General features: G+C 39.7%; 3 protein-coding genes across 9 annotated transcripts in view; 1 reads left to right on the top strand and 2 right to left on the bottom strand.

The window, feature by feature from the left end:
* Nucleotides 1–28,738: 28,738 nt before the first annotated feature.
* On the bottom strand, nucleotides 28,739–80,990 carry LOC127617716 (mitochondrial proton/calcium exchanger protein-like). 4 transcript variants are annotated; one of them, XM_052089784.1, is made up of 14 exons: nucleotides 80,757–80,990; nucleotides 61,105–61,162; nucleotides 59,949–60,405; nucleotides 49,718–49,861; nucleotides 49,432–49,569; nucleotides 48,550–48,753; nucleotides 41,732–41,851; nucleotides 41,498–41,629; nucleotides 41,149–41,319; nucleotides 40,947–41,072; nucleotides 38,141–38,275; nucleotides 35,636–35,829; nucleotides 34,363–34,519; nucleotides 28,739–33,173 (listed from the first exon to the last, which is right to left on the bottom strand). In XM_052089784.1, the coding sequence occupies exons 1-14, from the start codon at nucleotides 80,833–80,835 to the stop codon at nucleotides 33,033–33,035; spliced, it is 2,256 nt and encodes a 751-aa protein (XP_051945744.1). In that variant the 5' UTR covers nucleotides 80,836–80,990; the 3' UTR covers nucleotides 28,739–33,032. The 4 variants fall into 4 exon arrangements, with proteins under 4 accessions (XP_051945744.1, XP_051945745.1, XP_051945747.1 ...); XM_052089785.1 differs by having other exon boundaries at nucleotides 59,949–60,402; XM_052089787.1 differs by having other exon boundaries at nucleotides 34,363–34,501; nucleotides 59,949–60,402.
* Nucleotides 80,991–82,774: 1,784 nt separating this feature from the next.
* On the top strand, nucleotides 82,775–111,224 carry LOC127617709 (histone-lysine N-methyltransferase NSD2-like). Of its 4 annotated transcripts, none has more exons than XM_052089769.1 (24): nucleotides 82,775–82,907; nucleotides 84,601–85,349; nucleotides 86,224–86,416; nucleotides 87,232–87,383; nucleotides 87,485–87,949; nucleotides 88,061–88,141; nucleotides 88,241–88,412; nucleotides 89,185–89,247; nucleotides 89,377–89,492; nucleotides 90,407–90,503; nucleotides 90,656–90,771; nucleotides 91,350–91,430; nucleotides 91,514–91,637; nucleotides 95,236–95,436; nucleotides 95,731–95,910; nucleotides 96,107–96,263; nucleotides 97,340–97,542; nucleotides 97,634–97,737; nucleotides 100,577–100,846; nucleotides 100,962–101,078; nucleotides 101,687–101,828; nucleotides 101,916–102,022; nucleotides 102,149–102,344; nucleotides 110,173–111,224. In XM_052089769.1, the coding sequence occupies exons 2-24, from the start codon at nucleotides 84,615–84,617 to the stop codon at nucleotides 110,469–110,471; spliced, it is 4,371 nt and encodes a 1,456-aa protein (XP_051945729.1). In that variant the 5' UTR covers nucleotides 82,775–82,907; nucleotides 84,601–84,614; the 3' UTR covers nucleotides 110,472–111,224. The 4 variants fall into 4 exon arrangements, with proteins under 4 accessions (XP_051945729.1, XP_051945727.1, XP_051945730.1 ...); XM_052089767.1 differs by having other exon boundaries at nucleotides 82,781–82,981; XM_052089770.1 differs by lacking the exon at nucleotides 82,775–82,907 and adding an exon at nucleotides 83,023–83,039.
* Nucleotides 111,225–117,660: 6,436 nt separating this feature from the next.
* LOC127617742 (transmembrane protein KIAA1109 homolog) overlaps nucleotides 117,661–144,179 on the bottom strand; it is a 78,486-nt gene continuing 51,967 nt past the window's right edge. The window contains exons 62-87 of the mRNA XM_052089827.1: nucleotides 144,045–144,175; nucleotides 143,819–143,942; nucleotides 143,277–143,377; nucleotides 143,102–143,171; nucleotides 141,057–141,289; nucleotides 138,759–138,776; nucleotides 138,509–138,700; nucleotides 137,951–138,131; nucleotides 136,076–136,250; nucleotides 135,249–135,413; nucleotides 134,998–135,113; nucleotides 134,008–134,206; nucleotides 133,600–133,791; nucleotides 133,283–133,459; nucleotides 125,022–125,159; nucleotides 124,689–124,904; nucleotides 124,433–124,583; nucleotides 124,170–124,327; nucleotides 123,318–123,507; nucleotides 123,010–123,227; nucleotides 122,618–122,869; nucleotides 121,422–121,625; nucleotides 120,775–120,969; nucleotides 119,221–119,355; nucleotides 118,967–119,117; nucleotides 117,661–118,743 (exon numbers count right to left, since the gene is read on the bottom strand). Coding sequence (XP_051945787.1) covers nucleotides 118,524–118,743; nucleotides 118,967–119,117; nucleotides 119,221–119,355; nucleotides 120,775–120,969; nucleotides 121,422–121,625; nucleotides 122,618–122,869; nucleotides 123,010–123,227; nucleotides 123,318–123,507; nucleotides 124,170–124,327; nucleotides 124,433–124,583; nucleotides 124,689–124,904; nucleotides 125,022–125,159; nucleotides 133,283–133,459; nucleotides 133,600–133,791; nucleotides 134,008–134,206; nucleotides 134,998–135,113; nucleotides 135,249–135,413; nucleotides 136,076–136,250; nucleotides 137,951–138,131; nucleotides 138,509–138,700; nucleotides 138,759–138,776; nucleotides 141,057–141,289; nucleotides 143,102–143,171; nucleotides 143,277–143,377; nucleotides 143,819–143,942; nucleotides 144,045–144,175 — 4,302 coding nt within the window. The 3' untranslated portion in view covers nucleotides 117,661–118,523. The remainder of the gene's footprint in view (nucleotides 118,744–118,966; nucleotides 119,118–119,220; nucleotides 119,356–120,774; nucleotides 120,970–121,421; nucleotides 121,626–122,617; nucleotides 122,870–123,009; nucleotides 123,228–123,317; nucleotides 123,508–124,169; nucleotides 124,328–124,432; nucleotides 124,584–124,688; nucleotides 124,905–125,021; nucleotides 125,160–133,282; nucleotides 133,460–133,599; nucleotides 133,792–134,007; nucleotides 134,207–134,997; nucleotides 135,114–135,248; nucleotides 135,414–136,075; nucleotides 136,251–137,950; nucleotides 138,132–138,508; nucleotides 138,701–138,758; nucleotides 138,777–141,056; nucleotides 141,290–143,101; nucleotides 143,172–143,276; nucleotides 143,378–143,818; nucleotides 143,943–144,044; nucleotides 144,176–144,179) is intronic.

Raw genomic sequence — 144,179 nt, 5'->3', positions numbered from 1 at the left:
ATTTTTTTACATTTTCCCTTTCTTACTATCTGAAAAGCACTTTGCGTTTACTATTACAGCATTTTCATATTGTGAAATATGATATTAAATTAAAGCACACGCTTGAGTCCAAGAGATCAGTTATGCAGTATTGCAATATCTTTATCTTGGCTTGCATTCATTTGATCGCCCTGTAAGATATGAGTACATTCTTAATGGATTAGCACTTTTTTATTATTTTTATTTTTTTCAAGTATTATGCATAAAGATCATTTCACAAATGAATTCACAGCTGTAACATAATGATGAAAGTTCAACACAGAGGCCATGTTACTTTCTAAGAAGACAATAAGGGCATAAAAAGCCCAAAATGACTGACCTGTGAGTGTACTGTCCATGTGTATAATTGTGTATGTTCGTGTGTGAGAGCTCTTTTGCTGAAACTGGACCTTGGAATGCTGTAAGAGGACCACTGCCAAATCAGAGATTAGTGAGGTTGTGTGAGAGACAGCCATGGAGAGGAGTGAGCTTTGGGAACAGGTGTCTTAAACACTCACAGACACACACAAATACAGGGCCCATCTTTGGCTCTTCATCTGTTGCGTATTGTGGGACAATGCAGGTTTGCCTTTTGGTGGGTATTTCAGCTATGTGCAGTAGCTAGCTGTGAGCCCTGTCACACGTTGATCTAGAAACACAGTGAAGCTATTATTTTACCATAATTTTAATGAGAGTCTCCAATCACCCTAAACGCTGTACCTTGGTGTGTGTACAGCTTAGCAACTGACATTTCTACTCTACTGCTCCATCACAGAGTGAGAAACAGGCCCAATGTCTGAATGTGTTGTCTTACCCACAACACAATATGCAAAAAGAAATACTCCAAACGAGAAGCATGTCTAAAACAAAATGGTCCTCTGAAAATGCACAGAGTGAAATTAAGAGAACAAGAGCTTCAAGATTCTGTTATTCTCATGTTGATCTTTGGTGAGAAGATTTATTCCAGAGGCATGTCCTCATAGTTGAGATATACAGTTTAGATCAACTCAAGCACAAGGATTGCAGAATAAACAGTCAGCATGCAGGGGGTCCCAATCAAGCATTTCATCACTGTTTCTAAATTTCAATGTTTTATTCCAAACTGACATTCAAGGCAAGCTCAAAGATGTTGTGACTATTTTCTTTTTTCAGTGGCCAAACCCATGCGAGCGTGAAGGAATGATCTATCTGCTCAGGCGTCTACGTCTATCTAATGCGGAATGTGAGCAACAGTGTGTCTTTGATCCATTTAACTTCCAGATGAGAGCAGATAATAACCTCAATCACATCCACAGAGCTGCAGGACACCTTGTAGAGGTCAAAGATGAAAGAATGAAAAATTGAAGAAACGGAAAGTATCGATAAGAACATGGATTTGGATGGGTGAGAAAATATCTTCACAGCCCCGGGTTTATAATTTCTGTCAGTAATTGAATTACATCTGTTTCAAGTCCCATTTTGAGTCACTAGGATTTAGTACTCACATAATTAACAGAGCTCTGAACACATAGGTACACTGGTCTTTTAGGTAAGGTTGTAAGGTTGAAACAGGATATTTAGGATTGGGGGTAATAGTTTAGGAGAATGGGGTAGAGATGGGAAAATATTCAAGTTCAGCAGTAAATAAAAAAATTAAAAACACAATTAACAAATAAATGATTTAAAAAAAATGAATGGATAAATGGCACCTTTTCCTAAGAATGGGCCATCTGCTTGCGCCGACATTTAAAATGTCCAGTAAATACTGTACCTGGTTGGAATTACATTTTACTGTGATGCATATGACATTATACATTAACTTTAAAGGCCGAATAAAGTTTTCCACACACCAGTCCACTGTTATTCTTCAGTGTACGAGAGTGTTTGTGTGCACTTAGCGGTAAGTCCCATTAGTAGAGAAGAAAGTGCAGCATTTGTTGCATATGAATGTAAGATACAGACACATACTTTTCAGTTTGAAGATAAAGACTTTGACTGGGTTTGCTCTACAGTTCAGTGGCAGTTCATTAGATAAGAGGAAGGTTCCAGCTTTAGCTGCACTGAGAGGAATGCTGTCTTTTCAAGGCTAGTCGTAAATGGTGTGTGATTCAAAGGAATCTCTGTTGACTTATTTGCTATGAAATTAGCAGTCATTATACAGAGCCAAACGCTTCCACATGCTAAACCTACCTCTCCATCCTGTGGTAAACAGGTTACAGAGAGCTACAGAGAAATGTGAGGTTGGGGAATAATGTGTGTCTATGTATGAGAAAGGATGTCTTTTTTTAAGGCACAACCGTCCATCAGAAGAAAAATTTTGACGTGCAAACAGGACAGAACTCTGAGGACGGAATGCATCGGATGAAATAGAAAAAGGCACTGTGCTGTTAACTTACACATACACACATATAACATATCAATACTTAGTCATTTCTCTTGTGAAGGTGACACTAGCATCACAAAATGGAATTCCAAAAAACGTCTGCAGAGCCCAAGACAAGCATCACCATCATTTAGCCTGATCTCGTAAAAATGATGTGACTATAGCCCTTTTGTTTTCCGGACATATGTCTGGAAAGTAAATATTACTGCAAAGGTCTGTAATATTTAGCGTTGATTCGCACAGGATTTGCAATGTATGTAAAAATCGCAGAGATGGGTGTATCTACAACATTTACACACTGCTGACATGCGTAACTGACCTATTAGATAATGTATACGGTGCTGATTAATTATACAGGAAATATTAAACATGAGCATATACTGTATCTGTGACTATTAGTAGAAAATGATTGGAATATCTGGATAAACACATCAGAACTAGTGACATTAACAAGGCTGTAATCTAATATTACACTCTTGAATTAAAAATATGGACAATCTCCTCACATTATTTCATTTTATTTGTCCCTCTGTTCTGAAAATTACCTGCACTCACTGCTAATTACACTGCTCTAAACATAAAAAATTACATGCTTGTTTTCCAAATAATTTTCCTAACCAAAATAAAACTGTAATTTCTTTCTCTTTTATGGGTATTTAAACACTCAACAGCATAAAATACTTGAGGAAAAACTTGCATCAGTCCAAACACAACAGCTAGTATTATCTGAAGAGCATTTTCAGATATACAGAATTTTCTGGCATCTTCTCTTGATCAGAATTCAAGAAACCATATTTAAAGGTCTCAAGGTCTGGAAAGTGCAAATTTTTGGCTTTTTACCAACGTGTCAATTTGCACAGGATTAAAATTACCAGGGGTATTTTTACACTGTGTTTTATAGTAAGTAAAAACACGCTGTAATTTTTAGTGGCACAGGGTGGCACAGTTCTTAAGAAATCTGAAAATTATTGATTCGCACAGGATTAAATTACTCAGAAGCTCTGGTAATTATTGCAGTACCCCCGTCCTCACAGTAAAATGAATCCCACACGAATAGGGCTTATGACGACATTTTTGCTTGATTATGGATGTTCCGCTGTGGCGATCCCTAACAGGAGAAGTCTAAAGATGTTGCAGCCTTATGCTAAAATGCTTTTAATTATTTATTTTTTCACATCAATCTACACTCCCTAAAATGACAAAGCAAAAACCATATTTTTGATAAGTTTGCAAATTTATTATAAATAAAAAAACTTAAATATAATATTGACATATACAGGGTTGGGAGGGTTACTTTTGAAATGTATTCCACTACAGATTACAGAATACATGCTGTAAAATGTCATTTGTAAATGATTCTGTTAGATTACTAAAGGTCAGTAATGTATTCTAAATAATCTGGATTACTTCTTCAGCGCTGCCTGATTTTTTCACTTGTTTTGACTGTAAAACTCTGTCAGTAAAGTGAGACAAAATACACATGTTAAAAATACATTCTCTGAAAAACCTAAATATCTTATGCAGTGTTGTTTCTAAAACAAGATGAGTCAAACTGATCTTGTTTTAAGGATTTTTAGATATTTTTACAGGAAAACAATACAAAAATTATTATCAAGAATATAATTTTTGCCCTAATATCAAAGGTCTTACTAGAAAAAAGAAAGTATAATCCAATGTGCATATTCTTGATAAAAAAATATGATCGTGGTAACATGCATGTAAAATGTCTAGAAATAGTTTAGTTTAGAGCAGACAATTTACACAAGGATTATTTCTATTTCTTCTGCTCCAAACTTACTTCAAACTTACTTCTCTGTCTGCTCGTATGAATGTCACACATTATAAGAAAGTCTTTCACCGCTGTTCAAATGCACTTTGGATCGTATAAATGTTTTCCATCTTAAGAGGACTAAACATTAAATTAATCATATGACAATAAAATGTAAAGTAATCTCTTCAGTAATCAAAATACTCTTTGAATGTAACTGTATTCTAATTACCAATGATTTAAATTGTAACTGTAGTGGAATACAGTTACTTATATTTTGTATTTTAAATACGTAATCTTGTTACATGTATTCCGTTGCTCCCCAACCCTGGACATAAGTATTCAGACCCTTTGCTATTTACTTGCTTTACCTTTGCTTGACATTTAGCTCAGGTGCATCCCATTTCTCTGGATCATCTATGAGAGGTTTCTACACTTTGATTGGAGTCCACCTGTGGAAAATTCAATTGATTGGACATGATTTGGAAAGGCGCACACTTGTCTATATAAGGTCTCACAGCTGAAAATGCATAGCAGAGCAAAAACCAAGCCATGAGGTCAAAGGAACTGCCTGTAGAGCTCAGAGACAGGATTGTGTTGAGGCACAGATCTGGGGAAGGCTACAAAAATGTTTGGCTGCATTGAAGGTTCCCAAGAACGCAGTGGCCTCCATAATTCTTAAATGGAAGAAGTTTGAAACAACCAGGACACTTCATAGAGCTGGCCGCCTGGCCAAACCGAGCAACCGGGGAAGAAGGGCCTTGGTAAGAGAGGTGACCAAGAACCCGATGGCCACTCTGGTTGAGCTCCAGAGATCATGTGTGGAGATGGGAGAAACTTGCAGAAGGAAACATCACTGCAACACTCCACCAATCTGGGCTTTGTGGCAGAGTGGCCAGATGGAATCCTCTCCCCAGTGCAAGACACAAAAAACGCACCTAAAGGACTCTCAGACTGTGAGAAACAAGATTCTTTGGTCTGATGAAATGAAGATAGAACTGTTTGTCCTTAATTCCAAGTGTCATGTCTAGAGGAAATGAGGGACAGCTTTGCAATACCATCACAACGGTGAAGCATTCTAGTGGTAGTATCATGCTGTGGGGGTATTTTCCAGTGGCAGGGACTAGGAGACTGGTCAGGGTTGAAGGAAAGCTGAACACAGCATAATACAGAGATAATCTTAATGAAAACCTGGTTTAGAGTGCTCAGGACCTCAGACTGGGCAGAATGTCCATGACCCAAAACACACAGCCAAGACAATGCAAGATGGATTTGAAACAGATCAAACAGATTTGAAACCAATCAAACATCTCTGGAGAGACCTGAAAAGGGCTACCTGGCAGAAAATCCCCAAATCCAGCAGTGCAAAACTTGTTGCATCATATCCAAAAAGAGATGTTGATGTAAACGCTGCCAAATGTGCTTTAACTAAGGACTGAGTTAAGGGTCTGAATACATTTGTCAATTTGATATTTCATTTTTTAATTTTTAATACAAATTTACAAAATATCTGGTTTTTGCTTTGTCATTATGGGGTATGGAGAGTAGATTGATGTGAAAAAATTACAAATTGAAAGTTTTTTAGCATAAGGCTCCCCAACCCTTAACAAAATGTGAAAAAGGGGTCTGAATATTTTCTGAATGCAATGTATGTTTGTAATTAATTGTTTTTGCCATTTCGCTCATGACACTAATGTCACACAAATTGCAGTATCCACCACCATCTCCATTTTTAACATCCAATATAATCACTATCCCCCCATTGTCATTTAAATGTTAAGATTGTGTGAATTCTTCAGCACTTCCTAAAGGGTTTTGAGACTTTTCATTCATCCCCATCATTTTCAGCTTTGCAAGCAAACCTATCTAAGTATATAAACCTGTGCAGCTGGCCAAGCCTGTTTGAATTTGTCCACAACATACAGCGCTTGTCTGGGTGTTTTGTGGAGCAGTTTGTAGTTTACTCTTGATTTGTTCTGGATTGTGTTTAGTACACTTTGGGGTGTCCGTGCGCTTAAGGGAGCTTCACCCTGACAACTGTTGCCGAGGCAATGAAGACCAGACCAGTGCCAATCAATGGATTTCATTCAGTCTGTACTTCCCGAAGTACAAAATGAGGGAGGGAGAGAATAGGGGGGAAAAGAGAATGAAAGAGAGAGAGAGGAAACAGTACAAGTTTTGCGCTGGCATCTTCTTCCTCTGCTGTCTTTGCCAGCTGTCTTAAAACATCCACTGCACCACACAATCTCTCTTGCTCTCGTTCTCCTCTTTCCTCTTTTCCCTGCTGCCAAGAGGACCCAACCGTGATCAATCCGCACATCTGGAACACACACACCACCTGCAGACAACAAAATCTGGACACCCAACATGCTCATTGTGAATGCATGTAATTTGCACTACTGAGCCTTCTTGTTTCTGCAGCCCAAGCGAAGTGTTCATTACCCAGCAGAGAACACAAGGACAGGATACAGCAAAAAGGATGCAGAAAAAAATAATGTCCCATTGTATACCCCTATTCCCATATAAAATTGCATCCAAGCAGGTGTCTGTGAGTGTATGTGTGTTTCAGGCTGCAGCATGGCCAATATCACACATTGCTGGTGAGATCTAATGTGTGCTGCTTCAAAATGACTTTCTCACATTTTTAAATACTTTATGCATCCCACACTCACACAGGAGGACATAAAGAATAGAATTTGAGAAAGATTTAGAAAACCAATAAAATCAAGCTAAATCTATCTCATACAAGACCAGTCTTCATCTCATTCAGCCCTGCAAAAATATCAAAATATTCTTTAAAGGGTTAGTTCTTCCAAAAATGAAAATTAGCCCATAATTTACTCACCCTCAAGCCATCCTGTATATGACTTTCTTCTTTCAGCCAAACACAGTCGGAGTTATATAAAAAAATATCCTGGTTCATCCAGGCTTTATAATGGGAGTGAATGGTACCTTAGATTTTGAAGCCCAAAAAAGCACATCCATCCATCAAAAAAGTAATCCATTACGACTAACCATTTTCTGCATTAATTATTGTTGTTGCAATTATTATTATTATTATTATTAACCCTGTCTGTTAAAAATAATTCATGTATACTGATATTAAATGAAGATAAAGTGTAGCTATAGGTATTTAAATTGTATCAGTTGTAATTTAGAATTTGTCCTGCAGGTGTCTGCATAAGTCTATGTGCTTACAATGCTCTTAATGCTGTACAGGTAGTCCAAAGCACTTGTTAATCTACAAGCATATTCAATCGTAAAATGGATTCTATGATCTGCTAAGGCTTACGATGTTTTTGGGAAACGAGGCCCTGTTCTCTCCTTGCCATCTCACTGCTCTCTTCTACTGATGGCAGCTTGGTTTCAACAAATCCTTTTTTTGCATTAAGGAGTAAGTTTTGAGTTCTGAAATGTACAGTACGTTTTTATAGTACAACGACATCTCATATGTGAAAAGATGTCATGACCCCTTTAAGTAAAGAGATTACTGTAACTAATAATTTTGTAATCTGATTACACCCAACACTCTGTTTTAAGACTTGTTTTCAAATAAAATATCTTGAACTTATTAATTGTTTCTTTTCCCTTTGGTATATTGTCACAAATCTTGTGATGTTTATGCTTAAAACAAGAACAAAATATCAGTAGACCTTATTTAGATTAGCACCATCTTTGTTTTCTGACAGGGGTGAAAATGAGAATGTATATATGCAATGTATTAACTTTCAAAAAGCTCCTAAATGACTTCTGATTTCTCTTGTCTGGAGTTTTTTTGTCTACTGGCATTTCTTAAAATATTATTATTTTTTTGTCAATGTTTCATCAGCGGAATAAAAAATGAAACGCTTTACAGAAAAAAAACTCTTCAAATTATTGAAGGGACTGTGCTTCTATTCAACACAGCCTCATTGTCATTACCGTCAAAATTCAAAGATGGTGCTGCAGTGAATAAGGTCTGTAAGTTAAGGATAAGTTTGTTAAAACTAACTTTGATGATGGCTTGGCAATGCTTTGTCAGAAAGTTTAAACTTGTTTTGATCATCTACTAGGGAATATTGTTATTACGATCAGTTAAAAAAGACAAGTCTATAGCAACTTAAATCATGACAGGCCGAAGGACGAGTTACAGTTAGACATTTTGATCTTGGTTCAGGGATTTTGAAAAACCCTAATCAAAGCCAATCCGCTTGTCAAGCATGTTAAATACATATGTTTCTGAAAGCAAGACATTTTACACATTTTTGCATCTCATTAATCTCAAATAAAAAATGTCTGTGTGTGTGTGTGTGTGTGTGTGTGTGTGTGTGTGTGTGTGTGTGTGTGTGTGTGTGTGTGTGATGAAATTAAATTACATGTTCCAAAACACTGCCTTTTTATAACACATGGCTTTACCATACTGTGGTACTTTTTCATTAGTGTACTTGTGTTACATATGCAATTTCAATGAACAATGGTTAATTTAAATAGAAAAAATACTTGTTTTGATCAAAATGCATGCACCCCTTTTTATTTGGTTGACATGCATGACAGTCTATCCTTGCATTTTTCATCTGGTAATGGTTGATATACACTTTGGAAATTAATTAATTAATTAGTAATGTAATTAATGTTTAGCCAGAGTAATTAGTCAATTAATCCCAAAGTAATAGTTTTTTTAAATATTCTGGCTAATTTGATTATGCTTTCTGCTACTAATAAGGATTTTAGTACTCTCAGTTCTGTTTAACACATTTTACAATGTTTGAATCCATTCTGCAGAATTCCACAGATCCACCATGTGTGTGTGTGTGTGCGTGTGTGCAGGTGGACTCTGGCTTTACAACACTAAAGCAGAACACCTCTTCCTTATTTAAAGCAGCAGAACTCATCCACTACTGCACCGGCTTTGAAATTACCTTTGAATAATTTCAGGGCTGATCTGTGACGGCTGTTAGCTTTCTCCACATTGCCTGGAGCTGGCCACAGTCAACCTGCTAATGCAGCATGTCTATGATAACTCATCCACACACACAAGGTAGCTAAAAGCCTGCACTAAGCATTTTCACTAGTTTTGCAGTGGTGAATGCATAGAGCACAAACAGACGGATAATAAGACAGAGAAGAAAAGTTAAAAAGAGCTGTTGACATGCTTGGCATATTTTTGGAATATCAACTGAAGACCTAAATTACTTTATTCATCTTTTACTCTAGCATTTGCCCCTGTATGGTAATCTACTGTACAGTAATTAGAGTTGGGGGTGTCCCATACTGATTCTGGCAACTTTTTCTGCACATTTGAGGGGGTCCATGCATTGTGATAAAAACAATAATTTAGTATTTAAATCAACCATTGTTTATTTATATCATATATGTAACAAAAGTAAATAAAAAAGAAGCATAGTATGGTAATGCCATGTGTTTTGAAGTACTGTGTCCCTTGGAGTACTATAGTATTTTATATTATACCAGTATATTAATATGGTACATATTCAATATCATTGTATAAATGAAAATATTAGCATGTGATATTATTCTGATACATCGCAGTATCATGGTACCACCACAGTACTTAGAACAGAACATGAACTGTAACAGGATTACTGAAAAACATTTTCCCCAAGAAATGACAGCACAACAAACGATCCTGATTTCAATAGTGGAACATGTATATTTCAACACAGTGTTTGTTGCACTGCTGGATTGTCAGTGTGACATCATAAAGTGTCTCAGCAGTGGAGACAGGTGAGAGGTGTGTTATTGCATATGCCCATTCAGCCCATACCATCTAACAGACCTCTGGGAATGTCTGCACTAAAAATACAGGCCTAATGGTGGATGTTATTACCGTGTGAGTGTGAGCTTGCTTAAGACCCTAATGGATGAAGGCAATCATCAGTAAAATAAAGGGTATTTGGAGAGACCTTGGGCAAAATTAACCAGACAGAAGATGTTACATTGGATGATAATTGTATAATAACAGGATATGTGTGAGTGCAAGTTTTATTTTTCAACATGAGGACCTTGTAGACAAAAAAAAACTAAAAAAACTAAATGGTCACAAAGAAAATCTGCATGTTAGCTCCAGATTTTGGTATATACCTTGTAATGTTTGCTCAGGTCAGTGTCGCACAAAGGAGCACATGACTGTTCTTCCAGCATCAGTCCCTGGTGGGCTCTCTGTTAGCTCAGAAAGCATTGACTGATTTCATCAGACCAAAAAAATTGACTTCCTCTCAGCCCATAAAATACAGGTGTTTTTTAGAGTGATTTGAGCTACAGAAGCAAAATGTATGATTTCATTGTTGTTTCATGTTATTGAATTGCAATATTGACAAACAGTTGGAGATTAATCTTTCCCCATTCAAGAAGATTGGAGCTGTCCTCGTTCACTTATAACCTACATAGAAGGTTTTCAGGTAAACCGGATGACAAAAAACACAACAAAATGAAAAGAAGCCATGGGGATCCTCACCCTTTCATCTTCCTCTCACCCCAGGCCCTTGTTTTGGTGTGTGTGTGTTTACATTATGAGCATTGAACCCTTCTGAAGCTCTTGCCCTGAAACAATGACCTGCTTGGAGATGAGAAAGGATGCAAAAAGATCAGAAGAATGGAGAGAAATCAAAGAGAATATGAAAGAAAACAGCTAGCTTGTCAAACACACGTGACTATAACAGACAAACAATGCATTCGTTCAAAATCATACAATTCTTTAAAAAGAAGGCTTGGTCTGGATGTGTCTATGCCCTCTTTTATATAAAAATATCTCACCCGCATGTTTTTGTCTCAAATCCATTTCCTGTAACTGTTCCCCACTGTGCACTGCTGTGAGTCTCTGTGGTGCTGGCTAGCCCACAGATCTGTCCACAGGGCTCCTCATTATACCAGTCAACCCAGAATACTTCTATGCACAGTAACACGGCCCAAACACAGCAACACAACCATAATATGGCACACAAGCTCTGTTCTAAGAACCTAGTGAGGAGAGCAGTAAACCCAAAAGGTAGGCAGCATTGTGGAGATACAATTCTAAAGTGGCACTGCATGTATCCTTTGCCGATAAAGCAATATCTGCAAATGGTTTTATGGGAGACCAGCTAGACTAGCTTAAACCTGCTTTGTTGTTGTTTTTGGGTTTTTTCACCAACAGGGCTATAGGTTTTTATATGTACTGTATAAGAGTATTGCATCGCTGACTTAGCAACATGCCAATATTAAACTTGTTGTTTAATATTAAACTTGTGCTTGTTGTTTGCTGCAAAGATTTGCTGCCCATGAAGAGTGTCACTCATGAGTTTCCATTTCAGCTTGGAAGCTGCCTTAGAAGGAGAGCTGCCTATAAAGCAAGTTTATTTATATACTGAAGCACATTTCATACATACACATTTCAATAGTAATTCAAAGTGCTTTGCATAGGGACAATAAGGTAAAAAGATGAATACACATAAAAGTCAATTTACAAATGATTTAATATTAACAAATTGAAAAACGAAAGAATAAAAATAGATAGTATGTTAAAAAATAGATGTAAAACAAATCTTAAAGAAAGGAAAAGTCACATCTAATCAGACATAAAGGACACAACTATTCTTAAGACTGTCTGAACAGTACACACAAAGTTAAAGTCAGGACACAAATACAGAGTGAAAAGCATGAATGAGTTTATGAAGGAGAGATCAGTTGAGGAAATATGAGGATTTTGTCAATGAAGGGTGTCCATTATGTAACATAATCTGAGCACATTTAACCTAAGGATTCAGTGCATGTGTGTGCTGTTGGCAGCTGTTGTTCAGATCACGCAGAGCAATTGGCATCTGACATAACGTTGCTCCAAAAGATGGAAAAACAACTTTCTCAAAGAAAAATTTAACATATACTAAATTGTTAGTTTACCCCAAAATTGTAACGCTATCATTATTTAATAATAGTCCTTACAACTTCTGCTCTGTATTTCAAGAGCAGATAGCAAGAGCAGCCCTTTGATAGCTTTATGTGAGGAACAGACTGAATTTTAAGTTATTATTATTCAGTTGAAATCTTGCATTGAAAATCTTGCATTTCAGCCATGCACCATTTACATTAATTGCATGGAAAATAGCAGTTTGAACATTCTGCTTTAAAAAACTCCTTTCGCATTCAATGGAAGAAAAAGTAATACAGGCTTCAAAAGACATGAGGGTAAGTAAATGATGACAGAATTGTCATTTTTGGGGAAACTATTCCCTTAACACTCCAATGTGCTCATGCAGATATTAACAAACAGAGAGTGATAAATGAGGTACTGAGACCGGTAAATAGGACAGCCATGTCAAAACTGCATGGGGACAAATATTACATTTCCTGCAAGTTTATTTTTATTCCTGCAAGAGCTTCAGAGAGCTGTTTTAGACCTCCATTACACCGCTGTTTCATCCTACTCTCTCTTAATGGTTGTTTTCAAACAGATTTCCTGATCACTCCCTGTTTTCCATTGGTCAGACCAAAAGAAAGTCCCTCCCCACATGCCATTGTTTGAGGCAATTTAGCTAAATCAGGCCAGTAAGGATACTCAAACAATCTTAGCAAAGTTTTAAAAGTCTATTAAGTATTTATGGGAAACCAACCTACAAATGGCTTACTTATATTTTTCTCTGCATTAAGTATTTTAACACTGAAAGAAATTACACATTTCAGCTTGAATCAAAACCTCCACAAGAACACAATTACTTCCAGTGATGAGCTTTGTACATATTACCAAAGCATCCCTTTACCATATCACTGACAGTATCATGCCAACAATTAGACAAGCCAAAGAACAGCTGGAAATGAGAGTTACCATATCAAAACCACAGAGCGTAGCGACATATCAGCATTAAAGTATGTGGAGCACATGGAAAGGGCACAGTAGATGTGAGACGAGTTTGAAACAGTAGAAGATGATGAAAAGGTTAAACAGTTTGGAGTTTGTTTGCCTTTCATATAAGGCATATCAGAATATGGTAGGAGGTAGATGGAAATGGGGCTCTGCTCCAAGAATTTCCCATGAGAGCGACGGAGAGAGAGACAAATAGAATGGAAACGAGAGAGAAATGAGATGGGATCGAGGCCTCTGTACTCAGCTGTTAGCCTAATGATAAAACTAATGAGACAGCTGACCAGTATCAGCTGTCGATGTTTTAAATACACGAACACACACAAACACAAACTGGTTCCCATAGCCCATGGATCAACACAGTTAAATATCTGACTGTTGTTACTAATTGCATCTAACGTAGCATTCGTGTGAGTAGGTCACTGAACTATGCCATGATGTATCGTGACAGCATGGAGTGGTATTTCCTGGCATTTTGCGGGGCCTCCACAGCAATGCGGAGAATGAAGACCCTCTGGAGTCCCTTCACACACCAAGTCAAGTCAAGTCATTTTTATTTGTACTGCACTTTTAACAACACACACAATTTCAAAGCAGCTTTACAGGAAATCATGCTTTACATTTTTTTTTTATTAAACTGTAATATCGTTAAAGTCTTAGAGTGATCATTGTGTAGTTTGATTAAATATGATTGTAAATTGTGAATAAAATTTAATAATTACATAATAATTGTATTTAGAACTCCAGAGAGCAAGCTTAAGGCGACTGTGGCAAGAAACACAAAACTCCATAAGATGTTGATTAATGTTGGAAAAATAACCTTGGGAGAAACCAGACTCACTGTGGGGGCCAGTTCCCCTCTGACTAACATCATAAATATAATGCCAATATTTGTTATTTACAAAGACGGTCCGTGTGATTCATGCCATTAAAAAAAAACACAATTTCACAATGAATAAGACACCCTATGCATTTGGGCATCATACATTATGTAGCAGCTAACTAGTAATACCAACTGACATTTTAAAAGCACGTCCACACACAAAAGCCAGAACTTGAAACGACACTTAATGCTCAAGCAAGCCTAATTTGAACTGCAGCATGACTGTTTGTGAAATGAACGTATCCCGAACAGATATTAAAAAATGTGTCAGCATCTCGTGCTCTTCACTCTCAAATTACGTCCATCACTTAAAGCGTGATTGCGTCACTCACCGCGAGCTAGAAGGCTTCAACCAGACGTATCCTAAAGATCACACCCACTAAGAACAAATAAATCAGTCTGATGCAATCTGACTTTAGTTTATCATTCATTTGCACTGTTGAGGGATTCTGTCGAAATTCTGAAGCCCTGACGGGGTGGAGCTCAGACTCAGGCGCTGCTTCAGTTTTGGGCATGCGATTTGTTGTCATATATTTAATTATTTGGCATGTTAGGCCAGCAGAGAAGGCTTTTCACCGCTGGTTGTTTGTGAGCAGTGCAAGTCATGGTTTAAAATTAGTAAATTAAGTAAGCGTTAAGGTCCTGTAGTAAAAAAAACTTTTTTTTTATTAACGATTGATGACTAATGTCTTTGAAGTCCATCCTGGATTAACTGCAGACATTCACATAGATGTATAGTCCATTGTTAATTGGCTGATGAAGGCTTTTGTTGGCAATTATATTATAGTCTATGTATTACATTTCAAGAGAGTAGTCCATCAATAGACAAATGTGATGCAGCCAGAGATCAATGAAGTGCATCGCAGTTCAACCTGCAGGTCATTTCGGTGAGGTTTGGTGGGGTCCATCGTAAATCCAAGGTTCAGGCTGTGGCATATGAAGTATCCAATGTCTTACAGTTGGTTTTTGCATCAGTTCATCCTCTGAAGTCAAAAGACCAAGGTGATGTCTGGCAAGCACTGGCTGTAGCTTGTTGTCATCACACAGCAACACATAACAGTGGAGTGCGACACCAAGCAGGAACAGAGTTGGATCTAGCCAGCTCTGGTAACCTCTGGATATTAATCAGTTCAATTTGATTCAATACAAATACTGTCGCAGATGCTTTTTAATGCAAAGTTATAGATCATGATAGACGTTTCTGGTTACAGCAGACCTAACAAAAGCAGCATAATTGTGAGTTGATTGATAGATTTGGTGTATGCCTGGCTAAATTGATGAGTCTTTAGTCTAGACTTAAACTGAATGAGTGTGTCTGTTTCCCAAACAGTGTTAGGGTTTAGTGTATAGTTTAGGAGCCAAATATGAAAAGGATCTACCTCCTTTTGTGGATTTTGATATTCTTGTAATGAACATGACAGAATTTAGCGTGTCAGAAGGTCACTTAAGTACTGTGGAGCTAGATCATTCAAATTGTGTTTGTAGTTAGCAGAATTTTATAATTAATATGAAATTTAACAGGTAGACAATGTAACAATGATACAATTGGGCTAATATGATCATATTTCTTTGTTGTAGTCAGCACACTAGAAGCTGCATTTTGAACCAATTGAAGTTTATTTATTTAACAGTACATCCTCCCAGTAATGCATTAAAATAATCTAGTATTGAGGTCACGAATGCATGAATTTGTTTTTCGGCATCAGCAACGGAGAGGATGTGTCATAACTTAGCAATATTTCTGAGGTGGAAGAATACTGTTCTACAGACTCTGGTAATTTGATTTTCAAAAGACCAATTGGTATCAAATATAACACTTTTTTGCTCTATAAGACGACGTAACAAGTTCACACACCTCTTTAACATTATCTTTAGTGATCTCCAAGTGGCAAATCCAGACATCATTAGTGCTGACATGAAAAACAATTTTAGAAAATCTACATTTAGTATTAGTCAGCACTTGTAAATTTGATCTTATGTCAGACACCTGAGCCCCTGAAAATATTTCCATGTTCCTTACAGTAGAATCACCAATTATTAAGGCTCTTTCAACATGATTCTCAGTGCGTGCATCACTGAGTGGGGAGAATCGATTGGAAACCCTATCAAGAATGGGAGAGTGATGTAGCTTTGCTGAGTGAGTATGCTGCCGAGACATCATCCAAACGCCCTGCTGCGGGGGCTCTACAGCTGTAACCAAAGTGTGTGTGTTACTCACTGTACTACCCACATTCGAAACAGTATCTATTGGCTTCTCTCTCTTACTGACCTCCACTATCAAATCAAATCCCTTTATTGTCACTCAACCACATACAGTATACAAGTGCAAAGTGAAAGTCTTGGGTGCAGCTCTAAGCAACGTAGCAGTATGACAATTATAATAAACATCTGATTTACACAACACCATTTACACATCTTGTTACACAACCATATATACAATATACACCTAATAATATACAATATACAGTATACAATATAAATAATATACAATATACAGTATATACAAAATAAGAAGACTATACAATAAAAATACACTGTACCCCACATGTGTACATGTGAATCCCTCACTGTTGATGGAAAAGAAGCTCTAGTAAACATCTGGCATGCAATGCAGTAAGAAATAACATGGGAACGGCCTGTGCAACTGGGAAAATGTGCGCTCACACAAAGACAGACAACAAAACATAAGACAGACATGGGATGATGATGCCACGGTTTTATCAGACAAAAACCCTGACTGACAGAGTGACAGGACCATGACAATTAACAAAGTGATGTTGATGAGTTTGCAGGTTTGTGTATGAAGCCGGTGAAACTGCGCAAACTAAAAGATTAGAAATGGCAATGTTTGTTATACAATTTCTTTTTATGTAGTCTTAAATAGACTTCATTCAAGCTGTCAAACCACAAAAAGACATTGATGTAACTGAAAGCACATTATGTAGGTTATTTGAAAGATACTGTACATTTACAAAATGTAATGGCTAAATGGAAGCTTTAAATGGCTTCTAGTCATGACTAAAGTAAATAATCTGTCATGTGATAACGATTTGGGTAGAATTCATTTAAAAACAATGTTAGTGGTGCTCCATGGCGCTGCAGAATTTTGATTGTGCATACATTAACAGAAAACAATAGTTCCTTATTTTAAAAAAGCGTTGCCCACCAGATGCGTTCAGTGTGCAAAAATTAGATATATCTAATTATATATATTGCTAATGTTTGGCAAAAAGCCCCATGTATTATGTAATATTATTTTTTTATACTGTCTTAATGTAAAGTGACTTATTCATAGGAGCACAGGTAGCACACATGGTCAGATATATTGCGTGGTTGTGCATGTGACCTAAGATCGAATCATGTTCAGTCCTCATTTCCATTGCTTCTAGTAGACAATGGCGATTTCTCAGGGACAACAAATTTCTCTGCTGGCGTATCATACCTAATAAATAAATACCTTTTTATCCTTTCAGTCTCATTGATCTTTTTGCCTAATTCATCTACAAACGAATTGCAAAAAGCAAAAAGTTTATCCAACCAGAATTTATTCCTCGATGCTTACAAGCAAAGTGTGACAACTTTTTCACAAATCGCATGCCCGAAGCCACGTTCCTTAACCGAAGTAGTGCATGAGTCTGAGCTCCACCCCATCAGGCCTTCCGAATTTCCACAGAATCCCTCAACACTGCAGTTAATTGGCATCTAAAGTCAGATTGTAAGATTCATCAGCCATTCAGATTGATTTATTTGTTCTAGGTGGGTGTGGCCTTTAGGATATGTCCCAGTCGAGGCCTTCTAGCTGGTCTTGAGTGACGCAATCACGGTTTAAGTAATGTACCTAATTTGAAAGCGAAGAGCACAAGATCTTGCTGACGAGTCAGCCGTCATCACCATTGAGAAAGAGATCCTTAAGGATTTAAAAACCTAAGATGTTCTGCATGATTGTGTGATTGATTAATTTAACAGGAAAGGAGGACTGATTTTCACTTCAAGTAATTTGGTAAGTGCTTTTTGCAATGTTATTGCAACATCAGGAGTTTTCCATGTGTAAATTAGGCAGCTTGAACATTCAGTTTCGGATCAAGTTTTGAAAAGTAACCGTGTACTCTGATGAAACAATATTTATTGCAAGTAAAATTTAAATGGCAAATGTTATTAGAGAGCTTTTTATTGGTATTAGACCACGTAATGTATGATGCAGTGTCTTATTAATTGTGAAACTGTGTTTTCTTAATGGCATGAATCACACTGAAGGCCTAGACTTCAAATGCACGGGCCACGGCTGCTTGTAGACATAATAAAATGTTGTACTACAAGGCTAGAACAAACTCGTAATTAAAAATGAACTTTTGTTGAAAAAGTTATTTTATTACACAGAACAATTGTCCTAAATGTTATTAAATTCATCTTTCTTTTTTAATAGATTCTCTTTATTTATTAGATTATTGTGAGGGAAAAGCTGTGGTATCTGTGTGAAGTGGGAGCTTTGTAGGAGAAGTAAAGAGGAGCAAGACCCTACCAAGAAGCAGGAAGCTGCCCAACTTTGTCCATCTCAGCTCTTAAACTCCCTCAGAAGACTCTGCTTCAGATCTGCCCCCAACCCCTTTCTCTCGCTCTATGAAGCTGTCAGTCTCTGGAAGACAGTTTAGAGGTTCCCCTCCAATAATTCCACATTCACAAAAGCGGACTGTGGACAATAGGGCTCTTTATACAACTGTGTGTGTGGGTATATTTCATTTAGCTGGCAGTCAAGCGTTTTATGATGGGCCTGCGTTTGAGTACAGGCCACGAGGAGGGGCATAACAGCACTCTTCACGCATTTGAGCCTAAAAACATATACAACACAATAGAGATACTAATGAATGAGGTGTGGAGAATGGAAAGATGGAGGGAAGAGGGGTTAATGGAAAAGTGAAAAAGGGGAACAGGGTCATTTGTACAGCTGGACCAAAGTACACAGCACGGTGACCTATCATTCAAGGATCTGACAGCAGGATACTCCCCTTCAGGATGGTGATGGAGACGTCGAAAAGAGCTGTCAATCTAAATGACACACACAAATACAAAAATGTTCCATTCATTTCCATTACTTCTGTTGTCTTTATTCTAAGCAAATTATATTTTCTAATCCCTGTACCAATGCCTCACATGAACCTTTCTGGAATTGTATATTTTCTTTAATACATTATTTAGAATGTTTAATATGTTTTTTTTCTATTTGCTCCACAATGTCTGTGATTTAAGATTTTACTTTCCTTGTCTGGACATTTGGTCTCCACAATGTAGGCAAAACCTGGCATTCACATAAACACAGGCAAATGACACAAAGCTTTAGTCCCTCTGCAACAGACCCCCTGCAAGTGAACCCAAGTAAAAGAAGCTGTTGGCTTTGTGACCTCTAAACACACATTAACACAAAATCATAACTCTTTAGCATATCTCAGTATGCAACTATAGGCTGATACATACTTTATGCAGTTATATCAATGCAGGTGCTTCTAGCAATGCAAAGTCAATTTTGAGCATTCCGAAATGTGTCAGACAAAATTAACTCAATGCAAGCACATGTTGCCTTCCCAGCATTGCCGCAAGGATTGGTATACTGAACATTAATGTGAATGTCCACTTCTAGGGCATATTTTCTCTTTCAAGCCAACAACTGTAATGGCGGAGAAACAGTTAAAAGAAACTATTGCTTAAAAGGTAAAGTGAAGAGATTTAAAAAAACTTACCTTAATAATAACACAACCAGTTCAATGGCACATACTTTTGAAGTAACTCTATCGCCCCTCTATCGAAGTAACTTGAGTAATGAGATTTGTTATCAACACAGTAAAATGCAAGAAGGCACATTAAGCATATTCAACCAGACCATTGGCAAAGCATTGGTCAAGATCTCGCATCTGCATACATGTACTTGGATAAAGTATGTTTCTGGCCTTAGTTTGAAGGGAGTTGATTCCATAGGCTTCATTTACGATGAGGACATGTCCCCACCACTTTTTGCCATGGCCAATTTGTTCCTCACAACTTTATGAAAGCCTTTCTTTGGTTGAATATGAGGGGGAAAGCTTGTGGCAGGGATATATTTTATACAGAGGAATTATAGGAGTTTTCATTTTGTTAGTGTGTTATAACCGACATACAGCTGCGATTTTGTTTTATTAAAACTCCTTGTACTCCAAGCAAAAGTCTTCAGACCAAAATACATTACCCTGTATATGACAGTGCCAGCTGTAACAATGACACTGTCAAATAAAACATTTCACAAGTTAATTTGAATTATAAATTAATGATTATACCCACAATTCACTCACTGTACAGATCATTTATTTTTAATGGTAATGTTAATGTTAATATAAATGTTAATCTCATCATAATATTAATGTTAATAAATTGATGACGTTCCAGTTCAGACTCTGGAAATGCACAAGTCCTCACCAATTTTTAAAATAAAGTGACACCCAGGCTGGTTACTCCCTGCAAATCTTCACACTTAATGGAAATCCATGGGACTTGGTGCACCTGAAGCTAACTGTTTCTTTGAATTTAGAGTCTCTTTCTAAATAAATGAGCTGTATTACTGCTCCGTGTTTTTATCAGGGCACTGATGTGGGATCAGGCTAATGAGAATAAATTGAGATTCAGTCCAACCTCTCTGGTTCTCTAACATTGCCATCTGTCCCAATCAGAGAGAGAGTGGACTGGGGACTTAAGTTAGCTGCACTGACTACGGCTGGTTAACTTTGCCAGGTACACAGGAACTGGAGTAGGGGTACACACAGTTTTTTTAGGGCAGCTATTGATTTGTGAGCTCATCTGGTCTGCGATGGACATCTGGAAGGAGAGAGTGGAGCTCCAGGCCAGCATGGAAGGTGGTGAGCTGCTGCTACTCTCCCCTGATCTCCACTGCCAAAGACCATGCGCCAGGGCGAAGGAACATTTATCAGAATTACAGATCCTGTTCACACTGATTAGAGCCAACACTCTAACACAGTGCTACAATCAAAGACCCTACGTGATGAGTCCTTAGATTTTGATACATGATGATCACACGTCATATCGCCATGTTACTTTTGAAAGTTCATGCACCTTGAAATGAACCCTATTCTAAAGAATTATGACAAGCGTCGTCCCCATCAGACATTTTTGAATCAATTCAAGTATGATCACATTTCCCTAGTGCTACTGATCGGATATTGTGCTTAACCACATGGGTTCTGGTCCTGTGGGAACTAGGAAGTACAACACATAAACAATGGTGAGCATGACTCAATGGCTACATTTTCACTCTGAAATATTTTTTTTTACTTTAAACTGACTTTTGGCACCATTTTGTGGATATTTCAACAGGTAACTGGAGCTCACAGCTACCCATACATTCAACAACACTTCCAGCTTGAGCCACGGGGGCAGTGATTTGAAATTTGGCATCTATAGACCGATTTCAGCAGCAACATTTTCAACATTCTTTTGCCAAAATCAGTGGGATCAGTCTGTTAGATTTGCCTAAAGACTTTGTAATGCTGCTTTAATTTATTTAAACTGGAGTCACAATTAGAGGGAAACTCGAAAGTTTAATTGATCATCGTGCACAGCCAGCAGTTTGTAGACAGACAGATTTAATTTTTATGGCTAGAATCCAAAATATGAACACAAACCATCACAGCAGAGCAGAAAAAAAGTAAAATAAGGGAACAAGTAAGCTAGATCATCCACAATAACGCTTTCAATCAGCACCACTATTTCACCCCTGCAAGCTACAAACTGCTCATGGGTGGGTCCCAATCTCACGGTTCAAAGGAGGGGAGGGGGGTCACAGATTTGTGGTATGCTACTGTACACAATTCTTCTAGTGCTAACACACACATATACTGTAAATCTTTCACAAGTATAAAAAAATCTTAATATTGTTATGATTAAATCACAATAAGAATATGAGAGAGGTTCTGTCTCTCTCATACACAGTACACAAAGAAATGACTGCATGCAAAATGCAATACATCACTCTATCGAAGCTCTAAAAATATCCAATGCTCATAACCAAACTACTTATAGGCAAAAAGCAGCCTCCCACTCACATAAAATCCAAGTGTGTGTTTGTGTCTTTGAGCAAGTCTCATTTTGAACAGATAAAAGATACAGATCTTCAGGTCCTCAGGTTCTCTAATTATATGGCTAATTACAATAATTTTTTGTCTATCTGAAAACTGCTCACACTCATAAAATCAGTCCCAACATAACATCAGTGAGTCCAAGCCACATGGCTGCCTAATGGAGATCTGTGCACAGCATTGCACATTATAACCACTTCATCAACATTTTCAGTGTCACATCTGGTCTACTGGATGGTTTACCAGTGATTAAGACTGAACAACAGGTTAAAACCCTGTAACCATGGAAATGCACGGATGCAGACAGGAACCGGGTGAGAAACTGGAAGCTGTTGGTTAGAAGATTTATGAGGTTGGCGTTACATTCATGGCAAACAGAGTCCTAGTTTTGCATGTATATGTGGATGCGTGTATAACACTGGATTGTCAGAGCCTAAGTGAGTCCAAGGGGAATGAACAGCTGTTTTACAGCCAGGAAATCCATTTTACACCAGTTACTTTCCTCCTGCGTAACTCCTCTCTTCACTCACCCAACTCTTTGCTTTTTCATATCCCTCTGAGCTGTGCCAAAAGTTCAGTCTTCTTAAAGAGCAGCTTCCCCAACAACTGCTCAACAGTGCCCTTACACACTACACACCCATACAACACTACATACCAAACTACACACTGAAGCACAGCAGACTCACTCTGAACCGGCATAATCATTCCAGAATTAAACACATCCTACACTTGCAAAAAAAGGATGGTATTAAAAAATGACTATTATCATACTGTATTTTACATGGTACTATGGTAATACCATGGTGCTCTTTGAGGTATCTTGGAGTTCCATTTTAAATACTAGTGTACATAAATGTTGTAAACATGTCATATGCAGTGTTCAGACACTTTAGCCACACTGAAAATGAATGTATACCATGGCAATAGATAACTGAATATCAAATCAAACGATTCTGCAAATTTTCTCAGGCCTCACTGGTCTTTTCTGGGCCATTTTATGCAAATACTTTTTACTATCTGGTCCCAAAGTGATTTAAGTGGACACATGAAGTCAGTTTACACAGGTGTATTTCAGAACACATACTATGTTCCAGAAAGTTTTACAATCAGAAAGTTCTCCAACAGCTGTTTAAGTTTTAAACAGTATTTCAATTGTTTTATCATTTTAAACCAAACAAACCTCTTTTTGGGCAATGTTTAGCTTTAAAAGTGTGCTAAAAAATATATGGAATTGGTTCAATATTTTGTTATCAAATGCAATGACACAAAAATGTATGTCTACATGTCCAAATACTTTTTGTGGCCACTGTATATCAAAAGTAACATGGTACTTCCACCTGATAAAATCACTGTACCATGGTACTAAGGAGCTCTGAAATAACTGGAAAGGGCTATCCTTTAGCATTCCCATTTATTTCAATGGCATATGCATGGCTGGCGCAGGGTTCCCTTGAAGTATGCAGTCTGGCACTCAGTTCCAGGACCAGGTGTCATGTGACGGATCACTCTTCATTGGCAAATTTAGGCAACATAAATCCATTTAATGTTTTCAGATCCTTTCAAAAACAATCTGTCCCTGGAAAAATATGTACTACAATGCAAAGACTACCAATTTAATTTTTCTTGGAAAATGTTTATTCCGTCAGAAAACACAGAATGGTAAGGTATAACACAGAACTCGAAAAGGGGCAGGAGCTCCAAATCACCAGCAAACATATAGGGAGCCCCTTACCTAACCCTTTCCCTAACCATGTGTGGAGGTGTTGCCAACTTTTGGAGTCTCCATTTGAAGATCTCCGTCCTGCAGCTATACCTACTTGGAAAGCACAGCAAGCTTTGAATGGCTGTCAATTGGGCAAGAATGCTTTTTGCCATCATAGGGTGGGCATAGTTCCAGCATCTTCCAGCAATTGCTCACAGCGACCTGCAAACTAGCTAATTTCTCACCCCCTGCATGAGACATCCAAAATACTTTTTTGCATGGGTAGTACTTTCTCAGAACACAACATGCCATAAAACCACCACTTCCATTATACCAAACCCACTGAATGTTCAAACTACACATTAGACCAAACAATCACAATGGAGACAGACGAGGGAACAGAGGGAGGCTATAGAGTGGGTCAATATTTACTATTTCAGCCATATAGCAATACAGCCCTGATGTTTTTGTACTTTAGTCAGACCCTACTGAGCCAGTGGGCACCAAGACTGTAGGTGTAGTTAACAGTAAACCACATAAGTCACTGTACATGCCAGCAGATAGAGAATTTTACACAGCTGTCATCAGTTCCTCATCAAGTCACACATGATCCGGTATGTATTTGCAAGATGTATGTTTAACCCGCATGTATTTGCATCACACACACCTGATGGATTGCATGTGTGAAACGGATCCGCTGTGGCCCCTGGTCTGGCATAAACTGCAAATCCTACAAACATTTCAAAGTGAGTACGCAATCTTATTCTAGCATTTCAAAAGTCAAGCCAGGGCAAACCTCAAAATATCGAAACTGCTTCATGCAGCCTTTTTTCCTACACAAAACATCACTATTTGTTTTTCTTCAATCCTTCAATTCTCATGACTAACGCAGACCATCTTTAGCGGCCTATAAGTGCTCCCCTTACTGACCACAATGGTTGGTATGGTAACCGTTTCCCGGCCTTCGTGCCAAGGTTCTGGTGACTGTAGGTGCCATGGCGACGCAGGGTAACCGAGGGGAACGGGGAGTAGAGAAGTTATGTGTTTGTAGAAGAGTTAGAGGAACAATATTATTACAGGCAGACTAGGAACTCATGGAGAGACAAGAGTTTGCTTGAATGCAGTGTGTACCATGCCATCCAATAATATCTCTGTTGGAAAACATACATCAGTCGCAAAGAGAAAGGGATGGAGAGGGATTTAGCAGAGAAAGAAAGAGATTTCTTAGTAAGCTAAATTGTTGTTGACCATGTCACATGAACTTATCATATTATCATGTTTAATTCAAGTGCCATTTAGTTACCATCTCAAAAATATTTTGTGTAAAAACATCATACCTTTTAGCAGTCCGATCAAATAATATATCAAGAAAGAGAAGTAAAAAATTGGGGAGGCTCTCCTCATGGGGGCCGCCATGTTAGAATCACATGGCCATTTACTTAATCTCAGTTACTGCTCTGTTATTTGATACTTTAACTCTTGGATTAAGTTGCTCATGGCTGACTGTACATTTTTGAATTACTACAATGGTATTGGAAACTGAAAACATTTTCACGTTTGCATTACATCGTGGGATACAGCATTCCTTACAGCTCTGCCTTATACTGCTTATTATTAACAGTGTAAATGCTATATACTGAATTAATAGTAAGAGTAGTATGGAAGTATTCTGTTCTGTGCATAGCCAATGTTTGTAGCTCCCCTGTCTGTGAATCAAGTGATGCACACTTTAACTCAACACAAACAGATCCTGAAACGTCCACCTGTGCAGGCGTTGCACTAGCATGTCAATTTCTGTTTCACAGAAGTCAAACTAAACACGGCTACACTTGTCATATACAGCCTAAATCTCAATGCCCATAGTGACGTGTGCCAAGAGAGCTGGAGAAGATGACATGAAGAGTCTTAATTTACGTCAGCAACATTTCAGCGTCATAAGCCCAGTGTAAATGTTTGCTCCATGAGCATTCTCCAACCTCGATTCCACTGTTTCCAACCACCACATACTTTTTCCACTGCACTCACATAAAAACACATTAAATCTCTTCAAAGACAACATTTCAAAACAATTTTATTTGAGGAGTTATTCCATCTCAATGGTCAATGTAAGATCACACTAGAGAACATTCTAAATGTAATACATTTGCATTGTGCATATACGCAGTGTCCTTTTGCACACTTGTGAAGTAATTGAGAAACACGGAACATCAAAAGCAACGTATATAGACGCATGTACATCTGTGTAGCATGTGTACAATGAAAATTAATTATGTCTTTAGAAAGATACTGGTACTCATCTGTACCCCATCCCAAAAAAAACTTATCTCCGCCAAAATAAAAGGACTTCAAAGTGAAAAGTGCTTTTCTGAAATAAAAACAGCCATTCAATACAGTAGCAGAATAATAGTACAGAGCAGCTACAGTAATACTGCATGATGAGTGACCTCTGATTGTAGTTAAATGTTATACATACTCTAAAACATTCTGTCGTATGGTCTATGAAAAGGTAAAGTGAAGAACCAGTTATCCAGAACTTTGTTTTTTGTTTAGAAAATATGTCCCAGTTAAAGGGATAGTTCATTACAGTTGTCGCAAGCTATCCCTTTAAAGCTGCTGTAAGTGACTTCTGCAGCACTAGCGGCATCAAACAGAAAAGTATCGCACAAATATATAAAAAAAGTATCATTTTCTATATTGTTATAGATTATATACTGTATGTATATGCTCTGTATATATATATATATATATATATATATATATATATATATATATATCACACACACACATACACACTCACCTAAAGTATTATTAGGAACACCATACTAATACTGTGTTTGACCCCTTTCAGCCTTCAGAACTGCCTTAATTCTACGTGGCATTGATTCAACAAGGTGCTGAAAGCATTCTTTAGAAATGTTGGCCCATATTGATAGGATAGCATCTTGTAGTTGATGGAGATTTGTGGGATGCACATCCAGGGCACGAAGCTCCTGTTCCACCACATCCCAAAGATGCTCTATTGGGTTGAGATCTGGTGACTGTGGGGGCCATTTTAGTACAGTGAACTCATTGTCATGTTCAAGAAACCAATTTGAAATGATTCGAGCTTTGTGACATGGTGCATTATCCTGCTGGAAGTAGCCATCAGAGGATGGGTACATGGTGGCCATAAAGGGATGGACATGGTCAGAAACAATGCTCAGGTAGGCCGTGGCATTTAAACGATGCCCAATTGGCACTAAGGGGCCTAAAGTTTGCCAAGAAAACATCCCCCACACCATTACACCACCACCACCAGCCTGCACAGTGGTAACAAGACATGATGGATCCATGTTCTCATTCTGTTTACGCCAAATTCTGACTCTACCATCTGAATGTCTCAACAGAAATCGAGACTCATCAGACCAGGCAACATTTTTCCAGTCTTCAACTGTCCAATTTTGGTGAGCTCTTGCAAATTGTAGCTTCTTTTTTCTATTTGTAGTGGAGATGAGTGGTACCCGGTGGGGTCTTCTGCTGTTGTAGCCCATCCGCCTCAAGGTTGTGCATGTTGTGGCTTCACAAATGCTTTGCTGCATACCTCATTGTAACGAGTGGTTATTTCAGGCAAAGTTGCTCTCCTATCAGCTTGAATCAGTCGGCCCATTCTCCTCTGACCTCTAGCATCAACAAGGCATTTTCGCCCACAGGACTGCCACATACTGGATGTTTTTCCCTTTTCACACCATTCTTTGTAAACCCTAGAAATGGTTGTGCGTGAAAATCCCAGTAACTGAGCAGATTGTGAAATACTCAGACCGGCCCGTCTGGCACCAACAACGATGCCACACTCAAAATTGCTTAAATCACCTTTCTTTCCCATTCTGACATTCAGTTTGGAGTTCAGGAGATTGTCTTGACCAGGACCACACCCCTAAATGCATTGAAGCAACTGCCATGTGATTGGTTGATTAGATAATTGCATTAATGAGAAATTGAACAGGTGTTCCTAATAATCCTTTAGGTGAGTGTGTATATATATATATATATATATATATATATATATATATATATATATATATATATATATATATATATATATATATATATATATATATACCCACATACATATATATATACAGGGTTGGGAGGATTACTTTTGAAATGTATTCCACTACAGATTACAGAATACATGCTGTAAAATGTAATTTGTAACATATTCCGTTAGATTACTAAAGGTCAGTAATGTATTCTAAATACTTTGCCTGATTTTTTCACTTGTTTTGACTATAAAAACTCCATTACAATAAGACAAAATACACAAGTTAAAAATACATTCTCTGAAAACCTAAATATCTTTAGCAGTGTTTTTACAGGAAAACAATTCTAAAATTATTATCAAGAATATGATTTTTGCCCTAATATCAAAAGGTCTTACTAGAAAATATGTATTATGATCCAATGTGAATTTTCTTGATTCAAAATATGATTGTGCCTGCTAACAGGTTCATGTAAAATGGCTAGAAATAGCATTTTAGCTTAGCGTAAAGCTGACAATTTACACAAGGATTATTTCTATTTCTTCTGCTTCAAACTTAATTCAAACTGACTTCTCTGTCTGCTCATATGAATGTAACACATCATAAGAAAGTGTTTCACCGCTGTTCAAATGCACTTTGGATCGCATAATTTATATTTATAAATATTTTCCATCTGAAAGGACTAAATATTAAATTAATCAAATGACAATAAAATGCAATGTAATCTCTTCAGTAATCAAAACACTTTTTGAATGTAACTGTAATTGAAACTGTATAGTGGAATAGTTACTTATATTTTGTATTTTAAATACGTAATCCCGTTACATGTATTTTGTCACTCCCCAACCCTGTATATATATATATATATATATATATATATATATATATATATATATATATATATATATATATATATATATATATAAAAATCACAAGTGTGATTTGACACCTCATGGTAGAGACTAAAATATTTTTCTTAATTAAATAATCACATTTCTTAGAGCAGCTCTATTTTCAGGGCATTATTAGATGTTTTGCTAATAGTGCCCACCACAAAGCTACAAGTGTATATGATTATGAACATATTACCAACAGCTTATTGCAAAACACTGAATAGGCTATACTGCAGCTTAAACAAGCTCTCCCTGTCTGCTCACATATTTCACAGGTACAAAAAAGTGTGGGAAAATATGTAAGCAGAAAGAGCAGAAGAATCTGAGAACTCCAAGAATCCTTTCTAAGCAAGCACTCAGTGTCTACGGTCTACTGAACTAAACAGTAATAAAGCATGCACCATTCATTTCTTTTAGACTGCTCTCAGCACTGTCAAGGCTATAAAAGTGACCCAAAACAATGTACACTATATACATTAAATGCAATCTTTCTCCATCTAACCACGCTGCACTGCACCTAAAGTATAAACTCTCAGAGATGTCGGCCAGAGAAGTTCAGTTTTACAGGTAGACTTGGAGCTGTTTAACTTCAGATGTCAGACCAGTGTCCTCCTACCAGCCCACATCATGGCTTACTTACAGGGCTAAATTATTTACTATGACTCTCCGACCTGTCATTCAGCCCATTTCAAGTCTGCACAGGTTATTCTTGTAAACAGCCTAATTTCAATTCATTTTTTAGTCTGGGTTTCAGATTGTTTGAGTTTAAGACACTATGATTAGAAGCTAGGCTGGTATTTGTCTCTTTTCTGCAGCGGTGGTGTATATCAACCTGTGCTTGCATGTAACAGTAGTGAATGTTGTCAGATTTGATGATATACTGCTATGAATGTACATAATATTTGAGAATCAGCATTTATATGATGCAACCAATACAAGGTTGACTTCATGAACTACATATACATTGTTGTCATACATTGCAGAATAACAAAAAGGGATGTTATAACTATGTTGACAATCGACTTGATTAACTAAGTCTATAGCACCCTCATGTGGTCAGGCAAATATTGTCACTCTACAAACATTCTCAGAAATTGACTGCAGACACAAATAACCTCAACACTTTATCAAACCCCAAAATACACATTCATAAATTAGACTCAAACTCCAACGAGAAGATCTCAACACTGTTTTGAAACAGACAATATGTCAAAAGCTTTGATGCACTATAACAGAATAGGGTGTCGTTTTCATTTCGGATTAAGATCAATATTAGATATAGAAAACTTTGATTTTAAGCCTGAATATAGGCAGGCTGATAAAGGCAGGTTTTCTAACTGTATTCAGAATCTGATTGGTACTTTTTCAGAGCTTCTAATACTGTAGCTTTCAGTACTCAATTTGTTAATCCAGAAAGTCATAGTGCAGGTATAGCATTAGAAATCATTTTAAGCATTTCCTATAAAAATATTTCTCTTTTTACACTAAAGAATTTGTGTAACAACAGAGTGCATTCAAACTGGACTTCATTCATTTCTGTGCCTTTTAAATCTCATAATCAAGTTAAATTTAAGTGCTTGAAAATCTCGAAAGACTCCCCTTTCTCCCATACTATTTGATACTGTCCTATTTTCTCCTTCTCAAGTAGGCACTGTCTTTGAACTTTTTCTTTGTGAAGAAAAAAAATAAAAAATACCATAAAGCTGTCGGCAGTAACAAGTCAAATAAATAGTCTATCCATTACAGTGAAGAAGATCACTGGGATCTGATTCCATGCACTCAGTAATGGATGGACAGTGCAGCAGGGGAGAGAAAAGTAATAAAAGAGAAAATAAAATGAATAATCACAAATAAGAATAAAAATGAAAAGTTATAGTGACTGTATATGAAATTATGGGCAATGCACATGGATGTGTGTCAATAATAGAAGACAAAAAAATATATTATTAACAACTTTTCTTAGATCAGTCTGGTTTTATTCACAACTCTGGAACCACTTTGATGTATGTGCATTTACATATATTGTACGTAAATTATTATATTATGTTGCATCTTAATGATTTCAATAACATTTCTTTTGCATGTCACTCTTTTTATCCATTTTCAGTCTATAATTTAACTAGCGTAACAGTACTAATGTAATGTAGACTTGTTCTCTTGGAGAATTAAAAAAAAAAAAACAACAGACCTCCTAACAAATGCAGGATGGTCAGAATACTAGGAAGGACAACATTTACAGGACTTTAAAGGGGAGCACAAATGATCTTTGTTCCAAATTATTTTAGTTAAGTTTTAAATTAGTTAATTCCTGTAGTAATTAATGTTTCACTATTTTTTTAGCCTTTCCATCTATGGTCAGTTTTATGTGCACCTGCACTTTCTTTTATTAATTAATCTGACAGCTCATTTAAAATTTTCATATATATAAAAAAAAAAAAAAGCGTTAGCAAAATACCTTTATACATTTCTACAACATTCACACTTCCTCCCATCTACCATTGTAAAAATTCAAGTGTGCGACTCCTCAAATATCTCTCAATGTGCACATACAGACATAACATGCATCTTCCTGAGTCTAATGAACACCCCAAAATGGATAAAATAAAGCTCAGAATAATTTATAGTGCAATTATACATCAGCATCATATTCTCCGCTCTTTAAACACAAACATAGATTATCATACACTATAGTAATACTAATAATTGACTATAGTTTAAGACCTAAATGCCATCGTCAAGATTCAAATATACACACAGCCTTTACTGTAGTTAAAGGGATAGTTCACCATAAATGAAAATTCTGTCATAATTCACTCACCCTCAGTTTGTTCCAAACCTGTAAAACTTACGTTTTCTTCCGTGGAACACAAAAAGAGATGTTAGCCTGATGTTAGATGTTAAAAGCAAAATGTTAGCCTCAGTCACCATTAACTTCCATTGTAACTTTTTACACTACTATGAAAGAAAAATGGTGACTAAGGAAGTCATAGGGCTTTAAAACAACAGGAGGGTGAGTAAAATGATTACAGACTTTTCATTTTTTGACAGACTTTTTTTGGGTGAACTATCAACTCTCTCTTGAAGGGTGCCCTAGGTAAGTTAAGGGACAAATTGTTAAACAGGCGCCTAGACTCAGACAGCTAGATTGTCCATCTCTCTGTCTGAGACACAGCACAGGAACAGTGTTTCCGAGGTTATGCTGGTCCCTCTGCGTGACATGTTTAGGTTTACGTGAGATGTATTCTCTGCCTTGTGTGCCCAGTGAAACTACGCTACCAGACACAGGCCATCAAAACAGTGAGCATGTGGTTCTCATGCTGATCAACACATTCCAGTTTATGTAGATGCTCAGCTGGAACAGTGTGTATGTCCACATGGGAACACTACCACCACTCGTATAATCTCCATGTAAGGAGTTAAAGATTATTCAAGGCATATTCTTACTGTGTCCAGACTGGCATCTTCTTGCAGGAGATGGGCTAAGCATACCCCACATTGGCTAAAGTTCAATCTTTTCCAAACACACATCAGCTAAAAGCCAGTTTATAGCAGTTAAGACAGACGATAATTGCTAAATATTTTGTCTATGAATTTTTTTTAATGCCTTGAGATTATTTTGGGCACTTGTATTATTATTTTGTTTTTTATTACTAAGGCCACAATATAAATCTGGTATGACACTGAAATCAATCCTACAAATCAAAACTACAAATCTGACATATCGATTAGTCCTTCACTGTCTTCAGGTCGGTACAAAAGCTTCAGCCCTGAATAAAACTTAAGTGCTTTAGGAATACAGCCCAATATTACCTCAACCTAGCCATAAAAGGTGCACATAAATGTGTATTTACGAGTATAAATGAAGCATAACCTCTGCAACAATTTCTCTTTGGTTATTAAATAAACATAAATGTGATGAAAATGAATAAAAAATAAATTAAAAAAAAGACAAAACTGAATAAATCTAAGTGAGAAGTGGAATGATGGTGACGGGTGATGTAATATGCACAGGAAATTACATCACTGCCAATTGATGAACGGGGTAAAATGAGAACAATAGTGTCTTTTTTTTATATTAATTATTTTTTGTTGTTTCTTAAGGGTCTTTTCAAAAACAAAGTCAACAAATAGTCCTCTAAAATTATTCTCTGAATTATCCTTTGTTTTCTAATAAATAATTATCTCTTCAATTCAGTCATTCAGTCATTCTATGAACAAAGCAACATTTGTTTCTAATTTATGCGTGTAAAACAAAACACTCAGGGTAATCTGTCTTCCCTTCTAAAAAGTGCTTTTCTCTCTGAACAAACCAAAAAGAAAAACACTATATATTATTTACTGAATACAGAGGAGGTCAGCCTTAGCTTCAGCCTCATTCTGAAACATATTAACACATTAATGTTCTTTTCCATTCCCTACATATTGCTCTCAGTTTTAGGTCTAGTTTTGGATTTTAGCTGCCTGCTCCTTTTCAGCCTTCTCCTTCTCCACCAACTTCTCTTCCTTCTGCAGCATGACCATGAACTCTGCAACCTGGCTGGTGGAGATATCGATGTCCTCCTTATCGATCAGCTCTACCACCTAACACAAAAACACATACATCAGATCAAAGTAAAAGCATACTGCTTACTGACTACAGTGCAGTATAGGGTGTATACTGCATAATATTTATATTATATTTAAATAGTTTGTGAAATAGTATATTCACTATGTTGCATGTTTAATTCAGAGAGTAGCAGCCCGCAACCCTCTCAGAAATAATATATAGCTCTTTTGCATTTTAAATTTAATTTTGTGCAAAAAATTAAATAAAATAAAAACTTTTTTTTACTTTTGGCAGACCAATCAAATAATATACAATGGTAACAATTCATTACAAATGCTTAAAAAATATTTACCAAAATTGTATTTTCGTAAATAATAATAATCATTTTAAATACATTTTAATAAATAAAATCATGGTTGAAAATAATTTTTGTTCATCATCACACTGGAAATGAAAGATTGTGTGGGATTTATTACCAGATGCAATGTGCTTCTTTGTACACTGCACATTTTGGCAAACTTAGTAGGTTATCTAAAAAATATTTACATACTCTGTGTGTGCACAATATACACACACTGCATACTGCAGAAATTGTTAGAATTGTATGGTAGTATGCGTTTATGAATATTTCGTATGCCAAACAAAGATGCTTATTTAACGACATAGAACTAAAGGCAATCAGGGAAAATCAATGAGGGGGGTCGATGAAGATTCAGGAGATGAAAGTTGCTGTGTGGTTCTCATTGTATGTTTGATCACTTTTTTCATATAATGCATGTTTGGGAAAATACCCAAAAGTTCATGCCCATTGCACATAAGATGTATGACAAAGCACTGCGCTTCAGACATAGAGGTCACAAACTAGGTCCATAAGTGTTAATTCACTGTAACATTCCTCTTTAACCATTTGAATGTGGCGCAAACGAGAAGGTCTTTGTTTACATAAGTGCAGCGAGATCACACAATCAGAAGGAGGAGACTGTGCATTTTCACCACAGCAAATTTGAATGTGTAAATGTTTGTTAGATTTGAGAATGGGACAGTCTTCTGCACCACCCTTACAATACACTGGGCCCCCTCTAGGTGGCACACCCCACAATTTGAGAACCACAGCTTTAAAGAGTCCTTGAGCTATGGAGAGGCGCTATACAAAATAAAACATTTTATTATTAAGTTTCAAGTACAGACAGATGTTGCAGATATGTTTCTTTTCAATCAGCTCACCTTGATGACATCATCAATGTCAATCTTGCCATCCTTGTTCTCATCCAGTGCCTCTGCCAAGCTGAGCAGCTTGTGTTCAGGAATGCTCTGGATCTGCCTCATTATGGCAATGAGCTCGTTGATGCTAATCAGATTCTCCCTGTAGGACAGTAACACACTGGATACAGGAAACGGTTACTTGATAACACAGCGGGTAAGATGGTGGAGGAGAAGGTAGTTAACTGTTAATCAACCAATCGCATGCCAAGACATGCGTGGCAAAGGTTCCCAGAAAAGATTTCAGTGAATGATGATCGCTCTTTTGAATTTATTACTAATTAGTATGTAGTATATTGTAGAGAAACAAGCAAATTACTCTCTAATCTTGAGGAATTTCTGACATCATTTTACGAGCCTAATTTGTACTTTCACAGTGGTGATACTTTGCTAACGTTAAAGGTGCACTCAGTGACTCAGAAAGAAATAGTTATTGTAGAATAGTGTTTAAAAGATGTTTAACATGATGTACACTCACATGAGATGAAGACTCCAGTCACATCAGTCATAGAGAAAAAAATGCTTTTTTTCTACACATGGTGCTGGGTGCACATTCACGAACGGTGCCATGTTGAGATCACATGACCACACGAATATTACTTGCTCGATAATTCACTGTAATTTTACGCTTTAACTCATGGAATAAATTAATAATTCCTAACTGTGAATAGTGCGATTTCTTTCAATGACATCAGTTAACTGACAACATTAACTGTTTTTGCAGTTAGGTTCCCCTAGGTGTCAGCGCAACATATACAAAAAAATAACTGAGTTCACCTTTAAGGGGCAAAATGACAAGCATGTTGTTGATGGATTAAAATTATATTAAATCAATCAAAATCAGATCTGATTGCCCACATTTAAAAAAAAAGTGTTATTGTCCAAATCCAAGTTAATGTTTTATTGTTAAGAAGAAACTAAATAAAAGCAAGAGGTCTCTCCTGTTCTTACCTTGGTAAGTCATTATATTTCTCAAAGAACAATCTAAAAAACCAACAAAAAAAGTGATGTTTCATTTGACTGGGAACCCTTCTCTTTTTGTTTGCATCTACACCCTTGTGAGGCTATTCTTCCACCACCATTTTACTGTGTAGATCACAACTGAATGCCATTTCCGCACACGCACACACACACACACACACACGCAAATGTGATCTAACATGGAAAAATAGACACAAACACTATCACACAGATCAATATCACCATTCAAGTCACTCGCACATGAACAGTTTCTTACCCAATTGGTGGTGTGGTCCTGCTGTCCATCTGTCCGTCTAGCACGGACTTGTCCTTCTCCAGCTCATTGATGATATTATCAATCCTGCCAATCATACGGTTGACCCGCTTTGACAGACGTTTACTTGCTTTAGACTCCTCCACCACCTTCTCTTGTCCAGTCTTAGACAGCTCTCGCTTGATCTCCTCCAGGTCCTGTGCATAGAGACAACTTTCACAAGTGGACCTGATATTCTTGCTTATTTAAATGCTGTGTTGAGACCAGAATGTCTTATTATACACATACTCATTCGCTAATAACTGCATACAAGTGTTCTTACTTACAGTATGTGGGCCAAACATTTTCTGTAAGTGGATAAAACTGATTATTTAAAATGAGGGAGTGTGTGCCTGTAGTTAGTAATTACATTCCCAAACCAAAGTAATAATAGATGATACAAGCCCAAACCAACTCCATATAAGGGCTTTTCGCACAACCTCTCCTGTTTTCAAACATGTCTCTGCAAATGTATCCTTTCACTCTCTAAAGATTTGCTCTTCACTGGTTTAGAGAGCGATTCATAAGGAATTCTGCAGATCAGGGAAAGGCAAAAACAGCCACAAAATAGCAATTTGCACATGCAGTTCAGCGATTGCGGGTCAGTTCTGAAAGCTTTATAGCGTAGCATGCAGAAGACCACTGGGGTGCAATCTGGCACACTTCGTCAGGACTGTACAGCATCACTCCATTACTACTATCCAGACAACAGAATAATCTCTGTAACATGCCAAAAGTTCACTTCATTACACAATGTGCATCTGGATAAATGCCAGTTGATAACACTCTTCTCCATCATTTGATCATTATTTGAATATATTACCATCCTGAGACCAGAGCGTGGCTGCTGTGTGCATTTTCCATTTCCCTTTTTGATTTGTAACAAGTAGCACCTAATAAACATGCCAAAAAAAAAATTTGAAGAGCAAATCGTTTTCCTAAACCTTTATATCCTCATATGGGGACAGCAGGACTAAGTTGTAAAAATGTGTAAATAATACCAAGATATAGAAAGTCAGCTTTTTTTTATCAAGTTGTTTATGTTTGCAGGAGTGTTGGTTATTCATATTTTTGAGACGTTACAGACATTACAGATGATTTTCTGTAAAGCTGCTTTGGAAAACCGTGTATTGGGAAAAGCACAAATAAAAAAACTGGCCATCATCATCCAATCACTGCTAACCATCTTAAATTAAAATTTAGCAGTATAAATTCTGAATCTATGTTCTGATTATCAATGTTCATGTCTGCCAAACATGTTGAGTGATGCAAACATTATCTGCAGCCTGAAACTTTTGACCGGCAGTTTGGAGCGTATGCACTTACAGTTGCTGCATAGAAAATCTATAGGATGCTCCCTTGCTCTTTTGCCTATTTAGTGAATGACTTAACCTCCAGTGTGATGTCTGTCTGCATCTAACTCTGTATACAGCCTCTGAAAGCAACATTTTCCATCTTTTGAATGCAGCCATTCAGGGATTGAAATTAAAACCCACCAACCCGTCAAATGCAGGTAAATATCGGCAGTGGCAGGTGACCTTTTCTGAGTTTTTCCAGCATTATGTGAGAGTCATACATGGTGAGCGAAGTGAAGTGAGTGTTTTCAATTCATTCCAATGGGAGCCGAGCTCCAAGCTCACAAAGTGAATTCTCATCGGAATGAATTGAAAACAGTGGACACACAAGCCAGCAGACACATACGGTCAGCATGTTCCAGAGCAAAACTTGTGTGATTCAGTCTGGCTTTACTTGATATCAAGGTGGTCATCGGAGACCATAAAACGTAAGTGACCCATTTAAATTCTACAGAGAACATTCTAGTATAAAGCTCTATTTGGGAGCCTGGTCTCATTAAATTTACGTGAACATGACAAAGTTTTTGCAATTCAAAATATACGTGCTGTATATCACGTTTAGCTGCAGGTTTTCAGTGAAATCTCCAGTTGGAAAACATAGCTCCTAACCTAAAACTTTTGCCTGAACTTAACCATTAGTGTTTTTAAATATATATATGAGAAGTTAAATAACATGAGACCAGGTTACTATATGGGGGAAAGCAAACCCTTCAAACTGCTCCACTTTTATAAACAGCACTGACTAGGTAAAGAGGAAACAAATTATACACATGATCAGTTTTTAAATACACATCATCATCCTTACTAAAATATTTTGGTATTTGGTAATGTTTGCATAAAATAGTTTTTCCCTGTACTAACTGGTCATTTGTATAATTTTTTTATATACTTGATATAATGCACACTTTTGTTACCTAAAATATTGAACTGGGACAATAATTATTTGAATTATAAAGAGATTTTATGCAATTTGATAATGACTTTTTAAGGGAAGCTGTGCTTCCTGTGTAGTCTTAAAGTAATAACCACTGGTGTACACACTGTTAGTGAATGAGGCCCACTGTCCCTATAGCCACACACACACACACACACACACACACACACACACACACACCTCGCTATACTCCTGCACATCATCCTTCAGCTCTTCCAGTTCCTCCTTCTCTTTGGTGAGCAGTTTCTTTTGCTCTTTCAGTTTGGTGCAGGCATCACTCAGCATGTCAATCTCCTCCTTAGTGATCTCTTCACCCTGAAAGGTCAAACACACATGTTTGCATCAACAGATCCTGTGAAACACGCACTTTAATACCATGCAGAGCAGTGTTGGGGAACATTTGAAAGTGTAGTTTGCCAGTGTTTTTCATTTACTCATAACTATATGCAACCCTTTTAAAAAAGTTAAAACAAAAAGTATCGAATTACATTTTAGCTATTTAAGGGGATACCATTTAACTAATTAGCCTACATCGCCTAAATAACTACCAAATTAAAAACAAAAAATTATTATATTTTCTTAATTTTATAACATATTTAATAATAATCTTAATGAATGCATTTTTAATAAACATCTGGCTCTAAAAGGAGGATATCAATTAGGCTAACAGCATCAAACTGAACACATAATTGTATCATAAATAAAGTAACAGCAGCTAAAAAGAAATATGTGAAATGCCATGCAGAGACAACTGGGAACACCATTCAGTGATTTCTCAAATAAATTGGTGAATCTTTTTCAGCTGTTTCATTGAGACATTCCAGCTGAGTGCATATGCTCATCAGCTTGATCAGCTGTATGGCTGCATGCACAATACAATGTGACAAAACCAGTGATATAGTGTTTATTCTGAAAACAGCTGAGCGACGGTAACACTACTGAAAATGCAGTGTAAGAGTAGCTTCACAATGCAGTTAGTTTCTCCCCAACACTGATGCAGAAACAAAAGTAGAGGTTGTTCTTTAATAATAGGATCATACAACCAAAGTCAACAGAAGGAAAGGTCTGCCATACAACTAGGGACGCACCGATACCACTTTTCCTTTTCCGATCTGATATCGGAAATCTCAGTATCAGCCGATACAGATCTGATACCAGTGTTGTTTTTTGCATAATCAGTTTAGAATATCTTTACATTATTGTGTGGACCTAATTGGTACTCTTTAATATGTAAAGAAACACAAACTTCTAAATAAACATTATTTCAATACAAATGCATCGCTTATTAAACAAAGCTTTATTGTTAACTAGTATTCTGGATAATGTAGCAGCAAAATTAACAGAAATTTCAGTAGAGATTGGTAGAAAGAAGCCGTTTTGTTTTTGCTATTTTTTCTCAACTTGCATCTGGACTTTAAAGGATTCAGATCTTTTTTTTGTTAAATTTACTTGTAAGATATCAGCTCACTTTTCATTCACTCAGTTATTTTTTGGAACCCATACAACATAAATATTATTATCATTAGTAAACAAATAATAATATATTATAATAGTAATGTATCTCAATCCTGACACCTTTCAATTTTAAAACCTCATGCTTTTATTTTGACATTCTGAACTCTCCAGGAAGTCCTGTATGTCTGTTTGTAGGCAAGTTCACAGTAGTTTAATTCGCTTCTTATTCAAATTCGGTAAAATTTCACCTCCGGTGCCATTCTAAATGCATATTATAAGTGAACCGAACTATTGAGCATCTACATCGGAGATGTTGTTCGTGAGTAGCTCAAATATTTTGCAAAGCGTGAAGGCTAAAAATAGCTGCAGGTGTGTGTGAACAGAGCAGCACCATTCAATAAAGCGCTGGAACTGCGCATGCATTTTATATATTTACTAATATATAAGTAAATTGTGCATTTGTGATTCACAGAGCTATCGCACGTCTTCAAGTGGCTTTGAATAAAATGCACGAGTCATATGATCTACTTTAATTGTGTATTAATGGTTCTTTTATGTCATTTGTTGAGCTTGACAGTAATGAACATGACTAACACACCGTATCGGATTTGGATCAGGCTCATCGGAACGATACCCGATCTGTCTATAAGCTTCAGTATCGGAGCCGATACTGATCCAGGTGTTGGATCGGTGCATCCCAACATACAACAAAGGTGATTACAGAAAGGTAACTAAAACCAACCGAAACACATTGTTAGGCCAATGTACCTGTGTGACAAAACAAATAACCTCAAGGATTTGCTGCATGTTTCATATGCACGATCCTACAGACTCACACATACTCATAAAAGGATAGAGTTGGGGTGGAGTGGGTAGGAGGATGCAGGCATAACCACACAAGTCCTCTGCTCCTTCAAATCACCATATTCATGCAAAAGGAAGTGCACTTGGTACAGAAACCCCATTTGTCTTTTAGGTTTGAAATGAACATTTATTAGATGTCCAAACCTCAGAAGTTTCCATTTCTAACTCTAGGACAAGGGTTTATGGAACAGATCATGGAAATGTTTTGTTTGAGACTGAGAAAGCACACATTAAAGTGACTAGAAGAGGAGAGAGGTAAGTGTGATTTTCTCCAGCTGGGCAGCAGATTAGCAGTTCATCTAACCTGAGTGCGCAGATACCTCTGACACTGCTCAAACTGGAGAAATAAATAAACAAGTGAAATGATCCACAATACAAAAGATAAGAACAGCAGAGAAAGAGCAATACCTGTGACATGAAAACAAGCATGATAAAGATTTTATGTTCTACAACACAATCAAGTCTGACAGATCTGTAACTCCAGCGACAGAATATGGAGATGGACCACTTAGGAAATTAACAAAAAAGATAAATAAGACAAATCACAATGCTCAGTTTGGCAGATGTAGGAAGTCCCGCCTTTCAATCACATTACCTAGACAGTAGCAAATGTAAAGCCTACAAGTTTGTTTGTTTTTTTTGAGTGTATGTGTTATGTGACTGTTACCTTAATACCCTCCACTACTGGTGCAGTATCTCGTAGTGTTTCTGAATGAATGGCTACATCTACACTGGAGAGAACATGCTCAGCATCCACCCGCCGGTTTGCATCCAACTCCAGCATCTCACCCTCCTAAAACACATAAACATTGCAACAATACTATATAGGGGACAGCTGTTAGAATAAAGCTGATGGTGATAGTAATGACCTGTGCAGCCTGTTCCTTTGCTCTCTCTGCAGCGTCAGCCAGTCTCTCAAGCTCTCTCTCTCGGTGCTCCTCGCGGATGGCTGCCTCTTCCTGCAGAGTGGCCTCCAGCTTGGTCTTATTATCCACTTTAGAGAAGTCCAGCTCTGCCACCTTTACCTGTGCCTCTTTAGCCTGAATGCACACACACAACCAAAAAAAACCCTCTTATTTTTGGTTTTAGAATAAAATGCAGCATTAGCATTGTGAGTGGTGATTATTAAGCCCTGTTTAAAAGTCTCTGTGTATTAGGCTTGCATGACATAGTTAAAAGAATAATATCTTGATATTTACAGCCTAATTGTGTACACACCACTATCTCGGGCAGGTTCTGTAGTGTGGTTTTCAGCTGGTCTTCAGGGGACAGTGTGTCTGGCAGGAACATGGCTCGGGACAGCAGTAGAAGAGATGTGGGGATGTGCTGATTCAGATGAAGCTCCAACCACTGGAAGACAAATGAGCAGCAATGTAAAATACTGTATGTGATGAGAAGTCCTAGTACTATTAAGTGATTATGGATTCTAAAGAAAAGTGTTGTGTGCGTTACCTGTTTAAGCTGCTCTCTAAGCCTCTCCTCCGTCACCCCGAGAGCTCTCATCCCTCTCACACGACACGCTGACTGCAGCTCATTGACATTCAGAATGTCCACTCCCTCCTCTGCTATCATCTGTCAATCACACATATTTCTTAACTTTTATTATTAAACTGTATTCAAACAAATTCTGCAATCTAGAATTTTATATTACAGTTAAATTGGCCAACAAATTATGTTGTACAGTTGAAAAGTTACGCAGAACAAGCTTTTGCGCTCATTATTCATCTGTTTATTAATTGTTTTTCTGTGTAAATGTGCTAGACAGAAGAGTTTGACCGTTATGTCACGTCACACTGTTTTTTCCACGTCTCATGTGCCCCAAGACACCTGCATTCTTTTCCACTTGTTGCACTATATCTAGCTTTTTTAACACAAGAACACATTCTGTCTGAATGGCCCTTAAGACCATCCATCCATCCATCCATCCATCCATCCATCCATCCATCCATCCACCCATACATACAGTCAGGTCCATAAATATTGGGACATCGACACAATTCTAATCTTTTTGGCTCTATACACCACCACAATGGATTTGAAATGAAACGAACAAGATGTGCTTTAACTGCAGACTTTCAGCTTTAATTTCAGGGTATTTACATCCAAATCAGGTGAACGGTGTAGGAATTACAACAGTTTGTATATGAGTCTCCCACTTTTTAAGGGACCAAAAGTAATGGGACAATTGGCTGCTCAGCTGTTCCATGGCCAGGTGTGTGTTATTCCCTCATTATCCCATTTACAAGGAGCAGATAAAAGGTCCAGAGTTCATTTCAAGTGTGCTATTTGCATTTGGAATCTGTTGCAGTCAACTCTCAATATGAGATCCAAAGAGCTGTCACTATCAGTGAAGCAAGCCATCATGAGGCTGAAAAATCAAAACAAACCCATCAGAGGCTTCAAAAACATTAGGTGTGGCCAAATCAACTGTTTGGAACATTCTTAAAAAGAAAGAATGCACCGGTGAGCTCAGCAACACCAAAAGACCCGGAAGACCACGGAAAACAACTGTGGTGGATGACCAAAGAATTCTTTCCCTGGTGAAGAAAACACCCTTTACAACAGTTGGCCAGATCAAGAACACTCTCCAGGAGGTAGGTGTATGTAACAATCAAGAGAAGACTTCACCAGAGTGAATACAGAGGGTTAACCACAAGATGTAAACCATTGGTGAGCCTCAAAAACCGGAAGGCCAGATTACAGATGTCCCAATATTTATGGACCTGATTGTACATCCATCCACCCATCCATCCATACACACACACAGGTGGCCAATGTACAGATTTTGCTCTTATGGAAATAAATTGGTACTTTTATTCACCAAAGTGGCATTGAACTGATCACAACATATAGTCAGGACATTAATAACGTGAAAAATTACTATTACAATTTGAAAAGAAAAAATAATATTTAGAACTTCTTAAACTACTTCAAAGAGTTCTCATAAAAAAAATCCTCCATGTGCAGCAATGACAGCTTTGCAGATCTTTATCATTCTAGCTGTCAATTTGTTCATATACTGTAATGTTGGAGTAACGAGGCAGACGAGGAGTTACGGATCCAAACGCAGCTGAGGCTTTATTTGAATAAACAGAAGATAAACACAAACAAACAACCCACGATGGGGAAATAAAGCATAAAACAGGTAACTAAAACACGAAGGATAAAACGGAGAACTTGGGCAGGGAACACATACCGGGTTTACACCAAACAACGATCGACAAAGACAGCACAAAGACACGGGGTATAAATAGACAAACGTGGGAAAGGTGGCCAATGAAAGGACAGAACTCAAACAAGGTAACAAGGTGATAAACAGAAACCAAAGGCAAATTAACCAGGGCAGGTGTAAACAATGAACAGTGAATACGAACGCTAACAGAGGGTTGTGGAATCAAATAAAGGACTAAAGTGACAACAAGATGGAAAACGAGAGGGCAACAGTGAAACGAGACAGGGTGGACTATGGAATTAAATAAGGGACTAAAGTGAAAACTTAAGAAGTGAAAAGTGACAAGATGGAAAACAAGGGGGCAACAGAGAGACAAGACAGGGTAATCATTACATAGCCCCCTTAAGGATCGGATTCCAGACGATCAAAACAACAAAAGACGTAAAAAGACCCACAAAGAAAAACCAAAATGAGGGCACCAGGGGCAAACAGACAGAGACAAGTGGGCACATGGGCGGACCAGGGGGGTACACTGGGCAGGCAGGAAGTCCATGGGGGCCATTAGGCAGTCCAGGGAGGTGGAGAGGGTAGATAGATAGACCATGGAGGCCGAGAGGGCAGGCAAGCAGTCTATGGGGGTGTGTCAAGGGACCAGGGTCAGGTGGCCGCGAGAACAGAGGCCGGTTTAGATGGCCCGGAGCTGGCCACTTGGCAAGGACAGGGACCGGGTCGGGGGCCTGGGAGGAGGCCACTGGGCAGGGACTGGGTCAGGAGGCCAGGGAAGAGGACTCAGGACAGGAACAGGGGCAGGAGGCCTGGGTGGAGGCCACAGGACGGGAACAGGGTCAGAAGCCCTGGGAGGAGGCCACAAGACAGGGACCGGGTCAGGAGGCCTGGGAGGAGGCCACAGGACAGAGGCCAGCTCGTGGCCTGGGAGGTGGTCGTGGGCCAATGGCCGGTTCAGGGGACCTGGGAGGTGTGGCCACTGGGGAGCTGGCGGAGCCGCGTGAGGCGGAGCCAAGGAGGACCTCTGAGGCGGGCAGTCGAAGACTTGGGTGGCGGCGCCAAGAGGAGGCATAGGCAGGGCCGCAGGAGACCCTGGGGGCGGAGCAGAGGCAGGCAGAGCCATGGTGTACCCTGTGGGCAGAGCCGTGAGAAGGCTTGGGAGGCGGCGCCGTGGAAGGCTCGGGAGGCGGAGCTCGAGGGAGGCTCGGGAGGTGGAGCCGGGGAGGCGAGCGTGGAGCGTGAGAGAAGGCTCAGAAGGCGGAGCTGAGGGAGGCTCAGGAGGCGGAGCCGAAGGAGGTTCTAGAGGCGGAGCCCTAGAAGGCTCTGGAGGCTCTGGAGGCGGAGCCGTAGGAGGCTCGGGGCGAAGCCCTGGAAAGCTCAGGAGGCGGAGCAGAGGGAGGCTCTGGAGGCTCAGGAGGCGGAGCTGAGGGCGTGGCGCCGAGACAGTTCTTGAGGCGGAGGCCTGGAAGGCTCCGGGACGGAGCTGAGGAAGGCACAGGAGACGGAGCCAAGGAAGGCTCAGGAGACGGAGCCGCTGGAGGCTCTGGAGGCGGAGCCGTAGGGAGGCTCAGGAGGAGGCTCGGAAGGCAGAGCCGTGGATGGCCTCGAGAGGCTTGAAGGGTAGAGCCCTGGGAAGCCTCGAGGGGCTTGAGAGGCGGAGCCCTGGAAGGCTCGAGAGGCTTGAGGGGCGGAGCCCTGGAAGGCTCGAGAGGCGGAGCCCTGGAAGGCTCGAGAGGCGGAGCCCTGGAAGGCTCGAGAGGCTTGAGGGGCGGAGCCCTGGAAGGCTCGAGAGGCGGAGCCCTGGAAGACTCGAGAGGCGGAGCCCTGGAAGGCTCGAGAGGCTTGAGGGGCGGAGCCCTGGAAGGCTCGAGAGGCTTGAGGGGCGGAGTCCTGGGAGGCTCGAGAGGCTTGAGAGGCGGGGCCCTGGGAGGCTTGAGGGGCAGAGCCCTGGGAGGCTCGAGAGTCTTGAGGGGCGGAGCCCTGGGAGGCTCGACAGGCTTGAGGGGCGGAGCCCTGGGAGGCTCGAGAGGCTTGAGGGGCGGAGCCCTGGGAGGCTCGAGAGGCGGAGCTCCGGAAGGCCCGAGAGGCTTGAGAGGCGGAGCTCCGGAAGGCCCGAGAGGCTTGAGAGGCGGAGCCGTAGGAGGCTCAAGAGGCTCTGGGGGCGGAACCGTCAGAGGCTTGAGTGGATCGAGAGGCGGAGCAATCGGAGGCTCTGGAGGCGGAGCCGTAGGAGGCCCCGTGAGGCGGAGTTGCAGGAGGCTCGAGAGGCTCTGGGGGTGGAGCCGTAGGAGGCTTAGGGGCGGAGCCCTGGTAGGCTCGAGAGGTTCAGGAGGTGGAGCCCTGGGAGGCTCGAGAGGCTTGAGGGCTGACCCCTGGTAGGTTCGAGAGGCGGAGTCCTGGAAGACTCGAGAGGCGGAGCTCTGGAAGGCTCGGAGGCGGAGCTCTGGAAGGCTCGAAACTCGGATGGCTGGAGCTCTGGAAAGCTCGAAACTCGGATGGCTGAGCTCTGGAAAGCTCGGAAACTCGGATGGCTGAGCTCTGGAAAGCTCGAAACTCGGATGGCTGAGCTCTGGAAAGCTCGAAACTCGGATGGCTGAGCTCTGGAAAGCTCGGAAACTCGGATGGCTGAGCTCTGGAAAGCTCGGAAACTCGGATGGCTGAGCTCTGGAAAGCTCGGAAACTCGGATGGCTGAGCTCTGGAAAGCTCGGAAACTCGGATGGCTGAACTCTGGAAAGCTCGGGAGGAGGAGCCCTGGAAGGCTCGAGAGGCGCTGGCTCTTGGACGGTCACGGCCATTGGCACTGGCACTGGCTCTTGGACGGTCATGGCTACTGGCACTGGCTCTTGGACGGTCAAGGCTACTGGCACTGGCTCTTGGACCGGTCGTGGCTACTGGCACCTGCTCGGGACGGTCGTGGCTTTGGGCACTGGCTCTTGGACGATCGGGCCACAGGCGCTGACTCAGGGACGGTCGAGGCTACAGGCGCTGGCTCAGGGACGGTCGAGGCTACAGGCGCTGGCTCAGGGACGGTCGAGGCTACAGGCGCTGGCTCAGGGACGGTCGAGGCTACAGGCGCTGGCTCAGGGACGGTCGAGGCTACAGGCGCTGGCTCAGGGACGGTCGAGGCTACAGGCGCTGGCTCAGGGACGGTCGACCGGCGTGGGGGCAGGCTCGCTGACAGGTGGGGCTGGTGTGACAGGGTGCGGTGAGCTGCACGCTAGTAGGGTCATCTCCAGGTAGTCGCGGAGAGTGCTGCCGGGCGTTGCCTGTGGCACCTGCTCCCTCAGCGAGGGATTTAAGCTATCCCTGAAGAAGACCATCAGCGCAGAGTCCGGGAAGTCAGTAGCGTTGGCCAGGAGGAGGAAGTAGCGAGCGTGGTCTACGAGCGGGTAGTGCTCTTGCTGCAAATTGAGCAGCCGACATTTGGCTCGGATAGCTGCTGGATCCATGTGCGGTCGATCGTTCTGTAATGTTGGAGTAACGAGGCAGACGAGGAGTTACGGATCCAAACGCAGCTGAGGCTTTATTTGAATAAACAGAAGATAAACACAAACAAACAACCCACGATGGGGAAATAAAGCATAAAACAGTTAACTAAAACACGAAGGATAAAACGGAGAACTTGGGCAGGGAACACATACCGGGTTTACACCAAACAACGATCGACAAAGACAGCACAAAGACACGGGGTATAAATAGACAAACGTGGGAAAGGTGGCCAATGAAAGGACAGAACTCAAACAAGGTAACAAGGTGATAAACAGAAAACAAAGGCAAATTAACCAGGGCAGGTGTAAACAATGAACAGTGAATACGAACCCTAACAGAGGGTTGTGGAATCAAATAAAGGACTAAAGTGACAACAAGATGGAAAACGAGAGGGCAACAGTGAAACGAGACAGGGTGGACTATGGAATTAAATAAGGGACTAAAGTGAAAACTTAAGTGAAAAGTGACAAGATGGAAAACAAGGGGGCAACAGAGAGACAAGACAGGGTAATCATTACAGATACTCATGTGACATTTCACCCCACACTTCCTGTAGAACTTGCCATAGATGTGGCTGTCTTCTCACGCACCTTACAGTCTAGCTGATCCCACAAAAGCTCAATGGGGTTAAGATCCATAACACTCTTTACCTATTATTTGTTGTCCAATGTCTGTGTTTCTTTGCCCACGATATTTTCTTTTTGGTTTCCAGTTTCAAAAGTGGCTTTTTCTTTGCAATTCATCCCAAAAGTCCTGCACCCCTGAGTCTTCTCTTTACTGTTGTACATGAAACTGGTGTTGTGCGGGTAGAATTCAATGAAGCTGTCAGCTGAGGACATGTGAGGCGTCTATTTCTCAAACTAGAGACTCTGATGTACTTATCCTCTTGTTTAGTTGCACATCCACATGTCTTTCTGTCCTTGTTAGAGTCAGTTGTCCTTTGTCTTTGAAGACTGTAGGGTACAGCTTTGTATGAAATCTTCAGTTTTTCAATAATTGACTGACAAGTTTCTAGGGAAAGCTATTTTTCTGTTGTTTTTGTTTGCCATTTTTGACCTAATATTGACCTTAAGACCTGCCAGTCTATTGCATACTGTGGCAACTCAAAAACAAAGACAATGTTAATCATTTAATGAACAAAATAGCTTTCAGCAGTGTTTGATATAATGGCAAGTGATTTTCTAGTGCCAAATGAGCAATTTAGCATAATTACTCAAGGATAAGGTGTTGGAGTGATGACAGCTGGAAATGGGGCCTGTCTAGACTTGATCAAAAATGACTTTTCAAATAGTGATGGTGCTGTTTTTTTATTCATCAGATATGTCCTGACTATATTTTGTGATCAGTTGAATGCCACACACACACACACACACACACATATATCCATATTATTTATATTTTTGTTATATATTTAGTACTTTAAAAAAAAAAAACATTATATTGTCAGATCCTGATATGGTCACCAATATATTGTGCATGGCTAAAATCAGTCATAGCATAACAAATTGACTATTCATAGTTTAGGAGAGGTGAACATTTATTTTATATGTTTCAGCTACGAAAAAGAACACACTTTCATGAGTAAGGATAGGCTTGTTTAACCTTGTCATCTGCTCGGATGGCACGGAGTTTCATGATGAGCTGGAAGCGCAGGAAGTTGTTGGTGCCGATTGACTGCAGCTCCAGCAGCTTGCACAGAGCAACCAGCTGTGGCCGTGTCAGATTATCTAAAGTCAGTTCATCCTCAAACAACTTTGAGAACCGTAAGATCTGCTCATTACTGGGTCTCTCTCCGGAGTCACGTATCTGAGAGTAAAAGGAAAGGTGGAGTTAGAGAGTTTATTTATATACAAGTTATTAATTAACTTTGACCATGTTAAGAATATAATGTTATTAAATATGTATTAAACATATGTATATATATATATATATATATATATATATATATATATATATATTTATATATATTAAATAACATTGACCATGTTAAGAATTCTGCACAAAAGTTCGGATTTTATCCAATTCTATTAATGCACACAAGATGCTCTTTGAAACGTTCTCAAATCATGCTGGGATATCATGCCAGCTTGAGTGCATGTTTTCATTTATGAAAATGTTATTGCAATATAACAATTTGAAAAGAAAAGCCTATGATAAAGAGGACTTTTGAACACCATTGTTCTACCTTATCAAAGTGCACATCATCAATATCACCACCAGGGGACAATAAAGAGCTGTGTTCAATGCTTTGGTTTGTTTTGAATGGCATGGCAGTACACCATTGTGTATAGGGGCCACAGATTGTTCCTGGCAGGCAGCAGATACCCGAACACCATTCCCATCCTCATCCAAACCATATGGAGCCTGTAAGGCAGAGTAGCCTGCTAGGAACAACTGATGACAATTTTTTTCCCATCGGCTGGCAGCCCAGACACTTAGTGTGGACAGCTGGATGAGATCTGAGCATGTGTGACTATTCTCTACCTTCTGGAAGAAAGTGGAGAACTCCTCGGTCACATTGCCTTTGGCTGCTTTGTTTCTTAGTGCAATTTCCTCGATTGTGTCCTGCAAGAACTTTGCCATCTCTAACTTCACTCTCAGCTCCTTCTTCAGCCTTTCCTCCTGCAAAACACACAAACAAACACACACGGCATCATATGTGGATCACATAGATTAGGTAAAAGTATTGTATAAGTAGAGGAACAAAAATAAGATTATGGTCTTTAGGGTCTTTATGGATTAAAACCCAAAGGTGAAAAGGTCAGTGTACCTTTATGGACTGTGTCTCAAAGGTAGACGGCAGCATGTTAGGGAAAAGCTTCACTGCAATGGGAAGCAGAAATTCCATAAATGGAACGATGATAAAAACCAGAAAGGGGAGAAGCCGGAAGACATCTGCACAAGTCCTCAGGAACTGTAATTAACATGGGAGAGGCAGTAATGTCAGCAAAGAGCTAATCACATAAACATCTGCTTTGTTAACTAAAAGTAATTATTGTTCTATGGTGTTCTAAATCTAATCACTAACCAAGCAAGCTGTGTGCTCTCTTCACAAAGCATTGCTTTAATAAACAGTCAGAACATAAAAATGAGCTGAAACCTCACTTCTTGAGCATGATCTACTCTTGAGAAAAATTCTCAAAACTCAAATCTTGCTGGGAGAGTGAAGTTTTCTCTAAAATGTACTTGCCTGTTTATCTCATCACTGCGAATGAATATCACAAAGGCTGTCAAGAACATGTCCGTGTCATATTTCACCCCAAAATCAAAGGCACTAATTGGAAAATTAGTGGCATTTACAATTTGTTAATTTGGCTTACTTACAATATGCCAGGCATTAATAACTTGTTAATCTTTAAATTAATATTTAACTTTTTAAAACAGTGTGTTCATAATGATGTTAGTTTTTGTGGTGGTATTGAAACTGTATAGAGAATTGTGAAAAACACTATGCCATAATGCAAACAATCATAATGGCCCAAAAATATGCTCAATTTTATTTGTGGAAAATATAATTTTTGTCAGATTCACTAAATTCACAAAAAAAAAAACAATAAATTAATGCAACATAACGTAATGATGCAACAAAGTAATATAAATTATTTAATAATACAGCGTAATGACGTAATGCAATGTAACATAATGCAACGTAACAATGCAGAAATATATAATTAGAAAGGCTTTTCAAAGGTTTCATCAATGTACACCTGTGTCATTCAAAAACTTTGAGCGCTTTTGTTGCACCGCATCATAAATACAGTGTTTTTAGGTTGCTGTGTCAAGTTAAACAGTTTGAAACTTAGAATAATCACGTCTCGAGATCCCTGCATTCGGAATTATGCTCCGTCCAGCTGTTTGAATGCATTCACATCTTGTGATGTTGCTGATGTCAAGCAAGCCTGAGTTTGGTTTGTTCTCTGTACAGCTGTGTGTTGTCTATAAAGCTGGAATTTTGCTTACTGCCCCTGCTGAAAACAGGTGGAATATGCCTTATTACAGTCCGGGATATGATTGCGTTGATTTGTTTCACACATGAAAGGGTGGTGCGAACTGCCAGACACATCATCAGAGGTGGGCTTCCCTCCCTCCAGGACATCTATACCAGGCGGTGAGTGAAAAAAGCCTGGAGAGTCATCAGAGACTCCAGCCACCCGAGCCATGCTACCATCGAGTTACAAGCTCTTACTGCTACCATCAGGCAGGAGGTATCGCAGCATCAAGACCCGCACCAGCCGACTTCATGACAGCTTCTTCCCCCAAGCAATCAGACTTTTGAACACTTGATCGCTCACGATACATATATCAGCACCGCACTTTATTAGCCTCAGACTGGATATGAGAGGGGGGGATATATTTTTTATTTTGTGTATACTGTATATTACTTTTATTGTATACAGTCTTCTTATTTTGTGTATATTGTTTATTATTAGGTGTATATTGTATTGCGTAACAAGATGTGTAAACTGTTGTAATTATCATACTGCTATGTTGCTTGGAACTGCACCAAAGACTTTCACCCACTGTTGCACTTGTGCATACAGGTGAAACTCGAAAAATTAGAATATCATGCAAAAGTTCATTAATTTCAGTAATTCAACTTAAAAGGTGAAACTAATATATTATATAGACTCATTACAAGCAAAGTAAGATATTTCAAGCCTTTATTTGATATAATTTTGATGATTATGGCTTACAGCTTATGAAAACCCCAAATTCAGAATCTCAGAAAATTAGAATATTACATGACATCAATAAAAAAAAAGGATTTTAAATACAGAAATGTCGGCCCTCTGAAAAGTATAATCATGCATATGTACTCAGTACTTGGTTTGGGCCCCTTTTGCATTAATTACAGCCTCAATGCGGCGTGGCATGGATGCTATCAGCCTGTGGCACTGCTGAGGTGTTATGGAAGACCAAGATGCTTCAATAGCGGCCTTCAGCTCTTCTGCATTGTTTGGTCTCATGTCTCTCATCTTTCTCTTGGCAATGCCCCATAGATTCTCTATGGGGTTCAGGTCAAGCGAGTTTGCTGGCCAATCAAGCACAGTAATACCATGGTCATTGAACCAGGTTTTGGTACTTTTGGCAGTGTGGGCAGGTGCCAAATCCTGCTGGAAAATGAAGTCAGCATCTCCATAAAGCTTGTCTGCTGAAGGAAGCATGAAGTGCTCTAAAATGTCCCGGTAGACGGCTGCGTTGACTCTGGACTTAATAAAGCACAGTGGACCAACACCAGCCGATGACATGGCTCCCCAAACCAACACAGACTGTGGAAACTTCACACTGGACTTCAAGCATCTTGGATTGTGTGCCTCTCCATTCTTCCTCCAGACTCTGGGACCTTGGTTTCCAAATGAGATGCCAAATTTGCTCTCATCAGAAAAGAGGACTTTGGACCACTGAGCAACAGACCAGTTCTTTTTTTCTTTAGCCCAGGTAAGACGTTTGACATTTGAAGCCCATGTCCAGGACCCGTCTGTGTGTGGTGGCTCTTGATGCAGTAACTCCAGCCTCAGTCCACTCCTTGTGAAGCTCCCCACACATTTGAATGGCCTTTTCCTGACAATCCTCTCCAGGCTATGGTCATCCCTGCTGCTTGTGCACCTTTTTCTTCCACACTTTTCCCTTCCACTTAACTTTCTATTAATGTGCTTTGATACAGCACTTTGAGAACATCCAACTTCTTTTGCAATTACCTTTTGAGGCTTTCCCTCCTTGTGGAGGGTGTCAATGATGGTTTTCTGCACAACTGTCAGGTCAGCAGTCTTCCCCATGATTGTGAATTCAACTGAACCAGACTGAGAGACCATTTAAAGGCTCAGGAACCCTTTGCAGGTGTTTAGCTGATTAGAGTGTGACACTTTGAGCCTACAATACTGAACCTTTTCACAATATTCTAATTTTCTGAGATTCTGAATTTGGGGTTTTCATAAGCTGTAAGCCATAATCATCAAAATTATATCAAATAAAGGCTTGAAATATCTTACTTTTCTTGTAATGAGTCTATATAATATATTAGTTTCACCTTTTAAGTTGAATTACTGGAATTAATGAACTTTTGCACGATATTCTAATTTTTCGAGTTTCACCTGTATGGTTGAGGGACAATAAAGGGATCTGATTTGATATTATTTGTTTATATAATTAATTATAATAAAAATTTATATATTAAATCGACAACTCTTAAAGCAACACAACACAATGTAACAAAATGTAATACAACCCAACAGAAGTGTGCCACGGACAGATTTGGAGACTAAATGTTAATAATTCCTAGAATATCAAAATCCACAAAAGAAGGTAGGTCCTTTTCCTATTTGGCTCCTTAACTATGGCATAGTCTTCCGAACACTGTCCAGGACTCAGACACACACACACACTCAGTTTAAGTCTAGACTAAAGACTCATCTCTTTAGCCAGGCATACACCTATTTTATCCATCAATTTACAATTAGGCTGCTTTAGTTATGTCTGCCGGAACTGGAAACATTTCTAATAATCTATAACTCTGCAATAAATTGAATGGCATCTACACTAATATTTTCTATTTGATTCCCTGTCTCAACCTCAGGATTCATATCCGGCCAATTCCAGCTCTGTTCCCGCTTGGTGTCGGACTCCACTGCTACGTGTCGCTGAATGAGTATGACTATCTACAGCCAGAGCCAGCCAGACATCACTTCAGCCAACTACAATGGACTACATAGGATGAACTAATGCCATCTCCAACTGTAATACATGGAACACTTCATATGCCAATGCTGAACCCTGGACATAGAATAGACCCCACTGAAATTACCAGCCAGGTTGAACTGCGATGCACCTCACTGATCTCTGCCTGCATCACCTAAGTGTAATGATGGACTACAGTCTTAAAAGGAATACATAGACTATCAATGAATTGCCAACAAAAGCCTCCATCAGCCAACTAACAAGGACAATTGCATCTATGTGAACGTCTGCAGTTAATCTAGGATGGACTTCAACATTAGTCATTAATCTTACAGTTCATACAAAATCTTTGTTTTAACACTGACCCTTAACACTTACTTTACAAATTTGAATATTGACATTATATTAATGATGTTAGTCAGAGGGGAACTGGCCCCCACAGTGAGTCTGGTTTCTCCAAGGTTATTTTTCTTCATTAACCAACATCTTATGGAATTTTGTGTTCCTTGCCACTGTCCTATTCAGCTTGTTCACAGGCGTTCTAAATACAAAATTTTTTTTACTTATTTACTTTTATACACAATTTAAAATCATATTTAATCAAACTAAACAGATGACTAAGACTTTATAGATATTACAGTTTCATCTTCTGTTAAAGCATGATTTTCTGTAAAGCTGCTTTAAAAAGAAAAGTTGTGAAAAGCGCTATATAAACAAAAATGACGACATAAATAACACCGTATTTAATGGTATATGAAATGCGATGAATTCAAAAAATAAGAGGTAATTTATAGGAAATTCAGCTTTATGAGAGGGGTCCCTGCTCCCCTTATTCCACCTGTATGTCAGCGGTCCTATAGGGAAGAAGGATTTTAGCCGGGCAGGCATGAAAAAAGCCTTTGTGTTTGGCCCATTGACATGTATATCACCACAGTCAGTAAGAGTGAGAGAGTGGTGCCAGAGAAATGAAAACTGGGTTGCCCTGAGTGGGAAATATTCAGGGAAGAGTGTGTGAGAGAGAGAGAGAGAGAGAGAGAGAGAGAGAGAGAGAGAAGGCATTCCTAAGGAAGTGGCTTGGAGAGAGAAGGGGTTGGGAAGGTGGTTGAAGGCTTACATAAAAAGCTGAAGGAACACACGCTGTGTGAAGCTGCTTGTGAATATGCAGAATTAAGGATGAAGCAGGTCAGAAGAATAGCAAGAATGAGGTGCGACAGATGCTAACTGAGGCTGCTGTATTAGCATACATGCTACGCAATAATAACATTGAAAGAGCTTAAATCATAAAAACTACACTCGGTATGCTCTTGATAACAACCTAAATGGGCTGCCTAATCAAATTAATAACACTCGAAAAGTGTCAATAAAATTAAGTTGGATGTTTTGGAACTGGCGAATGTTGTGAAAAAAAAAGAAAACTAGCTACTAATGCTTTATGGATGTGACAATATTAAAACATTTTAACTTTAACTTTATTTAAAAATTTTGTGAATGGTGCTTGCCTGTGCAAAACTCACTGCCATGATGCCAGTGTTATGATGTGGTTGCTGAGGTGCTCTCGGTTAGTCTAAGGCCTATTTAGTTTTAGACTTGCCTTAATCCAGGTGGCGAAGGACGAATCTTAGTTGCCTCCGCGCCTGAGACCGTCATTCCGTGCATTTTATCGTGTGTCTTGTTGAGCACGTTATCGCGGAGACGTAGCATGTGTAGAGGCCCACACTATTCTCCGCGACATCCAAGCACAATTCACCACCCACCCCACCGAGAGAGAACCACATTATAGTGACCACGAGGAGGTTAACCGAACGTGACTCTACCCACCCTAGCAAGGAAGTTGCTTAGGAAGCCTGACTTGAGTCACTCAGCATGCCGTGGATTCAAACTTGCGACTCCAGGTGTGGTAGTCTTCTTTACTTGCGGAGATACCCAGGCCCCCAGTTCTGTAATTTTTGTGTTTATTCTAGTTTGGTTTTTTCTCCATCCAGACTGTTTTGTTTTGTATGGTTTCTGTTTTTATTTAATAAATACGCTGGAGTGGTGGTGGCGTAGTGGCTAAAGCACAGGGCTGTTAATCAGAGGGTCCCTGGTTCGAACCCCACGGCCACCACCATTGTGTCCTTGAGCAAGGCACTTAACTCCAGGTTGTTCCGGGGGGATTGTCCCTGTAATAATTGCACTGTAAGTCACTTTGGATAAAAGCGTCTGCCATATGCATAAATGTAAATGTAAATACTCATTGTTGCCTATCTGCGCTTGGATCCTTCTTTCAAACATCCCATTCTGTGACAGGCGTTTAGAATAATTTTAGGTAAAAATCTGTTGATATTGCTCACTTCATGCTCATAGTCTTGAATAAATACATCACATTCAGTTGGGCAATCACATGCGGTTTAGTCGCACAAGTTGAAATATTTCAACGCAACTGAAGCTCACACCTGATCCGAAAATTCCACATCCGCAAATGGTCGGAACAACACAGTCCCAATCCAACTCTCCATTGAAAATGAATGACTTCTGGCCTATTGTCAGTTGTTTGTCGGATGCAGTGAAAAGTCAGCTTGAGTAAATTATGAGAAAATTATCACATCCTATCCTCTTGCACCTCGCAAATCAACTGCGAGTCTCCCGTGCACTGCACACGAGGAGAGCTATTTGTGTGACAAAGTTACTGCTTACGTAGTGTTTTAAATCAGTCATTTATGAAGTTCCATGATGATTAGGATACTGCCACACAAGGCAGCTGTCTATCTGGAAGCAGCTCACTTGGTTTTTGAACAACCATATATTTTTGTAATGGGATGTTCCTAATTATGTGGCTCCATGTAACTTTCACCAGAGGAAAACCAAGCTCACTTCTCAATAATATTGTCATGACTATGTAAAATGATAACATGGATAATGACAGGCATTAATATCATGGCAACCAAAAAGACAAACAGTTTGATCTGAGAGACAGACCGACCCGTGACCCATGTAAGCCTGCTCAGGCAAATTCCAGTTTGTAATGACTAGAAAAATTCAAGAAGGCCTGATCCAGTTATAGATTGTATGCATCACTACAGTGTCACTTTACAAAAGACTGAGTCATGCAACTGGCTGGAAGGTATTAGCACTATGCTAACAGCGTGCTTAACCATGTGATAGCTGTGATCAACTGTGTGCTTGAGAACTGTTATACTGTATATAGACTAATATTGCAGAGCAGTGACCATGAATGTATTGTACAGGTGAAACTCGAAAAATTAGAATATCGTGCAAAAGTTCATTAATTTCAGTAATTCAACTTAAAAGGTGAAACTAATATATTATATAGACTCATTACAAGCAAAGTAAGATATTTCAAGCCTTTATCTGATACAATTTTGATGATTATGGCTTACAGCTTATGAAAACCCCAAATTCAGAATCTCAGAAAATTAGAATATTACATGAAATCAATAAAAAAAGGATTTTAAATACAGAAATGTCGGCCCTCTGAAAAGTATAATCATGCATATGTACTCAGTACTTGGTTTGGGCCCCTTTTGCATTAATTACTGCCTCAATGCGGCGTGGCATGGATGCTATCAGCCTGTGGCACTGCTGAGGTGTTATGGAAGACCAAGATGCTTCAATAGTGGCCTTCAGCTCTTCTGCATTGTTTGGTCTCATGTCTCTCATCTTTCTCTTGGCAATACCTCATAGATTCTCTATGGGGTTCAGGTCAGGCGAGTTTGCTGGCCAATCAAGCACAGTAATACCATGGTCATTGAACCAGGTTTTGGTACTTTTGGCAGTGTGGGCAGGTGCCAAGTCCTGCTGGAAAATGAAGTCAGCATCTCCATAAAGCTTATCTGCTGAAGGAAGCATGAAGTGCTCTAAAATGTCCCGGTAGATGGCTGCGTTGACTCTGGACTTAATAAAGCACAGTGGACCAACACCAGCCGATGACATGGCTCCCCAAACCAACACAGACTGTGGAAACTTCACACTGGACTTCAAGCATCTTGGATTGTGTGCCTCTCCATTCTTCCTCCAGACTCTGGGACCTTGGTTTCCAAATGAGATGCCAAATTTGCTCTCATCAGAAAAGAGGACTTTGGACCACTGAGCAACAGACCAGTTCTTTTTTCTTTAGCCCAGGTAAGGCGTTTGACATTTGAAGCCCATGTCCAGGACCCGTCTGTGTGTGGTGGCTCTTGATGCAGTAACTCCAGCCTCAGTCCACTCCTTGTGAAGCTCCCCACACATTTGAATGGCCTTTTCCTGACAATCCTCTCCAGGCTACGGTCATCCCTGCTGCTTGTGCACCTTTTTCTTCCACACTTTTCCCTTCCACTTAACTTTCTATTAATGTGCTTTGATACAGCACTTTGAGAACATCCAACTTCTTTTGCAATTACCTTTTGAGGCTTTCCCTCCTTGTGGAGGGTGTCAATGATGGTTTTCTGCACAACTGTCAGGTCAGCAGTCTTCCCCATGATTGTGAATTCAACTGAACCAGACTGAGAGACCATTTAAAGGCTCAGGAACCCTTTGCAGGTGTTTTGGATTAATTAGCTGATTTGAGTGTGACACTTTGAGCCTACAATACTGAACCTTTTCACAATATTCTAATTTTCTGAGATTCTGAATTTGAGGTTTTCATAAGCTGTAAGCCATAATCATCAAAATTATATCAAATAAAGGCTGGAAATATCTTACTTTGCTTGTAATGAGTCTATATAATATATTAGTTTCACCTTTTAAGTTGAATTACTGAAATTAATGAACTTTTGCACGATATTCTAATTTTTCGAGTTTCACCTGTATAGTCATACCGGCACAACAACAGTGGAATCAAATGTGCAAAAGTTTAAAAAGGAGGAAGAACATTATAGTAATTTGATTTGAACATTTTCTGATGAAAATGTGAGTGGTGCTTGTCAAAGCAAAACTTTACATTGCTCCTCTACAATTCACTTGATTTATGACCATTCATGTCAGTAGCACAAATGGTGCAGGATGAGTTACATGCCAAAATTTAATAAATAGGGTTTGGGGTTTAAAAATTAAGAGTTATCCAAGCCAGCACCACTAATAAAGAAACCAAATGCACATTTTCAGGTGGCCTTAACTAACCTCTATTTTACATTGAAAGGACAAAATATTTCATGGGGTCATCTACTACTTCTCTTACTGCTAATGACTTCGCTACGTTTTTTACTGACATGGTAATGAGCATCAGCAGCCAGTTCTCTACACCTAACACCCACAGCTACTCTCTTCCAACATGCCACCCTCTGTTTTTCTCTTTCTCTCCTCTCTCCAAGACTGAGGTCTCCAAAGTGCTAATTTCTAACCATCCTACCACCCGTCCACTTGACCCTATCCCCTCACATCTTATGCAAGCTGCCTCTCCATCGATCTTACCCGCCCGCACTCACACATATTATCAAAGCATCTCTCACAACTGGAAACTTTCCCAGTACAATCAAGCAGACTCGAGTAACCCCACTGCTTAAAAAAACACATAACCCCACAGTAGTCGACAACTACAGACGGTCTCTCTCCTACCCTTCCTGTTTAAAACTCTTGAGAGGGTCGTATTCATCCAGTTGTCTGCTTTTCTCTCACAGAATAACCTACTCGACAGACATCAGTCTGGCTTCAAAAAAGACACTCAACAGAGACTGCCCTCTTGTCAGTAGCTGAAACCCTGCAACTGGCGAGAGCTAACTCCAAAACATCCGTCCTCATCTTGCTTGACATGTCTGCTGTCTTTGACACAGTGAACCACAAGATCTTCCTGTCCCCCATCTCTGACCTGGGCATCACAGGAACTGCGCTTGGATGGTTTGAGTCATCTCACTGGCAGATCGTTCAAAGTCTCCAGGAGATCCCAGCCAACCCATCTGTTGACCACAACCTCACTATTCATCTTGGTTCAACTACACTAACTCCAACTAGAACAGCCTGGAAATGGTGGTAGATGACCAGCTTAATTTCACTGCACACATCTCATCAACTCGCGTCGTGCGAGGCAAAGCGTTTCCTGAACATTTTTCATTAAAATGATCTTAGAGAGTCAAGAGTAAGAGATTTCTATGTTGATTTCCCCCAAAATTGTAAACACTCTGGCTATGAAAACATCGCTCTGTTTGTTTGAGCATACCGACCAGCCCGACACAGCAACATCTGCTCAACCAGTAATGCGAGTTTGGGGAAGGAATGTCTGTTTGCTCGACCAACAGTAGATGGGAAAAGTGTTTAATAATGCTAATGGCATGTAAATAAGACAATTCAGCTTTAATAAATGTAAATTTGTGCTATTTAATTTTGGAGTGTTTGCCTTTTATGTATGTGTATACCTGTCTCCTTTCTCTCCTTGAGAGAATGTTTCCGTTCAGTACCCTCCAGAGCATGCGCACAGCGATAGTTGTGTCTATCCACAAAAGGCGGAATCCATGATAGTAGTGCTTCACCTCATCGATCACTCGCTGCCCAATTGTCCTTCGTACAGGTTCTGCATCTACCATTGGACTGTAGACTGGTCCACCCTCCTCAAGCTTTTTATTCCGATCCTTCAGTAAACGTAAAGAACGCTCTACCTTTGAATCGTCATGGAGACGGCCAGTAGTGTGCACCCAACGAACTGTCCTGTTGTAAATGGAGTGTGTGTTGCCTGGCAGGACACGGTCAGGTACTAAGATGGCACAGTACAGACGAGGTGACCTGGTCAAGCGCCGCTGACTCACCAGTAAATTGTCAGGATACAGGACAGATGATGCATGAGGCCATACGCTGCCTCCAAGAGCAACGGGACTGCTGAAAAACAGACAAAAGTTTCAATTTGAAAGAATTACAGTAGTGCAATTGAAAAGGAAATTGCCGTTATCATTAACTCACCCTCATGTTGTTCCAAACTTGTATTACTTATATTTCTTCCATAGAACACAAAAGTTGAAGGTTTTAATAATTTACTGAAACTATTTTTGAACTGAAACACTATTTTCCATATAATGAAAGTGAATTAGAATTGGGCTGTCAAGCTCCGAAATGACAAAAAAAGCACCAAGATAGAATCATCAAACACCATTATAAGTATCATTAATGTGGTCCTTGTGCAATAAATTCCAATACTATATTACACTATACGATTGCTTTGTCGTTAATTAACCAATAATCATCCCCTCTAATGGGCCGTTTTGACCACATACAGTAACTGAATCAGTGGAGAACCAGATCAGTACAATTAGTGAATGAATCATTTAGACTGCTTTTGTGAATTGGAACACCTGATTCAGTGAAAAACCAAAAAGAGCTAGGGAAGATGTCAACATTTTCAGTGAATAACATCTTAACTTTTGGTCTGGTCCTCACACATTACTACTGAATTATTTCCTTAAATAATTCACCTTTTGTGTTTCATAGAAAAAAGAAAGTCATAAGGGTTTAGAATGACATGAAAGTTAGTTCATAAATGAGAACTGTGGTAGACACAGTTTAACATTCAGTTACGTTTACCTGTTTGTGATTAACCGCAGTGCAGTGCAACTAAAACATGCTCCCTCGGTCAACTTTCCTGAAAGAGAGTCAAAGAAAGGAAAACAAAATCAGATCTGACAACATATTATAAAGGCACATGCAGCAGACTTGCAGTATAAGACCACTGTGAAAAGGGGAGGGCCTAAAAACATTTTGAGTATGCAATACAGCTGCAGCATTTGAAATGCAAGCATAGGTATAAATCACATTTGGTAAGATGATATGATATAGAACGTCATGAAAGGTGCTACAGGCTACAGGCTTTCAAACCACCCATTCTCTTAGCATCGTGCAAGAATTGTTGCACAATGCCAAGAGAACGGCACATAAATAAAGATACAGAAGTATGCCATTTCAAAAAGATAGCGATAATTTCTGAACAGACCAGTCGAGACCAGCATCACAGCACCTGCCAATGTGCTAAGAATACATTCTTGAATATGATTAATTTAGAATTTGTTTATTTAACTATTCAAAATGTTTAGTCCTTGTGACAGGGCGGAGGGCAGGGTCGGGTCAAGATGCTACACACCCGGCCCCTAATCAGGCTAATCAAGCCTCAGAGAGGGATAAAGATAAATCTCTGATTGTAGACTGCAGTGGGACAGAGAGAGAGATTTACGGGCAGCTGCCCGACACTTGTGCGTTTGTTTTTAAGTTCCTTGTTAAAATATTATTTATATTGTCAAGCCAGTTCTCGCCTCCTTTCCATTAATACCTTTACACTGGTGACGAAATCCGGGAGGAGGAGGGATAAGCCGTCACTACTATCCACCCCAACGGAGCAGCCCGTCCACTTGAGAGCGGACGAATGGCCGCAGACTGCGGAGGGAGAAGGGGCTCCTAACCGACCACCTGGGGCGGTCAGGGCCGCTGCCATGGGCAATAGAGACCCCCTACCAGCTGCTGAAATGCAGCGGGTTATGAGATCGCCAAGAGGGGAGGGGCTCCTGGCCAACCGTCTGGTGCGGGAGGACCGCTGGCAGGGGCGGGGGAGACCCCTTATGTTTCCCGAGATTGCGGCGGGGTGTTCCGGAAGACTGCCTCGGATTCTTCCGGGGAGGCGCGGCTGTCATCTGTTGGAGGAGTGGCCGAGGACCAAGCTATGGTATGGGAGAACCGGCGAGTAAGTATTTTTTTTCTCTCTCTAGCTCTCTCTTTCTCTCTCTCCACACTGCCGCTCCTTGGCCTTTTCCTCTCTTTATTCAATGTATTTGTTAATTTGGCACAATCACCGTTACGGCATGTAGGTGCCACATTTTTTTTGTTTCCCTTGTCCCCTCCCTCATCCAGGTAGATGGGGATGACCGGCAGATGGGGTGTTAGGCACGCCCCTCCCCAGGGAATGAGGGGGCTCCCCGGCCTATTAAAACACCTCCACCTTCTCACCTCCTCCTTTCCATTAATACCTTTACAGTCCTTTCTAGAATATATCTGATTTAGTTACAGCTCTTCAACCGAGGGCAGAGAGTAAAGTTTGAATATCCAATACCAGGAACAACTCTACAGCAGATTTCTCCTTAACAGAGCACTTTCATAGTACTCTATAGTGTAATTTACAATGGACACATGGAGAGCGCTCTCTGTTAGCATTCCTTTTTATCTCAATAGCGGTTGCTCAGCTGGAGCCATCTTTGTTTATGTGCACTCAGTTCTGGAAACATTTTTGGCCAATCATTCCTAAATGGCCTAAATTCCATGTGACCAATTACTCGAGAGGCCCAGGAAAGTGAAAGTCCATTCATGCTATTCGGAGCAAAAAAAAGGACACTCCTAAATCATCTTCTGTGTTGCAATAAATATTCACAATTTTTACGCTGATTGCAAAAAAATTGTATTTGGTCACAATTCAAGGTTATTTTTTAATGGCCGTCAATAGAGTAATAAGCTTTTTGTCAGTATAATTGTGTAGTTATGCCATCTTCCAGGAGAGGTGAACTGATAAAGATAACAGCCAAGCCCTTACCCATTGGTAGATACAGTAAATGTAAACATGCTGGGCTTTATTCATGAAACATAAGCAACACAAATTTGTGTATAAATGCATTCTTACGAAGCTTGCCCGTGTTTTGCCCGTGTTTCACAAATAAGGCCTGCTGAACGGAGATATAATTGACTTGAATTCAATTGCCTGTTACCCATCATTCTATTGAAAGCATAATCTGTGCAAAATTGACCGGTGTTCACTTGAGAAACAGTGAAATATGGCCCTTCTGCATCATGACTTGGATGTGCCAAGACGAGCCAATCCAGTTTACAATTCTAATCAATCATTACAATACCAAGAACTGAGACTGAGATTCAAAGACCTTAACAAGACAATGTTACTACTTGTTCAACAAGTATATCAAGCACTTAAAGGAGAGCAGAGACAACTACTAGTAAGCCATTCATTTGGGTTGAGTTCCAACAGTGTAAACAAATTTTTGTATATTCATACATGGCATGTCAAGACACGTCGTGCCAGGTTTTACACCAATGCCGTTATTTCACCTATATCTTGTAACCGAACGTGATGTCCCAGGTTTGAACATATGGAAGTGTTTTTATGGTGCTTCATTTTTGGAGCTTAACAGTGCCCATACCAAATTCTTTCATCTTCTGGAAAAGAGGATCCGGCACAATTTGCTAAAATTCTCCTTAGCCATATGGGTTTGATGACATGCAGCTGAGTAAATTATAAAATAATTTACTTTTAAATGAATAGTTCACCCAAAAATGAGAATTCTCTCATCATTTACTCACCCTCATGCCATCCCAGATGTGTATGACTTACTTTCTTCTACTGAATACGAACAAAGATCTTTAGAGGAATATCTCAGCTCTGTAGGTCCATACAAAGCAAGTGGACAGTCATCAGCACTTTAAAGCTCAGTCAGCATAAAAGTAATCCATACGACTTCAGTGGTTATATTAATATCTTACAATTGCTGTAACTATAACGGTTTACTTCTGGTCACTCTCCATTGCGCATTCATGATGGGAATGAGTTCAGATAGCCCCTCGCATAATTTAAGCATGTTGGCATATTCACGCGAGAATATTTACGTTTAAACTGTAGTTCACTTATAACTGCATAAGTATATGTACTATCCCTAAAATACAGTAACCCTTCAAATCTTCCTGAACCATTTCTCTCTCCAAAGCTGTTAAACATTTTACTTCATGCACTTACATCACTTGTTGATCCTCTGACTGAACATTAGCCTTTTCCAATCAGAGGCAACAAGAGCAGACCAGACTCATTTACGCAATTAATCCGTTGTCATCCCACTTCTCTGAGCTTCAGTACTACGGAGTCTGTAGGACCTTTGGTCCAGTGCTCATGTGTAGCCTAATCTCAGTCTCTCTCGACCATACACAGATTATAGCAAGACCTTTGGCCCAGTGCACCTGGAGAAGCCTAATCCTCTTCATGCCAGGAAGATCGTATTGAAGGACAAATGCTTTCTGCCAGTTTTGTCTTTACTCACTCTCTCGCTCTCTAAATTTATCTCTTTTAGGATTACATCATGAGGTAAGTGCACTGTTGGAAGAAGGCTTCAGAACTATATCCTATTGTATGCCTTCTTGAGTTTGCAGGTAAAGTTTTTAAATAATAAACTAGTTTGCCTATAATGATGAGATGGAACCAGAAGCTTAAACTTAGATTTATTAATCATCATGGGGGTTGTCTAACTTGCTTTAAGGGTGGAGTAAAAGGCCAAGTTTGTGGACACAAATTGTACATTCTATTTTAGGCTGCTATATAAACTATTCAACTGTAACAAGTTTTTGGGTGTGTCTGGCAGAGAACTCAAAGATTCACCATATTAGTGTACAGGCCCAGTTTTTGGCTGATTTAAAGGTTAGGTGTCTAGTTTTTTCAATATTACAATAAGTTCTCCTATCCCAGATCATTATGAAGAGACAACTACAAGTAAGCCATTTATAGGTTAGTCTTGCGTAGCAAGACCTCTGACCAAAACAGCAAATGTCTGGACAGTATTGCGGCTTAAATTGGCCTAGAACCACCCACATAGGAAGAAAGAGCCATCTGACTGACATGTCAAGCAATCAGTCACAGTCGATTTCGTCATTACGTGCCATTCAGGGATTGGACTATCTGACATACATACCATGATAAAGGATTAAAAAATATAAAAAATTTAAATAGCAATTTAACCATCCCAGTGGACCAATCACCGCCAGTGTATGGTGTTGTATGGTCATTGGGGGCGGGGGAGGGGTGCACGCATTGTGGATCTCTGCTTTACTTGCTATATGCGCCACTAACAAAACTCTGACTATCTTTAAAAGAATCAGGATAAAAAGTCCTGTGCGCTTTTACTCATGGAAGTTCTATCACACCAGCCAATCAGATTGCTTATACAACTGTGAAAGTGTTTTCTAGGTTAAAATTTAAATGTCAGGTCAGGAGATGAGAATTTGTGGAGTTCCAATGCCCTCCCTCCCACCGCGTCTCACATAGACAGGCAAGAAGCAGCCCCTCCCAGCTCCTATCCCAATTGAGTTTTTGAGAACTTGTGTCTTGCTAACATGCATGACTCATGAGCTACTAGCTAATGTAATAAGTAGGGTTGCAGCGGTATAGCGGTTTCACGGTACACCACGGTTTGAAAATTGACGGTTATCATACCATGTACATTTTCTTATCTATTGAGAAAAAAATTGAGAAAAAAATGCAACCGGACGGAGAATCTCACATGCGCATCTCCTTTATTCCTGGTCTGCCTGTCAGACTCGTCAACTTGCGACACACACACGTTTTTATTTTTCATTGGATATTTCAGTTAACTTGCATTGGGACCTAACACATCTCCACAAGCATTTACCATGCTCATGGTTGCCAGATAAGAGACAAAACAACCCCAGTTTGAGATTTATATTTGCGCAAATTGGAAATATTCCGCCTAATGTTAGCAATCTGTAGTGCAATATTCTGCTCAAGGAAAAGTGTTATAGGGCTACTCTGTGTCCATTCTTGAGGTAATAATTTTGCATGTAAACCTTCTCAATTATTAAATTAAATATAAAAGTAGATCTCGGCATCATTGACACACGGAGGCGTAATCATTGACATGCGAGCAAACGCAAGCCAGAGACAAATATGTAAATGTATTTTTTATTTGTGCAATTTAGAATCTTCGCACCTGTATGTTAATCTAACTCTTGCAGTAATCATTTCTCATATTCATGCAGTTGTGTTTTCCAGTTGTGTGCTGAAAGTCAATCCACAGAGGAGACCCGCATCCTGACTCTTTTAGCATGTAAATGGGTAAAGTTTTAGAAAAAAACAAGTAAACTCGCCCGCTTTGCGACAAACATTAAAAGTTCTATACATTTCTTTATTATTATTATTATTATTATTAAAACTGAATAATAAATTAACAGGGAATTAGAGATGGCAAAATAAATGTAGAATCTCCACCTTTATTCAGTATTTTAATGCCTGATAGAAAAGTATCTATCTTTGTAGAGCAATATAATACTTTAGGCAATTGCAGAATAGTCCCATTAGTCACACTTCAGAAAATTGAGTACACAACTATTTCTGGCCTTAAAAGATACAAAAACCAAATCAATGCAGAACATTGTATCTCAAAAGCGATACAATGTGGCCCCATATGCACTACTTACAGCCCGATGTGGCCCATATACCAAAATAGTAAAAAAATATTAAGAATTACACACATCACCTTTACAAATTAGTTTCAGGATTTTACATGAGTAAAAGTAACTGTTATATTTTGACAAAATGTTATAGTTTCATTTAAAATAATCTAAAGGTGGAATCTATTAAACCTCATTTTATATCAACAGTGGCAGTTTTAGTTGAAGTTTCAAGATGTGTTTCAGCTAGTATTTATTTTTTCATAAATACATTAATTTATTATTATTATTACTAATATTTAAGACTAGCTACACTGACCTAACCATGGTAACAAGAGCCTTTCCTCCTGTGTAATATGTGTATAAATATGTAATATTAGTTAACAAACGAGATAATAATGGGTTCATGTAAGTAAATATGCTCTTCAATTTTTACGTTTTTAGAGAAAACATCCTGTAGATTTTGTTATTGACATCAACAACAAAAATAATGACACTTGATGCATGTCCTTGTACTGGAAAACCATGAACAAAACTATGCAACATACAAGGAAATGCAACCCAAGATATATTAAATACAGGTTGTGTTTAATCTATGACAGGTCGACACTTGATTTCCAACGTAAAATCTGACCTGAAGCAAAACCAGTTGAGAAGCACTGAGTTAAAGGTACAGACAAGAGCAGTTTAGCCTCACTGCCGTGCACCTACAGTATATGTTAACTGTTAATAATCATAGGACATTACTTCAAAAACTCACACAGCTGATGTTATTTTTCATTTAGTAGTTCATTTAACATGCTATGATAACATGTAAACTAACATGCTTTAGTTATATAACATGTTATAGTTACATGCTATTTTTTATCTTGTTTATAATTCTGTTAGCTTTCTTATTTTTTCTATTTAATTATTTTCAAAAGGGAGACTTTTTTTACACATATGTACCAAGAGTGGACGCCGCATTATTCTTAAAATAAATGGTTTCATGTTTCAATTATAATAAATTGTTTGCTCAAAAATAAATAAATAAATAAATAAAATAACCATTCTGTTTTCACTAATAATATTAATTGTGTAATACCATATACCGTGATATTTTCTGAGACGGTTATCATACTGTGAAAATCTCATATCGTTGCAACCCTAATAATATGTTAGCTAAAGTTTAGCTAAGGCAATATATCATGACCATACAGGCTAATGTACTGTACTTAATGGAGACACTACAGGTAAATACAGTAAAATTTGTGTCTAATAATGTAATTACAAATGCCACTTTGATATGCAAATTAGCATTAACTAATTAAAATGTGCTAATCTGCATACATTTGACAAGGCACTGCAGGTGAATAGGATAAACAAAATAACTAAAGCATCATCCATAAAGCAAATGGTCTATTCCAATAACACCAAAAGATTTAAAACTATGTATTGCCTTGTATTGTCCCTCTCCTTGGTGCAGACATTTATTCTAAATATATACTTTAAACTAGTAGCATAGAAAGCGTGTCGGTTACCTAACGTAACCTCGGTTCTCTCTAGATGAGGGAGCAGTATTACAGTAAGCTAGCTTACGCTTACGGGAAAGATTCATCTTTTCTGAGATATTGAAGCCAAAAATTATCCTTAATTTTTGTATCCATTGTCAGCGCAGTCGCGGCAGCTGCAGACCTTGAGCGAGCTAGCTAGCGAGCTCATAGGTTGCTCTGCGACAACTGCTGCAGCCTATAGAGCGAGCTTGGGCGAACTCGCATCCAATGAGAAGCGTCCGGCGCTCACTGCATCAAAGCCCGCCAAAATGGGCGTGACTAGAGTGCATATAAGCGTAGTTCAGTAGGCTGGAACCCTGGTTTTCATTGACTGAAGCGAAAAGTAAGCTCGTGGCGCGAGCACGGCCGGCTCACGCAATACTCGTTCCCTCATCTAGAGAGAACCGAGGTTACGTTAGGTAACCGATACGTTCTCTTACGAGAGGTTCTCTCGTATTGCGTAAGCTAGCTTACGCTCACGGGAACCCATTGTCAATGCCGTCGTGCGTCAAGCATCCACTGTATGAGCCCCAGGGAATTAAGGGGGACCGGGGAGCCCTTATGAGTGGGGAAATAATATTTGGCCGGCAAGAATGCGGGTCATTGATTGTGTAATACATAAGCACATAGTAGGATGGGAACGACAGAGCGGCGGTGCGGTCTGTGTGGAATGTGTCCCATCAGTGCAGCTCACCAGGGGAGCTGTAGCGTATTAAACCGCTAGTAGTTTTGCCTGCAGAGCGGGCACTTCCATATTGTAAAATCTGACAAAGGTGGAGGAAGTCCATCCCGCTGCCGCACATATGTCGTGAATGGAAATTCCGGCTGGACCATGCCCACGAGGATGCCATGCCTCTAGTGGAGTGAGCCCTAATGCCCAGCGGGCATGGCAGATCTATTGACGCGTATGCAGCAGCAATAGCGTCCACTATCCATCTAGATAGTGTCTGTTTCGGCGGCGAGACCTTTGTTGCGCCCTCCGAGCGACACGAAAAGCTGCTTCGGGCGTCTGAAAGCAGCGGAGCGCGCAGTATACAATCTCAGTGCTCTGACCGGGCAAAGGAGATTGGCGTCGCGTTCGCTATCCGGTGCTGGCAGCGCCGATAGGAAATGACCTGTGCTCTGAAAGGAGTACCGATCACCTTGGGAACATAGCCGTGTCTAGGCTTTAAAATGACCTTGGAGTCACTTGGTCCAAACTCAAGACACGTGCGCTGACAGACAGCGCGTGAAGGTCTCCCACACGTTTGACTGATGACAGGGCAGTCAGAAAAACAGTTTTGAGTGAAAGGTATTTCAAATCCACGGATTGAAGTGGATCGAAAGGGGGCTTTCATAGTTTAGAGAACTATAGAAAGATCCCAGATAGGAACCGATGGAGCGCGGGGGTTCATCCTTCTAGCTCCCCTGAGGAAGCGGATGACCAGCTCGTTTTTACCCCATGACTGGCCGTGCAGGGGTTCAGCGAAGCGCCGCAGCGGCCGCCACATAGGATGGGGATCTGCCCTTATCCAGCAGCTCTTGTAGAAATACGAGCAGCGACGACACCCCACATGTCCGTGGGTCCAGGTCTCTGTCGGTGCACCATTTTGAGAACACAGACCATTTTGGCGCATAGAGTCTTCTCGTGGAAGGGGCTCTAGCGTGTATGATGGTGTTTATTACTCCTTCTGGCAGAGCGACGGGTAGTCGTTGATCACCCATGCATGCAGCCCAGCGCTCTGGGTGGGGATGCCAGATTGTGCCGCGAGCTTGAGAGAGGAGATCTGCTCTCACTGGGATGGGCCACGGCGCTGTCAGTGACAGCTGCGTAAGCTCCGGGAACCATGTCTGATTCTCCCCAGCGGGGCTATGAGGAGCACCGAGTGGCGCGTTTCCCTGATCCTCTGCATTACCTGTGGCAATAGCGAGGCGGGAGGGAAGGCGTAAGCGGGCGTCTGGGCCAGTCCTGGGCCAGCGGCGTCCTCGCTTTCAAGAAAAATATTGGGCAGTGAGAGTTCTCTTTGGGCGCTAAAGAGGTCTATCTCTGCTCTGCCGAATAGGTGCCATAGCGTCTGGACTGTTTGGCGTGCAGGGACCATTCCCCTGGGGAATATTGTCTCTGGACAGTCTGTCCGGGCCGTCGTTCAGGTGGCCTGGCACGTGCGTTGCCCTCAGCGGCGCAGGTGGCACTGGGACCAACTCAGTGTGCGTTTTGTCAGATGGAAGAGGTTCCTGGATCTGACACCGCCCTGGCGGTTTAGGTAGGATACCACAGATCTGTTGTCCGAGCGGACCAGGACATGGTGACCCTGAATGACCGGGAGAAAGCGCCGCGGCGTACTCGACCGCTATCATTTCCAGACAATTTATGTGAAGGAGCTTTTCCTGAACTGACCATAGGCGAAACCGGAGAGCCCTCGCGGACAGCGCCCCAACCCGTGTTGGGCCGCGTCCGTCGAGATGACTTTTCGGCGAGATACAGCTCCCATTGTCACTCCCGCTGATACCATTCGGCCACTGTCCAGGGCTGCAGAGCTGATATGCAGGTCTGAGTCACCTTGATGGGCTGGCGGCCTGTGGCCCAAGCCCGGCGAGACGCGTGGGTGTTTAGCCAATGCTGAAGCGAGCGCATGTGCAGTAAACCCAGCTGAAGTACTGCTGCGGCTGAGGCCATGTAACCTAGCACTCTCTGGAATTTCTTCAGAGGCGTGAGGCTGTTCATCTGAAAAGATGCGGCTAGTCAGCTGAACACGGCGTCTTGGCGCTGTGTAGATAAGTGAGCCGTCATTGCCACGGAGTCTAGTTCTATTCCCAGGAAGGAAATGGTCTGACTGGGCTGTAGTGAGCTCTTGGTCCAATTGACTGCAAGACCCAAACTGTTCAGATGGCTGAGGAGAACTGCTCTGTGAGACAGAAGCTCCATATGTGACTGAGCCATAATCAGCCAGTCGCCAAATAGTTCAGAATTCGCAAACCCTGACTCCGCGGGGAGTGCGGCGCCCGCATCCATGCGCTTCGTGAAAGTACAGGGTGCTAAGGACAGGCGAGCGGAAGGACGGTGTATTGATAAACCTGGCCGTCGAGGCGAATCTCAAGAATGGCCTGTGGCGGGGATTTATCTGAATCTGAAAGTATGCATCTTTCAGATCGAGAGAAATAAACCAGTCCCCTGGCGCACATCGCGAGGAGTTTCCTGATTGTAGGCATTTTGAGCGGTCTTTTGCAAGCACCTTGTTCAAAACCCTGAGATCTAATATGGGTCTGAGGCCGCCGTCTTTCTTGGGAACAAGAAAATAACGGCTGTAAAGCCCGACTTCGCTCAGAGAGGGTGGCACTTTTCTATGGCCCTTTTGCACAGAAGGCTTGCTATTTCTGAGCGAAGCATGCACGCTGCTTCCGTGTTCACAGTGGTTTCGAGCGGCTCTGAAGCGAGGCGGCGATCGAACTGTAGCAAATAGCCCTGTTGTATTGTGCTTAACACCCACTTGGATATCCCTGGAATAGCTTCCCACGCTTTGAAGCGTAGCGCTAGAGGGTGAATGGCCAATTCGCTCTGATTGCCGCACACAGAGCTGAACAAAATGTGTGGCGCGTTTAGTGTGTTCATGCATGATTGCTGCGCAGACAGCATGAACAGGCTGTTTTGTGAGTGACTTCCGATTGGAATGAATGGGGAAAGAGTCACATCTGTTACGTGATCGCTAAGCATAGTCATGAGCGCGGGACTTACACACAGAGGAATGGTTGCTGGCCGTGTAACAGAGCGGGCAGAGAATGGTAGCGCGCGCGCATTTGTGGGCGCATTCATTGACTCTAGCGCTCGGCGGTTCAGTAACAGCTTTATGTGGCGTGCTCTGGTGGGGACACGAGACATGCAGTGCTTGTGTGCAGAAGTGAACACTGGATTGTGGGCACATTTTCTACACATAGGGCTGGTCGTGTGACAGAGCGGGCAGAGAATGAGCGCACGCGCATTTGTGGCGCCTTCATTGACTCTGGCCTTCGGCGGTTCAGTAACTGGGGTTTACAAGATTTATTTGGGTCGCCGTGAAAGCGTCGTTTGAGTGCAGGCAAGCGGGCAGTGTCACCGGCTTGTTGGCTGCTAAATTCACCACTGTAGTAGCTTGAGAGAAGGGGACTGACAGGGGGTAAAGCTTTGACAGTGGTCGGCGCGGCGGGACTGAGCCGTCGTTTGTTCAACACAGTTAGGAAGACTCGGCTGCTCGGGTTTCAGCGTTACCTTAGATCGAGGCCAGCGGGCGGCGGTCTCGGCGGCTGTCTGGCTTGATCGAGGCGGCCGCCCTGTCGGCGCTGCGAAGTCTGAGATTGTTGAACTGGAGCTGTGAAGAGGCTCGTGCAGGAGGCTGATCACGTGGCGGCCTGCAGAGGAGCTAGCTGGCGGCGGCAGGAAGAGGTTCATGGCTTAGGTGGCTTTCTGGACTTCTGAGAAGCGGTCAACAATGCCACTCACCAGCGGAGCGAAGAGACCGGTTGGAGAGAGCGGTGCGTTGAGGACGTGGAGCGCTCTGCTTCTCCCATGTCGGCTAGTGTTAGCCATAAGTGTCACAGTCTCGGTCACAGTCAGCGAGGCCATGCACTTCCCTAGAGCTTGGGCTGCAGCTTTGGTAGCCGAAGGGCGAGGTCTGTCGGCCAGTAGATCAGTAACAGCCTCTGGGTGCCTGCCTTTCTCATCCCACTCCGAAGAAGGTCTGCTTGTAGGATCTGTAAAAGCGGCCATTGAGTGCAGAGCAGATGCGGCTTGGCCGTGGCGGAATAGGCGGCCAACATAAGCGGAAGTCGCTCTGCAGGCCTTAGACGGGAGCACAGGCTTGGAGCATGCCATCTCGCGGGGCGGACAAAGGTGTGCTGCTACCGAGTCCTCGACCGGGGGATGGAGGAGTAGCCTCTCTCAGTGGCGCCCGTCCACGGCGAGAGAGGTGGAGGCGTGTGAAGCGGGTCCTGGCTGAAAAAGGCGTTCCACGACTTTGCAAGCTCCGTATGTAATTCCAGCAGGAAGGGGCGGCCGGGCAGCGGGTGTAAGCGGCGATGGCTTTGAAGAAAGCAGCCGTCGAGTCTGTTGGGTGCCTGCTCAGGGGCGGTGACCACTCGAGCCGAGGCGGTCGGCGGCCTGTGTGAGGCGTGTTAACTCCCGCCGACTCGGGCGGGTCCTGCTGGATTCCTGGGCTGAGGAGGAGGCTTGGGAGCCTGTCTACTCCTCGCTGTCGAAGCCATGATGGAACAGCGGCCCTTATCCTCTGCTTCGTCATCCGAGATGGCAGCAGTCGCGGCCGTTCGGCGGCAACTGCTGGCGTCCGAGGCGGGGAGGGTGAGCGATGCTCGAGGAGAGGTTCCGGCGAGGCAGTCTCTTCAACCACAGTTTCCGGCAGCCTTTGTGGCGGCGCTTCTTCCTGCGCGGCTGAGGGTAAGCGGCGGCGGTTTCTGCTTTGATTGCTCGAGTCGAGCCCGCAGGGTCGACATCGGTAGCTCCTCGCGAAATCGCATCCGCCCTCAGTGAGGCGAGCTCTGCGTGCCCCAGTCCCAGGCAGAGGCGCCAGATGATGTGGCGGTCTCCTGTGCTGAAAGAGCGCGACATGAGGCGCAAGTGGGCGAGGCATCTTGAAAAAGAGCGCTTCGTACTCTTTTGTGAATAGTTACGTGAGAACTAGCTTGCTGAATAAAAGGATACGTTGTCGGATGGCGTAGCTTCGCAGGATGGCTGAAGGTGGCTGAGGCGGCCGGCTTCTTCTAGCGCTGTCCACGCTTGCTAGATGCCCCTCAAACGGCGACGCGGCTTCCAGGTCAGCGATGCGGAGAGCTTCAGCTGAAGAGATGAAAATCAGGGTTCCAGCCTACGAACTACGCTTATATGCACTCTAGTCACGCCCATTTTGGCGGGCTTTGATGCAGTGATGCGCGGACGCCTCTCATTGGATCGCGAGTTAGCCCAAGCTCAGTCTATAGGCTGCAGCAGTTGCCGCAGAGCAACCTATGAGCTCGCTAGCTAGCTCGCTCAAGGTCTGCAGCTGCCGCACTGCGTTGACAATGGATACAAAAATTAAGGATAATTTTTTGGCTTCAATATCTCAGAAAAGATGAATCTTTCCCATAGCGTAAGCTAGCTTACGCAATACGAGAGAACCTCTCGTAAGAGAACATGCACATTGTGGCATAGTTTACTTTGCTGTTGCCTGCTCTTGTGATAAGCCTAGTGAATACTAAAGAAGACCATGGTCTGCATGTGAACTGATTATTTTGTAGAAATCTGTTGAGTATGAATCAATTGCGTGAGTGTGAGGGAATTAAAATAAATTGGTAAGGAAGTCAGAGTTGTGTTAATATATTTAACTTTTGTTTATTTATTTTTTTGTTTTCAATAAATAATTATCAGAACTGCCTTTATTTTCCCCTTGAGCCCCTGCCCCCCAAAATTCACATCCCTGCTTGCACACATTATGGAGTTCCAACAGGTCACCAATTAGCATAACACCCAGATTTGTATGGGTATCTGAAAAATTATTAAATGCACATGATTATCTGCACTTCTGGCACATGACTGCAGAAATGACCAAGGCAACCAGTGTCTGAGGTTATCATGACCTGAGGACTTCCAGAAGGAACTATACAGAGAACAGGAAATAAGTTTGTGTAGGAATGAGGGGGCTATATATACTTTCAAAAACCTCTTTGCAGATAAAGTGACTGACTGTTTTGTAAGTGTTGTTGTTATCAGAGGTAGCAGCCCTTCTCAGAGTGTGATAAAACAGCCTGACTGGAACACATTAAGTTCCTTAGAAATACCTCATTCATGTATGGTTGTGAAAATAAGGTCAACAATGATACACAGTCTTTAGGACAAAAAGCAACAGTGGAAGTATGGTAAAATGTCATGATATCTGCATCTCTGTGCTAATGAATACGAAGTTTCATTAGTTTATGTCCAGTGATACGTGTAGAATAGGACAGTCAACATCAACCAAAATATACACAGTAAAACTTTAGTGCTTCTTGTTTAACAGGTGTCATTTGCCTCAAAACCAGACAAATTTGGGCTGCATGTTGTTTGAATCTCAACCAGGTGTTCTTTACACTCATATTAGTTGCCTGTGCCAGCTGGTAGAGATAGAGCATCAAAGTCTGTGTTGGTACATTTAACCAGCTTTGTAGAAGCCCTGTGGAGTATGCTGGTGTCCTGATAATAAACTCCCCTGCTGGCAAGAGTCGATGTAGGTTAAGACTGGACTGCAGATGCCCAATTCCTCTCACAGTAAACCTTTTTTGATGTAGGTAACAAAAACAAAACATTCATAATAATATTATGTCAATGAATAGGCTCATCTTTAAGCTCAGCAAATGGTTGCTTCTATGGAACGTCAGTGTTGTCATGTTTTTGAGGCCAATCCACATTATTAATCAAAGACTTGATAATGTTTACCCAACACAACTTACAACCAGATCATACCTCTAATTTATAGACTGCCATGCAGAGGTGTGGTTAATCATTTTCTATGCCACTAGAAGACAGAAAGTCCACACATAAATTACATTCTCAGGAAGCACTTCAAGTATATTTCGAAATCAATTACACATTGTGGCAGCGACGTTGTGGTTGAGAAAGTAGGCAAAAGAGCATTTGTGTAATTTCTATTAGAAACAGTATATGACCATGAACTTCCTCAGGGTCGAAACCACTTGCTTTACTTCCAACAAATTTTACTGGTATTTGCTATAAATAGCTTGTATTGCCCATACAATGTAAGTGAATGGTGACCAAAACTTTGAAACGCCAAAAAGCACATAAAGCAGCATAAAAGTAATCCATAAGACTCCAGTGGTTCAATCCATATCTTCGGAAGCAATCCAATCAGTTTTAGGTGAGAAAATACCCAAATATAACTCCTTTTTCACCATAAACCTTGACATCAGAAGTCACCTTGGCATTACGCATGCATCAAGCTAGAAAGTTCAATCCAGATTGAAATCATGATTGTCTGAAGATGTACAGTGGGGGGAAAAAGAGCTAGATTACAGGTTGCTGCTCTCAAACGCTCACATTCGTCCTGTCTGTCTGTGCACTTGTGTCTCATGATGAATGCAGTGCTTCTTCATGAGACTCTACACTGTACTTAATCATAATGCCCATCTTTAGGCGATATTAATGTAAACGCAGCTGTCAATGAATTATGAGAGTGTTAACAGACCGGATAAAATCTGCGCTGTTTTGACAAGATATTAAAAGCAAACACAGCAGTTAATGTGTAAACGGGACAAATTCTTCAAAAATGTATATAATGTATATGTATAAATATATGTATATAAGATGCATGCTGTCTGTTATAGTCATTCAGGCATTCTTATTGCATCAAATCAGTAATAATGTAGATCTAATAAATCACAGTTAAAGAGTGTCTAAGTAGTTTAATTTTGCATTAAATTACTTTTTATTGTTTTATATAACTTAATTTAAATTGTTAATGTTTAAAAATATTTAACATCTCCTCTCCAGTTATATTGTTCATAGTCTTAATAGGGATAGTATTTGACTAACTGTGGCCCAGGTCCGGAAGAAGACAAACGGGCTATTCCGAACATCTACTATCATATAAACATCATATAAAGAAAGGACTTAACGTTAGATCAATTTAATCCAAATCACTAATTGCAAATGAAATCATTACAGATCATAGTTTGAATTCACTCTGTTTGTCTGAAACCTGGATTAAAACAGATTAATAAATTTGTTTAAATGAGTCTACTACCTCAGGTTATTGTTATAAACATGAGCCTCGTCTGAAAGATCGAGGAGGAGGTGTTGCTACAATTCACAGAGATATTTTTAGTGTTACTCAAAGGTCTGGATATAAGTTCAGTTCTTTTGAACTGATAATGCCAAATGTGACATTGTCAGATATAAATAAAAAAAAATATTTTGTTCTTGTAACAGTATATAGACAACCAGGGCCATATTCTGAATTCCCTCAAGAATTTGCTGATTATCTGTCGTTGTGGATAGAGCTTTAATTGTTGGTGACTTCAATATCTACTGGGATTAGCATTTATCGATATTCTCACCTCTGTTGGAGTCAGTCAAAATGTGACAGGACCAACTCATCGCCATAATCATATGCTAGATTTAATTAAGTCATATGGAATAGATGTTGATAATATAGAAATTCTGCCACAGAGCGATGATATCTCAGATTATTACCTCGTCTCTTGCATGCTGCAAGACTATATGCAACGTTATCATTCACTGCAAAAAGTTCAGAAGAACTTGGTTGTCACAGAAAATATGGATACATTCTTCTCTAGCACTCTAGATATTGTCGCCCCATTCGATTAAAGAAAGTTAAAGAGAAAAATCCTGCACTATTTTACGGTGCATGGAAGGATAGTGCCTCTAACTACAGACAGGCACTAAAAGCTGCCAGGTCAGCATATTTGAGCAAACTCATAGAAAATAACCACAAAAATCCTAGGTGTTTATTCAGTGCTGTGGCTAAATTGGTTAGGAATAAAACTTTGATTAAACCGGATATTCCATCACAGCATGATAGTAATGACTTCATGAATTTCTAAATCATCAGAAACAAAATTGAAATTATGCATCCATCTGCCACAGCACCCCAGAAGTCTAAAATTATTCCCTACAAGCAACTTCAATCCTTTGCTGTTATAGGTCTGGATGATCCAACAAAAATGATCAAAACATTAAAATTAGCAACATGTATGTTATATCCAATACCGACTAAACTCCTAAAAGAGGTGTTTCCTGTAATCTCAGAACCTCTTCTTAATAATATTAACTCCTCATTATCTTTAGGGCATGTCCCAAGAAACTTTAAACTGGCAGTTATCGGACCACTTATCAAGAAACCATCCAGGAGAATTGGCTAATTATAGACTGATTTCAAATCTCCCATTTATGCCGAAAATACTAGAAAAGGTTGTGTCCTCCCAACTATGAAATTCTTCATATATAGCATACCATTCCTCTGTAAAAAATTTACAGTCAGGATTTAGGCCTCATCACAGAACAGAGACTGCACTTATCAGAGTTACAAATGACTTGCTCTTATCATCTGATCGTGGATGCAGTTCTCTTCTAGTGCTTTTAGATCTTAATGTTGCCTTCGACACCATAGATCATGACATTATTTTGGATAGGCTTGAGAATTACTTTGCTATTTGTGGACAGGCATTAGCTTGGTTTAGGTCCTATCTCTCTGACCTCTACCCCTTTCTCTGTGTAAATGAGGAACTGTCAGATCAAATTAAAGTTAAGTGTGGAGTGCCACGGGGATCAGTTTTAGGGCCTCTGCTTTTCTCCCTATATGTGCTTCCCCTGGGAAATATTATCAGGAACCATGGAATTAGTTTTCACTATTCTGCCGATGATAGCCAACTTTATATTTCTTCGAAACCCGACAACATTTCACAATTTTCTAAATGAACAGTGTATATATGATATCAAAGAGTGGATGTAGAAATTTCCTTTTACTCAATTCCGCTAAAACAGAAGTACTAATTATTGGAACAAAAACCTAAAAAAAATAAGCCGCTAAAATATAATCTGACTCTTGATGCATGTACTGTAATGTCAACTTCTACAGCATAAATTTAGGTTTGCAAATTACCAATATTTGTAGAACAGCATTCTTCCACCTCAGACACATTACCAAGTTACGACACATGCTATCTGTTTCTGATGCTGAAAAAGGAATTAATGTGTTCGTGACCTCAAGACTATGTTATTGTAATGCATTACTAGGAGCATGTCCTGCAGGTTTAATAAATAAACTTCAGTTGGTTCAAAATGCAGCAGCTAGAGTGCTATCAAAAGCAGAAATACAATCATATCAGCCCCATTTTATCGGCGTTACACTGGCTACCTGTTAAGTTTTGTATTAATTAAAAAATTATGTTTATTTCTTACAAAGCTTTGGTTTAGCTCCAAAGTACTTAAATGACCTTCTATCACGCTATAATCATCACGCTCATTACGATAGCAAAACTCCGGCCTGTTAACAATACAGAGAATATCAAAATCCACAAAAGGAGGGATATCGTTTTCATATTGGTCTTCTAAACTATGAAATAGTCTTCCTAGCCATGCTTGGTACCTATATCATCTCTACATTTAAAATGATTAACCATTAACAAAAGCCTTAATTGGCCTAAATCAAAGGACAAATCATTTAAGTGTATTAGGTCAGTTAATTCGGGATGACTTTAACAATAAAACTTATATAGTACATACAAAATAATTTTGTTTAACCACTGACCCACAACAATTAGCCTGCTTAGTTTACTCAATTTAACCACTAATAGTCCTAAACATAAACTACTATTTCCATTATATTCATTAATATTCTGTTATAGCATACTTTCATGAACAGCTGTTTTGAAGCAACGCCTGCTGTGAAAAGCGCTATCCAAATAAATTTGACCTTCGCGCGTTTGCACGAGTATGCTGTGGTGGGTGAAATAGGAAGTAGTCACTGCAGTCTGCGACAGACGGCGGAGGAGCCTGTCCTCACATAATCTCCAACACACACCGGGCTAAAAACCTCTTCTCAGGATGTAGTGCTGTAAACCATATACATATCACACACACAGACTACGGCTATTTAATCACATGAGACAACATATGCTTGATAGATTATCGCTGATTTTTATCACTTATAGCGTCACATCGACGTAATCAAACAGGGCGTCAGTTACAATACACTGGTAAATGGATTAATGGCGTATTATGATTTTAAAACATAGTTTTCTTTACCGTAAGTAAATGTCTAAACTAAGCTTTCTATAACAACACGAAACACAACTGTTTCTTTACATTTGTGGAAACTACACGTGTATTGATCATAACAATGACAAGGCAAAACAGAGGTCAACAACCGTTACAACACCATTGTTTTCTAGAAATTACTTTACAGTAACAGAGCATGATGACACAAAAGCGCAAACACGTGTCACACCTCCATTATCTGGAAGCATCACATAAACATGGACACCATTCAGCACGTGAAAACGTTAAAAAGTCGGATGGTTCACGGTGATTATTGATTGCTTCAATCTGTGAAGCTCAATAGTTATCTTGCTATGTATTTACTTAAGCCTCCGAATTCACCAGTAGTTCAATAATCTTGCGAGCCAGGTTGCTTTCTAATTTAAACACGACTTTGTCTATTATGAGCTTTTTCATAAAAGACGCAGAGGCACTTCCATTATACATCAATAGTCTGGGCGTATCCAGATTTAAAAATACTTTAAGTGAATCAGTGGATTAGTATTTAGTAACTAGGCCGCGTTGCGTTTTGCTGATATAAAGTATACGGGTTAATGTACGCAGGTAGGTTCCTCAGCCACATACAGTATTTGACAGTTCATAGAGGGCTGACTGACCTTTTTAAAATAAAGGGGCCAAGAAAATTTAAAATGAATTACAATCGTATTAAACAATATAAATCTCACACATACGTGAAAACATTTGGCTATTACCTTTTCTGAATTCGTTCTTTAATGACCTGGATGTTTTCAGTAACGGAGTCCGAGACCTGGTGAGCAAAATCGATGCCATTCTGTTCCCGTCTGTATGGATGAAAAGGCGTGTAACGTTAAAACTTCTAACAATAGCGCTGGATGGGCGTATAATGTAGCACGCAGACGGTTTATGAACTATCCACAGAAGTCATAGTCCCAAGCTCTTAAATTCCTTGCACCCTCCTCGGTGATTCAAGCGATGAGTTTGCAAGCGCTCGTCATTTGCTTCCGTGTTCCTGTGGTTGGGTCGCTTTAGGCCAGCAGGGGGCGTATTGTGCTGGTGGTGACAGGACTGACACAGATGATGAAGTGCTGTCCTGTCTTAAAGGGATCGTTCACCCAAAACATTTAAATTCTCATTATTTACTCATCTTCATGATATCCCTGGTGTGTATGATTTTCTTTCTTCACCAGAACACAGAAGAAAAATATAAAAATATCTCATTTGAAGTTTCAAAAATCACAGACAGTCAGCATAAACGTCATCGATACGCCTCCAGCTGTTAAATTGATGTCTTCTAAAGTGATACAATCGCTTTTGGTGCAAAAAATATCAATATTTTAATTATTTTAACTATAATCCAACACTTCAGGAGATGGTGGAGTCCAAGAGGTCTCTTTGTGTGACATATTCCCATTCCCATGGATACCGAGGTAATCTCACATTCTCCACTTGGTTGAGTCATCCAGGATAAGCACACAAAAGCACCATTGTGAATAAAGAAACAGATGCAATGAATACAAACTGAACAGCATTCCTCCTTATTTTTAAAAGAGCGCTGCTCTGTGACAGACCTGTGACACACGTGCCTCAGTTCTCGTGCGTTATAAATGCTAATGTGATTACGTCACACACACTTACCGCTGCCGACCGGAAGCATGATTTAGAGCAAAGTCTTTGTTTAGAGATTTAAAAAATATATATTATATTTATCATTTTTGCACCAGAAGCAATTGTGTCACTTTAGAAGACATTAAAAGCTGGAGGCGTATCAATGACGTTTATGCTAACTGTCTTTGATTTTTGAAACTTCAAAAGAGAAATCTCCATTCACTCGCATTTTCAGGGTCTACTAAGCTGAGATATTTTTCTGTTTTTCTTCAAATGTGTTCTGTTGAAGAGAGAAAGTCATACACACCTAGGATATCACGAGGGTGAGTAAATAATGAGAGAATTCTCATTTTTGGGTGAACTATACCTTTTAAAGTTATGCACTCGTAAATACTGTTTTCATGATAACATTACACAGATTTTTTTTTACGTTTCTAAATATTTGTAAAACATTGTACGACCTGCTTCATGAAACGGACATAACATGCTTATAAACTTATTTTGGCAAACATTTCATGACGTTTGGGAGCACTGGCGCGCTTTTTTCCAGGTTGCCAGACCCTCTGTTAAAGCAAAATTCGACTACGAGGTCAAGTCAACATTGCTAATAAAAAAAATACTTAAAGTGGAAATTCTGCATTCTAATTTTATTTTATAATGAACCAAAAAACACAAATAATAAATGACAATATTAAAAATGCAACTGTACCATATATGTTGCTAGACCCTATTTAGGAGAGTTCATATTCATCTCAGCCCAGCTAAAATTCTCTGGATCTGCTAACAGCAATTCTTTTAAAGAGCTGTTTTAATAAAGTACAATTACATTTGTTTCAGTCATAAACAAATGGCTTTATCAATGGTTAAATTATTCACTAAAAACAAAAACAAAATTGGCCACCTAAAAGTGTGATTTACAAAAAATGGTCACTGAACAAAAAGTAAGACTAGTCTTTTTCTTATTTTTCATTTTAAACCTTAATTTTACCAGGTTGGTCTCTTGAGCCCCTAAACTGTACGATGACGTAAAGCTGAACATTGGCCCCATTTTTTATAAGCAACTGGCAACCACAACGAGTTCCGCCCTCTTTAGCCTTACGTCACAAGGTTAGAAGCCCTCCTCCGCTCAATTTCTTGAGTAGTGATCGGTGTCGCTTTGCCTTTTTTCGAAATAAAAACAAATACTGATGACCTCAGAATCGCACGAGTTTAGCTTAAACTACAAATCCGCGATGAGTTTTGGAGCACGCCTGGGATGAATGTGAAGATGCTCATCGGTGAGTCATCATTAAAGAGAAGGATATTTGAAAAGACCGGTTGAATTGTGCCATCGAGTGTCAACCAATCGGATGTGAGTATTTTTGGCGCTGATTGGGATGAGAGAGTTTCCCGCAAGCCTCGAAATTCAGGTCTGAAGGAATGGAGATGCTGTAAACTGCTTTATTTCCCCACATAATAAATCGTGGCACATCACAATTAAGTGCGGCTGTTGTGTATAACACGTCGGGTGTGATATTAGAGACGAAAAAAATGTGTCTCATGTATCAATGAGTCGAGTTGCAGTGTGTCAGGCAGCTGTATCTCACTAGCTAGCGTGCTAGTTCGTAGGGCAATTCAGCTCAGTTTGAAGGATAAATTAGTGACTATTTAATAAATGTCATACGGATAGTGGACAACCCATCCTCAGACACCCTCTCTGAGATTGCATACTAGTGCAGAAATCGCCTAAGTCGTTTTATTTGTTTTTGGTGAGTCATTTCGTTGCTAGCATCATATTAGCTCTATACAGTAACTTTTGCGAGCTTTGGCCCTAGATGGCATGATCATTTTTACACCACTGAGTGTTGCACATGTTTTGCAGCGTATAAGCCTAGAGGACTGTTGCAATGGAGGTTTGTGGCGTTAAAGTTCGCTTTCTTGCAGTTTGCGGTGTGCTATTAGGTATTGTTGAACGAACCCATCACTGAGCCCGTCTCATCCATAATCTCCCTTAATGTATGTAAACGAGACATCCCGACTGCTCATGCTGAATGACAATAGCTCGGTAACTGCTATTTGTGTAGGACGGTTCGGGCATTTGCATTTGACTGGTCACTCCATTAAATAAAGCTTTAGTTAAATCTTGTTCTGATTCTCATGAAGAAATACAGTTATAACCTTTAATTTATTGCCATGTTGCATGGCATATTGGGATAAACTTTATGTTTGATATTTTATTGGTAAATGCTAATTTAGCATTTATCTTTAATTGTGTTTTGTTTCAGGATTAATTTGAGAAGAGGTGGCATCGGGCCCATTATTTCATTGAACTGAATGAAAGCGGCTGGCCACCCACTCCCTCACAGTGTAGCCGACACGGTAGCCATTTTAATGTGTGACCAAACCACTTTTAAGTTATCAAATTCTTTCCTCTGCATAACTAACTGAATATGTTGACTTTAGCTACGCTGTCCTAATGTGTACAAAACGAAATAGCCGTATGAATCTTTTATTTTGTAGCTTTTGTGAGCTGCAGGTTGCAGCAGTCGCCACAGGTGCAGTGGTCAGCACGCGCAGCGTCCGTCCGCACGCTGCGTATCTGCGGTGAACAAATATAAGCTACGATGGCGATTTGTTTTGAAGACCCATTTCTTCTCAGTTTATCGTGTATCTGTTGGTTTTAGTTGCTTTGTTTGTTTACACTTTCCGTTTCCGGACCCCCCTTTATTTTATTTCCAGAACGTTTTAAGGAAGCAGAAATCGAACTGAATGTGATAGCTATAGCACGTAACGTGATTTTACTTGAATCATTATGAAACTCTCATAAAACTGATGTGTTGTCTGTTGTGTCGTAACAACTCAAAGTTATGCATGTTGTGACTAACAATTGTATTTTCAATACAGCATTTTGTAAACGTGTTGGATTAATAATAATAATAATAATAATAATAAAATATTTTTATTATTTTGTGTTACTTTTGTGTTTCTTAGGTCCCTGACTCGTGATGACGGACAGTAAGGGGAGATCACTGCCTGCAATGCCAGAGCCCAGGAGTCCTACCACCATGAAACAGCCTTCTGATTCACCTGGTGGATGTAAAGGGCGGGGTGATGGGAGCACAGACCCTAACATGCTCATGGACAAAGCTGCCACCCAGATGGCAGCTACACCTCAAGAAAGTGTTCTGCAGATGATTGGCAGCCATAATCATAACCATACCCACGAGCAACTGAAGGACCTGACTTCCCGCTTGTTCAATGGCGATCAAGACAAAATTTCAATACTCTGTGCTGCCACAGCGGCACAACCTATTCTCAAGTGCGTGGAGCCTGTTCCTCAGCATGCCAGCCCTCCGAGGAAGTCCATCGCCTCTCCCGAACTCACATTGAAAATAACCAAATGTGTTGTAAATGGGAAGCCTAGCCGATATGATGCTGATTATACAGGGGAGGGAACAGATGACTCAAATGCACCTTCCAGACTATCAGAAGGTGTTCTGTGCTCTCCAACTGCCAGTAGAGAAAGACGAAAGAGGAAGAGGGGGCTTGTGAGAAAGAGAAACCCACTGAATCAGATCCATGCCATTTTAGCCCCTCCTTTAAACGCTGTTAGATCACCTCTTCTGCACGCCACCATAAAGCCACATGACCTCAGCAGTGATCCATGTGTCCTTCCCACTGAGTCTAATGAGCAGGCTGATTGCGAAATACCTTCTACTGTAAATCCCACCCCAGAGCAGGTAAGGCACCCGAAAATGATAATTCTCTAATTATTCACTCACCTTCATGCTGTCCCAAATTCGTATGACTTACTTTCTTCTGCACAACACAAACAGAGTTGCTTTGAAAGATATGTGATTCATTTTTGTCTCTTCAATGCAAGTCAAGGGGGTCCAAAACTTTAAAAAAGCACATAATTGCAGCATAATAAATAATCCATACAAATCAAACCGTACGTGATCGATTTGGGTGAGAAATTTAACAAAATTCCAGTCCTTATTCATTATAAAACTTGACATCTGCTGTCACCTTGGCGTGTTCATGAGAGAAGCTCTTTCACATACTTCCTTGCACTTGAGGCACACACAGAGCACTGCAAACGAACCAAACACAGTACTTCTAAAATGTACCATGATCACCAAAAGGTTGATGTTACAAATTTGAAAATGCAACGTCGTATTTATGTGGCAAACGCGTGCAGAATCAAATAATTGCCTGCACCGTGTTCCGTTCGGGTTGGATTGTACAATAGAAATGGATGTCATGGATTAAACGACTCGAGTCGTATGGATGGAGTACTTTAATGCTGCCTTCATGTCTTTTTTGGAGCTTAAAAGTTTTGGAAAGTTTTCATATGTGTTCTGCAGAAGAAATGTACTGTTATGTGAGTGAGATGGCATGAGGGTGAGGACATGATGATAGAATAAAACATTTTGGGTGAACTATTCCTTTATATCAAAACATCAAATCGCAATACTTACAGAATTGCAATGTCAAATCGGGAGGTCTGTGGCAATTCCTAGCCCTACTATTCTTGTGAAAAAAAATTTATTAGCCGCTCTTTAGTGTAGCGTTGTAACCCAAACACATTTTACTTTAATTTCTGTCATGCAGCACCCCATGGCTGAGTGCGAGGTGAGTGATGTTGCACAGGTTGTGGATGAAGTGGAAGTAAGTGATGCAGAGACACAACCCTATGTGCAGTACTCAGTGGGCGACATTATCTGGACCAAAGTGTCTGGATACCCATGGTGGCCATGCATGATCACTACTGACCCTGAGTTCGATGTGCACTTTAGGTTGAAAGGTAAGGTCTGGGGTAGCTTATGGTTGTTTGTATTTGTTTGCTTGTATGCTGTAATTATAAATTGTATATTGCGAGAAAGATTGTAAGCTGAAAGAATGCACCTGCAATTTAAAATGTATTAAACAACAACATTAAAAGACCGCCTGCTAAAATGAAGAATAAATTAAGATAAGTAACAAAGCCTGAGCCCACCATGTTTGCAACATATCTACAAATTAAATTGGCGTTCTCGCTCTCTTTTTTTTTTAATTTTTTATAACTTGCAAACTCATAACTGCCATACAGATAATAAGGAATAACATTGGCCATCAAATGTGGGAAAATAATACTCTGAGGTAAGAATGGGATGGTCTTGGCATTTTCTTAATGCTGCAAGATATAAAAGCATGATAATTTAATCCCTTGATTATTGACAAATTAGTTAATATGTATTGAACCTACAAAGTCATCAACATGGCAATGGTGGTAGCTTAGACCATGAGAGTGACCAAGGAGGACCATGTTAAATATTAACCAAAAAAGCCCTGCACTTCTGCACTATTGTCTGTCAGTGGGATTTTAAACATGAGAGAATGTATCATGACTCCTCAACACTATTTACAATGTAAAAGCAGCACTTCTATTTGGTCTGAAAGAGGCCAACACTACCAGTCTACTAAAGAGCCTGTGAAAATTATATTTACACAAGTGTGATCCTTAGATAACAAGCAGAGAATTGGACTGGCTTCCAACTGCACTGTCAATAGGACAGCAAGAGAAATGTAGCTTCTGTAAAAGAGGGAATTCTCAATATTTATTTGTTTGCTTTTTATCAGTGAATGGCCGTAAAGGATTGTTGTACCACGTACAATACTTTGGAGATGCTCCAGAGAGGGGATATGTCTTTGAGAAGAGCATAGTCACCTTCTCTGGTAAAGACCAGTACGAGTTTCTTAGCCGTGGCAACAAACTCCCCAGTGGAAGGAAGGTACAGTTATTTTTTAGTATATATTCCACAAAGGTGTAAGTCTTTTTTTATCGTTTGATGGAAATCCTGGGTCTCATACTTCCTTGATTTCCTCTCTCCAGCGGGCAATTCCTCGTAAGATCCGGGAACAGTGGGAAAGAGGTGTGTTTCAGGCTACAGAAGCATTGAGTCTACTCTTAGAGGATCGACTGGACAAATTCAGCTATGTGTATGAAGAAGGGAAAGCTCAGTTCAATTTTCGAATGCTACAAGAGCTTCAGGAACAGCACAATCAGGAGCCACAACAAGACCAAGACCACAAAGTGTCTCAGGAGCTTGTCAGCCTCACTCTTCCCGACGACTCCTCCCAGTCCAGCCCCAACTCCTCAAAAACTGCCACCATCTCAGACCTCCACGCCCCTCCCACAGACAGCAGCACTTCAGCAGGGAAAGCAACCTTCCCCAGAAAAGCACCAAGAACTTCAGTAAAGAGGGATCGCCGTAGACAGGGCACCGCAACTCCGAAGAGGAAGAAGACATATGTTATCTCTGCCAAAAAGATCCCTTTAACTGAGTCTACTGTTCAGGTAGCAAGTAGGGTTATTAAGATTGTTGACATCCTACATAGGATCAGAATTTTATTTTGTTAGGTTATGTTGGATTAGAGATTTTATGTTTAATCTCTTTTTGTTTTGTAGGATCCATGCACTGCATCAGAGACACTTAAACCTCAGAGGAAAACAAAGACAGAGGCTGGGAAACGGACAACCTGGACAAAAGTATGTTTTTGTTTTGTCATATTGGATTATGAACAGTGTTTCTGTGGTATTTGTTGTGAAGCTAATCACTTTATTTCTATCCATGTGGTGTGGGTGAAGGACATACTCTGTATTGGCTTAGACTTTCAACCAAAAGCACCTCAGAAGAAACCGAGGCAGCTCAGGCAGAAATTTCCTGCAGCACCAAACTCTGTGAAGAAAAGGAGAGCTAAAGCAGGCATCAGTATATCTGACACTTTGAAGGCAGACTCCACTAATCGTGGGCAGTCAGGTGAGAAACAACTTAAAGTACAATCTTAAATACTTTGCCGAATCAAACATTTGTAAATAGGGCTGGGATTCTTAAGAAATTTAACTAGTCCGGTTCAGATTCCTTCTAATGATTCTGGTTACTTAACAGTTCCAGGAACGATTCCAGTAATTTTTTATTTTTTTTTTAGTACCATTTTTTTTAATAATTTTTTGGAAATAAGAAATGCAATTCTTTTTGTATTTACTACCCTCTGCTATCTGTTACCAAATTATGAGATCATTTCAGGCTTCTACAGGGCAGATATAACACATCAGAAATGCATTTAATAAAATTGTTGTTTGCATACTTTTTAGACATAAATACAATCCAATAATAGATCCTAACTATATTTTAAATAAATCTAAACCAACAAGAAATATGATGGCATATTTAGTTAATTTATTCCTTTATAAAATTCCACTTATTACAACAGAACCTGTGTATCTTCAACTATTTATTGTCATATGAACAACCAGTCAGAAATTGCACTGCTTAATTTAATGGAGACCGTTATGTTGCCTAATGTTCTACTTCAGGCTTGTGAGACTTCAACAGTTCTTATTTAATTTAAAGTTGGACATTAATAACTTGCACATCAGTATAAAGATTACTTGTATACTGTACCATTCTCAAAAGAACTAGCTCATTAGAATAATTATTTGGGGATCAGACTATACTGGAAGTGCTGTATATGTATGATCATATATTTTTGTTCTTGTTGTAATTCCTGTTTTTCTTTTCTTTTTTCCAGATACAAAGGTATCCGCACCAATCCCGAAACTAGTGAAGGACAAGGCTGATGCAGTTTCTAAAGGTGTGGGGGTGGTTTTATTAGTTTCATCCTTGAAGTTGTTTATTGAAAAGGTTAACAAGCTGGAAAATACAAATTCTCAGTTCTGAGAGGCTTTAGATGGTGAAAATGTATTCTTAATGCTTTCTACAGGAAGGATAAAAGGCTCTAAACGTTTACGAGAGGAGTCAAAGGAGGATGGTGTGGCAACCCAGCCCAGAAAGAAAAGCAGGCTGGAAAAAGGGTTAAAAAAACAGAGAAGTCAAAAGGTATGAAGTTAGAGAGAATGCCCTGTAGTCACTAAATTGAAGGAGTCTGAATTGTTTTGTGTTAACTGACTCTTCACTATGCCTTAAAAGCATTTCTGACCAATCCTGTCTTGGCAACTGTTACTGTCTGTCATTTCACTGACAAGTTTTTCGACAAGAGCGTCTACGGAAGTAATGCGAGTAGTTTTTCAGCTACATTTTATAGAAATTATAAAATGAAGTTAAAAACTTTGTTGCGGGGTCACTTGTAAAGCCACTGTCACCCCGTGACACTTTGTTGCGCAATGCCACTGGCAGTGTGAACGAGGTGCTATTACGAGGTACCTAGAGAGGATGCATGCAGTGTTTTTTTTTTTTTTTTTTTTATCTTAACATTTTCAAAAGAGCATGCTGTGGATTAAGCTGTCATCATTCCCAAATGAAAATGGATAACATCAGTGATGACACCTACATTTAATCCCAGATAAATTTAAGATAATAATTTAAGATTAATTCATTTATGTATTGATTTAGGTCTTAGTAAAGATGATAGTAAAGAGTTCACAGCATCGTCGTGAATATGTTTTGAGACGTTATAAGCAGTTCTGTTCACTTACACTATCAGGTGTGTAATCGCCATCAAATCACGCTTTTCTCTTTTTAGGTGACTATAACAATAATTCTGATTTACAGTCTCCACAGTTTGCAATCAAATCACTGTGTCATTTTATTTCTTTAAAAAAAAAATTCACATTCATTTAATGTAAAATGCTTTAAAATGTCACTCTTCTTTCCAATCTGGGCAATGGGCAATCTCTCATTCATTCTTATGGGAAGTTTGCCAAGCTTATCAGAGAGAGCACTGGTAGCCAAGGTTGACAGAGCTTCAGGAAGGGTGCATTTTTTAAATATTGTTTTGTTTCCCCTTTTGTCAGAAGAAGGCATTAGATGAGGCAACTGTCATTACACAGAGGAGGAGGAAGCAGACATCTGACTGGAACAAGACAAGAAAAAGATCTAGAAAAGCCACAAGTAAATCTGCAAGCAACACAAAAGGACAACGCTCAGTCTAAATATTGTTCATCTATGTTGCTCTTTTTTTTGTCTTTTTTTTTTTTTTTTTTTGTCCTTGTGTCCATAATGTTTCTGTTTTTAAAGAAAGTCTGTTTTTAAATGCTTGCCAGGGGAGGAGGCTCCTGCCAAGGTCAAATGTGTCAGGAAAAGGAAACCGGAATCAGCCAGACAATCACTTCCCGTCTCATCAAAAAAGTGTCGCCCATCAGATTGTCCTGAGGCAGAGGTGTGTGTGGCTTGTGTTATGGACTTGGCAATCCAGTCAATATACAGGGTTCCCACTAGTGCTAGGTAGTGATACAAATTTCACAATTTGATTCGAATTGGATATTGACTCATTTGGGTTTATTTCTGTTACAAGGTACATTTTTGTTTAAATATGAAAGAAATGGTCTCTCAGCTAATGCTCTTAATTATAAAGGGACCTTCTAACCCTCTAGGTACAATTAAAAAAAAAAAAAAAAAAAAAAATTAACAAATAATATTTTTATCAATAAATGTCTTGAAATTGCATATTATGTTGCATAAATATTTTTGTTAAATGTTTGTTTGCTTGCATAATTTGTACTAATTACAAGTATTTACATTGATATGTAGAATTTGGCTAAATTGATACTGTCTCTTTAAAAATAGTGGCATCAGCCAGTGAGCACATGTAACAAGAGTATGTGCATGGTTTCTTTAGTGCATACATGTGTGATTTAGAACTTCTGAACTATAATGAATGGTTGCTGTCGTTTAAAGACACAAAGTTTGTTAGATTTTATTATGAATACTTATTTGTTTGGGTTGGTGTTTGAGCAGAGACCCGATTCTCCCAGTGACAGCACAGACGAATTGCCGACTTCAAAGAAGACAGGAGCCAAGAAAGAGAGTGTGTGTCTGGTGAGTGAATTGTGTCTGTAAGGAGATTTTCTGCAATGTTGCTTGCTTCATAGGCATGTGTGTGATGTATTGCTGTTCCACAGGTGTGTGAACAGACCGGTGAAGATCTAGTCTTGTGTGCAGGACAGTGCTGTGGTTCATATCATCGGCAGTGTATAGGCCTGCAGCAGTCTGCAGGAAAGGTGCTTTGCACCTCCTGCAGCTCAGGTGAGACACACAGTCACTGGTTATGTGGGTGAAAAATTATATATTTAAACTCAGCAAAAAAAGAAACTTCCTCTCACTTTCAACTACTTTTATTTTCAGCTTATTTTATATATATTTCAACTCGTGTGTAAAATATTTGTATGAACATTAAAAGATTCAACAACTAAGACAAAACCTGAACAACTTTCACAGACATGTGACAAACAGAAATGGAATAATTTGGGGGGGGGTCAAAGTCAGTCATCTGGTGTGATGACCAGCTGCATTAAGTACAGCAGTGCATCTCCTCCTCATGGACTGCAGCAGATTTGCCAGTTCTTGCTGTGAGATGTTACACCACTCTTCCACCAAGGCACTTGTAAGTTCCCAGACATTTCTGGGAGGAATGGCCCTAGCCCTCACCCTCCGATCCAACAGGTCCCAGACGTGCTCAATGGGATTGAGATCCGGGCTCTTCGCTGGCCATGGCAGAACACTGAATTTCCTGTCTTGCAGGAAATCACGCACAGAACGAGCAGTATGGCTGGTGGCATTATCATGCTGGAGGGTCATATCAGGATGAGCCTGCAGGAAGGGTAACACATGAGGGAGGTCTTCCCTGTAACGCTCCGCATTGAGATTGCCTGTAATGACAACAAGCTCAGTCCGATGATGCTGTGACACACCGCCCCAGACCATGACAGACCATCCATCTCCAAATCGATCCCGCACCAGAGTACAGGCCTCGGTGTATTGCTCATTCCTTTCGATGAGTCCGACCATCACCCCTGGTGAGACAAAACCACGACTCTTCAGTGAAAAGCAATTTTTGCCAGTCCTGTCTGGTCCAATGAAGGTGGGTTTGTGCCTATAGGCGATGTTGTTGCCGGTGATGTCTGGTAATGACCTGCCTTACAACAGGCCTACAAGCCCTCAGTCCAGCCCCTCTCAGCCTATTGCAGACAGTCTGTGCTCTGATGGAGGGATTTTGCGTTCATGGTGTAACTCAGGCAGTTGTTGTTGCCATCCTGTACCTGTTCCGCAGGTGTAATATTCAGATGTACTGATCCTGTGCAGGTGTTGTTACACGTAGTATGCCGCTGTGAGGATGATGAGCTGATCGTCTCCCAGTAGCGCTGTCTTGGGCATCTCACAGTATGGAAATTGCAATTTACTGCCCTGGCCACATCTGCAGTCCTCACACCTCCATGCAGCATGCCTAAGGCACGTTCACGAGGATGAGCAAGCACCCTGGATATCTTTCTTTTAGTATTTTTTTAAATGTCTGAACAACCGTTTTCGGTCCACTGGTAATCCCCAGGCTGTTACCTTTGACCTAGGCAGACTAGCGGCATTTAGTTCTGCAAGTGTGCGGAACTTGGGCGTTTGTCTGGATGAGTCTTTAAATTTTGAAAAGCAAATCTCTTCTGTAATAAGCTCTAGTTTTTATCACCTGCGGCTGTTGTCAAAAGTCAAACCTTTTCTTAATCACAAAACTCTTGAGATGGCTGTTCATGCTTTTATCACCACACGTGTAGATAACTGCAATTCACTTTACTGCGGTATCTCGAAAACGCAAACAGCTCGTCTTCAACTGGTGCAAAATGCCGCTGCAAGATTCCTCACAAATGGTCGGAAAAGTGACCACATCACCCCAATTCTGAGGTCTCTTCACTGGTTGCCCATTCATTTCAGAACTGAGTTTAAAATCCTGTTATTTGTGTACAAAGCTCTATGCAACCAAGCGCCTAGCTACCTAACTGAACTGCTTCAACCTTACACGCCATCAAGAAGTCTGAGATCAGGTGAAAAAAATCTGTTACAAGTCCCTCAATGCAGACTTAAACGTAGAGGGGATCGAGCCTTTTCTGTGGTTGGGCCTCGGTTGCGGAACAATTTGCCCTTGGACGTTCGGATAGCCCCTTCTGTGATTTCTTTTAAGTCACTTTTAAAACGCACTTGTTCTCTTTGGCCTACAAATAAGGTGCATATACGTGTATATGTATGTGTATATGTGTACATATATGTGTGTGTATGTATGTGTGTGTATGTGTGTATATATATATATATATATATATATATATATATATATATATATATATATATATATATATATATATAATGTATGGGTGTTTTTATAGATATATTTATACTTATATATTTTTTTCTGTTTATTTTATATTTCTCTCCTTCGAGTATGATACTAGTATTAAACCTGTTACTGTTTTCTCTGTTTTTATTTTCTACTACTGATAGTCTCTGAGACTGCTTGGACGTCTCCCGTTTTAAGGTGTTCTTAACCTTGTTGTACTGATTTATGATGTGCTACTACACATGGTGTTGGTGTCTTTTAATTTTGTAGTTCTGTAAAGCACTTTGGTCAGTCAGTGGCTGTTATAAAATGTGCTATATAAATAAAATTAACTTGAACTTGAACCGTTCCACAGGTGAATGTTCATTAATTGTTTATGGTTCATTGAACAAGCATGGAAAACATTGTTTAAACCCTTTAAAATAAAGATCTATAAAGTTATTTGGATTTTTACAAAATTATCTTTAAAATACAGTGTCCTGAAAAAGGTATGTTTCTTTTTTTGCTGAGTTTATTTATATTTAAGCTATTTGGTTTTTTAAACGAAACTTAATCTTTTGTTTGTTTCTGAGTATGCAATAGACTGGCATGTCTTAAGGTCAATATTAGGTATAAAAAAATGTTAAAAAAAGAAACCACTTTCTCTAGAAACTCGTCAGTCAATCATTGTTTTGAGGAATGAAGGCTATACAATGCTTGAAATTGGAAAAAAAATAAATAATTAAGATTTCATACAAGGGTGTACCCTACAGTCTTCAAAGACAAAGGACAACTGACTCTAACAAGGACAGAAAGAGATGTGGATGTACAACTAAACAAGAGGATAAGTACATCAGAGTCTCTAGTTTGAGAAATAGACACCTCACATGTCCTCAGCTCACAGCTTCATTTTACCCGCTCAACACCAGTTTCATGTACAACAGTAAAGAGAAGACTCGGGGTGCAGACATTATGGGAAGAATTGCAACGAAAAAGACACTTTTGAAACAAAATCAAAAAGAATTGGATACTGGACAACAGATAATTGGAAAAGAGTGTTATGGATCTCACTGCAACTTGAGCTTTTGTTGGATCAGCTTGACTAAGTTGCGTGAGAAGTGCCCAACAAGACAGCCACATCTATGGCAAGTGCTGCAGGAAGTGTGGGGTGAAATGTCACCTGAGTATCTGGACAAACTGACCGCTAGAATGCCAAAGATCTGCAAAGCTGTCATTGCTGCACTGTGGCTATTTTTTGATGAGAACTCTTTGAAGTAGCTTAAGAAGTTCTGAAAATAACTTTTTCTTTTCAAATTGTAATAGTAATTTTTCATGTTATTAATGTCCTGAATATCTATTGTGATCAGTTGAATGCCACTTTGGTGAATAAAAGTACCAATTTTTTTCCATAAGAGCAAAATCTGTACATTATTCAAAACTTGTGTGTGTGTGTGTGTGTGTGTGTGTGTGTGTGTGTGTGTGTGTGTGTGTATGTATATATATGTATATGTATTAGTCCAGATGAGCTATTTAAACTCTTATTTTCAGGTGTACAAGTGTGTTTCACCTGTAAGAAGTCTGACGGAGAGGTGCGGCGCTGTTGTGTTCTTCACTGTGGCCGCTTCTATCATGAGGCCTGTGTGCAGTTAAGTGATCTGACTGTGTTTGACAACCGTGGGTTCCGCTGCCCTTTGCATACCTGCCTCAGCTGCCATAACAGTGGCCGTGGTAACGCCAAAGCCACCAAAGGTACTTAACTGTCAACAAACTATGACAAAATACCATTTAATAGTATTTATATAAATCAAAACTCTTTTGTGAAAGTGTATTTATTACAAGCATTAATATGATGGTTCAATTTGTATTCCTTAAGGGTTTTTTTTTTTATCATTACAAGGACTGGCTCATAAGTGTTATTCGTTTCAAAACAAACAGGCTTATTGTTGCTTTGCCATCCTGGCAATGCAAAGTAGAATTTATATTTAGTTGCTGCTGGTTTTGTGTTGCACTTTTGTAAAGCAAACTTCCATTGTCCTCTTGCAGGAAAGATGATGCGCTGTTTGCGCTGCCCTGTGGCCTATCATGTCGTAGATCTGTGTGTTGCTGCGGGTAGCGAGATGCTGTCTTCCAATGCCATTGTATGCACAAACCACTTCAGGGCTAAGAAAGGCTACAGCCACCACTCCCACGTCAACGTCAGCTGGTGCTTTATCTGCTCAAAGGGTGTGAATTCCACTGTAATCATTCAAGATTTAAGTTCTCTGCATTAGATCGTTAGTCAGTGTGCAGCATCTGTAGTGGTCTCGTTTAAACATTGCAATTTGGGGATTAAAGTGTCCATAGTTATGTTTTCTTCAATCGTAAGAACAATAAATGCCTCAAGGACACTAATATAAAAATGCATATGTTTGTGTTTAAGGTGGCAGTCTGCTGTGTTGTGAATCGTGTCCAGCTGCGTTTCATCCTGATTGTCTTAATATCGCTATGCCTGATGGCAGTTGGTTCTGTAATGATTGCCGCTCAGGAAAGAAACCCAGATACAGAGACATCATCTGGGTCAAACTGGGAAACTACAGGTCAGTTTTCAGCAGCAGCACAAACTTGAACTTTATTTAGAATTATAGTTCACCCACAAATGATTATTTTCTCATAATTTACTCTCCCTCATGCCATCCCAGATGAGTATGACTTTCTTTCTACTGCTGAACGTAAATTAAGATTTTTATAATATTTCAGCTCTGTAGGTCCATACAATGCAAGTGAATGGGTACCAAAATTGATGCTCCAAAAAGTACATAAAGGCAGCATAAAAGTAATCCACACGTCTACAGTGTTTTAATCCATGACTTCAGAAGTGATCTGATAGATGTGGGCGAGAAACGGATCAATATTTAAGGATTTTCTTTTGTTTTTGCTAGGAATTCTTCTCCCTGACCAGTAGGGGGTGAAATGCATGAAGAACGTGAAATACCAAAAACAAAAGAAGAATGTTAAATTGGAGATTGACTGAGCAGGGTGGAAAATATATAGTAAACAAGACTTAAATATTGATCTGTTTCTCACCTACACCTATTATATTACTACTGAAGACATTGATTTAACCACTGGAGTCTTATGGATTACTGTTATGCTGACGTATGTGATTTTTGGAGCTTCAAAATTTTGGCACCCATTCACTTGCATTGTATGGACCAAAAGAGCTGAAATATTATTCTAAAAATCTTCATTTGCATTCAGCAGAAAGTCTGGCATGGCATGATGGTGAGTAAATGATGAGAGAATTTTCATATTTTGGTAAACTATCCCTTTAATCTATATATTCAGCTTCTTCGGGGCTCAACAAAAACAAGGGGCCAGTGTAAGAATTTGGGAATTCAGTTAACTTGCTATGTCGGTCCAATGCTTACATTTTTACGTTCCATAGATCTTAGAGTTGTGGATCTTATACGTGAGTTGTGATGGCTTTGCTGATATAAACCTTTTTATTTTTTTTAATGATAGGGATAGTAAAATGTTTTGCAGAACTAAAAATCAGAGCTAACAAATCCTAATTGTTGAGGCCTTCACATAAGGCATGGGTTTTATTTAATTTAATCTCATTTTAAAGATTGTTCTCTTGTTCTTATGATTGAATTTCATTTTGAAATTCTAGATGGTGGCCTGCAGAGATCCGTCATCCTAAGAACATTCCAACAAACATCCAGCACCTGCGGCATGAGATTGGAGAGTTTCCAGTGTTCTTTTTTGGCTCTAAAGACTACTTCTGGACGCACCAGGGCAGAGTGTTCCCTTACATGGAGGGAGACCGGGGAAGCAAACACCAGCAGACGGGCATCGGGAAGGTCTTTAAGAATGGTAAAAGAAGCTTCATTTTATGGTCTATATCATGCATATCCATATTATTCAGTGCTTATATTGAATGGTTACTCTGTCCCAATCTATGCAGCCTTGTTGGAGGCTGAAGCTCGTTTTAATGAGATAAAGACGGAGCGGGAAGCCAAGGAGGCTCATGAGAACAACAAGAAACCTCCTCCATACAAATACATCAAGGTACTGCCATTCACTGTGTTCAACTATGAACTTAATAGGGGATACACCACATTTTTTAAATTGACTAGTCGCTGTTAAATAAGGATTGTGTCCTCAATAGATTATAACTGACAGATTCATCAAATAAATATGCTAAATTACTTTAAATTCTTATTGCACAAATTCTCCTCAAAACAGAGACCTACAGATTATGCATTATTAGGGAACATTTCTCACAGCAGGCAATGGGAAGTCTGACAGTTGAAATAAAGTGGTGAATCTTTAACAGAAGTGCTGCTTTGATGCCTGTGGCAGCGGAGCTTAAAAGAGGATTAATTTAGAGTGGCAACTTCTCGGAAAGGGTTTTAGTGTACCATTGACTGTCTTGTTAGTGTCAGACTCTTTGCATGATAAAGCGCAGGATGCTGTCTGTAGGCTTTCTGAGCAATTCTCTTCCCATTTAAAGCACTACTGCAAAAATAATTTAAAGGTTAAACTGGGGATGCACTGATGTATCGGCGGCTTATATGTATCGGCCAACTATAAACCTAATTAAAACAATTTACAATTCGGTTATAGGCATGAAAACGCTGATACGATTAAATAGTGATTTATCATTTATTTAAGTGCTTCGGTCAAATTACAGTCAGCATTGTGTAGGCAAGCAGCGCCTTTTAGTGGTGTGTTTGGCTTTCTTTTTTTTTTTTTTTCCATGATGTGGTTGACATTTCCATGGAATTTCTCAACATATGCATAGTATGAATTTGTGATGTTGAAACACTAATATCATGATAAAAAAAAGGTAAGTGCAAAAGCGTTACACATTTTAGGTAAAGTTGAATTGAAAATGTACATTAATTGGTATAAGTATTTCCATATCGGTGCATCCTTAGGTAAAACAATTAAAAGTAATGTTGTGATTAACTCACTAGAGGCCCTCACTAAAACAGGCGCCCCACTAGCAGACTACGAACAACTCTATTTTGTCCGAGGGTATCACACATACTGTCCGTTTTTCTGAGATCTTGCTCTTCAGTCGGAGGTAGGACACACTTGCCGATTAAAAAGTGGTGGAGTGGTGTCAAACATACATACTCACCACAACTCTCTCTGATTCCCTATCACGTGGAGTTCGCTGAAATAACAGGAGGCACTGTGTGAACATGAACAATTGTAATAGGGATTTAGGGCATTTTCAGACCTGTAGTTTGCTTGATTTTTTTTTCAGAAACTGGGGCTAAAATAGTTACAATATTGCATTTTCTTCTTCGTTTGGTTAGCTTTCACAAGGTTTTATTTTAAAATGGATCAAAACTGTAAAATGTCCTAAAATGACGGTTATTTTTATCCATCATATCCGGCATTAAAATGTACCAGCTCTCACGATCAGAGCTCTCTCTCTCCCACAGCTGCACACACACACATACAGAGAAAGAGTGAAGCCAAATTTTATCCTGTCAGTTCTGCCGCTATCCAAAATAAGAAACAATTGTGAAGTACGGCCTATATAATAGAGCTGCCAAAAAGCTATATCCATGTTTTGATTATGTATTACAATGACGAGCTGACCTACAGATTTCTTCTCTGTCCAGGTGGTCTCGGACCAATTGTTTTTGTGCGGATTCGAGTGCGATTTCCATGTTCATATACTTTATGCCTATATGAACAGAACCAAGGGAGAAAACGCACCAGGTTCCAAATCATGCCCCAAACGACCCAGGTGTGCGTATAATGCAGTAACTTTATATTGTGAAAGTGTGTGATTGTGTATTTATCCTTATCAAGGCTTGCAGTAGAGCGCATATGCCCGATAGCAGCTTTCAGTGAGTAAAGAAATTGCGTTCAGTAAAAACCCCGTTGTGACTCCGCTTTCTGAAGTCATTTTAGTGAAGGGGAAAGAATCACTATGGATTAGCTTTTGTGATGATATGCAGCTGAGTGCGTTCAGATCAGCTTGACGTCTTGTCAGTTCTTTAGTAAAAGAAGCTCATTGGTCACTTGACTAGAACACAAGACCCCGCCTCCGTGACCGAACACATTTATTTCTAATCATTTTGATGTGTTTTATCCAAAGGGTTGGTTCACCCAAAAATTAAAATGTTCTCTTAATTTACTCATCCTCCTGGCATCCCAGATGTGCATGACTTTCTGTTTTCTTCAGAACACAAATTAAGATTTTTAGAAGAATATTTCAGCTCTGTAGCTCCATACAATGCAAGTAAATGGATGCAAAGATTTTGAAGCTCCACAATCCACATACAGGCATCATAAAAGTAATCCATATGATTGCAGTGGTTAAATTAATGTGTTCAGAAGCTATCATATTGGAGTACTTTTATGTTGTACTTATGTGGATTTTGGAAGCTCCAAAATCCACATAAGTCCACAAATATTTTTTTAATTTTTTCTTTGCTGATTTCTTTTGATTTTCCCATGATTTCAAGCAAAGAGGCACTGAATTTGAAGTTAGGCCTTAAATTACATCCATAGGTACACTTCTACAGTTCTGTACACCTCCTATCAGAAGCTAATAGTCTAAAGGCTTGACATAATTTTGTGGAAATTTCCAAGCTGCTTAAAGGCACAGTTAACTTAGTGTATGTAAACTTCTGACCCAATGGTATTGTGATATATTCCATAAAAAGTGAAACAGTTCTTCAAAAAATGTCTCATGTCATGCACAAAGCAGATGTACTAAATGACTTGCCTAAACTAGTTTGCTAATATTAAATCTGTGGAATGGTTAAAAAATGAGTTTTAATGACATCAACCTCAGTGTATGTACATTTCTGAATTCAGCTATATACTCTACAAGCTAATGAGCATACATGCTGAAGAATCTATTTGTGAATGTTTTCAGGTAAATAAGCCTTGCGGGGGAGTGCAGGTCTATACTGCGGACATCTCTGAGATCCCCAAGTGTAACTGTAAGCCATCCGACGAGCGTCCTTGCAGCTTTGAGTCGGAGTGTCTGAATCGCATGCTATTGTACGAGTGCCATCCTCAGGTGTGTCCAGCTGGAGAGCGCTGCCAGAACCAGGACTTCACCAAACGCCTGTACCCTGAAACCAAGATAATCCGTACTGCAGGCAAAGGCTGGGGCCTGCTGTCTATGCGAGACATTAAGAAAGTAAGTGCGCTGGGTTTTAAAAAGCTGTAATCAAGGACTGTTACTTTATGTGATTTAATGATTGGTTGCTGTTTGTGTCCTCATTAACTAATTGGTGGTTTTTCATGTCACTCAGGGGGAGTTTGTGAATGAATACGTAGGTGAATTGATTGATGAGGAGGAGTGCAGAGCCAGAATCAAATACGCTCAGGAGAACGACATCATGCACTTCTATATGCTCACAATTGACAAGGTGTGTGTGTGTGTGTGTGTGTGTGTGTGTGTGTGTGTGTGTGTGTGTGTGTGTGTGTGTGTGTGTGTGTGTGTGTGTGTGTGTGTGTGTGTGTGTGTGTGTGTGAAATGTTTATTGTATTGTAATAATCTTAATAAAAATGGAACAGGCACAGTGTGTGTACGTATTTTAATTACGCATTTAATTAACAAAATTGTCTCCAAGAGTCAGCTTAATCTAACAAAACCTCCTTTTGGGACATTCAGTGATGTCCTTAACTGGAAAATCAATTTGTAAATAAAGCAAGTACTGTTTTTAAAGCTCAAAAAATGCAGATAATTTTATTTTTAGGGGTAGTGATAGGATGTGGGTTGGGGATAGTTTTTAGTAATTATAATTAAGTAAACGTGTGAAAGCCCCACTCGCTCTTCCTGTACAGGGTTCATGCTGTGTGGTGCTTGGACCCTGTGTAACAGAGCCAGACCAACAGTGTTGTATTGGGAGTGCCACTAAACAGCCTTGTGTGGCATTACAGTTCATAATACTACAGAGTCTGATAGATAACACACTCATAACAGCATAATGGTTTGTGACGCTTCTACATTGATCATGAATAATTCTTTATGTAGGATCGCATTATAGATGCAGGTCCCAAAGGGAACTTCTCTCGCTTCATGAATCACAGCTGCCAGCCCAACTGTGAGACTCAGAAATGGACTGTTAACGGAGACACACGTGTGGGCCTGTTTGCTGTGTGTGACATTCCTGCTGGTGAGCTCACATTCTGAGAAGGATTTTGAGATTCTATGTTTTGTTAATTCTCTGGCAAGTTAATTTAGGAATATGTTTTGTTTTCAGGCACTGAGCTGACTTTTAACTATAACCTGGACTGTCTGGGGAATGAAAAAACTGTGTGCCGCTGTGGAGCGCCCAACTGCAGTGGTTTCCTTGGTGACCGACCCAAGGTGAGCGGCTCTGTCACGGGTGTCTGTGGAATCCAGGGCTTTCTGTTGAGGAGTAAAAAGATACAAATGACTTTAATTAAACATGGAGAGAACTCTTATACCCTCTCTTTTCACCCCTCATTTCAGAATGGTCATTCTTCTGAGCCTAAAGCCAAGCATCAGAAGAAAAAGTCCAAGCGGAGAAGGGCCCGTAATGAAGGCAAGAAGTCTGAGGATGAGTGTTTCCGCTGTGGTGATGGAGGAGAGTTGGTTCTGTGTGATAAGAAAGGCTGCACCAAAGCCTATCACCTTTCCTGCCTGGACCGCACCAAGAGACCATTTGGTAAGGGCCATTGCTATGTCCTATTTGGCACTTCCACACAGCCTTTGCCGTATTTATAAATGTGTTTCTTAGTTAAGAGATCACTCCGGAATAGGGAGTCCCTGCAATCCTGCTTTATTGGATACGTTTTGTATTTAAACTAGGTGTAGGACATAGCATTGGAGTAGGCTGCAAAAACGAATATGTAAAATCGATAATGAAATCATCGACAATTAATTTAATTATCGATTAATTGTGTGTGTGTGTGTGTGTGTGTGTGTGTGTGTGTGTGTGTGTGTGTGTATGTGTGTGTTTGTGTATATAATATATATATGCGCAGCGAGTACAGAGAAGCTCGATCAGTGGCATCACGTTACAGTAGGGCTGGGCGGTATATCGACTTAAAGTATATCGATATACACTACCCTTCAAATGTTTTGAATCGCTTATATAATATAATATAATTATTATAATTTTTTCACATTAGAATAAAAGGAAAAACAATGGTTAATTTATTTGGAGATGGTTTGGATTTAAAAGGTCAGATGAGCAGCAAAACAGCGTGCGTGCTCCGAGAACGCTCGCACCTAAATGGTCAAATATATTTCAAAGTTCCTCCAAAATGCCCGTCTTGGTGAGGGGTTCATGTAAACGCAGAGAGTGATGTCTAATGTGAATGTTGTCTGAAGTTAGATGATTTGAATCAAAATGTTCGACTTTAATTCTAATTCTAAGACTGTAAGTTTTAATGTAAACTAATAGATATGCCACTGTCAAGTGTGTCCTTAATATTAATCAAACAAGAAATGACAAAACCACTCACTGACTGGATAACTTTACTAGTATAACTCTCTAGTATAAAAGTATTCATGTATTATTCATACAGGGAAGACCAGTAGTAGTTTTTCAAATTCATTCTGAATGTTTAATAGAATACCTGATACTGTTAATTGTTTTCTTATTTTTTTTATATAGTGTTTTTTATTTTTATTTTCAAATCATTGCATTTGCTTTTATATTACTGACTGTTTACTACTCTTGAATAATAACTTAATTATTTTATAATGAAGTCAATTATTGTTAAGCTATTATTTGTTGTGGTATTTAAGCTGGTATCAAAAATCAGCACATTTCACTAAAGACTACTGAAATTTTGGTATTGTGATAAATGTATATATTGTGTATGGTAGATCTTGCTGCAATAACATGATGGAAAAGCAGATCTTATTCCATAGAAGTGTGGGCACCCCTGCTGTAAAGATGGTGATGGATGCTTTCCTTTATTTGACTACAGTGCGTTTATGTAACATAAAATATCCTCCCTGCAGTATGTATTAAACTTTTTATGCTGCTGCAACCCCGGCCGCAAAGCCTTCACAGCCTGAAAAGCCTTCAGCCCTGAAGCAAAGCGCATTGCGAGTTTAATTTACTTGCATGTGGCTTTGACATACAACTAAACTTTTAGCTGACTTCGTACAAAATACCGAGATATATCAAGTCATTTTTATTTGTATAGCACTTTTCACAACACCCATAGTTTCAAAGCAGCTTTTCAAGAAATCATACATTAACAAAAACAAAAAATTAAACTGTAATATCTATAATGTCTTAGTCATCATTGTGTAGTTTTATTAAATATGATTGTAAAATGTGAATAGAAATTAAATAATTAAAATTTTACCCTGTGAGTAAGCTGCTGGCGTCTGTGGCAAGAAACACAAAACTCCATAAGAAAAATAACATTGGGAGAAACCAGACTCGCTGTGGGCACCAGTTCCCCTCTGGCTAAACATCATGAATATAATGCCAATTTTATTATATGTGTGCAGTGCAAGTCATGGTTTTACATTTGTAAATTATATATATATTTTTTTATGAATTTGTAGATTAATTACTAATGTCTTTTTGAACTGAAGAAGTTTAAATCGATGCATTTTCCTGTTAGTTGGCTAATGAAGGCTTTTATTGGCAACTAAATTATAGTTTATGTATTACATTTCAAGAATGTAGTCAGTCAGTAGACAAAGTTGATGCAGGCAGAGATCGGTGAAGTGCATCGCAGTTCAACCTGCAGGTCATTTTGGTGAGGATCGGTGGGGTTCAAGGTTCAGGCAGTGGCATATGAAGTATCTGATGTCTTACAAAATATATATAGTGTATCGCCATTCAGCTTAAAAATACAGAGATATGAATTTTGGTCCATATCGCCCAGCCCCACGTTACAGGAGTGAAATATTTTGCATGATGAAAGTCGTTTGAAAAATGGAGACAAATTGAAGTGGAAAAAACACAACCCAAGATGTCCAGCGCACGAGAGCACTTTATAAACAGTTCAGAGATCATAATAAGTATATAATTTAATGTGGAGCAGTTGCTGCATCAGGTGTGTTGACATAGTGCTTGTGCTGTTAAGAGTTGTTTCTCTCCAGCGCATAATTTACATTATAAAACATTGAACATAGCGGTAAAAAGTTTGTATAAATATTATGAATTCAAAATCAGGCACGTATTTCCTCATGTTTTGCAAAACCTGTTTGTCTTTACCACATGCAAGTCTCCGTAAAACTTTACTGAGCAAGTGAGCGCGTGCATCCACGTTAGTATAAAACTGATCGCAATGGAAAAAGAGAGCGCAATCATTTTGAATAAACTGCTTTGCTGTTGAGTAACCTTGCAACATCATACATCGATTTCAGTTTCAATGTAATCACTTTCCAGTGCAAATTAATCTGCAATACATTTACAGATGATTGAACTATATTAAACTTTATATAATGCAGACTATAATGTATTATAATGCAAAGGGTCCCGATATTTGTTTGACCTCCTGAAAAAGCCTAATGTAACCATACACTACCATTAAAAAAAAAAATTTGGAAAATAATATTAGAAGCATGTAATCCGTGCTATTTTAGAACTTACAATATTAATTTAAAATCCTTGTATGTTATCAGTGACAGTGTATCAGAAGCATATGTATCTAACATAATGTACATTATGTATTTTTCATCTGGGATGAATTATTAATATTTTTATTCTGGTGTCACCCCCATTTGACCTCTGCTGGGCTGATTTATTTATTTATAAATTTTTTGGTGCCACTCCATCCCTGATGAGTAATTTTACATTTTAATGAACCGTACTTTTGAAGTTCTACAAGTAAAGGACAGAAACTGTTTTGCATATGTCCTGAAAGTAATAAAAATGATAAATTCAAACATAACTTTTCATGATTCAGGCTTTTTTCAAAGTTTTGTAAGTATAGAATCATGAATTCAGTACTGTACATTAAACCAAATCAATTGCGCCGTTATCATTTCTTAATTTTTGTAAATCACATTTTAATAAAATACAGGAAATACAATTATTGATTGATTAATCGAAGCAATAATCAAATTAATCTTATCAAATTAAACATTTATTTTATCCCTACATTAGTGGTTCAAGTGCATACAATATTAGGATGCTCTGACGTAAGTTGTGTGCTGTAAAAGGGTTGTAGCTGAACACAAAGTTCTTGAAGCCCTGTCCATGCATGCAGTGACTATCACTTGATGTCGCTAGTCTCTGTACTGTGAAGTAGCCCCTGGGCATCCTACTGCTGTATGGAGTGGTGGTGGTGGCGTAGTGGACTAAAGCACATAACTGGTAATCAGAAGGTTGCTGGTTCGATCCCCACAGCCACCACCATTGTGTCCTTGAACAAGACACTTAATCCAGGTTGCTCCGGGGGGATTGTCCCTGTAATAAGTGCACTGTAAGTCGCTTTGGATAAAAGCGTCTGCCAAATGCATAAATGTAAATGTACTGCTGTCGGCAATGGTGGACTGCACATCTGGCCATATCTTCAAAAACTGTGATCACAGATATATTGCTGGTAAAACCAAGATATAATTCTAATATGATAAGGAATGTGTTTTCTTGTCAGTAAAAAATTACATTCTGTTGTAGAGTGTTAACAGAACAGCTTTTTTCCACTCAACTAATTCAAAATAATGTCTATTTCCTCCTTTTCTATTTCCCACGCTTCCACTGTCTCAGAAATGCAAACAGATGTATAGTGCTGTGGAAAAGTATTTGCCCCTTCCTGATTTCTTCTGTTTTTGTGTATTTTTCATACTAAATTGTTTAAGATCTTTAAAAGAGATATAACAAAGGCAACCTGATTAAACAAAATACAGTTTTCAAATATTCTGTATTTATTTTTTTTATTGAAGCAAAAACATTTATCCAACACCTGTATCACCCATATGAAATGCGAACTGCCCCCTTAAACTTAATTGCTTTGTTGTGCCACCTTTAGCAGCAACAACTGCAAACAAACACTTCTGATAACTGGAGATCAGTCTTTCACAACGTAGTGGTGGAATTTTGGCCCACTCTGCTTTAGTTCAGCCACATTGGAGGGTTTTCGAGCATGAACTGCCAGTTTAAGTTCCTGCCCCAGCGCAGTCAAAGTCAGGACTTTGACTACGTCACATTCCAAAACTTTAATTTAGCTTCTTTTGAGCCCTTCAGAAATGGATGTAATCTTATGCTTTTGATTATTGTCTTGCTGCATAATCGAGTTGTGCTTTAGCTTCAACTCATGGACAGATGACCGGAAGTTCTCCTTTAGGACTTTCTGTTAGAGAGCAGAATTCATGTTTCCCTCAGTTATTACAAGTTCCAAGTTTTCCTCCTCATTTCTGGAATTTATTTCGACCTTGGCATAGTGTGCTACTGGGTGAGAACAATTAGCAAACTTCATGCTGCTGAAAAATGTCTATTTAGGTGTTGATTTGATTGAACAGGGCTGGCAGTAATTAGGTCTGGGTGTTTCTAGTCCAGCTGAACCCCATTATGAATGCAGTTTCATAGTTTTGGGGTTTAGTAACTAAGGATTGTAATACTTTCACACAGGCCCAGTTGGTTTTGGATAACCTTTTTGCTTCAATTATAATATTATCATTTAAAAACTGTATTTTGTGTTTACTCAGATTGCCTTTGTTAGATTTTGTTTGAATTTTTGAAACAATTTAGTATGAGATATACATAAAAACAGAAGAAATCAGAGAAATCACAAGATAGGGAATTATATGCTAATCCTCTAGCAACCAAGGTGGATTTGGTTTGTGTCTGGGAGAAGTTGGAGGACATGGAAAACCGTAGCCGGTGGAATAACGTCCATATCTTTGGAGTCCCGGAGTGAGCAGAGGGACAGAATATGGTGGAATTCCTGGATGGGCTCTTTCCGAGACTGCTTGAAATCATTTGAGAAAGCATTTTCTTGTTCTCAGACTTTGCAAACTCGACAAGAGAGAAACGTGATCGATTCAAGGAATCCAAGAAACTTTTATATCAAAAGGTTGCTTTTGCACTGATATTCGCAGCCAAATTGACGCTAAGGATGGCCGTAACACTTTCACATGCCCACAGCAAGCTATGTCCTTCGTTAAGTCAATGGTGGATCGTGCTGTGGTGCTCACATCCAGGTGGGCTGGCTCATTGAACATCCGTTTGACTATTTGAAGATTCTGCGTGTTCTTTTTGTGCTTATTAATTTCGCCTTCAGGGTGGTTTTGTGAATTTAATCTACACGCCTCTTTGTGCTTATTCCGCCTATCGGCTGGAGTTTATTTTGTGGAGTATTTCTGGCAAAGTCATTTGAGTAAGTCATTTGCATGCACTCATGTTGCAGCTGAGTGGGCCGGTTCACTGAACATCCACTTGACAGTTTGAGGAACCTGCATGTGTTGTTTTATTTGTTTGTTTGTTTGTTTGTTTTGTTCTGGTGCCGCCTAACAGCTGGAGTTTATTTTGTGGAGTTGTTCTTGCAAAACTCGTTGGAGTGAATAAGTAATTTGCTAGTACTCATGTTGCAGCCAAATGGACCAGCTCACTGAACATTCATTTGACTATCTGAAGAATCTGCATGCTCTTTTTGTGCTGGATCCGCCTAGCGGCTGGAGTTTTGTAGAATATTACACCTTTAGGACAGTTTTATGGATGAAGCTACACGTTCTTTGTGTATTCTGCCTATTGGAGTTTGTTTTATAGATTATATTTTGCTGTGTAATTCTGTCTCATAAATTTTTTATAGAATCACCAGTCTTGAGCAATCTGACGGCAAAGTTGCCGCGGAGGTTCTCGTATCGTATGCGTACATGTACTGTGAGTTTGGAGGGATGGACGCCAGTTGGCAATGTCGTGCGCGGGGTTAATGTGCACGTTTTTTTAATTTTATTCCCTGTTTGTTTGGTTCTAGGGAATGTTCTGTGTTTGACTGTTGCACTAATATTGTAATGTGGTCTTTGTGTCAAAAACAGGATTATAATCCTGATATGACATATATTATCACTGTATTCTTTTTTATATCATCCGATATCGATATTTATCACGATATTGAATCACTTTTGCACATTGCACATTTTCCAAAAAAAGAGAAAACAAAATCCTAAATAGTCTTTACAAAACTGCGTTGGGGGCACAGACACAGCTAACGCAGTGGTGTCTGAGGGATCTTCTGTGAAAATATTACAATATAGAGTTTCAGAGAGAAAATTTTGAAAATGTAAAAGTCTGAATGGACCATTTTTCTATTTTCATTAAAGTGAAAGACTAGACTACAAACTAGTAATTGTTTTGTCTTTCATCCTGGTCAGAGATGATGACATCTGAATAATTTCACAAAATTAGAACTGAAATCTATGTTTATTATTAAAGTCTTGGAACATGCTGATTAATAAAACTACATTTAGAAAGAAAAAACGTTATGGTCTAAAGGCGCTCTGGAAACACGCACCTCATGTTTACGCATATGTGGGGAAAAGAAGAAGCGGGTGCGGCCCAGGACAGGGCATCAGTGAAGTGTGTTTCAGTGCTAGAAAAAAATATTCAAAAATACAGCGCAGAAAGATCAGATATGATGTAACTGGCTCTGTTGTTTTGTCGCGCTGCTCACTAGAGACGAGGAGAGGGCATAACCGTCATCATGATGTCTTGCAGTCAATATGGAATCAATCTGGGGTCCGAATCCAGAACGCGGGGGCAATACCAACTTCATACAGTCTGAAGCTGCGTTTCCACTGAAGTGGAAGTAATCCGCACAAAGCCACTCCCAACCGCTTGCCCCGCGCTGCTGTCAATTTTTCAATCCACCTCGCGAGCTTGACGCTCGGCTTCCATAGGAAGGAATTGAAAGCGCTCGCTCACATTCGCTCCGCACGCGCCAGTGGAAACATACGACAAGAAAGCCAAACTTCATATTATTTTTTATTTTTTTTAAATATGCCAAATAGCTGCCGTGTGCATGTTTTCTTTTCTGTTTCATGTGTCTGAATCAATAAAAAAAGAAATGTGTAATCCCAGTAATTAAAAGTAATTCATTCAAAGGCAGTAACTGATTACAAACATCGTGTTCTACATTACTTTTTGTACTAAAAGTAACTACAGTTATTAATTCATTTGTTATTAGATTACACCCAAGTCCTGTCATGGGGCTAAAAACTATTTTGATTTTTGCTAGCTACATTGTGGGAAAAAAGGTGAGTTTGGACAGACACTCAAACGAATGATCTTCTATTCATCCAAGCATTAATTACTAATATAGTTCACTATAGCTACAAAATGTCCATTAAAGATGATGGCAGGCAAATAACATAATATAGGTTTAAAACTATTTGGTGGTTGTGTGGGAATGCTAGTTAATCTATTAGCTATTGTTAATTTCCATTTGATTTTAAAATTCAACTATTTTTGTACCTATTTGTGTATATCCACTTTCTTTTTTAATTTTCCTCTTTTTTGAGGTTGAATATCCCTGTTGTAGTACTGTGCCAATGTAATTTAAGTTCTGTGTTGTCTCTAGGTCGCTGGGACTGCCCGTGGCATCACTGTGATGTGTGCGGAAAGAACTCTGATGCTTTCTGCCAGCTGTGCCCTAACTCCTTTTGCAAGACTCACCAAGAGGGTGCACTGCGAGCACACCCACTCACAGGTCAGCTCTGCTGCCAGGAACATGAAGACTCGGATCTCTGCCTCCAAGCAGAGATCCCGGTGGAGAAAACCTCCACCACCAAACCAAGAAAGTATAGACGCAGAGCAGAGTCTAAAACCAACAGCAAAATGGCTCTTAAAAAGAGGTCTAAAAAGGCTGCAGAGGTGTAGTGGGTTATAGAACAATGAAACATGCCTGTCCTCCCACTAACTCCACCTCCTTTCCCTCTCCAAATGATTCAGTGATTTTTGACGTCGCCGTGACTGTTCTGCCAAAATGAAAGTACTGCATGTGTCTGGTCAGGGAAGCGTGCTAACACTGTAGAGCTCCACAGAGCTGCCAAATCAGGTCCCTCTCCACTCACCCTGCCTCTCTTCGTATTCCACTCATATGAGTGTGTATGCACTGAGAAATATAGACACACTTGGTTGCATGTGTACCCAAAACAGCCAACAGATCAAACACCTCAAAAAACAGCATTACCGACGCCAAATTTGAAATTCAAATTAGTTTTCATTTGAATTTTTTGAATCTTGGCATAGATTGTTTTTTAAACGGTAGATATGTATATGGAAATGTATATGAAAGACCAAAATTATAATGATACTGGATTTATTGTTGGTAACAGTTGCCAGGACTTGTTTTTTGTTTTGTTTTTGATTTTAACAAGTGGTATCTTTAAATAAGACACTATGGGTAGCCGTTGAATATCTTTTTTTTTTTTTTATAGTTGAGTTTATGTAACTATAGATCAGCACCATTATTATTATTATTATTTTTTTCAGCTCAGTTAATTTGTGTAGCTAAATTTTGTATGAGTAACCAATATGTTAGGATGTTAAATGAGTCTGTGAAGTGTATCCAGAGTTTTAAATTGGTAAATCATGACGGGGCTTCTTGTGACCGTTGCAAGAAATAAAGCTTCTTGGAGTAATTATGTGTGATGCTTTTGTTCTTTGCTGAAGTTACTGCATTAAAAGCAATTCAGTAGACATCTTGTTAAAGAGAGAGCTTAGTTCACCCAAGAATTAAAATTGTGATTTACTTGCCCTCGTGGTGTTTACTCCAAACCTGCATGAATTTCTTCCCGCTGTCTTTTATGTTCCATAAAAATGTTAGGCATTATGTTCGTCTCAGACACCATTACTTAAATTGCATTTTTTTTGGAATTGCATAACTCTGACACAAATTAAGACAAATACTGAAACTTGAGTCATATCTTTTTAATGATGTATTAGTTTGTCAAGGTAATAACATTACATCTAATAGTCCGTCAAAATGTGCAAAGCTTATTACAATCACTGCTTATGGCAGAGCTGACACCTAGCATCGCTACAGGCTATACTCCTTGGTTTAGAAAAAAAACAATTCAAGGGCCCTTCGGTAATTGCACTCTTTTACGATGCATATTTTCATGCAGGCTGTCAGACTGTTCCGCAAGTCTGTCTTGATCTATATACATGGAAAGTGAATGAAGTTTAGATTAGCGTCGAGTCGCTCCTTTATTGTCGAGTCGCTCTACTAAAATTCGCGCTGTGAACATAAAGCCCGCCTACTTTGATTTGATTGGTCATCTCAAATATTCTGACATTGACGAGCAGTGACAGACCAATGAGGCTCAGGTGAACACACACACACACACACACACACACACGCTCGGCGCCGCTGCGGAAGAACGCGCTGATAACAATATTATCACATATTTAAAGATGGAAAGGGAGAAAACAGGACAGAGTAACACGGCGAATATCGCTCATATATATTTTTTTGACGACGTAGTTAAGGCGGCAGGCGTGTGTTGCTTAGGCGGCCGCCTTAGTTTCAAAGTGCTGCGGGAAACCCTGATATATACATCTAATGTGAGTATTACTAGTAATTTGAATAAATTTCCTATTACTCATAACTTCTGAATAAATCTTGTTGGTTAAAATTTATGAAGCCAATGTATTCTTTTTCAACTAAACATCAAAACAACTGTACAACCCATGTTGTAACAAGTATACAACACGAATACTTATTTACTATGTTCTTAAGCAAAATCTATTCTATTTACTCATGAACTGCTGACGCTGAATGTTATTTATTCAGTATTCTGCTAGCAGATTCATTATCAGATGGACAAATGTGGACAATTTCCTCAAGACCTATTGAGACTAATGTGTACATTAAATTTTGCTCTTGCCACAGCCCCTTTAGACAGTAGTACCTTTGGTTTAGTTTATTTATTTTTCATCTGTCATGTCTGTTATGTACAGGAATATATGTGTGCAAGTTTGTAAACAAGATACAGTCCAAGTGAGAGACAAAAATGTGTGTGAGAGTAAGTGTTTATAAGAAAACAAATCTAGTTCATAGAATTAGCCAGGTCAAAATTGACCCACGAATGCAAACAATGTATCATTTTATTTTTTTTAATGGTTATATCTCCACCTTTATTGTAATTGACACTTTTTTTTATACATTGATTTATTGATTCTTTGAAAAAAACAAGCAATAAACAAAACATACATACATAATCAACTTTAACCTCCATTATTTTCCCCTCCGCAACCCCATCCTGTCCCTCAACAAACATCACTGTGGTCAAAGCCTATATTACACAATGTACACATATAAACAAACAAGATATTTGAAAAAATATAAAATTCAACTAACAAAGAGTAAAGAAGAATTCCACAAAGAACAGAATACACAATTAGTACCACAATTTTTTCTCTCCCCACATGGTCCTTACTGAGAGTCTTCCAGAGAGGACAAATATCTTTCCCATTTCTTACCATAAGCTGCCATGCTGCTTATATGACATCTTTTCAAATGCCACCACCCTGCCCAATTCGGTGAACAATTCTTGAAATGTGGGAGTGCCAACTGACTTCCATCCTCCAAAAATGATCTGTCTGCCAGTCATTATACTAGTCTGGACCCAGCTTTTTGTATATTTGTCACCTACTTTAATAACCACCCCATAACCAAATATATATTTTTGGGGGGGCAGAATGTAATTTGTGTATCTAAAACCTCACAGATAAAATGATGGACTCTTACCCACAATTCTTGAATCTTAGCACAGAACCAAAGAGCATGGGCAATGTCTCCATTCTACAACTGACATTGCCAGCAGGTAGGTGTGTCCTTTAAACCAAGCCTAAATAATCTAGAGGAAGTCCAGAATAAACTATGCAAAATTTTAAACAGAATAAGGTGTACCCTTGCATCCCTAGACATAGTTTTAACATTTTTAAAATTCCTTCCCACGCCCCATCCTCCAGAACCAAGTTCAAATATATTTAGCATAACCTCTTAAGAGCAGTTAAGACCTCATCATCAAGTATCAATGAGGAATAATACACACACTGATGCTTCATGCCCTTTTCCAAAGGCTGTGAACACCATACAAAGTGTCTGCAGCTTTAGGGAGCTGTGTACTACCACCAAAAGTAATACTAAGTAGATGGCGTTACTATAAATAGCTGAAAAAGTTAGACATAGATATCCCAAATTGTTGGGTTATATTTTCAAATGATCTCAAAGCTCAGTTTTCATAATGGTCACCCAGTCGAGCATCACCCCTCTCCATTCATTGTTTCCAGCAAAAGGGGAACTTGTTAATACACTTTGGGGTTTTGTATGTGGGGTTCAGCCATATGCTTGAAGGAACATTTAGTTAAGTATCAAAATTGAACATTTGGTAAACCTTTGTCAGTACTGAATATAAGTGAAATAATGGGATGCATTTTTACTTCTCTAGGCAGTTTGATAGAAAGACTTTGCAATGGTGAGATTGGGGCAAGGACTGCTTGTTCAATGTAGTACCAGGGAGGGGCTCTCTCAGGTGGAAGAGACCAATGGGCCAGGTGTCTAAGGTTAAAAGCATAGTAATAAAACACAATTTTGGGGAGGCCTCAACCTCCTTTGTTAAGTGGTCTATGTAACTTACTGAAATGCAACTGAGGTCATGAACCATTCCAAATAAAAACTTTTAACTATATAAAATTGCTTAAAATAAGAAAGACGAACTTCTAGAGGGAGAGACTGTAGTAGATAATTGGATTTGGGGATACAATTAATTTTTATATCATAGGCCTTCCCTGCCATAGACAAATGTATTGAAGCCCACCTATCGACATAACACGAGAACCTTTTCATTAATGGGTCAAAATGAACTTGCTGGAAAGCCTCGGTAGGGCAATATGCTGTCAGAGCAAAAGCTTCCGATTTAGACCAATTCACCCTGTATCCTGAAAATATGGAGAAAGTATTAATAATATTATGGAGGCTAGGCACAGGTCTACTAGGTTTGAAGACAAATAATAATATATCATCTGCGTAAAGTAGAAGTTTATGCACCACACCTCCTGCTACAATGTCAGGAAAATCATCCTCTTTTCTTACTGTGCCTGCTAATGTTTCCAGGGCAAGACAGAACCATAAAGAGTAGAGAGGACAGCCTTGCGAGTTCCCCTACCAAGAGAAAAAAAATCTGAAATGAATCCATTAGTTTGCACTGCCACTAACGGTTGTTTATAGAGTAACTTAATCCAACCAATAAAAGTGTTCCCGAACCCGTACATTTCCAAAATCTTAAAAAAATATCCATTCCACCCTATCAAATGCCTTCTCAGCATCAAGTGATATGGCAGCGACCGGGCTCTGATCATTTGCTACTGACCAAAATGTCTAATATTTTCAAAAGAACTATGACCATGAATAAACCCCACTTGATCTATATATATATATAATAGATTAAATTACTCTGCTTAATCAATTAGCCAGAATTTGATACAATATTTTTACATCTAACTGGATCAGGGAAACTGGACCATAACATTTACATTAATTTGGGTCTTTATATTTCTTTAATGACTCCGTGGTAAACTTCTAACATAAGTGGAGACAGTTCTGCAGCAAAACCTGTTGGCAAGGCTTAAGTTATCTCAACAAGCTCCACCAAAGTAATATCTGAGTCAAGAAAGTATTTTTGATCACTCATCAATTTAGGGAGTTCTAATGTCTCTACAAAGTTGCTAATATCCTTATCGGTAGATGAAGACAGGGAGCTATAAAGATCGAAATAGAATTCTTTAAAGGCTTTATTAATATCTGTGGCAGAAGTACCGTAAATATATTGCCTCCAGAAGACTTTCCTGAAGGAATGGTGGGGAAAATAACTCTCTCTGTTTTATGTATCTGGAAAGAGTTTTCCTGCCTTGTCCCCCAACTCAAAGTATGACTGTCTTGCTCTGAATAACCAAAACTCTAATTTTGACAAAATAATATGGTACCTATACTTTAGCGGAGTCAACGCTTTAAGACCATTGGATGACATTTGGCGCTTCAGCTGTTTCAGCACTTTTAAAACTCTTTTCCAGTTCTATGAATTCCTGTGATTTGATCTTTTTAATGAACAAGCTATATTGTATGATCCACCCCTAAGAACTGCCTTAAGCACCTCCCATGCCGCACCCACAGAGGATACTGAGGACGAGTTGGTTTCTACATAAACATTGACTTCTGTCTTTAAAATTTGTTGAAATGCTTGTTCCTGTAGAAGGGATGTATTAAAGCACCATCTATAGGATTTTCCTTTCTCTATATGAGGCAACATCTCTAAACACACCAAAACATGATCTAAAACTAAAATATTCCCAACTGAGCAGTCATTGGCAGATGGAATAAGTGACATTAAATATATATATACTTGTGGAAAGGAGGAGGGCAGGGCCGGGCTGTGATGATGCATAAAGGATACATTTAGAGAGAGAGAGTTACAGGCAGCTGCCCTGTATGTGTTTATGTTTATGTGTTTTTTTGGAGCGGTAGTGTAGCGGTTAGCACGCTGCGCTATGAACCTGGCGACCCGAGTTCGATTCCCGCTCATGGCCAACACCAGTGACGATTATCTGAACCAGTCCTAAGTACCTGGTGCGGTGTGTAAAACATCGCCACTGGGGAGACAAAGGCGGTCGGGCGTGGTGCTGGCCACCCACACCCTTGTGTACCGTTCCGGCCTTCATAGTTGCTCGCTAACAGCACTTGCCCCTACAGTCTGTTAAGGCTAAATGGGGATCTTTGTGGGTTTTTTAAATAAATATTACTTTGGTACTTCATCTGGTTCTTGCTGCCTCCTTTCCCTTTTTTATAGTTACAATGCTGTATATATAAAATCTATTCTAGAGTCAATCTTATGAACTGATGAAAAATAAAAGGTATAGTCCCTCCCAGATGGATTCAGAAGTCTCCATGTCTGTAAGACCAAGGTTTTTACACATCCTCTAGTGTCAACGTTGCCCTAAAGGGTCTACACACATTTGCATCACAGTGACCAAGGACTGCATCCATTAAAAGACTGAAGTCTCCACCCACAACCATGTCATGAAGGAGCCCAGCTGCCTGTAACTTTACCTCAATATCTAAAAAAGTTCTGATCATCAGCATTGGGTGAATAAATATTTGCCAAAATAAAATTTTGCCCCTGTATTTCAGCCAAAACAATACGGACTCTTCTAACATCATATTTTATCTGTTTGAGACATTTCAATTGTAAATCCTTACTTATCAATGAGATGACTCCCCTGCTCTTTCTCAAACCAGCACTACAAAACACATGCCCACCCCATGCTCTGCCAAGTTGTTTTGCTTCCTGTGGAGAGATGTGCATTTCTAGAAGAAACACTTTATCAAATGTTTTACTCTTAAGAATAGATACAACTGAGCATGTACAACTGAAAAAGGCTGTATGTGTGAAAGGGGCTAATAACATTGAACCAACAAAGTGAATGAATGAGCTCAACATCAAGTCACAGAAGGAGAAAAAAAAAGAAAAGAAAAAAAAAGAGAGTCAGACAAGAGCCAGTCGGCAGACAACAGAACAACAAACCCTCTCAAGCTGCATCAGTAAAATGCACACTGGGTAGTCTGAATCGTTGATTGAGTGCTGGCAAAATTACGTCAATTCTCTGCTTAGCTGGAAGAAGCAGTGCGAAGCTCACTTTCTGTTGGTACAGTAATTTGTTTAAGCTCTTTGAAACATGTCTTTAGGACATGTCTTGTCCCTTCTTTCAAAAATAAGTGGTTCAACAGAAACACTTATTTTTAAAATAACATTAAAAAGATCAAATCACAGGAATTCATAGAACTGGAAAAGAGTTTTAAAAGTGCTGAAACAGAGCTGAAGCGCCAAATGTCATCCAATGGTCTTAAAGCGTTGACTCCGCTAAAGTATAGGTACCATATTATTTTGTCAAAAGTAGAGTTTCAACAGAGACGCCATGAACATTTATCAAAACAACAAAAAGTAAAGTATGATTTGATAAAAAAAAACAAATGTTCAATAATATGCAAGCATCACTTATTTTAGTAGTAATGACTTTATTCAGTTAAAAAAATCAGCATATTGAACATATTTACTTCTGTATATAAACTGGTCTATTGCACTTATGAAAAAGCAAAAAGGAAATACCACCACAGGCATAACATTGGTAACAGTTTGAGCATTTATGTTGTTTACATAATGAGTTTAATTTAGAACCTTGTTTTATAGGCCAGTTCACATTACACAGCACAATCTGAGGTTTTATTCACAGGTATAGAATATCTGAGACATTGATCAGTCCAAAAAAAAAAAATATTACACAGGCATCATAAACTTTGGTCACTCTCAAAGGAATAATCAGGTTTAGGGATGTTATCTGCAGTCTAAAAGAACACTTCACCACCTCATCAGCAGTTACCTTTCTCGTTTGCTCCCAAAACTACTTAGAAATTCTGATTGGCAATTTTCAGCCATATATTCACAGCAGAAAAGAACACAGGATGCATATTGCTCCTTACATTTAGTTTATAGTTTCAAGAGCACATCTGGATACTGTATCTTAAGATCACTGGTCATTTGTTAGTATCGGTGAAGTGCATTTAATCCATGTTAAAAGTCCAAATGCCATTCAGCAGCAATTATCCAACATTTACTTGGTCTGAAAATAAAAATGCAATAAAAAAAAAGCAACAACAACAACTCTTTCAGTCAATCAAAGAGCTATGGCCATATGAACCAGGGCAAACATCAGTGTTCACACAGTATAGCAGTGACTGTTATGTGTTTGTTTGGTGTGCTGTACAGTAGTTTTTTGTTTGCAATAAATCCAGTACTTTCAAGGTAAAAACAATTTAATAAAAAAATCTGGTTCCAGATAACGGAACTGCATTAATACATTGAAGTGTTTGGGTTAATGCTTGTCTTTGTCTCTTTGACCTTTCTTCTCTTTCTCATCCTGTTGTGCTGTGACGAGTTTCTTGATGAGAACAGACAGAACATTATCCAGAGGGTCCATCACCCCTCTCTGCAGCCACGTGGGAATGGTAGTCCTGGCATGATTGAATCCCAGCTTCTGCAAAACGTAGTCCACCCCTACTGGATCAATCTTACGACCTGTCCATGAGATCAACCTGCAAAGTTCATGTTACATCAATTCATTACTGGACATTAAACAAAAGATGATATATGCAAATTCTGATTCATACCAAGTATGAAAATAACATATTGCTAATAGAAAAAAGTACTATACATACTTTATTATATTAGTCAATCCTTTTTTAATGGCTGATTTTTTTTGAGGGACCCATGCATATCTGTGATTTGTGTTGAGGTTAAGTGAATCGGGTATTTTACCGTAATGTGGGCTCCAGATGCCAGGTGTTACAGAGGAACTCTCTCCAGTCCACTGTGGTGAAGTTCACCATCTGCTCTTTTACCTTCTCTGATGAGTTCTCATCCCATTGTGCTGTAGGGCTCTTCTGACCAGGCCGAGATGCAAACAGAGCTGTAGATTCAATTAGTAAAAAAAGTGTTAGTAAATTAAATTTGGATTTCTTTCTGGTTTTCTTGAAATTCGTGTTTTCAGTGCTCATGCTGTTGAATCTCACCTTTCTCCTTCTCTTTTAGGTATGCTGACACCAGGTCATGCAGGAAAATTATGAGCTCTGCATCCATGGTGACACATATGTGATCGGTGAACTCAGTCACCATGCTGCACTCCACTTTGGGCTTACTGCTGGCATCTACAACACACAACTCCGAGTCAGCACTCAATTTCGTCACAATATACAAGCTCATCACAGGCATCTATAACCGCTTCTCCAGCATTGGGCCAAACGGTTCAGAGCACAGTGAGGAAAGGTTCTAGTAGCATATCCACTTGAGAATGGTTCGGCACGACAAGATTACAAACTTGGGAATTTTTAACGTTCTGTGTGTTCGTTTCCGGTAGCATGCATAACTGTAATGAGCAATAGGGAGAACAAACAGACCCAATAGCCGAGGAACCGTTCAAAGGATTAATTGACAAATTAATAAGTTCAGATTCATGGAATCCTCTGTAGAAGCTTAGTGAAAAGCAGAGCAATGCCAGCAGGGTAGGAAAATGTTACTCCCGACATGCGGGCAGAGATGAGGTATCCTCCGTGGAAGACCAGCTGACACACAGGAAAACTGGAAGGCAACCACATACCTGACATGCAGGCAACCAATAGATACATGAGACAGGAATAACTAGGGAGAGAAAGTGAGGTTAGTCCTCAACATCAAACAATAATGCTAAAACACTCAGTCAACACTGAGCAACATTAAACATTTAACTACATTTAACAATCCAGACGAGGACATGACACACGAGGGGATTAATATAGGCATGAACAAAGAAGGAGCAGGTGCCGCTCGTAGATTAAAGTTGGCATGATCGGTATTGCATTGAAACAATCAGCATTCCCATGGAAATGCTGATTCCGCATGCCAGTGGCACTTGAAAAATATGAGTGCAAAAACTTCAACACACTTGGAACAAAACAAACAGGGAATGATGATGCCACGGTCCTCGTCAGACAAAACACAACCTGACAAGGTGACAGGTCTGTGACATCACCAGAGAGTGCATGGCGGTAACTCACGCATGGCGGTAACCAACATCCGGATCCATGCCATGCAAGAATGTACACAAAACACGAGACAGACAGGGGACGATGATACCACGGTCCTCGTCAGACAAAACACAACCTGACAAGGTGACAGGACCGTGACAATAACCCCTCACCAAATGATGGTAAACTGTTCACCATTTTCTCTTTGCTCTCGTTTTTGCTACATGTCACATGTCTATCCTGTGCTTTAGCAGAGTATATACCAGGTGAAAAAAAAATCCTAAAAACTGGACTATGTGATCATTCTCCATAGCTCACTTGCTCCAATGTTTACCTCAAGCAATCACCAAATTACATATTTGTTACATACATTCAAGCACCAGTGGAAAAAGAAACTGTAATCATGCCAACTGGCCCAGATTAGTACAGAAGGGCACGATTTCGAAATGAGATCTGTTCAGCCCAATCGTGGAAAAGCGGCTTAGGTTACTGAACAATAGGCAACCAGAAACATACTTAATGCAACAAGTCAAATTAAATGGAAAATTGTCAGTTTGTCTGTACCGCTAAGAGAGGGTTCTTCTGGGTCTTGCACATGGATGGATTTGAATTGGATCTGCATTTTGGGAAGTGCGAAAATGGTCTCAGTTTCATGGTTGTAGCTGGAAGAGCCTCTAAAGCCACTCAGAAGACTGGAGCTCTTTGCAGCGGCTCCGCTCTCAGAGTTAATCGCATCCACATTCCGCAATAAGTTCAGCTCTAACAAGAGAGAGAAATAGTTTTATATTAAAAGCAACAAGGAATAGTAACCTCTAAATATTGTATCCCTATCACATGCATTCTTAGTGGAGAATGCCATTCCATAATGCACTGTGACAAAGAAAAATCTAAAACCAAGATAGCAGGCAATGTGAGAGAAGTAACCCAATATGTGTGTGTGTGTGTGCTATGTATTCTTATGCTTAGTACCATGCTGATAGCTTAATATAATAATGGTAAACTCTATGAAATCAATTGTGAGTCAAATGTCCCCTGCACTTTTTGTGCAGAGCGCTTGACACACAGATTTGCTATCTTTCTAGAGTGTTCTAAATTACTTCCCTCTCAGTTCTCTTTCAGTTGAGATGATACCTTTGAGTAGCTGCCTATGTAAGCAATAGACACAAGACTAGCACACAACATTTTGTAAAAGAGCTAGCATGCACATTTACCTTCGTTCCTCATGGCAGTGACATAGCTGAACCATTCTTTGACTGTAGCCACCCCATGCGGATGGTTTTCATGTCGACGCCGGGTAATCTTGGTGATTGTTGCCATTGGGCTCTCCAGAGCACCGCAAGGCTTGGTTACCATGGTATTATGCCCTAGGTGAAAGTCAAGGGTCTGAACAATGTACGTAGAGTCATCACTGGAGCCTAGACAAAGAACAGAAACTTTTTAGTTGAAATGTATAGATTCAGAGAATACCACCAAGGAGGGAAAGAAGAAGGAGAGTAAGAAGGGAAAGGAAGACGATAAAAAGGAATGAAAGAGAGAAGAAAGGAAGGAACAAGAGAAGGAAGGAATGAAGAAGAGAAGAATGGAAGAGAATAAAAGGAGAAGGAAGTATGGACAAAAGCGAGTGAGAGGGGAAGGAAGGAAGAAAGGCAGACAATAAGAAGGCAAGGAAGAGTGTAAAAAGGGAAGGAAGAGATAAGAAGGAAAGGAAGGAAGCAATAGAGTAAGAAGGGAAGGAATGAAGGGAGTCAGAAGGGAAGGAAGAGAAAGGAGGGAAAGGAAGCAATAGAGTAAGAATGGAAAGAATGAAGGGTGTAAGAAGGGAAGGAAGAGATAAGAGGGAAAGGAAGGAAGCAATAGAGTAAGAAGGGAAGCAATGAAGGGAAAAAGAAGGGAAGGAAGACAATAAGGATGTAAGAAAGGAAGGAAGAGTGCAAGGAAGACAATAAAAGTGGAAGGAAGAGTACAAGGGAAGGAAGGAAAGAAGGAATGTAGGAAGAAAAGAAGGAAGAAGAGAAGGACAGATGGAAGAGAATTAAAGAAGGCAGCAAAGAATACGAGAAGAAAGAAGAGAAGGAAGTAAGAGAATAAAAGGAGAAGGAAACGAGGACAAAAGAGAGTAAGAGGGGAAGGAAGGAAGGAAGATAATAAGAAGGCAAGGAAGGAAGGAAGATAATAAGAAGGCAAGGAAGAGTATAAGAAGGGAAGGAAGCAAGGATAAAAGAGAGTAAGAGGGGAAGAAAGGAAAGAATATAATAAAAAGGCAAGGAAGAGTGTAAGAAGGGAAGGGATGCAGGGAAGGGAAAGGAGGAAGAGAATAAGAGGTGAAAGAAGGAATAGAGTAAGAAGGGAAGGAAGGCAGGAAGGAAGAGGGTGAATAGATGGATTAAAGCTAGCACTGTGCTTGTACCATCCTCCCAGATCTTCTGTGCTTCAGTCCAGAAGGTGATGTTTGGCTCTTCCAGGTGAAACAGCACCCAGGACTTGGAACGGAAGTTAGGCCCGTGGAAACAAGTCAGCATCATATGGTTACCATGGAGACTCATTGAACCACCAAGCTGCACAGCATCCTCTGGGAGGGGCATCTGGAACAGGGAAATGTGGCATCCTGCCACCATCTTCAACACATTGGGCCAATGCCTGTGATGAGCTGCATCCATGTCTTTGAAGACAAATTTTACACTTGTAATAAGTGTCTGTAATGTAATTTCAGCTACAGTACTGTAATGTTAATATATAGGTGCAAGTGATCTATTGTGATATATATACAAATGGAACTTAAATGGACATAAAAGCACTAACAGAGTTCAGCTGCTCCTTTGTCCATGTTGATGACTGGGGTTTTGGGAGGCATGTATGGCACAGGGCCCCAGGTGGACAGTGCCCGCTTGCTGGTGTCAAACTGCTGTGTAAAGAACTCCTGCAACTTCATGCCAATCTTTATCAGGTCAGGGGTGGTGGAGCATGAGATGATCACCTGAAATATGTCCCACTGCAGGTCTCCATGCACGAAGATCTCACTAGAGAAAATGCAGATCAGAGAAAGAAGGTTATGGTAGTGCTTGTCTCTTAATGTTTCATCCAACTTACTGTGATTTGAGCTTACTTACCTCTTCTCAGACAGACTGGCCTCTGTGGTGCACAGGTTCACCTTCCACTCGTCTTGCAGTTGTAGGTCAGCATTACTGAAGACGCCCATTAATATGCTGGAGTCCATATATTCCACCCGGGCCTCAGTGGAGCCCATAGTGATCTGGATCTTATGACTTGGCTGATGATTTGGATGTTCTGAAATGTGGGCTAGACGAACAATCAGTTATCAAACACTGAAAAGGATGCCCTATAGATTCCCACACACAAAATCTCAGACTCATATGGCACCCCCACAGTCAGTTCACTGACTGTCTGATGCATATTGCACACAAAAATGACAAGAGCTGTCTGAAATCGCCTGTTCCAATCTGATTTTACAGTGCAATGCAACTTCAGGGAGAAAAGATTCACAAGATTTTTTATCAGTCCACCGGAAAACAAAGTTGTGTTCACAAAGTACTGAGCAGTGTTAAGAATGAAATGATCACTGAATTATCCAAAAGGAGTATTGTTTAAGGAACTCAGTATTAAGCTCTCAGTAAGCATTACTTTTGGACAAACAGAAATTCAGATTACAGAGCATACAGACATTTTTTCCATTGTTTTTAGTACAACAATTCACAGAGACTGGCACACCATTATTTGAATTAATGTTTTAATGCTGTTCTATTACTGTTGTATAATCTATTTTGGATAAACCCACCCTTAAACTGCACATGAAAACAAAACGGTCAGACAGTCTCTTCCATGGTGGTTCTTAGCCAGAATAAACTGAAATCAGGACCAGACTTCATTCCATCAGTCAAAAGTCTAGTTAGTTACACAAGAGTACACACATACCATCACTCACAGAAAATAAGTGTACTTACAGACCATCTCCAGGGTGTTGACTTCAATGTTGCCACCCACCACTCCACCTTTAGAATCCAGTTTGGAGCGGCCCAGTCCAATAGACATGCTGATCTCACGATCTCTGTTACTGCCTACTGACAGACGACCTTGACTCTTTAACCCACTTGTCGTCCAACTGTTTAGAAGACAAATGCACATAAATAGACACATAAAACAGAGATATTATGCATGTTAACAGTTAAACCAACAGTGTGGTGAGATTAAGTGCCATTTCTCATACGTATTGTTGCCCATAACGTTACTCATGTTCATCTGGACGTTAAGTTGTTTAAGATTGATGGCGAACACCACCAGCGTCTCCCATGGCGATCCCTGCTGCGCCGCTGCTTTTCCATTGCGGAATGACGGGGTAGAGGTCTTGGTCACTGTCTCTGAGAAACATAATTTATTTAATATGTAAGGAAGGTTTCGCCACAGAGTTGTAATGTAAACATATTCTGTATATGTGCTGTGCTACAGAGTGTGCTGATGTGTACCTCTGCAAGGTGCTGCGGAGTCAGACACATTTCGGGACCGTCCCGTGGCAGGAGACTTAAGGTGTGCGTGGCTTGTTGTGGAATCATTGAAGATGGAGGAAGAGGGGTGTTGATTGGCCTGTCCTTCCCATGTCCTCCAGTATGCTTTATGGCTGGACTCAGGAGACAGGTGTTGGGTGAAGCTCTCCACTGAGTCCGGTGTGGCAGGACCTGAGGCTACACACACATTTCATAGCAGTTATCATCAATTTATTTAGAGCACTCATCTAAAGATGCAAGATAATGGAACACAGGTGAGCAGACATGTTAAAATATATGTAGTTTATGTATAACCTGGTAAGTTAATGGTCTGGTCTCCAAGAAACAATCTCCTGGCAATGCTTCGGCGGTACCAAGCTTGTGGGAAGGCAAGAATCTCACTCAGACGTCTCATGTCATACTTAAAGGATGCAGAACCGATATCACACACCGCTAGAAAAACAAATCCATGTATTTACAAGAGAGACTGATAATCAGTTTGACCAATATTTTTTAGAGATATTCAAACTTTTCTACTTAGTTTTTTACAGATGAATGGCAAAAGCTTATACATGCATTTGCATTTGCATTTGCATTTATGCATTTGGCAGACACTTTTATCCAAAGCGACTTACAGTGCAATTATTACAGGGACAATCCCCCCGGAGCAACTTGGAGTTAAGTGTCTTGCTCAAGGACACAATGGTGGTGGCCGTGAGGTTAGAACCTGTGACCTTCTGATTAACAGCCCTGTGCTTTAGCCACTACGCCACCACCACTCCAAGATTATAGCAAATCTTGTAAAATATTCTAGTTAGTCATAATCGACTTTGTTCATCAACAATAATAATGTTATTGCTATAATTATTATTCAATATGAATTATCTATTTTTTAATTGTTGTTATCTAATTATTATTTATTGTGTCAAAAAACTGAAATACAACTATAAACATGGTGTCAGTTGATCTCTATTAACAAGACACTTCTGATATTACAAAGCTCAGTCATAGTGTTATGATTTAGTAACTGACAAATAAAGGTCTGCATTTGGTCCAATTAGTTAACTTGCGGCACGGAATAACATTTCGGAGTTAAAGTTGGGAGCGATGACTTCATTGAAATATTGAAGACGCAGCACAATTTCAGCACTGATTGCGCCTGCTAAAATAGATTGCAGGTGGTTAGTGAATAAGACGCAGGTATTTGCGGTGATGTACCACGTGAAAAAGTGCCACAACTGTCTAGTGAATTCCCCCCACAGTGTTTCTGGAAGTGCTATTCAGTTTTGTGTTCCGCTTCTTAATTTACATCAAGAAACGTGCAGCGTTAACAATGCAGTGCAATTTGCGAACAAATGACTCCTATGAGCCGGTTCTTTGTAGAGAATACAATGTTTTATTAAATCACATCCAATGGGGGCACCAGGTATACATTATACAGTGAAGCGTCTTTTTTATTTAATGTGTATTGAGTAAAATTTTTAGGATCATTTTCTTCAGGTGTAAATAAGGTGCAGACCGCTGCTGAATCGGCGCAAAAACAGCACCGTCACATGGCACCAGATTCTTTTCGGAGCGATGTTGAGTATTAGTTGAGGATTTAAAAAATATATATATTTTTAAATACGGCTGTGGCGTATTTCCATTCACAAGTACAAATCTTTGAAACGATGTTTTAATAAAAAATTATTACTCCAGAGAAAAAAATGATATATATATAAAACATTCTGAGGATTGAATGTAGATCGTTGGAGGATTCAGTTCGGTTTCATTCCTACTGACCGCCAGAGGCAGTGTTAAGCACTAATGGATAATCACAGTGCCAGAAAGATAGGCCGAGAAAATATAACAAAATCATGTTGTGACATAAACCTAGCAAGAATATAATCCACAGTAGCTCGGTACTCGGTACTTTATTTTTCTTGAGTGCATATTCTTTAATTTTCTTATTGTTAGTGCTGGAAATATACTGCACTTCACGGTACTATTTGGTGGCTGGTTTCTGTCTAAGGTAACGGTTACCCCATAACCAATATTATTTAATGAATCGTCTGCCATTACATGGTCATTTCCAGTGATAACTTATGCGGCCATATGGTGCTATCCGAGGGCCGGTTATTTCATTCTTATGTTTCTCTGGCTTACTTGTTGTTCACAACTTACAATTTTCGGTTCTATCTGAAGATATAATTGATAGTCCAAGTTTTTATTGATTATATCTTGGCTGTCTGATTCCCTACGGTCCTAACCGAGGACGTGCAGTAATCGGCTGTCTCATGGCTCACAGCTCCATTGTCATCGGCTTCCCGCAAAGTTGTAAGCTGTGTCCGAACACGCTTCTCCCTGATGACGGACAGGATCGCTGCCCATCGCGTTTAAGAATCCAGCATTTAAGAGAAGCTTGGACAGATTGGAAGTTTGCACTTTAGTATGCTGCTAATAAGTTAGATCCTTGCTCGCCTGTTAGCCTCGCACAGCATGATTCAGCCCCATGGAGCGCTCATAAGCGCCATGTGTCGGCAGCGGCTGGTGCTCCGCAAGCAAAGAAGAAATCTTTTCCACAAACCGACAATTCTGAGCATTTGCTCTCGAAGGCTGTCTCTAATCTCTCATCTGAAATGGCAGAAATTAAATGTCTTCAAGCTCTCCAACCTTCAGCGTTACCTGCGTCCTCTGGGAACATGCCAGTGAAAGTCTTCCAGCCTCCACATAATATTGATTTGGATGTTCCTTCCATGAGTGCCTCCAATTCACATTTTCATGACGAGGAGTTGGTTGATGCAGTTATAAATCCTACTTATCAGGAAGTTTTTTCCAGCCTGTCGGTTACAGGTGGCTCGAGCAGGGGTTTGCCTCATTCACCCGGGATGGGCCAGTCCTCTGTGGATGACACTTTGACGGTGCTTCAGATGGAGGTGGCACGTTTGGGCCTGGACAAGTCGCCTGTCCAACCCATTCAGGCTAATGTGTTTTTCAAGCAAACATCAGATACAAATGCATTTGCCATGCCACCATGTATAGACTTTGATTCAGATTTCCAATGTGCCTAAAAGGAGAGCAAAGACGGCCCATAACCTAGCTTCAATGTCTGAGGCTGAACTCCATAGGTGTGGGGCGGGCTCCGGAAATTGAACATATATTCAATATTCTCTGCTGTTCCGACACCAGCCCCCACGTTTTCAAGAATTCTTCCAAAAGTTGTCAAAGGCATAGCCTGTTCTATGGCTCTTGCTCTGGAAATGTGTTCATTGTTAGAGAAAGGAGCAATAGAAAAGGCTCTTCCCCTCAATCAGAGGGAAGGTTTTTACTCCACATACTTCCTCGATCCAAAAAAAGACAGCGGGTTATGTCCTGTTCTGGATTTACGATGTCTAAACGTGTTCCTAAAGTCTTTTCCTTACCGCGTGTTGCGCCAACATTTTTCGGTCCGTAATGAAAGGAGACTGGTTTGTAAGTGTAGATTTAAAAGATGCTTACTTTCATGTTCAAAGTCCTACAGTTCGGTCTGTATCTGGCTCCCCGTGTTTTTCCAAGATGCATGAGTGCAGCCCCGTCTCCTCTTTGGTCCAAAGGCATGAGGATTCTGCCCTATTTGGACGATTGGTTGCTTTATTCCACAATGAAACTGCATGCTCTACGTGACTTTAGGTTTGCTCCACCTGTGGCCCTTAAAGAGATGGAACAACGGTTTACGGCTAAATCCGTCAAGACATCATCATCGTATGATCATTGTCTCCCATTCTTGCGACCGTGCACTGCAACCTTGGAACCGGTTAGCGTTTTTGATAGCTGGGGTGCCCATGGGAGTGGTTCTTTCTCGCCGGGAAGTGGTCACAACCGATGCTTCGCTGACGGGTTGGGGGGGCAACATGGAACCAGAGGGGTATTGGTGGCCGTTGGTCACAAATAGAGGCCTTGGATCATATTAACATTTTAGAATTGAAGGCAGTGTTTCTAGCACTGCAACATTTCTTAGCAGCCCTTGTAGGCCGCCATGTGTTTGTCCGATTGGACAACACATAGACAGTTTTTCATCTGAAACATCCGGGTGGCACCAGGTCTCTTAAGTCTTTGCAACTGACTCGACACATCCTCTTAAGGTCTCAGTACCGACTGGCATCATTGAGAGTGGTTCATCTGCCAGGATCAAACAATCGGGTGGTAGACGCTATATCCAAGTATCTACTACAGCCGGTAGAATGGAGGATTCACCCGGATGTTGTACAGTTGATCTGGCGAGGAAGAGGTAGATTTGTTTGCATCGGAAATTATGAGTCACTGCCGTTGGTGGTTTGAGAGGACTGAAAAGTCAAGTCTATTGGTACAGAATGCCTGTTGTATGTATTCCCACCTTTTCCACTGTTGTGGGAGACGCTACACAGAATATCCCAATGCAAGTGCAGGGTACTTCTAGTGGTGCCTCAATGGCCGGCCAGACCATGGTTCCCTTTCCTTCGGAGTCTGTTAGAGGGTGAGCCGTGGCAGCTTCCCAACAGGAGAGATCTCCTCTCCCAGATGGACAGGTGCATTTAGCATCCGGATCCGGTTTGAATTCAGCTTTGGGTTTGGTCGCTGGGGCCAACCCACTTCTAACAGATTGTGGTCCGGCGGTAGTCTTTAATGTGGATAATGCCAGAGCTGCTTCAATGTGACAGATTTACGCTGCTCGTCAGAGAATATTCTCTTCATGTTGTGGAGCTCAGGGAATTGATCTGTTTCACTGTACTGTGCCAAAGGTCTTGAGTTTTTTTCAACACTTATTGGACAACAATAAAGTGGCTTCTACTTTAAAGGTGTATGTCACTGCCATATCTACACATCATGCCCCAACTGATGGTTCTTCTGTTGGGTCTCATAATCTTGTTTGCAATTTTCTGTAGGGGACAAGGCGCTTAAAGCCGGTTAGAGGGACTCTTTTTCCTTTGTGGGACTTGCCACTTGTCTTAGACTTTTTTAGCGCATCGCCATTCGAACCTATGGGTGAGGCAGATATTAAGTGGGTGTCTTTAAAGACAGCATTCCTGTTAGCTGTTACTTCTTCAAAACGAGCAAGTGAGATCCATGCATTCTCTATGAGTGATTTGTATTTGTGGTGGTTGCCAGAGGATTCAGTGGTCATTCTTTGTCTTAATCCAACCTTTCTTCCAAAAGTACTGTTACCACAATTTGTGAATCAATCTATTAATCTGGCTGTTTTTCATCTGCCCTAATCTCCATCCAATGTGGTTATGAGAGATAATCTCCTGTGCCCGTACATGCTTTAAAGTCTTATGTTAATTATACCGCGTCGTTGGGACAGACAGATCAGGCGGTGTGCATAAGGGTGCGCCTTTGTCTAAGCAGAGAGTGTTGCGCTGGATTGTATAAGTGATAAAATTGGCATATGATAAGGCTCAAATACCCTTACCAGAAGGTGTTACTTGCCATTCTACTAGGGCGGTCTCTTTATCTTCGGCTGCGTTTCCTTTGCAGAGATCTGTGTTGCTGCTACATTTACTTCTCCATGTACATTTGCACGGTTCTACAAGTTAAATGTAGCTGCTTCTTATGGTGTGAGTTCTGCAGTTCTTCTGGAGCAACCATGATGACTTCAGGTGGGTGGCATTCCTCATGACTGTGTTAGTATGTGTCATCCATTAGTATTTAACACTGCCTCTGGCGGTCAGCAGGAATGAAATGGAATGTTAGTTACGTATGTAACTGTGGTTCTGTGAATTCCGGATGACCGCCAGAGTCCTTTGTCATTCGGAATGTGTGAGAAAGCATTCTGAGACTACTGTGGATTATATTCTTGCTCGGTCTACATCACGAAGTGACTTTGTTGTTATATTTTCTTGATCTATCTAGCTGGCAATGCGATTATCCATTAGTGCTTAACACTGCCTCTGGCGGTCATCCGGAATTCACAGAACCACACAGTTACATACGTAACTAGTTTTTCATCCGTCAAGCATCCCCTTGTGGAAAGAAAGCATTGTGTCTCACAGAAAACAGGTAGTGGCTGACAACATTTGCAATTTTGGTCAGTTCCTCACATAAAGCTGTTGTATGACTTTTGAACACATGGAACATAGCTCATGGGTCAGATGAACTACTTTTTAGGGTTCTAATTAGTCACCTTTGTTGCAAAGCAAAGTGCATTTTAAGGCTGCACACATGACTTGAGTTGTAATAAGGTATTTTATAAAAATAAATTAAATGAATAAATATAATATGCCTGTTTTTATTTCAAATTAAAATCTATTTTAAAATGTTCTTTGATGAATGGCATCTATTGCATAGTCTTTGAAAAACAAATAAGAATGTGCTTGAAAAGTCCTTGAAAGTCCTTGAATTTCACTTTGAAGCATCTGTACGAACCCTGGAACAATAACAGAAAAATAAAACATCCTTTGTGTACACTTGCTGTCTATTTGAATGGCTTTTGCTCTATATGGAAAACATATGTGGGGTTGCTGGAACGGGAGCAGTCGGCAAGAAAATCACTACGGGCAGAGAGTGGGTGAACATGGACTCAAATTCAACAGAAGCGTTCGGGTGCGGGAGAAAAAATTGCAGGAGCAGGATGAAAAAAACAGTCCCGCACAGACCTCTACTGACAACTACAACCTGAATGCCACAAAAGGACATTGCTAAATACAGGTGTAAATGGGGTTCAAAACGTTTTGTGATAGGATCACAAAAAACACATTCGGAGGTTGTCAAAAATGCATGTGACCACATCCCATTTGAGATGTTAACACTAATGCATCCTCATGCAGACAGCAGTTTCGTGCAACCCCTCACCTGTCAATTAACTGCTGCGCTACATCAAAAGTTTAAACTTTGCCGGTTATGCACAGCTTACATAAATAAACATCCGATTGGAACATTTGAAAAAGAGTACACATACATGCACAAGAGTTTCACAGAACTTCTTCAGTGTCTGACCTCAACATGTCATGACACAGATGAGAAGCACAAACATCTGAAGCTCAGCTAACCGGGAATTCTGCTCGAAATGTTGTGTTTGCAACTGCATTATTCTTGCTTTCTTTGTCTTTTATTACTTTTTTGGTTTATTATCATGCAGTAGCACACTGACATAGTGATTGTTATACACTCACCTAAAGGATTATTAGGAACACCATACTAATACTGTGTTTGACCCCCTTTCACCTTCAGAACTGCCTTAATTCTACGTGGCATTGATTCAACAAGGTGCTGAAAGCATTCTTTAGAAATGTTGGCCCATATTGATAGGATAGCATCTTGCAGTTGATGAAGATTTGTGGGATGCACATCCAGGGCACGAAGCTCCCGTTCCACCACATCCCAAAGATGCTCTGTTGGGTTGAGATCTGGTGACTGTGGGGGCCATTTTAGTACAGTGAACTCATTGTCATGTTCAAGAAACCAATTTGAAATGATTCGAGCTTTGTGACATGGTGCATTATCCTGCTGGAAGTAGCCATCAGAGGATGGGTACATGGTGGCCATAAAGGGATGGACATGGTCAGAAACAATGCTCAGGTAGGCCGTGGCATTTAAACGATGCCCAATTGGCACTAAGGGGCCTAAAGTGTGCCAAGAAAACATCCCCCACACCATTACACTACCACCACCAGCCTGCACAGTGGTAACAAGGCATGATGGATCCATGTTCTCATTCTGTTTACGCCAAATTCTGACTCTACCATCTGAATGTCTCAACAGAAATCGAGACTCATCAGACCAGGCAACATTTTTCCAGTCTTCAACTGTCCAATTTTGGTGAGCTCTTGCAAATTGTAGCCTCTTTTTCCTATTTGTAGTGGAGATGAGTGGTACCCGGTGGGGTCTTCTGCTGTTGTAGCCCATCCGCCTCAAGGTTGTGCGTGTTGTGGCTTCACAAATGCTTTGCTGCATACCTCGGTTGTAACGAGTGGTTATTTCAGGCAAAGTTGCTCTTCTATCAGCTTGAATCAGTCGGCCCATTCTCCTCTGACCTCTAGCATCAACAAGGCATTTTCAGCCCACAGGACTGCCGCGATACTGGATGTTTTTCCTTTTCACACCATTCTTTGTAAACCCTAGAAATGGTTGTGCGTGAAAATCCCAGTAACTGAGCAGATTGTGAAATACTCAGACCGGCCCGTCTGGCACCAACAACCATGCCACGCTCAAAATTGCTTAAATCACCTTTCTTTCCCATTCTGACATTCAGTTTGCAGTTCAGGAGATTGTCTTGACCGGGACCACACTCCTAAATGCATTGAAGCAACTGCCATGTGATTGGTTGATTAGATAATTGCATTAATGAGAAATTGAACAGGTGTTCCTAATAATCCTTTAGGTGAGTGTATGTCGTCATGAATTCTGAGACCCTACCCTCAAAATCCAAACACAAGTGATCACTGGAAACACTTAAAAGCAACCAGATGTAAACGGCAATGTGTCTCACCTGACCACATGTAATCAGATCACCCAAAACGCATGTGAAAATTGGGTCTCAATTATTTAATTCAATTTATGTATAATATTATTAAACAAAATGTTTGATACAGTGAAATCTTTAGTAAAGGCTAATATAGATAACTTTATTTTGGATTCCTTACCGGAGATATTGATAAGTGTTGTGTCCATCTTCCCACCCTTGCTGGTAGTAAAGGTGTCAATAAATGCTGGACATCCAGCCCGTCTCATCCTGGAAAGACTGACTTTCACAAACTCCAAGTTGATGGAGAGAGAGTCTTTCCTGCCAGTTACTGAAGTTGCCTCCTCATCCACAGCTCCTACAAACAAAGTAACCTCTATCTTATAATGATCATCAATATCAATAACTGTACTGTTCAAAGCTGTTAACGTGCAACTTTCACAATGGCAATACATTTTCAAAACTTTTCTGAGTAATGTCCCTGCATGAATCTATTACCCAGTGGTCCTGGTCCAGGTGGGAGGCCAGTGACTGCAGACTTTTGCTTGCCGGCTCCATAAGGATGAAACACATAAAGTGAAAAATCAGACATGCAGGCAGTGAAACTCAGACCTGACGAGTTCATCAGAGGGCCTGTTAAATCTGATTGGCTGCTGTGATGGCAACTCCGCCCCAATGGACTGCCTAACCCTGTGGATGGGCCTGTGGAATGTAAGAAATTACATCCATAAAAAGGTATGCAAATGTCAGCCCAGAACAAATTCTTTACCATTTTGAATAAAACAAATCTCATGATCACTGGATTATTTTTATTCCAGTAAATTCATTACACACTCAAGGGAACATTTATCATAAACTAACATAAATCAACATAAGAGAAGTATTGGCAGTAAAGTATATTTATACCTTTGCTACCAGACACTCTGTTGGCATTGTGAACTGATGGAGGTGTGAAAGAGGGTCTGTGTTGGCCATCAGCTGGATGGGTGGAACTGGTGGGCTCTAGCTCACCCCTATTAGATGAGAAAACCAGGTCCAGAGAGGGAAGTTTCAGCATGCACTCCACTCGAGACACAGGCAGACAACTGAACCGAATCTGAGATGGCTGAGAAAAAAAGCAGATTAATCTACTGCTCCGAAACAGTCCTCACATGATTACGCCAATAATATTACCAAAACAAAAAAGTCTTCTAAAAGGCATAAGATTGTTTTGGTGAAAAATCTGTGGTTAAAACTTAAAATGACTGGCAATTTGCGGAAGCACATTTACGTGAATTGTGTTTTGGCACTGCTCTTCTGCGTGGATGAATCTCATGATTTGATCTTACCTGGACATCACCTGTCATAACTGGGATAAACTTAGATCCTATTTTCATGTTATATGATTAAACATTTAAAACTGAAATATTACTTCTTTGATTAAGATTAGAAACACTCTTATTCACATATTTTGAATTAATGAATGAATTTTACACTTATAGCGCTCGCCAAATGGATAACAAATATACATCTATCCAGACTGCAGTGATGCTGTCCTGAACTGTGTGACAGTGACTGATAACTGAACAGCATAGTTTCTCCAGTCAGAACACGTGACAGCCGGTTCTTCTTTTCTGCGTTTACGGATATGACATAATGATGCACGGATGAAAGACATAAGCCAGAGATTTCACACCAAATCCAACCTGACAGCTCAAAATACAAATCATTTTATATGCTTACCGAAATAAATCAGGGTAAGGAAGGACATTGCTTTGAACACTGATTGTTTATGTACTCGATTTTACTTTTTGTCATTGATATTGCAGTGTTGGTCATCTGTAAGGTGCTTCTCTTAACTTTCAGAGCAACACAACATGTCTGTACTCTTGAAATAATGCTAAAGTAAATGTGTACCTGCACCCTGACATAAACCACCACATCCACAGGGAAGGAAGAGTACGGAGATGTAGAAGAAGATACAAGAGACACCTGAGACTCTACAGAATCATCTTCCTCAGGTACATTCAGGGCTACACAAACACAAAATATATTAAAGAAAATGTAAACAACGCTACATAGAAACACCTCACAACTTGTTTGTTATAGTTCAAATAGTAGTGATAAATGAAACATTTTATACCATCCACACACATGCCCACACTTACTTGTGTAGTTCCTGTCAACTGGTGGGATGGGAATGGTCTCCAGAGTTTTTTCCAGGAAGTCCAGCAGACATGGGCTGATGACCATTTCCTCTGGCAGTGTTTGCAGGGCAACCCATGCATAGAGCTTTGCTGTCTTCCCCCCTGCACTCGGCTTACCTTTAGCTGCTCACACAAACACAGTTATGCAAATTAGGGAAGTCTCTCTTTGCTGACTGCAAAAAAAATGCAAGAAAAGCTAAAAAATCCATATGCCACATAAAGTATCTTCAGAATGCATGCAATGTGTATGAAGCATATCAGAGCAGCTGTAATACCAAAGGGTTGTTTCATTAATTATATTCATTTAGCTTTTTATATTTTTAGTAGACACCCTTTGTCTCTGGCTCTGCACACTCTGGCCATTTTTTCAAACTGCATGAGGTCTCCACCTGTGATGCTTTTTAAACAGCATTGAAGGAGTTACCATGTATGCTGGCCACTTGCTTTTCATTCCCTATCTGGTCCAACTCATCCATTTCTAAATAGTTCTTACATGGGTACTAATTTACAACTAGTTTCAAGCATTTGAACAAATCATTTTAAATTAAGAGCTTTTTATGATTCTAAGTATATAAAATTAGTGCGTCTCCAAACTTCTGACTAGTAGTGATACCTGTGTTACATTTTCTAATTGTTTCAGTAGACTTTAGCAAAGTACAGGTTTGTTCAAATATAATAATAAAATAAAATAAAGCTGATTTCGGAAGTGTGGGCCATACTCCAGAGAGACATAAGGCTGAGAGCATACAAGCAGTCAGCGGGTGAGCAGACAGAAAAAGAGCATGTACCTGGAGGGGGAGGTGGGGAGAGGAGTGCCTTAGTCTTGCCAAGGCCTGAGGCTGGCGGTGCAGGTGCATCTCTCATACCAAACAGCTTGGACTCTTTGGACAGGGTTCTGGGAAGGGAGGAGCCACGAGAGGCATTGGGCGATTCGGTTTTCAGCGTTTTAGAGTTGTAGTGTAGCTGTAAAAGAGATGGAGACAGTGAGAGATTTAGAAAAAGAGATTTAGTGCAATCAGCAAGAACAAACTGAATATGGTTTACAAAATGTAAAAAAGTAAGCCGGCGGTACACTGTGTGTCCATGCTTGTTGCTTGTCAGATTGTACAATATATGACCCCAATGAGGTATTTTGGTACAAGCCAACAGCAGACTGTGTGAAAACATTTGCTGAAATTGTTTTTAAAGTCAGATATATATTTAGCTGGACTTTGCAACAATTGACAGTGTTGACTAGTTGACACATTCAGATTAGAAATCAACCTATGTATCAGTTTTACCGATTCATCTGCGTTGATCGTTGCTTGGAACTATTGGTTATCTGCTAAATTAAACACTGATAGTTGCTGATAGATTTTATTCCTTTGTGTTCCTCTATAGAGACTGTATTTACACCATTACTGTTTATAGACTAATGCATAATTATTCATATGAGATGTTATGAAGCATAACTATTATTGAATGTTTATTTATATAAACTTCCTTGATTATTGAGCTCATGATGACTTTGACTGACTGTGTCCTTAGAGAAAAGGAAAAAACACCGGACTAGTATGACAAGCGATTGGTGATATTGAAGAATGATGATCTACTGTTGATGAATTACAGCTCATATATTATGTATCAGCTCATGTGACAATGTTTATTTTATAGTGTTCATATTTTAATACATTGCAGATTATTGTAAATGTGCATGTGTTGTTTCCCTTGTGTGTTTATGTAAGATGGTAGCACAGAGTCCCAAGTATATTTTGGGCCTGTTAATAGTTATTGTTTCACAGGGCGAATTCCAGCATTGATCAGCATGGCAATTGATGATATGTTCAGTTTGATAAAAATCATGATACAAGCTTGTCTATATGATAGATAGTAAATGACACCACATAGCACTTTTGGGCTCTTAGGGTGCTTAAGAGAAACAGGCAAAACAAAATTAGATCGGACAGCTATTTCCAGTTAAAGCCGCTCGTAACCGGCAAAGTTTAAACTCTTGTTTTAGCGCAGTGGTTGATTGACATGTTGGGGGGTGGGGGGGGGGGTTCTTCACTGCTGTCCGGAACACATTCAGGACGGATGTTTACACCTCAAATGCAATGCGGTCACATGTGTTTTTGACTACATCTGATTGTGTATTTTGTGATCTGATCCTTGGGCTCCTGGCCTGAAGGAAAGGAGGGAGGAGTATGGCAAGGAGGAGGGCGGGGCTGGGCTGTGATGACGCACGCCTGGCCCCTAATCAGGCTAATTAAGCCATCAAGAGGGATAAAGGCCAACAGAGACGGCTGTTCTGGAGAGAGAGAGAGCTACAGGCAGCTGCAGGGTGTTTATATTTGTGTCTTTTTAATTAAATATAATTTTTACTGTTCAGCCAGTGCCTGCCTCCTTTCCCATCCTTAACCTTGTTACAAGGTATAAACGGTGTCTCAGACTAAGATTAAGAATAAACTAAGGCACATAATTAGTCAAGTAATCCAAGTTATCCAAAACTCTCTGTTTTGCTTTCCCATGAAAGAAATCCTTTACGATCTTTGAATTTTATCTCGGTTTCTCTCTCAAATAACTTTTGCATGTTTCGAAAATCCTACAGTTTGCACCTGACTTTTCAAGACATAAGAAAAAATGCATATATGTGTAGATCATAGTTCTACAGTAAGGCTGCAGACCTTAACGTCCACTCCAGGGATGTAGAAGACAGTGGTCTTGATGTTACTGCTCTTGCTCTGCAGAGAGGTGGGCACTCTCTTAGCACTCAGCAGATGAGAGCTGGAGGAAAAACTGGGCTGCATTTTTTGCTTCTTAGGTGGAAAGTCCTGATCCACACTCGTGGAGTTCCGCTCACAACTCCTAAAAAACATGAGAGAGTGACACTTCAAAGGCCTGATCAAAATTATACCCAGGTCAACATGAAATAACAAATTTTACTTCCGTAGAGTGACATATTGACAAGTGAAACAGGATTTTCAGTGAGAAAATCAAATGTAGGGTGGGACTTGATCGGATCATGAAAAGTTGTTTGAAGGGGAAGAGATAAAAAATAAGATGGTATGGTGATTGTTTGGAATAACATGCGCCACTGAATCGTTCAGAAACTGCATACCAAAAAAACATATTTGAAGGCCAGAGAAGTAAATGTTTTATTAAATGCAGTACATACTCTGACAGTAGAAGGATTCGGATGCAGCCAGTGTGTATGGCCTTATATCTGTAATGTGCATCTTTACCTCCGCAGTGCGAGGTCTTTATGCTGTCTTCGCTGGGTGCTGGGGTGTAGCACACACTTGCCGCTGTCAATCTCAACTCGTATATCCAGCTCAAAATCAATGTTTCGTTCAGTGGGTGGGGCTACTCCTGCACACTGAGGGGGTGTGGCTTGCCAACGCTCGCTGAATAATGCACTCAGTCCAGATGACTTCCTTTGAGAACCCCTGGGAATAACAAATACCCAATCTGTCAGTTCTTAGGAGAATGTACATTTTTTTAGAAGAGTGTCTTCCTCTGAATGCATACAAATATTTTCCAACAAATAGTCAGTAAAAGGAGGCAATTAACCTTCAGAAAATGTTGACCGTCAACCTCAAGAGGTAAAACTTAAACTTGAGTCATTTTATTTTCTATTCTTTTTATATGAGGTTTGCCATTTTTGCAACCCTGTAACCAATATATGGGACTAAATAAATCAAGTCAAGTCAATTTTATTTATATAGCGCCTTTCACAACACACATCGTTTCAAAGCAGCTTTACAGAATATTAGCATTAACAGACTATAAGAACTGTAATGTCTATAAAGTCGATTAATCATCATTGTGTAATTTAGATAATACTAAATATACTAAAAATACTTCTATATTGATGTCTAAATACAGTTTACAAACCAGATTTGTGTGATTTGTAATTTGTAAACTATAAACATCAAACTTAAATAGGCAATTTATACAATTTAAACAGAAGTAAAACGTAATAAAGTATTTAAAATATAATAATAATAAAGCTACAACAGAATGGCAGGTAGCAGGTATACAAAGTAGCAGGGTTCAAAACTGGAGACCAAATGTTGGGTATCATTTTTTCATAAGGTTATTTTTCCCATAAATTAAAGTTAAAAATGTAAATATATTTTTTTTAAATTAAAAATATTTTTAAATAAAAAAAAATGTATATGTAACACTGGGTATTATTGTATTGTACAGTATTGGGTAACACTGTTGAATGATTGAGCTTGACAAAATCAGGCTGCAGTCAACTATGACTGGGTATTGATACAGATTTCCTGATTCGATTCCAATTTGCAAGCTCTTTATTCTATTTAATTCTGATTTTGTATGGCTATATTTCATTTACAGACCTCTCAGATCATTTGGATCAAGTCAGTTAGAAATACAGATGGTTCACTCGACAGCATTTAGCTATTATTCCACCCGCAGCTGGAACCTGCTTCCAGAAGAGGTCAGATGTGCTCCAACAGTAGTCACATTCAAGTCTAGAATGAAATCTGTTCAGCTATGCATTTCTTCACTGAGCACTGTGCTGCACTCACTGATTGCACTGCATCATTTTATTTCTATATTCTTTTTTATTAATTTAAAGAATTTGTACTTTTTTTATATAATTTTTTCTTGTTCTTAAACGGTTTAAAAAAACAATTATGTTGTATTCTCTTTATAATAATTAATATAATATTTTTTATGTAAAACACTTTGAATTGCTGTTGTGTATTAAATGTTTTATAAAAATAAACTTGCCTTATAATGTCCACAATATTTTTTCAGTAGTTTTTCATAATTTTATTTTAACTCCTCACCTTTTAGCTTTTAAAGTTTTACATAAAACACAATAAATATGATGTCTTGAAATGTAACATTTTACTAAATGTTTGTTTACTAAACAAACATAAACTGCTTGATTATCCTGATTAGGGGCCAGCCGTGCATCATCATGGCCCGGCCCCGCCCTCTTCCTTGCCACACACCTGGTATTAAGATGCACTTTGGGTGATCCGATCACATCTGGTAAGCGCTAAATACAGGTCTAAGAGGGTCCAACTAAATGTTATGGTTAAGTGCTAATAACAAGTAAGGACTCGTTAAGTGTTGTTTTAGTGCATGTTTGTTATGCGTAATTAGAAATGAATGTTTATTGTATAACTGCCAAACAATTCTCAATTCATTCAAAGCATCTGAATGCGGGTTACCGGAAACGCAAGCCCATTCAAATAAATGTGTACAATTCTGCGTACCAAAGCTCAAGTTTGGTGAAATCTGAACTGTAATCTGCATGACAAGAGGAAGCGAGACCAAAAGACGATCAAAACGTCACACACTGACCTCTTGGCTCAATTCAAAGAATACATATTCAAAGCTGTGTGTTTTCATTGCTGCTGGAAAGTGAGTAGACAACATTTTTTAAATAATATTATTTGTTAAGTGTTATTTACTAAATCCAGAAGCTCACCCCATGACTTCATATCCTGGTCTGTTGCATTGTCTGAAAAACATGCATGCTCAGTCAAGTGTGACCACCCCTTTAGTCACATAGTGCAAAATATGGCCATATATGCAAGTAATTAAGTCGCGTTGTCAAGGTTTTATGTATTTAAACCTAGCTACTTTTCATGCTAGGTTAATTTGAAGTTAGATAATTGTTCTCACAACAAAAAAAATTGGAATTGTGCATGTAATGTTTAAAAAGAGAGAAAGACATGGGTCATCAAAGTGTAACCAATTCAACAAAAATGGCGTGCATGGCATACGGATTGTTTGTGTGCAACTCACCCTGGTCTGCGGTAGCAGCTGTGCGGCCTCTCTCTGTCAAACTCGTCATCTTTATCTGATTCCTCTGACGATGTTGAGGACAGGTCATCACGATGACTGAAGTCAGGCTGGAAGGGAACGGTTGGTGAGAAGATAGCAGGTGTGCCAGGTGCACTGGACACTGTGCGTGATGGGTAATTGGCAGGATCATCACTGATGACAGACAGCAGGTCCATCTCTGTCTCCTCCGGGAACTTCAACAGCCAGTGAGAGCCAACAGTCAGAACATCTAGCCATCTATTCATTTGTTTATCTCTCCTATATTATTTATGTGAATTTAACCAAAGTGAATCTCATGAAAACATCATGCCTGTTACATTTCACACCAAAAATCAAATGATACAAATTTAATTAATAATAATAATAATAAATAAATTTTGCATAAAGAAAATGATGCCTATTTTAGGAAAATTTTTTGCAGTTTGACTTTATATTTTCATAACAATTAAGCACATTTTCTCCCCAAATTCTCAATACTGTAATGCATCCTGACGTTTAAGCCCCTTTCTAAATTCCTGTTATTCAAAATGATTCATTTAATTTAGCATAAATTAAATGCAGAACAACAAATTCTACCATGATCTATAAACACTTCAATCTTTTTTATTTTATTTTACAGTAATGAGGAAATTGTAATTTGTTTTCTGCAGTAGGGATAATGATAATTTGGAAGGGAATGGGTGCTTAACTGTCATGAAAATAATGTCAAAAAAATCTTAGGGATAGTTCACAGAAAAATTTACATTCTGTCATAATTTACTCACTCTCTTGTTGTTTAAAAATGTAGGGACACAAAAGGACATGTTAGGCAGAAAGTTGCATCAGTCAACATTCACATTCATTGCATCTTTTTTCCATACAATGAAAGTGAATGGTGACTTGAGACTACCATTTTGCCTTTTGTGTTCCACAGAAGTAATTTACAGTATCTCACAAAAGCGAGTACACCCCTCACATTTCTGTAAATATTTGATTATATCTTTTCATGTGACAACACTGAAGAAATGACACTTTGCTACATTGTAATGTAGTGAGTGTACAACTTGTATAACAGTGTAAATTTGCTGTCCCCTCAAAATAACTCATTTCAATAATTCACTTAGGGGTGTACTCACTTTTGTTGTCAGCGGTTTAGACATTAATGGCTGTGTGTTGAGTTATTTTAAGGGGCCGGCATATTTACACTGTTATACAAGTTGTACACTCACTACATTACATTGTAGCAAAGTGTCATTTCTTCAGTGTTGTCACATGAAAAGATATAATCAAATATTTACAAAAATGTGAGGGGTGTACTCGCTTTTGTGAGATACTGTATATGGTTTTGATACAACATTAGGGTGTGTAAATGATGACAGAAGTTTTAGCTTTAATTGTCCTAAAATCAGCCTTTATTATCTTTAAGCAACATCAATTTCTTCTTTTTTCTTCTTTTTGGATTTGGGGTGAAATAACAGATATGATCTTGACAGCTTAAGAGTGATTCATTTATATGCCTCTATCCATAGTATCAATGGGCACTAAGCTACTGCATTGGGTCAGTCTAATTATGGTAAATTACTCTAAAATTGCATTCAAATCTATGGGGGAAAACTTGCACTGCAACTGAAAGAGCAATCTGTTCTACCACTCTCACTACCAACCCTCACAAAACATAAATCCCTTTATACATCGGTCTCTCATTTATCCCCTCAAATGAGAAAAGGGAATTTAAATAATGAAGGGCACAAAGATATTTCCATTAGACTCTTACTTCCAGGGCAAACCTTTTGACCATTTCATCCATTATATGTATCGTTCTGTCTCTGCACCAGTTTTATGTATACAAAACCTAACCTGAACTGACACCAGACTAACTGTCCTGTCATAAAACCAGTGAGACCTTTTCCCAATGCATGATCTCCAATAAGGCCCAATAAGGAATGATAACATATAGGTGCATAATGCATTGAAATGAATAAATATTCACAAACAGGAACACACACAGATGTAGGCATGCACACTACCATGTCAATGTTAAAGGTAACCCTCGGTGCTGGAGATGCTGCATCCACTTTTATGTCTGGCAGGTCGTCCCTTGAGAAACAGAGTCAATGAACAAACTAAAATCTAATTGAAACACATGAACCCATCCTTGATTAACTTAGTTTGAATTTGTGTGTGTACATGGGTCTATCTGACCTCTTGAATGCTGGTCTGCCTGTGATTGAGTCGCTCTTTAACTTGCTGTTGCTGTAGATGGGCTTGTACCCTAAACCCCACTTGTCTTTCAATGATGCAGCCTAAAACAAACATCCACTTAATAAATTAAAAATTTCACCTCCACCATACATTTAGGCATGTTTTACACTGCGCACGTAAGCAGTGCACATTTATTATGGCCGCAATATTAAGAGGTAACAGTATTCACACTGCCCGCAAAAGCAGTGTGTTGCGTGCGTTTAAGCAGTTTATATTCTGCACTTTGGGGATTGGGTTCTGTTCCATATAAATTAATTACCAATTGGACGAAATTAGCCATTAGCTCACTCCTGAAAACCATTTTTTTAATTAATTAAAATAAATATTCAATGCAGTAACCCAGAGATCATATCATTTTCTGTATTGAAAATGCAGCTATAACGCAGCAGAAATGTTGTCAGTGTGAAAGCACAATGCAAACATGCCTTTGAATCTATAAAGACATTCATTAGCTGTAAAAAGTGCTGAATCAAGGCTCTCACCCGCATGCTAGAGCGACGAAGTTTCTTGCGCACATTCCAGCGGATATCGTTGACAGCAACAGACTCCAACTGCTGATAGTGCTGGATTTCCTGATTTATAGTGCCTTCACTTGCTCCTAGTTTCCTTGGAGACAAATAGTTTTTTAAAGAATTATAAGAATTTTCTTTGACCAAAACAATTTTTTGAGTGACATATTTCAAACATGACTCTTAGGTTTGACCTTACTTGAGATCATCAATGACCTTGGCCTGCTCGTTGAGTTCTCTAATGTCCACCAGGCGCTTAGAAGATTTACGCCCACGAGCATCGATTATTTGGTTGCTTATGACTGCCTGTCTGCGCAGGTCAACAGACTCCTGT

Source organism: Xyrauchen texanus, chromosome 24 (assembly GCF_025860055.1).
Source record: "Xyrauchen texanus isolate HMW12.3.18 chromosome 24, RBS_HiC_50CHRs, whole genome shotgun sequence".
NCBI lineage: Eukaryota > Metazoa > Chordata > Actinopteri > Cypriniformes > Catostomidae > Xyrauchen > Xyrauchen texanus.
The sequence above is the reverse complement of the archived record's forward strand: the minus strand, read 5'-3'. Positions and strand labels throughout refer to the sequence as shown.

Excerpts from the sequence above, each read along its gene's own strand:
- LOC127617716 (XM_052089784.1), bottom strand. The coding sequence starts at position 80,835 with ATGGCATCGATTTTGCTCACCAGGTCTCGGACTCCGTTACTGAAAACA. Across the intron at positions 49,862-59,948 it reads CAAGGAGAGAAAGGAGACAG|TTCCTGAGGACTTGTGCAGA; the intron begins GTATACACATAC and ends TGTTAATTACAG. Across the intron at positions 38,276-40,946 it reads CAGTAGTGGAGGGTATTAAG|GGTGAAGAGATCACTAAGGA; the intron begins GTAACAGTCACA and ends TTGACCTTTCAG.
- LOC127617709 (XM_052089769.1), top strand. The coding sequence starts at position 84,615 with ATGACGGACAGTAAGGGGAGATCACTGCCTGCAATGCCAGAGCCCAGG. Across the intron at positions 85,350-86,223 it reads TAAATCCCACCCCAGAGCAG|CACCCCATGGCTGAGTGCGA; the intron begins GTAAGGCACCCG and ends TCTGTCATGCAG. Across the intron at positions 102,023-102,148 it reads TCCTTGGTGACCGACCCAAG|AATGGTCATTCTTCTGAGCC; the intron begins GTGAGCGGCTCT and ends CCCTCATTTCAG.